Genomic DNA, 144,179 nt, shown 5'->3' on the forward strand with positions numbered 1-144,179 from the left:
TTTGAAGGAAGACTATTGCAAAGCAAGCGTAACATCCTTGCCAAGTATTGTTTAGTTCCCATCACCATGCTCATAAAAAAATATATGGAAAATATCTGTACTACAAAATAGAAACATACAAATTAATTGCGCCCTCGAGCTTACAAAGTATTTCCATTTTGACCCTTAAGGAAGCACTTAGGTTGGCACACTATCACATTTCTTCAGCACTAAAGAAGCAATAGCATGCTGCTTGGAAAATGCTAATTTTCTCACAAATGCCATTATGAATGCTGTGAGAAATGTGATTGTATGAGTGTCAGTAACATCTGTTGGTCTCTATTGGACAGTGCCTGTGATGTCACTAACAAACATATTCTCCCCTGGTTTTGAGACCAAAAGTCCTACTATGAAATAAACAAAAACTGTTGTGAGCAAGTGTGCTACTGTTGCTTGACTGTAGCCAACACAGTATAGCATTAAAATTATTTCTTTTATAAGCATTTGGAAAGGATCTTTGGGAAACAAGGGCTTAACTCTGCTTGGGAACGCCTTCCCAGATGTTCTCCCTAGCTGGTCATATGAGAAAGAACTTCCCTTATTTGCTTCTCTGATGTCATTGCCTTCCATACATTTCCCCCATCCTTATCAACAGCACATAAATGTACCTGCTTGCTATAGTCATGCTTCAGCCTGGCTCTCCCCACACCCCACCTCCAGTTTAATATTACGTCCAGTCCCTCTGAACCTGACTTTCAAAGCAGAATGCAAGCTTGGATTTGAATTCTGGATTAACAAGATTGGTTTCATATGAACTTGATGCCTAAACCTGACACCCAAGTAAGTAAAAATAAATAAAATAAAAATCTGTTATCTTTTCTATGGGACCAGAAGGACTAAATAGTATTTCTGTGCTGGGGGGAAAGTATTCACTCAGCTCTGGCATGGTGGGTTGGTGTGTTTTGGTTGAAGTCTTTCACACATGTAGGCTGATTAAGTCCCACTGAAGTAAACAAGGTTTCAGCAGCCTTCTTGTACAAAATTGCAGCTGCTTTTCAAAGATTGTCCACAAAATGTATTTGATTCACATCACAAGAACATCAGAAGAGGCTGCTGGATCAGACCAATGGCTCATCTACTTCAGCATCCCGTTGTTACAGTCACCACCCAGATGCCTATGGGCACTCTTTCCTCCTGTGGTTACCAGCAACTGGTGTTCAGAAACATAACTGCTTCCAGATATGGAGATAGAGCATAGCCATCAGGTCTAGGAGCCTTTGAAAGACTTATCTTCCATGAATTTGTCCACTCCTCTTTTAAATCCAACCCAAGTTAGTGGTCATCGCTGCCTCCTGCGGGAGCAAGTTCCATCATTTTACTATGTGCTACGTGAAGAAGTACTTTTTAAAACCTGTCCTGAATCTCCCACCACTTTCTTACCAGGTCCTCTTCTCTTAACTTCACCCATTGTCCCCTATGGAATAGTGGGACAATGTTCTTGACGCTATCAAAACTGTTGGGCTATTTGATGCTCCAAGATTGCTTTCATGCACTGTATTCTTGTCTCAACAAATCACTTCCCCTCTTGTAGTTCTCCCCCCTGCAGTACTCTCCTCTTTTAATTTTAAACTGGTATCCAATTGTTTCTTTAACCAGTTTGACTCGTTTTGTTTCTGTTCCGAAATCCAATTCTCCTCTGCTCTCCTGGTTATCAAAATTCTTCACGGAGTTGCTCCACCTTTTCTCCTCTTCATATCCAAATGATCTGTTCCTTGCCTTATTCATTCACAGCTCACATCTCAGTCATCTCTGGAGACTCGCCTGCCATCCTTTAATTTATTATCTGCTGGAGATATATACTTCCAGTACATTTTTGTGCCTACTATTCAAAATGATGAAAGAACTGAACTCCAAACTTTGTTTCGTGCTTAAATAGAATTTTAGGCTGTGATCTTGTCAACAGTTTTATTGCAGGCTTCAAAAGGACCAGAGCTGATTTTTTTTAGTGTTTTATAATTAACAGAGCCTCTTCAGTTATTCCCAACATCTCCTGAGCAGATGGCATGTTTTCTCCTCGTTATTTATTTAGAAAATTTATAATCCACTTTTCAATCAAGAGATTCTCAAAGCAGAGAACAGTAAAACAGAGCAATAAAACCAATAATAAAACAACAACATAATCATGATGAAAAATGGGGTGGGGCGGGAACTGCAGCAGCAGAAATTAAAATGATGCTAAAATCTACCCTGGAGATCTGAAACTGCACCTGGGAGCATTTCTGTGAGCTCAGATAGGGGGACTGTTAGCCAGTGGAGTGGGGGGTGGGGGCGGGGGTGGGGGAGCACAATACAGCCCTTTTTGCATGTACAATTTCATGCAAATTATATAATTTGAGCAAGGACAGTGGGTTTGCGCATGTTCACCCTATTGCCACAGTCACACACCTTCTAGCCCTCCCCAATGCTACAGGTGCATTTGGATGTCTGCAATGGGGCAGCTTGGGTTGCCCCCATAAGCTGGAACCCTGAGCACTCAGAAGATTGAAGTGTGTGTGTGTGTGTGTGTGTGTGTGTGTGTGTGTGTGTGTAACTGACAAATTGTAGCATTTCTTAGCAAAGGTTTCTCAGGTTGCTATCAGCCAAGTATTCTGTTTTCCTCGGAAATATGGAACGGTATTCAACTAAGTTTTATTCAGAGTAGACCTACTGCAATTAATGGACCTAACATAGACATGTTCATTGATTTTACTCTGATTAAAAATTAGTTGACTACCACCAGCCATGTGGGAGATGAATAACCCCATATATATCCAGAGCTATCTAACCTCAATTTTAAGTGACGTTTAGCAGAGAATATATGTATTTTTGTTCCTCTGTGTAAAATGAGTACCAGAAGGTGATTATGCCCATCATGCTAGATATTTGTGGCATCCTGGATTTTATGATGACATGAGTGACAAATCCACTCTCTTACTGTTTCTTCTTTGGCAAATTATTCCATTTTGATGGAATCTTGTAAGGCTTTCTGCATATCTAGCTTTGCACAGAAGTTCATTATGGACAGCTTTCAGCCAATAAGCTCTTAAACACCCTATTTCCACTAACTTGAGCTTGGCTTGTGCTGCTACACCATCTTCTGTACTGAATCCAAGAGAGAGCTGAAATGTTCTTTGCCGCACAGCACTGTCACATTAAGAAGCAGTAACAGTATTTGAAAATAACATTTTTTATAGGAATAGGGTTCACTGGTAGGTAGCACTGGGAGTACAGAAGGGCCAAATTATTTTCCAACAATTGTAAATACTTGGCTTTTCATTTTGAATCCCTGTTGTGTTTGCCTGATCAGATTTCTATGGATTTCTTTCAGATATTGAGTTCACAACTGCATCAGAGCATTGCATTGTGTCGTTTTAAATGGTTGTTATGGACTCTATGTTATGTAAAAGGGTTTCCTGTAAAGGTTTCATTATCTAGAGAGAATATGTATAAATTGATACACTCTGTACATAGCTAAATTCTATAACGCTAAATCAGTGTTTGAAAATGCTGGTTGCAGAACAGTCATATCTGAAATATTGTTGTGGGGGATGTATGTGTTCAATAACTGCTTTTGGGTGACTAAATTGCTCTCCTTATCATTTCAATTGTTTTACAAACTTTTACTGCATTAACCGTGCAAGCCTAAGTTTATTCAGAAGTTAGTCCCACTGCGTTCAATAGGACTGTATTTCTAGGACTGTAGACTGACATTGTTGAGATTCATAGTTTTCTTTTTTATGACATTAGCAGTGTCGGCAGGGAGAAGGAAGTTTGTTTCCTGCTTTAACTAAGTGTTGATTCCCTAGGGGTGAGTAGGAGTGACATAGATATTAATGAAAAATAGATTAATTTTTTTGCCACAGAAGCCTTCACACTCTTGCTTAAGGATTCTTATTGTGGCATCTTGTGCTTTCTTGAACCTCACAAGGCTCCTGCTGTAAACAGCCTGCTTGTTAATCTACCTTATTATTGCTCCCCATTTCTTGTAAATAATACATGCCAATGGAGGCATCCAGAGCAAAGATGAAATGGCCTTAATCTCATTGGAAGCTTGATCCAATCCCACTTTGTTTTTAGCTAAGAGTTTCAGAGTCATAAAACAAGGTTACAGCTTTTGTCTACATAATCCTGAGACACATTCCTAAACTTAAGAAAATAACATATGGTACAGATTTGAAGTTCAGAAGATGACTAGCTGATTAGCTGGTAAAGCATTGTTGGTGTTTACTGCTTATGCTATTAAGGAATGGAAATATAATATTCTGGCAGGTGTCTTCACTGGCAGAAGCTTCATAGTTTGACATGCTACAACCTTTTATTGAATTTACCTCTGGTGTTTAGGCAGGTGTTTTTAACCTAAGGCAGGGGTGGGGAGCCTCTTTAAGGGGGGGGCTAGATTTTAATGTGGCCAACCTTACAAGGGCCACATGCCAAGGCTGTATGGGGCCAAAGGCAGAAGTGAATGGGTGAAAGACAAAACAATAATTAACAAGCATAACAAACACTTACACACACAGAGGTATCCCTTTTTTCTGATCTTTAAGGGTTAACCCCACACCCTACACTTCCATCTACCTGAGCACTGGGGGTGGGCATGGATGGACATGCTGACTTTGACTATTAAAGACCAGGCAGCATATCTCTTATCTCTAATATCAGCACTGGAGGTTCCAGATTTCTTTTGCTGCAGGGGCAAGGTGTCCCTCCTAGTCACTCCACAACGAACGGCAGGGAGTGTCGGTATGACCTTAATGGCAGCTGATAGCATCATAAAATGGAAGTGGGTGACCCTAAAAGTGCCCGTTGGGCAGCGAATGCAGATCTGCCACCTTTCCCAATCCACCACCTGAGACTCACTTTGGCTCACGGGAGGTTGCATTGGTAAATACTAGTCTAGATCATAATGATAAGACCGCTAACTTGATAACGCTTCTAGTTGTTTGTAGTTGGGTTATTGAGGACAAAGACAGCAGTATAGTATCAATGAATAATGTGGGGCTCCAGTACCTTAAAGAAATGGATGAGACGGGCGAAGCATGAAAAGGGGTCAGCTTTCAAATGAGCCAGTTTTTAAGGGGTGCTGTCTCCTTTTAACATTTCCAAAGGTCTGGTCTCAAATCCCCCTTAAGAAATATGCCGCACACATCCCCATCTGCTCATAGCAGGTGCAGTTAGGATGCAGAAACAAAAACATGATCTAATTTTCATGATTTCATTCCCTTTCCTAGGAATTTGGCAGATCACTTAATCTGCCTGTGTGCCTCAGTGTCAATCTGTGAAATGGAGAAAATGTTTTATTCCTTGCTTCCCAGACATGTTATCAGGTTAAGTATATGATGATTACCATAAAAGGGCACATTAAAGATGGAAAGTGTTTAATGTTGTAATCCTAAGAACTGTTGCTTTGATTCAACCCCCCATGAGGCACTGATGTTGGGTTTGGACTGCCCCATTTCTTTTCAGTGCCAGAAAACTTGCTGGATTTGGGCCAGTGTTTCATCCTTGGGAAGTGCATCCCTATCTGGTGCAGAGCTATCTAATCCCGTGTTTACACCACATCTATAGTTACTTGTGCAACACTTGTGCCCCAATCTAGCTAAGGAGAAGCACACTTCCATGATCATATCCCTCACTGGCTAAAGAACCATATGCACAAATGAATTCTATGAGGTTATCCTCCATAAACCAGCAGATGGGACTGTGCAAGCAGAGCCCTAAGAAAGAAAGAAAGAAAGAAAGAAAGAAAGAAAGAAAGAAAGAAAGAAGGAATTTCAGTCATGGACTGGAATCAGCAGTAGAGTGGGGCATGGATCAGTCTCCTAATCACCCTTGCTTACCAGACAGTTGAGTGGCTCAATTTTGGGTTTTAAAAAAGGGTTAAGTGTGAATAAACCCTGCTGCCCTGTGCTCACTGTTTTATATCAAAGCCCTAGGAAGTATAGTTATAGCAACAGACCTATCAAGTTCCTGTATGGATTCTTTGGCTTGGAATAACAGAGGGGCACAGCTTTCAAAGGCTGTTTGTGCCCTGGCCTAAAGCCTATAATGAATCTCTTTGGGTGCTTATTTATATATTTATGACACTGGCTATCCTACTCTGCAGTCTTTGGATTTGCACAGCAGTTTGCAATGAAACAAGTAACATCAAACACAACAAAATCTTCAACAGGAAAACAGCAAAACCAAGAAAAGCAGATTTAAAAACCAATGGTTCTAAAATGCCTGGGGAAATCAAATAGCTTGCTGGTGGGCTCTTTAAGAGATACAGCTATGACCTATGATCTGAGTCAGAGGTGTGGCCTAGCTGGAGAGGTTGGTCCCTACTCTATGTAAGCTCCCAGACCTCACCAGAAACAAATTTTGTTAGCCACTAACTCAGCTTGCCAACCTAGCAGTTCCTGCCAACCTAGCAGTTCGAAAGCACGTCAAAGTGCAAGTAGATAAATAGGTACCGCTCTGGCGGGAAGGTAAACGGTGTTTCCGTGCGCTGCTCTGGTTCACCAGAAGCGGCTTAGTCATGCTGGCCACATGACCCAGAAGCTGTCTGTGGACAAACGCTGGCTCCCTCGGTCAATAAAGTGAGATGAGCGCCGCAACCCCAGAGTCGGCCACGACTGGACCTAATGGTCAGGGGTCCCTTTACCTTTACCTTTAACTCAGCTTGAAGTGAATGTCTACATAAGAAACTGAAGACAACACCCAGAGAGCCTACTTGGAAACATAATTCTCATACATATACATCTTCCATAAGGTGTAGTGTACCAATGTTTGCCTTTGCCAACCTTGTGCATTTGTCATGCTAGCTAGGGCTGATGGGAGTTGTAGTCTAGCATATTCAGGTTAGGAATAAGGAGCAAGGCATATTCAACTCAGAGCTAAATTGTTTTACCTTCAAGGAGCCTGCAGATGCCAGTTTGTACTCGAACCACATTTTTTTTTGTACACTGGATGATAACTCTCATTTAAAACTTTTTCTTTCCATCTTGAGATGCTTTTAGACTTTGCTAAGGTAGGAACACACCTGAGAATGCATTCCAACCTGAGGCTATTTTAAGGCACATGAAGTAATCTTACTGGATCAATCTAACATTTCTCTCTCTACAGAAATCAACTAATCTAGTAAATGCAATAGTTGTAAAAGAGATTAATTTGCATACTTTCTCAAATTCTTCACTGGGATGACACAAATAAAAAACATCTATCCACAGGTATATAAGCCTTTTTTCAGGTGACATCTGGTGATGTGTTCAGTGCAAAATTGTAAGGCAAGCTGTTACTGAATTATAGTCAAGGTCAGGGAAAACACATTTATTTTACTTGTAGCTGTATCATTATCAGTGGCCTCTGATGATAGATCCACTTGAAGTAAAAACACAGCTTACCTTGGTGAATTTGATTTATTAACATTGCAACTGACAAGGTTGCCCGTTTGTTAGTGCTTATTTTATATTTGAATAGCTTTCAGCACATAAATTTGAGGTATTGCTGCAAGTTACTTAGCATGTTTCATATATCATATGGAAAGGCAGATCTGTACAATAATTCTCTTGATATTTCTATTTGGGATACTACCCTCTTTTTTTAAAAAATGGGCACAATTTCTAGGATGACATCTGAACTCATAATTCAGAGTGATTCCATTTAGACTACACTACGAAATGATGGCTTCACCTTTTGGTCTCCCATTTTGATTTTTGGGTTGAAAGTATTAGAGGGAGCATATGTTGAAAACCATCCTCTTATTGTGAAAATAGTCAGTTCTTTTCAGTCTTGTTTGTTGACATTCGTTTGATTGTTTCTCTTATTTGCTGCTGATTTGGAACCATTTTTTTCTGGGACTCTTCTGAGGCAATCCATCAGGAATCATGTAGTGAAATGTGGATGCTCTAATGTTACATAGGAAATCAAATTTGACTATGTACGGACTTCACTGAGATCAGACTAAGTTCATTCAGAGGGAAGGCAATGCTTATTGAATAGGCAAACATTCCGCCACCCTCCTCCCCATTTCAAAGTAGGCATGATAAATCATAAATAGAGGGTTGCCCCCTTTTCTTTGTTAGGCTGTATATGAATCTTGTAGTGCGTAAAGTAAAAATGATATATCATAGAGAACAATAGGAAGCTACATACTTGTTTTCCTCTTTAGTTTTGTAGCACATTGGCTCATGGGGAACTCTTTTCTTTGATTCTTCTTAGGAATGAAAAATACAGCTTGTATTATCACAGCTTCTTATTCTATTCAAGTTGTATCCCGAATAGTAATAATGGTCAGCAAATATTATTTTTTGAACAAAAAGGGCCAAGTTAATTTGCTTTTTATGAACTTATGGATCCAAAAGTTGCATGTCAATCCATCCACACTGTACCTTTAAAGCACATTTTATGCACATGTTTACCCACAAAGAATTCTGGGAACTGTAGTTTTCAAGTCACAGAACTACATTCCCCAGCACCCTTAATACTACAGTTTCCATGATTCTTTGGGGGAAAACCACGTGCATTAAATGTATGTTAAATGTATGGTTGAATGTGACTTCCAAAAGCTCTTTGTGCAATCAATTTCCACTTGTACAAATCCCCTCTGCCAAACTGGAGCCCCTCAGCAGCACAGCCCACGTTATTCAAGAGGGCACCAAATCCACTGGAAAGGCTTTTGAGGGACACAGGGGGCTTCAGTGGAGCAGAGAGGAAGAAAAAGATGACTTGTATGGGTGGTTTTCCAGTCACTCAACCCTTGAGTTCAGCCCATAGATCTTAACCGATAGACTGACATATCTGAGACAAAATTTTACTTTCTTTATTTTCTTCTCTGTCCCACCTTTCTGCCAAGGTAGAGTACATGTGGTTCCTAGGAGACCTTCCATGTGGGAGAATAGTCTGATAGAATATGATTAAATGTCACCCATTTAGATTAGTTGTCTCTGGAAAAGAGGCCACTAATAAATTCTGCGCTTAAATCAAATCATAGTTGCTGCATATATTTTCAAGCTAAATTGTTCATTTATAGACCTTTGTATTAGCTTTATTTGTGATGACGAGACAGTCATTGTATAATTACTGCTTCCTAATACAGAACATGCCCAGTGTACTTTATATGTAATTCAAATTCTGTAGAATTACAGTGAATTATAAATAGACTTTCAACATCGAAAGTAGGTTAAGATATACAAATCTGTTGTTTTAACCATTACAGTTGTTCTCTAGTGAATCAAAGTTACCTCAAGTAATTTTAATATTGCATTTTAGTTTGTGTTAATCTTATTGAAGAATAAATATGGGTTTCCTCTTATGCAATTAGTGGAGCCAAACTATTATGAAGAGCACCGACATGTTGAATCATACATAGAAATTAGCTAGGGGTATTTCATTAACAAACTAATTCAGTTATTTCTACATACTTATGGAAAATGATATTCACCTCTTGGGGATAACTTTTGGAAGGAGAAGATAGTTTTTCTTGGCATCTACTGTACATCACTTCAATCTTTGGTTAGTCAGTTCTCTCCTTCGTGATGGATGTTGGGCACACACTTGTTAAGAAAGTATTCAGCAGTTTATAATGCTAGAGCTTCACTGATCAGACGTTCCAAAGGGCATCCAAAACATTTGTGTAATGAATGTGTTTGGATGAATAGGAGAGCTGTGAGCTGAAAGAACACAAGTAGGACACATTTAATATCAATAACCAATGGTTCATATAATGACAGCTCTCCTGTATTTCCTGAGTTAGGCAGAATCCATGCCAAAAATCTATATTGTTCATCAAAGAAACTAAAGTCAAATGTTAAGAACAAATTGTGCATAACCCAATTGCTTGAGCATACCAGGGAAAGCATGTACATCTAAAAACCCAATTAACGGTGTGTTGGGTTTCACTCTGTGGAATGATGAAATGTGTACTAGGGTAGGGATGGGCAAATATGCCATTTTCGGTTTCTCTTGGTTTCTTCTTTTTCCATCCTTAACCACTTCTCCACATTTCTACATCAGTTTGCAAGGGAGGGGGTGAATGATTTGCATGATTTCCCCCCTCCAATGTATATATTTTTATATGCAATGTTGCCTCATATACACATTTTTGCAAGGCAATTTCCCCTGATATAATGCATTTTTGTATGATATTTTCACCATTATATGCATTTTATATGCCCACTTTACTCTAGTATATGCACACATTACTTGGCTGGAGAGCTGCATTGCAAAGGTCAGATAAGTGTAGATTTTGAAGGACAGCTTTACTTGCTATTAGTATTGGAGGGAAAACTTCCGTTGGCACAAATAGACCTCCCCCCCAAAAAAATCTGGAGTAGGACTGCAGCAGGGGGCAAAGGCCTTACAACCCAACACTCGCCCACCTCTCCAGTGCCAGGATCTTTCCCCAGAATACATTCCCCACACATGCTATTTACTTCTTTAAAAGCCATTCGTGCCATTGCTAATTGTGAGAATGGCGCCAGAGGTGAATTTAGGGGAGTGCAACCAGTTTGCCCACACTGGGTGCTGAGTTGAGAGGGCACCACAACAATGACTTGGAACAAAAAGTGAGAGGTGGCAGCGGGAGACAGGGGAGGAATTTTGGCGTTGCACAGGGTGCAGTTGAAATTCAAAATCCCAAAGTCCACCACTGATGACATTTCATCTAGTTTGGCATAGTAGAAAAAGTGACATTAATGTCCTATGTGTAACTGTAGCCCATTCCCCCCCCCAAAAAATAGACATGTTTTCAAACAGAACAATAATGTTAACATCTTGTCCAAATATTGTACATTTCATTGGCAATGTAAGTAGATTTCTTGAGTGGAGATTGCACTGCTTCAGTGTCAGATGTAATGTTTTAAGTCCTAATTTTTAAAAGAATTGTTTGCTGTTATGTGATTGCAATTTATTATGCCTTAAGCAACCTGAGGACACTTTGGAAATTGAGATGATTCGTTTTAAGTGTTTTATCCTAGTGAGCAAAATTTTAATCATCTGGTTTTCTAATCCCAGCTCTGTTACTGGCACAGTCTGTAAACTTGGCAAGGTCAATTCATCTGCTCTGGCTTCAGTTATTCCAGCTACAAAATCATTAAGAAGGACTCTTTGGTAGATGTGTTTACTTATGTGCTTTGTGGATATTATAAAGAAGTAAGAGACAGCTATAAATTGTTGAAACCAATTTTCTTTTTAGGATTCTGCATGCCAGTATCCAGTATGCAGTATTTTATCATAATTAATTATGACCAGCAGAGGAATGAGTTATAAAATGAATAATTTACAAACCTCTTGGCCACATCTGTATCAAAACTCTATAATTTCGCTTTCCCTTGAAACTTCAAGTCCCAATGAAAAGTAATTGTCTCTTTACATGTAGGATTGATTCAATGACCTCTTACAATGCAATCAGTCCCACTAGTACTAGATGTTGTTGTTAATTAAATTTCTATACCACTATTCATCGGAGGATCACAGGGTGGTTTAAAAACACAGCAATACATAACACAGTGTGTATATATACCAAATCTTGCCTCATTACTTGTTGCAATATTCTGCTTCATCAGGTGACTAGTGACAATATAGTTGACAATACTAGCATATTTTTTAGTAGAGTGCATTTGCTTCAGGAACATTATATCCACACCTCTGTGTTTCAATGACACCACATTCAGGAGTACAATCACTGTGCAGTATTGGAGCAGCCATAGCTCAGTAGTAGATCACTTGTGCTGCAAGCAAATGATATTTGGTTTGATCCCTAGCAGCTAGGATTAAAGGGATATCAAGACTGTAGGGCTAGGGAACACCTCTCTGCTTGCCATATTGGATTGCTGCTGTCAGTCAGTTTAGAGTGGACTAGACTTGGTTGAAAGTCTAGGGATCATCGGCTGTGGGGAGGACTGCAGGGCCTGCTCCCTTCCAGGGCCTTTTCCAACCAGCCCAGGGGGCGTGGCCCAGGCCCTCTCTCCCAGCTATAAAGGGACTCCTGCTGCTGTGAGGCCTTGGACCATCAGCTGTGGGGAGGACTGCAGGGCCTGCTCCCTTCCAAGGCCTTCTCCAACTGGTCCGGGGGGGCGTGGCCCAGGCCCTTCTTTGGAACTTTTGGGGAAGTGTGGGAAGTGTTCTGCCATTGCTTCCCTGTTCCAAGTGGTTAATGTGTTTTAAAATGTCCTCAAGCAGTCGGTGGCAATTTAAATTTTTATTCCTTTTTTCCTTTGTTGGGGGTGGGTGGGTGGGTGGGTGGGATGGATATTTGGTTGGGGACTAATTTTAGTATAATTGTTCTGTTTTTGTTTTTTGTTGTTTTATTGGTTCTGTATAGTTTGTGGGTTTTTTTAAAGGAGCGGGATCAGGGCTGCCTGGGAGTGGGGCCCCGGCCAACACGATGGCTGGGACAAGTTCCACAGGGGGGGAAGCACTGGGACATCCGATCTCGGTGATCATGGGCAGGAGGCGGAATTACGCTAAGACCAGACCATGTCATTACCGAGGAGGCAGGTTTAGTCGTTGTTTGAAGACTATCCCTGCCTCCAGGTCTGGCCTTGACTGGATGGATACTGGAATCAACAGGGGAAACCCACATGACCTGAAGGTGTTGCTGTGTAATGCCAGGTCAATGATTCATAAGACCACTGCAATCCATGACTTGATCATGGATGGAGGACTTGACCTGGCATGTGTAACAGAGACTTGGTTGGAGGAAGCAGATGGGCCTGTCCTTGCTGCTGCTTGTCCACCAGGTTTCTCTTACGCACAGCAACCCAGGTCATGTGGGCGGGGAGGGGGGGTTGCAGTGATTTTTAGGAAGTCATTAGTTTGCACCAGGCGTCCTATTGGGAAGACCCAGTTTTCCGAGTGCATGTTCTGGAAGTTGGGCAATAGGGGCAGTACAGGATTCCTTTTGGTGTACCGACCTCCCCGCTGCACCAAGGACTCCCTGCCCGAGCTGCTTCAGGTCGTGGCGGATGTTCTCCTGGAGACACCTAGTTTGGTTGTCCTAGGGGATTTTAACATCCATGCTGACACGACCTTACAAGGCACCTCTCGGGACTTCGTGGAAAGCATGGCCTCCATGGGGCTGTCCCTGAATAAGTTTGGCCCAACTCATAGTCATGGACATGCCTTAGACCTGGTGTTCACCTCTAGTGACGTGGGTGATCTGACACTAAGTAAAGGTGAAACAAAAGAAGTGCCATGGTCAGATCACTTCCTGGTGCAACTGGACTTCTCCACGACCCTTCCCCTCTGCAGGGAGGTGGGACCAATTCGGATGGTCCGCCCCCGCCACTTAATGGATCCAAATGGTTTCCAGAGAAGACTTTCTTCACCGCCTCTATTGCATCTGCAGAAAATAGTAGCAGGAGACTCTTTCAGGTGGTCCACAATTTAACGGAACCACCTTTACCACCGGGGCCTTGTAAAGACCCCAAGACCTCCTGCAATGATTTTGCAAAGGTTTTTGCAGATGAAATCACTCATATTCGGAAGGAGCTAGACACCACCGTGGGAGCAGAGCTGGGGCAGGAGAGTGCTAGAGCTCTGTCTGGTCAAGTTGCATGGAATCAATTTCAATCCGTTACCCCCGAGGATGTGGACAGGCTGCTTGGACGCGTGAAACCAACCACCTGTCTCCTTGATCCTTGCCCATCCTGGCTAATAAAAGCAAGCCGGGAAGGGCTGGGCAATGGGCTCTGCGGGGTGGTGAATGCTTCCCTCTGTGAGGGAACATTCCCAGATCCGCTGAAAGAGGCGGTCATTAAACCGCTTCTTAAAAAACCATCTTTAGACCCGGCCAGTATGGCCAACTATCGCCCAGTCTCAAATCTTCCATTCTTGGGCAAGGTGATTGAGCGCGTGGTTGCTGAACAACTCCAGGCCCGCCTGGATCCCTTCCAATCGGGATTCAGGCCTCATCATGGAACTGAAACTGCCTTGGTTGCACTGGTTGATGATCTCCGGCGAGCTAGGGACAAAGGTGAGAGTTGTTTCCTAGTTCTGCTGGATCTCTCAACGGCCTTTGATACAATCGACTATAGCATCCTTCTGGACCGTCTAGAGGGGCTGGGAGCTGGGGGCACTGTTATACAGTGGTTTCACTCCTTCCTCCTGGGCCATGTTCAGAAAGTGGTGGTGGGGGATGAGTGTTCAGACCCCTGGGCCTTCACTTGTGGGGTGCCTCAGGGTTCCGTCCTCTCCCCCATGCTTTTTAACATCTATATGAAGCCGCTGGGAGAGATCATCAGCAGGTTTGGACTGGGTGTCCATCAATATGCAGATGATACCCAGCTCTACCTCTCTTTCAAATCAGAACCAGTGAAGGCGGTGAAGGTCCTGTGTGAGTGCCTGGAGGTGGTTGGAGGATGGATGGCGGCTAATGGATTGAAGTTGAATCCTGACAAGACAGAAGTACTGTTTCTGGGGGACAGGAGGCGGGCAGGTGTGGAGGACTCCCTGGTCCTGAATAGGGTAACTGTACCCCTGAAGGACCAGGTGCGCAGCCTGGGAGTCATTTTGGACTCACAGCTGTCCATGGAGGCACAGGTCAATTCTGTATCCAGGGCAGCTGTCTACCAACTCCACCTGGTACGCAGGCTGAGACCCTACCTGCCCGCGGACTGTCTCACCAGAGTGGTGCATGCTCTAGTTAGTCCCGCTTGGACTAGTGCAATGCGCTCTACGTGGGGCTACCTTTGAAGGTGACTCGGAAATTACAACTAATCCAGAATGCGGTAGCTAGACTGGTAACTGGGGGGGGGGGGCGCCGAGACCACATAACACCGGTCTTGAAAGACCTACATTGGCTCCCAGTACGTTTCCGAGCACAATTCAAAGTGTTGGTGTTGACCTTTAAAGCCCTAAACGGCCTTGGCCCAGTATACCTGACGGAGCGTCTCCACCCCCATCGTTCTGCTCGGACGCTGAGGTCCAGCACTGAGGGCCTTCTGGCGGTTCCCTCATTGTGAGAAGCAAAGCTACAGGGAACCAGGCAGAGGGCCTTCTCAGTAGTGGCGCCTGCCCTGTGGAACGCCCTCCCAGCAGATGTCAAAGCGATAAACAACTACCTGACATTCAGAAGACATCTTAAGGCAGCCCTGTTCAGGGAAGTTTTTAATGTCTGATATTTTAGTGTATTTTTGGTTTCTATGGAAGCTGCCCAGAGTGGCTGGGGAAAGCCAGCCAGATGGGCGGGGTACAAATAATAAATTATTATTATTATTATTATTATTATTATTATTATTATTAGGCAGATTCATAGGTACATAAGCATTCTGTTTCCGTATGTGGATGATCCTTTTGGCATTATTTTCTTGGCAAATAACACACTCAGAAGCTTCTACTTATTGAAGTTATCTCAAATTATATATTCTACATACCCTAAAATGTACATATTCTTAACTTTAAGTGATGTTAAATACATACCGGTACTTCTCAGAATAGCAGACACTTATTTCTAGTAATCTTAATATTCTTTCAGTCCAATTATACAATTGGGTGTAAAACAATACTGATTCTATTATGCCTTCCCAGGATAAGGCACAACTTGCATAAATTGTAGCGGTTTTCTCTTAGATTAGTTGAGATGGAGTGCTGCAATTAATTCAAGAAGGTGAATAAATGTCACTTATATTCTGATATCTCCTCAGTAAAATTCAGTGCTTGGAATGAACTAGCTGAGTTGAACAAAGTTCACTAAAATAGTTCAAAAAACTACACCTGAAAGTAGTTCCCATATTACCAGGTGAACTAAAGGTGAATTAAGTTCATTTTGGAGCACAACTCTGAATGATTTCTGATTGATCTTCACATTCATTCATTCCCTCCCCACCTACTCCCACCCCAGCAGGAGACATTTTAATGCTTATTAGGCAGATATTGAGGCATTGCTGTTTCTAAGAATGCCTAGTCACTTAATCCCTGTTGTTAAGCAATGAGAAGGAAGGAATATGAGGCATTTCCTGTATCTTTCTTGCTGAAGAGATGCACTCTCTTCCAAGAGTAGCAGCTTACAGTGAGAAGTACTGGTACATAAACAAAGCAAATGATGCCTAGTGCCGTTAAGAGTGCTGCGGCTGGCAAAATTAAACAGGGCAAGCATTTACTATTATAGAGATACAATTATGAGGAAAGCTTCACTAGTTGATATTCTGTCTTTCAGGCACCATATTACTTGTGTGTGGCCCTTGGTTTACTTTTGGAGCCTATACTTCATTATAACAGCTTGTAAGATTCTGAACTCAACTTGAACTAGTTTGTTTTGTAAAATTGAATTGAAACTAGATTATTTTTGGACTGGCCGACCTTGAACTATAACGTGTTCCTTTTCAAAATGAACTTTCCAAGCACTGTTAAAATTATACCAATAGCTATTGTACACATTTTATTTTATCTTTAAAAAATAAATATTACTTCTAAATGAATCCAAAATCCCGAGAGCAAAATCCAGTTTAGCCTTTTCTAGTTTTTTAATACTCCAAATGGTAATGTTTACTGAGTATAGTTTTGTATACATATTCTATATCTGTGTAAATTATTCACTGAACTATTTAAAAAAAAATTATGTATTTCACATATGATTTATATCATAAAGCTGATAGGATTAACTTTGTGATATATTTTGACACCACAAAATGCAGGTGATAGCTGACAGGTGATAACTATGATTCAACATGAAATGACTATCATACAGTTAGTTATCTGTGCATCTTCTAAACAATATATCAGTTTGCCAAATAATCTATTGTTCAGTTAGGAAAATAAAAACTTATTGCAATGGCTGAAACCTTCACTCAAAATGAATGCAAGGATGCACAAGGTCTATTTATTATGGGATTTAAAACCATGCAATGTATGGCACATATCTTAATGGCTCTTCTAAACAATTATTGACGATAATGATCAAGAACTAAGCTGGGTGGAGTTGATTCTCCATATGCCAGCTGTGATCAGAGAGTAAATAACCCAATTTTGGAGGGATCTAGTCAGAGCAGATACTTCATACTGGTACACAAAGGTGTGGGAATCATCTCTGCTAGAAAAAAATGACATATAAACTGAGATTCTCTAGAGGTTAAAAAGTAAGGACCAATTTATTTTGGTATGGTATGATTTTATTGTTGATGATAATAATGATATAGAACACAACCAATCTCTCCTTCCCCACCTGACCTATAAATGGCCGTGGACAATACAATAAAATAGGAATACTTCACAAACAATGGTTTGCTGAAAATGCAGCTCATCATCCTGGAAAATAAGGGATAGCCATGTTAATAGTGTATTGATTATGCAGAATCCTCAAATCTGAATTAGAACCAAGCCATAGTGGGCTTTGAACTGGCATCCTAAAGCACATCGGGCAAAGATTCAACCTCTTTGTACTGTTTATTGTACAGTCACAGCAGCATGGACAATTCTTTACCCTTATAAGTCAGAATAGATCAGCTGTTGCTCCTCTGCCCATCTAGAGGCTTCTAGATTGCCTTGTTGCTCTGAACAATAGCAGATTCTGCTTTTGCTGCCTGCTCACCACCCTCAGCTTCATAAGAAGCGAGTCTTATAAATACTTTGGTAATGAAGAAATTTAAGTGGTTTAACAATTTAAATAGCTTGCTACATATCTATCTGATGTCTTTTCAGTATCTGATGTGTTGACTCTGCGGAAAGGATGAATATCCTCTCTGGTTCACAGATAAAACTGCACACTGGGAAATCTCCCAACTTGCCCAAAGTCTGGCAGACTCTCTGTGACACGTAGTGAAGTATGAATCATATGCTTTAGATCATGTACTCTCAAGACAGCCTACGTTGACATAATAGGATTCAATTAGCATAACATGACCTCTCATTTAGTTCCAATTTTCCAAAGTTAAAGCACTTCAAAAAGCAGTCAAGAGTGAATATAATTGTATTTTTTTTTAATGACCAGGTCATGGCCAGAAATCCTTTTCTTGAATAGCTCTGTTCTTCTGTCATTGATTCTATGCAAAGAATCAATGCCCACATTCCATCAGTATCGGAGGAAGAAAGTTCTATTTTCCTCTGCTCTTCTGGTGATGTCACAGAGCACAGATGCTTTCTAGTAGAACGCTAGGATGGGTTAGTAGAGTACCAACATGTGAGTGTGTTTCAATCTATTTCTGGTTTTTTCCATGTATTTTTAACTGCTTTTCTCGGACTCTATTTTTATATATGTTATTTTAAAGAGCTGGAAGACCAGCCCTCCTCCCATTTCTTATATGAGCCTTTGGCTTCTGAGTGAAAGCCCCACCCTAAAAACATTAGCTTGGAGCTACGTTTGACTAAATGTATTGCCAGGTAAGTGGCTTAGGATCACAGCCACTCCAAATTCAGTACAAAACAAATGACTTAGTTAGAACTTTCATTTTGGCTCTGAAGCAATGCTTTTGCAATAAGTTCATGCATTCTGCGGTGAGTCATGTGCCATGAGATCGTAAGTGTGCTTACTTGAAATCAGGGAGATGTAGGTCCAAAGAAATTTGCTTAGTGTTACAGCTTAAAGTCGTGCTCACTCATTCCCTTCAGGTGTACACAGAACACATGGCTAGGGTTCTGACCTCTGCACATTCAACATATGCATGAAAAGGCTCTGTCATATGTTTAGAAACTCTAAATGTGAATGGTTCCAGACAGCATGGGAATCTTGTTGTGGACTGGTTGGACACAGAGGAATGGTGGGAGGAACCAGCTGGGGAACCCCCAAGGGAAGAAGGCTCAGAGCCCAGGGACAATGATGAGTGGTCAACAGGGAGAAGAGGGAGAAGACTGGGAAGATGAGGTGTTGGAGGTAACAGGGCTTGGTGAGCTGGGAGAGTCTGTGGCAGAGAGGAGTCCAGAATCAGAGGCAGAAACTGGAGCAGGAGAGGAGAGAGGCCAAGAGGCAGAGACGAGTTAGGCTGGTGAAGAGTCAGGGATGTCTCCTCCTGCTGCTGCAACAGGCTCCCCACCTCCGCCCCCCGCTTGTCTCCCAGAGCCAGAAAAGGCATGAAAAGGGCACAGGAGAGATTAGTAACACCCAGACATAGTCTCTGATTGTTTGGGGGGAAAACCCTGGAGAGGAGGGAACTTAGGCAGCTATGGAAAGTTAGGGACCTTCAGACTCAGCAACTGCTTCATGGGGCCAAGACCTACTGGACATGAGTTGCTGTGCTCATTAGGCCTGACACTCCTATGCACATCTTGTTTTTGCTGATAGAGTTAACTCCAACTTACACAGGGTGATTTACTCGTTGACAAGTCTACATGCACTGAGTCATTCTTACACATCTGCTGAACATGTAAACGTTGAGGCAGGGAGAACCAGCGTGCATGATCCTGCTCCCCTGCCACATGTCTACATGGAGAGAAAGAATGAACTTAAGAACTGAGCAATCAAGTGATGAGAAATCAAGTATTTTACATGCAAGTATGAACGGTTCCAAAATCTTAAGGGCACCCACCCAGAGTTGCTACTGTAATCCTGTTCTAATTAGTTATAATCAGACTTGAAAACAAAAAAACAACCTGCCTGCAACGTAATAATAAGAATTTTATTTTCATCTTTACTTTTCTAAAATGTCCCTACATTTGATCTACTGATACAGTGAAGAGGCAACTGCAGTTAATTCATAATATATTTTATATTTCCAAAAATGCTGTTTTGATCTACAATAGCCTATAAATAAAGTGTATTCATGCTATGTTCTCAGCTCTGTAGAATTCTGAAATCTCTGTTCTTAAATAAGTGGTCTCTTGCATGTTTTGTGGATTTGTGATAACATAACATAATGTCGGCCCCTTGAGAAGAAGGGGTGTTTGGTAAGTGGATGCCATTTATACTTTGCGTGTCAGATATGTCATGTACTTAATATAAAAAAAATCCCCAGTTTTGATTGAGGCCTTGAAGGGGGATTATAATTCAATAATAGGAACTGAATTTCCAGCAATAGGCTGTGATATCATTCAACATGACTTGATTGCACTGGGATTTGGGTATGTCTGAAGGAAACAAACTCTTCTTTCCTCATTGCTATGATCTGTGAAAATGTGTCAACAAGAGCAGAAGTTATTCTAAGTATTCATTTTCTGAATCCCTGCTCTAAAAACACACGTTATCCCCAGTTCCCCAAAAGCCTGTCATCATTTCCCTTAGTGACACTTAGGATGCGGATTCTCTCAAAGCAAAGTTATTAGTGACAATCAATCTCTTAAAAAGCACTTTTATTCATGATGACAGGAACTTTACTACACCACTTCAGTTGAGCAGTGTGTTCCTTTGATCTGGTAGAAAATCATCCTATGGGCCAATAACACTGGGCGTTGAAGGTAGTGAGAATGCTGATTTATTCAGGGGGAAAATGGAATTGTGTTCTCTTTCCATGAACGAGAGCCTTTTGCAATATCCACATAAAACAAAGAATGTTTAACTGATTGATCATCTATCATTCACCCAATTAAACTTAAATACACTCAGATATTACCAAAAAGGCCCTCAATATGTGCCTTTTCAAGAAGGAAGTGAAAGATAACTTAATAATCAAGACCTATTCTTTTTTTAAAGAAGGAAACCAAACCTTCCATATACCAGAATCAAATTTATCAGTCCAACTGACTGAACATTGGTTCCAGTGATTACAGTTGGAGCACCACTAATACAGCAACAAAGGCTTTAATAAGTTGATTATTCTATTTTAAAAATGTTGGTCAAATGCCTGCTCCCTTGGACAGCTCCCTCCACCTTCTATAAAAAATGAAAATGAAAGGCAAAGCTGCCTTAACAGGATAAATTTGAGGAGCAAATGGACATGGGACTTTAGCTGTTCCCCATTAAAATGTGGGGAGAGATAGCTGGTCAGATCTGGGCTTTCTAGTATGTACTTCAGCTGTCAGAGTACTCTCTCTCTCTCTGTGTGTGTGTGGCTACAGTTGAGGTTGGGCAGGATCATGGCTCTTTCCCATGTGTCCCCTGTCCAAGCTTCAAAATATTTGCCTGAAAGCCTTTTTGTTAATATTACACCAGAACAAATGCATGCAAATGTTAGTGAGGCATTTTCTAGAGAAAGGGATTGGTGAAATGAAAATTTATGACAGCTATTGAATATGCAGGTGAACCAAAACTGATTGAGAGTGTCAAACCACTGGGCTGTTTTATCATAATTTGCAATTACTGGGCAACACCCCCTGCTCCAAAAAACATAGTTTCATCTATTATCAGCTGACGAAAACTGACCTACTTTGTAGCCTAGAGTACAAAGGTAATTGTGCTCAAGACTATTTTCCATGGTTAACCTTGACATTTCAAATGCAGAAGGAAATTTGTCATTAAATCTTAAAGATCTGTGTTCTGACGAGCATAAAAAGGAATTATTCTAATCTATTCTCCGTCATTTTCAGATTACAATATAGGCATCGCCATGTTGCAGTATGCCATACTCCTCTTAAGGTGAACTTGGAAGAAGTAATTATTTTCAGTATTGGTCAGGAAAGGGAAGAACAGGTAAGGAAAAGTGTAACTATACAGCTGAATTAAACCTATTGTTACTTTACAAATTATTAGAACAAGACTTGCGAAAGCAATCAAGTTTGTGAAGCATATGTTTCTTATTTGGTGAAATCAAAAGAAAACAGAATCAAACCTGACTTGCGACAAACAACAGTAGCTGTGCCGCAACCAGCTCCTGTTTCAAGAAAATAGGAGAGCTCTGCCAAGATGCTAAGACTTACGCCAGGCATCTTTGCTTTTGAATTTTTCAAATTAGGCCATGCAAATTCTGTTGCCAAAATGGGAATACAAAAGATTGCACGAGAGGGTTAAAATCTAATCAGATATTTTCTATAGGTTGCCTGTAGAGGTTAATTTGTCAAAAGATATTAAGCTGGGGAGGCAACCTGCAGCCCTCCAGATGTTGCTTGACTACATCTTCCATCATTCCTGACCAGTACTTATACTGGCTGGGCTGATGGGAGCCGGAGTCAAACAATAACTGGAGAGCAACAGGTTCCCACCACTGATATACAGGGTGTATTCAAGAGGGATAACAAGAAGGAAAATGTGTCCAAAAGTGGGTAAACATACACATTCTATTTATCAGTCTAAGCTATGGAGTTAGCCATTTAAAACACACTTGTTTTAATATGAACAAAGACAGCACTGTCAGCTGTAGTATTACAAGAAAAATAATGGAGACAAGAAATACTCAAAATTCCAATTTGTCAACTGTTGACTCATAGCTGTGGTGTTTTTCGAGTGAAAAAAAAATCAATAATGTAATTGCAACTGATTGCTCTTGCTGGGCTACTTCAGTTTAATTACTTACAGTGCAATCTTACGTACGTCTGCTCAGAAGTAAGTCCTTTTGATTTCAGTGAAGTTTATTCCCAGGTAAGTGGGCATAGGAATGTACTCTCAGACTGTAATCCAAATCACAATGACCTGGGAAAACGTAATGGGACTTACCTCTGAGCAGGATTTTATTCTGAACAGTTTCCAGTTCTTTATTTTCCTGTGGAAAATAAAATTAAGGAACAGTGAAAGATGACTAATATAAAGTTTAGGAAAAATGAAATATGACTGCTACAAACCTACATGCCTCTGAGATAAAAATATAGGGTTGGTTCCAGACTTAATCATGCTAAGATTAGGGACTCAGCTCCACAGCTGCAATTATAAGTGTGTAATAAAAATGTGACATCAGATGGCACTGTGGCGCTCGATGGCAGATTGCATATATATATATATATATATATATATATATATATATATATATATATATATATATATATATATTATAGCATTTTCATAGTGTTTTTTTAAATATCTGTGTAGATCCAGCCCTAGTTAAATGAATGGGGCTTAAGGTATGATTTACTTGCTGCATAATCTTAACCATTTCTTCTCAGAAGTAAGTCCTATTGAATAATTGCAGGTGTGTGGGGTTAAGAGTACAGCCTTAGCCATAACTTAGTTGCCATTTATTTTGGCAGGTCCAGTTTAAGCAAGAATAAGTCTAGATCCAACCCATATGTCATTTCTCTGAGTTTATAGTAAGGAATAGAGTTTAAACCAGAGATGGGAAACTGTGGTTCTCCAGATGTTGTTGGACTACAACTCCCATCATTTCTGACCATTGAACATGCTAGTTAGAGCTGATGGGCCACAGGTCCCCATCCTTGGTTTAAGCAGTGCCCTGCTCAAAATTGAAATGTTGGCAGAGTACCCATGATTAAAAGATGACGACATGGAAAGTCAGCGGTGTAAAAGCAGGTTTTTGTGGTGAAGAGACACCAGTGGAAACAATAAAATACTCTTTCATACTGTAGGCAGATAATGTTCAGTCTTCTCAATATAAGATTTCAGATTGTATCCTTAAGGTTCCTCCCAACCTTCTGAAGTGTTGAATTCAGGAGAAATTATGGCTGCTCTTGTAGTGGGGTATTTTAATGTAGTTTGTGTGTGTCTCCAACAATTATAAAGACTTACTAGATCTGTACATAACCAATGTAATTAATATATTTGAAAGAAAGAACTTGGAAAGGGAAATGATGAATACTTATTCAATTTTTTCCCTTTCTGTATCTGTGTAAAGTTATAATTTATTTTTAACATATAATTATTAAACTAGGACAGATGAATAAAGATGTAAAATAAGCATGCAGAAGGAAACCTAATACATCACATAGGTATTTATAGCCCACAGACACTAGCATTATTCTTAATGAAGATTAATGACCCTTGCTTCATACACATGTAGATTCCAAAAAGTGTACACAGAGCTGATTAAGCAATCCAAGGTTATTGCAAATCATGTAATGGTAGTCTATAAGATAATATGTGTCCTCAATGGATGTGACAGAGATTTGTCTGGAACATTTCCATTGAACATTGAGAGGGATACCTTCCAAGGCCTATGCCAAGGTTCCTACACCTGAATTTCAATAAAGTTGTGGCCTAATTAAAACCCATATATTGTTGTCATGTCTCATTTCGGGGGGGGGGGAGAGACTCCAGGGACAGGGTTTAGTGCATGGACTCGCAAATACAGTGGTACCTCAGGTTAAGTATTTAATTCTTTCTGGAGGTCCGTTCTTAATCTGAAACTGTTCTTAACCTGAAGCACCACTTTAGCTAATGGGGTCTCCTGCTGCCGCCGCCGCAACACAATTTCTGTTCTCATCCTGAAGCAAAGTTCTTAACCCGAGGTACTATTTCTGGGTTAGCAGAGTCTGTAACCTGAAACGTATGTAACCTGAAGCGTATGGTACCACTGTACCCTACAAAATTGGATGAAAGTTAAGAGAGAAGATGCTTGCACTCTTTTCTTTCAAAGCATGTAGGAGGTAATCCAAATCACCATGTACTTTTGCAACAGTTGAAATTTTTTGTTGTTACATCAAATGTGCTTGTGAGCTTCTTACTGTTGGACAAGGAAACTATGTTATCTTGTATGTTTCTTTGTTTTCATTGGCTGCCAGGAAATTGAGAGCCAAATGTGGCTTAACTCTGAATGTCTCTCTCTCTCCCCCACTTTTCCTGGTTTATAGCTAAATAAAACTGTTCCGTACTTAAACTTTTGAAGAGTAATGGCTTTGAAAGTACCACAGAGCAAGAGGGATGATTTCAGACTAAAATTTGTGATGGTGTTATTCATTTGTTTTGTCAACAGAAAACATGGCGATGCACCCAATTCTTAGTGATATCCTCGAGGAGCCCACAGAAAATATGAGTGACCAGAATTTTCATAGCAAAATCCTTGGGGAGTCAGAAAGAGCTACTAGTGCACCACCTAAATTATCATCTTATGTGGGCACTAAACCCACCCAGTCATCAAAAACTCTTAACAAGACCTCTCTGGAAGAAATATTAGACATGTTGCCATTAAGACCACACTCTGAAACATGGAGGTCTCTGAGCGGTATAAAATCCTGTCCTACGAAGATGGAGTATGGATGGGGAAAAGGTGAGATATATATTTGTGAATATACTTAATATGGTTTCATATAGAATGACATACCACTCTTGACCAAGTTTTGATGTTCTTCCTACTGTGAGATAATTCAGCTAGGCTGAATTCAAACCTCAATGAAAGTCAATAGCATTGTCTTCATTTGCTGCAACTGTTCATATATGCCTCAAAGGTGGTCATCACACTATTTCTACCCTATTTAACAATTCTATATCTGTATGTTTGTATGTGTTGTTGGTGCACATGAGTGCCCCAGACAGCACTATCTGAGGCTTAACTTTCTTTAGAAGGGGAGCTCACTGCAAACATATGGTAAGTAAAGGTAAAGGTAAAGGTACCCCTGCCCGTATGGGCCAGTCTTGCCAGACTCTAGGGTTGTGCGCTCATCTCACTCTAGAGGCCGGGAGCCAGCGCTGTCCGCAGACACTTCCGGGTCACGTGGCCAGCGTGACAAGCTGCATCTGGTGAGCCAGCGCAGCACACGGAACGCTGTTTACCTTCCCGCTGGTAAGCGGTCCCTATTTATCTACTTGCACCCGGGGGTGCTTTCGAACTGCTAGGTTGGCAGGCGCTGGGACCGAACGACGGGAGTGCACCCCGCCGCGGGGACTCGAACCGCCGACCATGCGATCGGCAAGTCCTAGGCGCTGAGGTTTTACCCACAGCGCCACCCGTGTCCCTTGCAAACATATGGTACTTTTGTTTTTTTTTATTCATTTAGAAATGAACCTAAGGCTAGTCAAGCTATGCTGATAAAGAAATTCCCACAAGCACAATTTCCTGGAAGTAAAAATACAAGAATAATAAATCATTAATAATTTGTTGCTTTTTCATGACACCCCAAATCATGAGGTACTGCCTGAGGTGACCACCTCACTTTACCTCAAAGCTGGCCCTACCTATAGGCAGACTCCTATTCATAACAAGTGACTTCATGGTTCCTTCCAGCAGCTCAGAATTTATTTTGAGGGATTCCCTGATATATTATGAGACATTATTTTCCATAGCTTGTTTATGGCTTGTAGCCCACCCTTAAATGTTTTTACTCAGGAGTAATTCCCTGAACTCAATAGGACAAAGGGCCAAACTAGATATGGCCTTTGTCAGGTCATTTGCCCTAGTGTGCCTGATTAACAAAAGAGAAAAGTTGGTGTAGCCCACTCCCAACCCAAATGGCATGGAGAAAGATACGTGAAAAATACTTGTCAGGAATTTGTGTAGTTTGAAAAGACAATAAAGCCTTTTTCTCTTCGTGGTGTATTAAAAATATACTAGCGCTTTAGGTCAAAGAGAGATATTTTTTATCTTCTTGCTCTACATGTGAGCAATTCAATTGATGTCTACCCCAGCAAGTCACAGGTGTGGAAACAGGAAATCTATATGACAAAATGAAAAAGGCTTGCTATGAATAGTTGAGAAAGGGTATGTGTGTTTGTACAGACATTTTTTCGTAGAGTATGCATAATTCTTGAAACTCAAATACAGAACTGAGAAGAAAAGTTGACACAACCATATTCCACAGAGGCCTTTCTGCTCTTACTTCTCTCCATGCTGTCTTTGTATTTAAAAAAAAAAAATCCTTTTAATTTATTTATGTGTGTGTGTGTGTGTGTGTGTGTGTGTGTGTTTGTGTATAAAAGTTGAGTTCTGAGAAATTCTCAGGGGTTTTTTAATGCTCAAAGATTGTTATACTTTTATTGAGTCTGTATGCACCTACTAAAAAAATCTTGTTTTAGAGGTTGTGAAATGACCAAAGGATTTTAGTTGTAAACTGATGTATTTACAAATGGAATGTTTATATCCAAGTATTTTAACCGGAACATATACATTATAGTTAGATTTCTATAAACACCTTTCATTCATAAATCTGTATCTTTGGTTGATGCAAAGTAATCCAAAAAGTTAATTTCCATGTCTGCATATGTAATAGGGCGTGTAGAACCTTTTCAGCAGCAGTCCCCTAACTGCAGAATTGAAAACAAGAAAGAGTCTTGTGCACCTGAAAGACCAACAAATTGATTATAGCACAAGCTTTCATGGAATAGTGTCTACTTCATCAGGAGCATCAAGTGTAATACTCAGCTGGTAGCTGGATAGCTCTTCTTAATTCATGACTGCGGCCAACTCAGCTTCATTCGCCTCTCTCTCATCTGTCCTTCTGGCCAGCATTGCCTCCACTTTTCTGACACTCCTTCACCTCAGAAATTTCAGCTTTGCTTTTGCAAGGCAGCTGAGACTTGAACAAAAACACGATGACAGGCAGGGATTATGAGTGCAGCCCATAGTGGACATAGGAATGGCATCTGTGGCACTCTGCCCTTTATGGTAATGGTTTTTATAGAAGCAATCAGCTTCCTTTTCAGGCTGTCCTGTGTATAATCGGTGTATAAGTATAAGCAGGCTGTCCTGTAGAAGAATAGAATAATTTTTGTCTGGAGCCTTTGACAAAAACTGGAGTGCTTTATACGTAAGAATGTCGGGATAAGGTGCACACTACACAGTTACTGGGCAACTAACCCTGTTGAACTAAGTGGGGCTTACTTCTGAGTCAACATGGGCAATGTTGAACTGCAATGCCCCTTTCAAGGAGTATTCAAATAATACACATTTTTGATGTGGCTTGGGTATATGGTAACTTCATTTTCAGTGAATGCCATAAATATAATGAAACAGAAGTTCATGGTAGTTTTGGTGTAATTTTCCATCCAGAATTCTTTCCTCTCTGTGTGGGAAGAGAACAGAAGGAGTTCTTTTCACGTATGCATGTTGTTGAAGTCTCCAGAATTTTTTTCCCCACGGTCTTGCATATTTAAAAACAAGAATTTTGTGCATACATCCCTTGTAAGCCCAGCTTCTGAAGCTGTTTACGTTTAAAAATGGTTTGCTTTACAAATATATAATAAAGAAATTGTGTGTGTGTGTGTGTGTCCTACTTGAGTAGTGGTCTGAATCCATAATTAATTGTACATCTACATATGTGAATTGCCTGAGTTGGCAGTTTGTTCTTATGTCGGTAGCTTCTTTATGAAATGTATTAAACGCTTTCCAACTTGGAATAACAATATCAACTATTGCTTTTGGTGCAACTCTCCTATTATTGTTAATTATTTTTAAAAAACATTTCTCCTTTCTGCTTTCGATAGAGAAAATGTGGCTAAGTGATGTATTTACTGAGGTTGGATCACTGAGTAGAGCCATGGAACGTGAGAAAGATAAACAAAAGCTATCCATTGGGTAATGTATTGAAATGGTTGGAATAGCAATTCATATTTATCTCTACTGCAATTCATTTTGAAAGGGTACAAAGAATAATCCTGAGCTCTTATTGTGCTTTAAGTCAGGCTAATAATAATAATAATAATAATAATAATAATAATAATTTATTTATACCCTGCCCAGCTGGCTGGGTCTCCCCAGCCACTCTGGGCAACTTCCAACATAAGATTAAAAATACATTAAAAATTATAATTTTATATAACCAATGCAACTTTTCAATTTGCTGACAACAGAATTCTACTACAATTTAGAAAAGGAAATCTCACTTGCTATGTATCCATAATTTAAATGAAACTATTCTGATGGTGAATGTGTTCATTTAATTATTTAACAGCACAATTCTGTATATCAAAAGTCTCCTTGAAGTCAGCGGGCCTGTCGAATCTACAAGTTTAATTGTACATAAATGCTGTATTTAATTGCATTGTATTGTAAAATTAGTTTTAGACATATAGCAAGTAAATTTTCACTGGGTATGGTAGGCTATCTTGTAACTAAGCCTTGTGACTAGATCACAGGTATTAGACTCAACAGAAAAGCTGTAATTTGACTACTGTGCATAGATGTAGATGAGAGAGCTTGCAACACAGAGATGCACATAGGCAGTTATTCAGGATGCAGGAGGAGAGAGAGACAGTCAGTGGTGTTGCATCCTTTGCTGGTGCCCGGGGCGTACAAGCGCATGAGCTGTGTGGGACCAGAGGTGGGGCATGAAGAGTGAACAAAACCTGCTGCCACAGCCAAGCCCTCAGTGGAGGGCACAGAGGATTCATGAGGACGCATTGCGCATTGCGCTGCCTGCCTGCACATCCCCTCCAACATTGGCCAGGTGGCAATTTAGTGAGTGGGGCAAGGACGCAGTGGCAAGGCAGCGCAGGATGGGGACACATTTTAGAAAAAACGTGTTCAAAACACTGTGTTCTTAGTCCTCTACATCTACATGTGGATGTTGTATCCCAGTTGAACAAATGCTTTCCACTTTTCCTCCCGACATTATTGGCCCAGTAATATTTATGACAGCAATAACACATGCAGTGCAAACTTGGAAGTCTAGTCAGAAATAAGGTCCATTGAGCGCAATTGGACCTCCTCCCAGTAGAGTAAATATAGAATCACAGCCTTGGTATGAAAATAACTCAATTCCTAAATGTTTGGAGTCCATTGTCTCATTGTCACTATGATTTAATATAGGCAAATATTATTTGCAAATGGTTATTGCCTAGCCATTTAAGTTTTGTAACCCCATATTTCAGGGGAGGGAGGGAAATTGTATAGTCTTTACTGAGGGTACTCAGTAAATTTATAGCTGTGTAAATATTTCAGCTGTGACACATAGCTCATGCTGGTAACCACTACTTACGATGATGCTAAGACAGCTCTAATGCTGCTGCTGTCAATCAGCAGCGCCGCCCTATGATATAACAAGCCATTGCATAGTTTCATCCAATGAAGTTATATTGCCATAGGCAACTGGCGATTTGCTTTAAGGCTGCTGTTTCTGCTTGTGATCTCACACATGAGGGTCATCTCAGAACCTTTGTTCCACAATTTGAAATGTCATAGAGGTACAGTAATCTGCTTCTACTTATGCACAGTTTTGGAGGGTGTTCTGAGCTGCTAATCTTTCAACGGTTTAATGAACTCCAAGCATTCTGTCATGAAGATCATTTTTTAAAAACAACAATAACTCCCAGTTGAGACATGTTGCTTCTAACATATCTCTTTATTAATGTCTAATACTGACTGACAATAAAATGGTGTATTCTAGAAATTCTGAAAGTCTCTTTTGAAAAATAAATGCTGAAATATAGAGAGATGAATGCATTTTTGCATTCTTCACTTCTGCTTTGTGGGATAATTATATTCTCTTGAAAAGAATACTGTGCAAATGAATGATCACAGTGAACAGTGTAGTTGTGCATATAGGCTTTTGGCAGTTTCACATACATACTCAAAGGATAACAAAATTATAACTTGTATACAATTTCTTTTCTGTATGCTTGCATTGATTCTTTTTGCTCAAGTTGGTGTAATTTGTATAAAGCCAATTCACACATCCAGTTTAAAATTAACTGATAAAAACATCTTTTCCATCCGTAAGAATGTCTGTTTGAATTTGTCAGCTTTGATGATTTTCTTACAGCCCAATTCTATGCATGTTTACTTAGAATTAGATCCAAAAGTCCAATGGGGAGTTATTCTGATTGAATGAAGCCACCCAACTACTGTAGGGGCCAGGCAGCTGGAACAAATTACACCACTATCTCACCAGTTACATTTTCTGCCCTTGTACAAAGTGCTGGTTATGACCTTTAAAGCCCTAAATGGTTTGAGACCTGGTTATCTTAAGGACTGTCTGCACTGTCAGTCTGGCCATATCATAATATCTAATTTGAAGACCCTGTTGAAATGCCTCCCTGTAAAAACAATCAGGTTGGTGAGCCCCCAGAACAAGGCCTTTTCAGTAGCAGCCCCCCAATTAGAGAATTTGATTCCAAGTGAGATCAGGCTTACCTTGCTAACTTTAAGGTCCATTTAAAGACCCACTTTTTCATCACGGCTCTTGGGGGCTAATCTAGGTTATTGGATTTTATTCTTTAGAGCTAAAGGCTTAATTGCTGATGGAGCTAAATTAATGCAATAAGCAGTAAGCAGGACTCCCAGGCTCAGGCTTTTATGTTCCTAGGATGGAACTGGATATTTTAATTGTTTCAACTGGTTTTCCTGTTGTATTTTATCCATTTACATTTTTGCATGGTTGTGAACGACTTTGAGACAAAAGTGGTCTGTAAAAGTGTTGGGGACAGGACGATGAACAATCGTAATGAACAATCATTATGATGATTGTTTTATTATTAGGCCATCCATCTGTATGCTTTTTACTTTGTTTTTATTACGTTTTTATCATTGATATTCTGTTATGTGTTTTTAAGGTTGTACACTGCCCTGGGATGTTTTGACAAAGGGTGTTATATAAATTAAAGTAATAATAATAATTATTATTTCTTTAACTCAAATTGGTAGTATTTAATTTTGGGTGGGTTCTGCCCAGTACATATAAGAATATTATAATAAAACAAACTAGCACCTTATAACTGATTCCAGAGAAGATAGTCTCTGAAAACTTTCCTTCCTTCCTTTCTCATTATGCCCTGTATGACACCTCACACACTTCAGTCTCAAGAAAATCTGAATGAAAAATTAATATTTCATGAAAACATAAGTGCTTTAGTTTGACATTTAGCTTTTCCCCTTCCCACCCAGACAGCATTTTCATGTGAAGTTGCTGCCATGTTTCAACGGTGGCTTTTGCCTTCAATCCTAAGCAAATGGGAAAGTGTTGATGTGCTGTTTCTGGAACAGATCACAAAGCAGATTGGCATTGTGCTGGTTATGGGGCTTAGCCCAATTCCACCCACTTGTACAGAAGGGAATGTCAACGACGGCTCAGACGGCTTTCCTTCTTGTAGAGTTATCTGCATTACAGATAGCTAGAGAATGGACAGATGCTATTAAACTTTATTTCCGAGCATAAACCACAGTTCAGACTCGGAACACAGTATGTTTGCAAAAATCAATACCAAGTTTTATTTATTTTTATTTTATTTTTAAAATGTATTGCTTGCCTTTCAATTCCATTAGAGCACTGAAAGTGGTTGCAGGGCACATGCTTTTTCAAGCAATTCCTCACTGTTCATGAAATGTTTCGATTTTTGAGATTATATAAAAGGCATGTACTTGTACCACTGTTTCTACAAAACACATTGCTCTGTTCCTTAAAAAAAAATTTAAAAAATGTACACGAGTTATTTAAGTAGAAAGATAAAAAAAGAAAAAAAGAAATAATGGCTGTTTGTTTTGTGCATGTTTGTTTTTGTATTTAACAGCCGTAGCAATTTGCTTGGATTATCCTCAAATGAACAAAATCAGACTGCCTGGATTCCAAAACTTCAGAAGGGTAAATCTTTATTGTTATTTAGCAGTTTCATTTCATTTTAAATAATTGCCAGTTACTGTAAAAGTGTTATACTGCATTTGTACATTTAAGACTATTTCTACCTAGGGGTGGAAGTGACATATTTTTGAAGGAATGAGTTATGGATAATGATCGTAGGGAAAGAATTTTTTGTTGAAATACATTTTGAAAGTTTCATGTTTGTGTGTATAGATAAAGACACACACACACACAGAGAGAGAGAGAGAGAGAGAGAGAGAGAGAGAGAGAGAGCGCAATATTTCTGAATACAGAGTGACACCTAATGTTAGCCATATTCAGAGCTGACCCGTTGAAATAAATGGACTCAGGTCCATTTCAATGGATCTATCAGTTTGTCCATTGAGTTCAATAAACTAACTCTGAGTATGATTTAGTTGGCTATTACCCATACTTTATTGAGATTTGTTATCTAAACTATGATTTTTCCTCAAAAAAGAAGTATTTTAACTTCACTTCTGCCCATTGATGACCAAACAGTATCTGCTATTTTATAGATTATACCAGATCTTCCTTCATCAATCCTCAGCTGCTTGCTTTACTCTTATATACTTCTTCCCAGATTTGAAAATGCTCATGGGCATGTCTTCCTATATATTATCTTGTCTCTGTCTCTATACACACCAGTGGCTAGATCTCTCGAGTTTGCTACAGTTTCTCATGTCCTAGTTTGTGTAGCTGGTGAAAAGTTAGGACTGGAAAAATTGGCAAGAAGATGAGCAACATTTTTGTTTTGCCGTTCAGCTACAGAGCATGATTGCCCTCGTTCAGTTGGAGGCGAAGCTGAAATAGCATGGACCACATATCCAGTAGCCTCCAGTGTGACCCAAGCTTCAATGTGCACCCAATTGCAAGGGAGCCCTTATTCACATGGTTTTCATCTTTTCTGGGAAGAAAAGAATAATGCAAATCAGGTCTCTGTGTAATCTGGTGCTCCCACGGGAGGCTGGCTCCATACAGTGGAGGCTACTCTCTCATGCTACTCCTTCGCAATGCTTGTTCAGTGCAATCAAAATGTACAAACCATGTTAGCCTTTGTGTGGCAGAGCTAGGTAATGGTTTTATCCTCTTTATGCAGCTTCATGCTGATTTTGTATGCAGTGGAGGCAAATGGACCCACTAACCGGAATGCCCTCAGCCAGCCCCCCACCTGCCTGCCTGCCTTCTTTATGTTGGCATGCAACCAAGGAAACGGGGGCAATTGGCAGGCCCCCAGCTGCCTCCAGCCCACCGGCTGGTGTGCCGGGCGAACTTGGTGCAGCATGAATCTGCGACCTGAGCTTCAGAAGCTAGGGCAAGCTACTCAGCAGAGTAAACGCTGCTCAAACAGAAGTGGCAGGAGAGGCTGTGTGAGCATATTTACAAGCAGTTTATTCAGCGTACATCAGGACAAAAGGAAACATGTCTGATCTCCTTTGTGTCCAAAGCAAAAAAACAGCATAAGCAAAAGCTATACACAAAATGGAAGTTCCCAGCATACTGTGCTGGAGTGTAAACAGACATGTGACACACAACAATCATGCCTGTTCCTTAAGGTGGAATGGAATATCCCAACACTTCATACTCTATCCAGAGGGTGTCCCTGCCTGTCAGCTTCCTCCTCCTCAGTCTCTGGGATGTGCCTGCAGAGCCTAGCAGGCAGGAGGATGGTGACAAAACTAGAATCAGTTGGCTCTTCCTGCCATTGGCTCTGGCTCCACCTGATGCTTGGACCTTCTCTCCTAATGGTCCCAGTGTGAACCTGCTACCACTTGCATTTATTACTATGCAAGACTACGTCTGACCACATGCATTCTGTAATTGGAGAGCCCTTTCCTCTAGATCAGGGGTAGTCAACCTTTTTATACCTACTGCCCACTAATGCATCTTTCTTGATGGTAAAATTTTCTTACCGCCCACCAATGCTCGATGGAAAGAGGATTCAGCTTGTGCCATAGAACCCCCTACCACTCACCTAGAATCCTGAAACACCCACTAGTAGGCTGTAGTGTAGGGACCAGGTTGACAACCCCTGCTCTAGATGGTTCCCACTGAAGCATTTGTGTCACAAAATACACATATTCCTCTTAGAAGTCTGGAGATAGTTCTGAACTTGGTCATTTTTGGTGCTGAACAGGAGGAATGACAGCCATCATCTTGGGGTGTGTGATTTAATCTAGTTGTCAGATCCTCAACAGTTGGAGATCCACAAGTTAACAGTATCAGCAAATCCACATTATCCCAAATGATACAATGCTCTTCATATTTTTGGTGTGAAGGCAACATTTCTCATCACACTTCCCACAGTGTAACTAAATATTCTATCTTTATTAATTACATCTTTACATCTTTATGTAAGAAAATTGTCTCTCTTTTCATTACTTGACTTATGCTTTGAAAAAATTGCATTAATTTAAGTAAGGATCAATTTGTTATTGCTCGGTGAGCCCAGTTATTTGCAGTAAATGCATACAAATTAATTTGGATATGGAAATACATTTCCTGTTTTATGGCAAGTCATCTCTTCAACACTTTCACTAAGTAGAGAACACCGTAATTTGGATGTATACAAAGGCTGTTTATTCCAAATATTTCATCCACATAAATGTTTTAAACATGAGTTGGCACAGACGTTTTGCATAAAATGTGCTACAATGCAACTGCCTTTTGAAACAAAACAAGGTTGTTCTGTTTGCCTGTTAAGTCAGCTCTAGCATTTCTTAGAAATGTCATTTATTAAATGTCACGCTAATTGCTTGTAATATCAACCCCTGAAAAGCAAACCTTTGTGAGTGATCTTTCAGAAGCTTTATTTTTCTCTGTTCTGTCTGTCTGGTACATTTTGAAGAGAATAAACAAACAAGATTTACCTTTGATACAGCACCACTCGCTAAAAATATAAGGCTGACTGACTGGTGCATTTAAGGATATTTCATCTCTGCGAATAAAAATGATGCACCCATTCTAAATTAATCAAATGCTTTAAAATTAATTTGATGAAATTAATATTCTAAGATTGATGCCATCATTTATCATCAATATGCTATACTCTTGAGTCAGGTTAATGAGTTAGGGGGAAAGTCCATTCTTCATTTGGTTTCTCTGCTGTAATAGATGGCCAATAATGAAAAAAGAAAGAAAGAAAAAGAAGTAAGAAGTACAGTGGTACCTCAGGTTAAGTACTTAATTCATTCCGGAGGTCCGTTCTTAACCTGAAACTGTTGTTAACCTGAAGCACCACTTTAGCTAATGGGGCCTCCCGCTGCTGCCACGCCGCCGGAGCACAATTTCTGTTCTCATCCTGAAGCAAAGTTCTTAACCTGAAGCACTATTTCTGGGTTAGTGGAGTCTGTAACCTGAAGTGTATGTAACCCGAGGTACCACTGTACCTGCTAGATCAGAGGAAAGGTCCACCTGGTTCAGCCTCCTCCTCCTTACAGTGGCCAGCCGGATGCTTCTGAGCATCCCAAATGCAGGGTATGGAGGTGATAGATCTCTAGGATCATAAGATCAGCCCCAAATCCTATCTAGTCCTGCATCCTGTTTCCCATAGTGCTCCACCAGATGCCTATTGGAAGCTTACAAGCAGGACACAAGTGCAGTCGCCCATTCCCTGCTTTTGTTTTCCCAGCAGCTAATATTCAATGTACACAAAGGTAAGTAACATGACAGTGGGCTAAGGCAGAAGGGTGTTCTGGGCCTATGTTGTGTGGTAAGGGTTAATATTTGTTTTTTGATGAACAGAAGCCAGCTTTACAATCAGATGCTGCTGATTGCTTCTAATGCTATTTATATCTCTTCCAGACTTATTATCTATATTTCCTTGAGGCTTATTTTGAAATGGTTTTTATGTGCCACTGCAGCTATTGGATTATACATCTGGCTATTCTTGAAGATGGCTTGGAAACTGCAGGTGGTTCTGATGGCATTTCCACTCCCCCATAACATTAGTTCTTGAACACTTGCCCTGGCTGTTTATCCGTGAATGAACCTAATTCAAAGCATTCACCTTGACGTAAAAAAAATATCTGAATGGCTTGTGACCTGATTACCTGAAGAGGTGTCCCCCCTCATCACAGCAATGTGCATTCAGTGCGGGATGCCAGTGCTCCCCCCCCCATATTTTAAATTGCTGTTACCCACCTCAAGGTTACCTCTGATGAAGGGCAGGATATAAATCCTGTAAATAAAGAAATGAGCAAATGTTGGTATATGTTTTTGAGCTATTAAAAGTAACCATTCCTATCAGCAGTGCCATGTTTATCATAACGTGGTCACTTAGTCGCTAGGCCCCCAAAATGAGAATCATTCAATAATTATAATGTTAGGAAATACTTGCCATTAGAGGTATTGCAGGCTGGCACTTGTCCTTGTTCTGGCAGGTATCTCAGATATTATGGTATCAGCCTAATTAAGAGAACAAAATGGAAATGGAGTGAAATCTTCTGTTGAAATGAACTGATGGAAGGTACCTGTCCTGCCTCAGTAGAGACTCATTCCTTTTAGTATAATTGCGTGGCAATACCCGCCCCCTCCCACTGATGGAGTAAATAAGGACACTGGACACCAGAATTACGTTTAATGGGCGTAAATGGCCACAACTTTATTGATTACAGGTAAGAGAGGTATTGGCTTTAGGCATTGGCCCTACCAGACTATCCGGTCTAACCGGGAAGGGTTAAGCACCAACAGGGGGAGCCCCCGAGATGCACATCCCTGGAAGCTCCCCAAGGGGTTACCGCTCGGGGGCGCGCTTTAGGCCCTAGCCTCCGTAGGTTTCGGACGAGGCGACACCCCCCGGAGTCCTTTAACGAACTACCCTTCAAGATTTGGGGGAGGTGATGGCGTTCCTCCCCCCCGCCTTCATTTGTATAACAATACCCCTGCCAATGCCTAACCGCCAAAACCGGGAGTTGTGACGTTTTGCTACGAGGTAGGCGAAAAAACCAAGTGGCTCCGAAATACAGCCAATTAGCCAAATGGAAAAACTCCTACCAGGCCCCTTGCGGCGACCAGCCGAAGCCCATAGCAAAAGCCGAATGCAAACCTAGAGGGCGGGTGGGTGGGAAACCGCAGCTGCTGCAAGAAGGAAAAGGGGGCGAGGCAGGGGTGCCCTGACCTTAAGTGCACTTGGTAAGCCCGCCCCCAGCGCCAGCCGATTGGCTGGCGTTGAGGGTGATGAATATGGATGAGTTAGGGAATCCCTGGGAACCGCGGGGCTGACGCCAGCCCCGCGAGATTGTAGATGGGGGCGTGAGCCCGCAACCCCACCCCCTCGTGATGTCGGGAGTGTCTTTGCGTGGCAATACCCGCCCCCTCCCACTGATGGAGTAAATAAGGACACTGGACACCAGAATTACGTTTAATGGGCGTAAATGGCCACAACTTTATTGATTACAGGTAAGAGAGGTATTGGCTTTAGGCATTGGCCCTACCAGACTATCCGGTCTAACCGGGAAGGGTTAAGCACCAACAGGGGGAGCCCCCGAGATGCACATCCCTGGAAGCTCCCCAAGGGGTTACCGCTCGGGGGCGCGCTTTAGGCCCTAGCCTCCGTAGGTTTCGGACGAGGCGACACCCCCCGGAGTCCTTTAACGAACTACCCTTCAAGATTTGGGGGAGGTGATGGCGTTCCTCCCCCCGCCTTCATTTGTATAACAATACCCCTGCCAATGCCTAACCGCCACACGAGCCAGGCTCGCCGCCAATACCCTCAGACCTGTAACCAATCCCTCAGCCCCTGAAAAATGTCCGCCAGCCAGATATCGTTACCGCCATCGGTAAGATGTACGCCATCCCCACGGTAGAGTGCCTCGTTGCAAAACTGGATGCCTGGGTGCTCAATGACCCGCCCACCCATTGCCGCTACTCTACGTGCGACCGAGCGCTCCAGGATCCTCCTGGCCCTATTAACAGCCACGGGATTAGTGGCGTCCCGCCAGCAGCGCCTTTCGAGCAGAGATGACCATAAAATTGTGAGCTTAGGATGGGAGGCCCTCAACTCCTCCAGGTCGTTGAAAATATTCCACATTAAGTCGACCCCCTTTCTGTAAGCGAGGTCGTTCTCGCCCAATTGGATGACCAGTGCGTCTGGTGGGCCCTGTACTGCAATCTTAGATGAAACCGCAGGGCGGAATTCCTCCCAGCGCATTCCCCGACGTGCCATCCAGGAGACTTCAACATTGCTGGGGAGCTGGAGATTGGCGCGACAACCCTTAGCGACCGCCCGCAGACTCGCCCAGTGGACAATGCTGTGACCAAGGATCCATATCCGCACAGCCCCTGCATCTGAAAACAAGAGAGCAAAAGAGCCAGGTCAGGGTGGGGGCAGCTGGGGGAAGGGGAAACACACAGGGGGGGGTTAGCGTGATTTCCGAATGTAACCCTTGTAGGCATTCGACTTCCACCGTCCCATGTCCATTATCCTCTCCGCTGGTAAACCCATGTGGGCGGCGGTGGTGGCAGCCCCGATACGGAAAGAGTGTGCGGCGTACTCCTCGGGTGGGAGGCCGATGGCCGCGATCGCCTTCCGCATGACCCTTGTGAATTGGTGTTTTGAAAGGGGAGAGCCATCCGCGTGTATGAAAAAGGGGCCATTAGTTTTTGGCCTTAAGCACAAAAACTTTCTAGCGTCCTTAACTGGGCAAGGGCCGGCTTTCTGAGTAGCCTGCAGGCGTACTAGAGCCCCTCTGCCAAGCTGGTCGGTTTTTGAGCTGCGGATTTTCAGGACCACCTCAGAGCTGGACAAGGACACGTCATTGGAGAGGAGCCCTCTGCCGGTACCGATCGATTGGCCGTCACAGACCACCTCTCCAACGCGTAAGGCGCCGAAGAAGGCGAAGGAAAATGCTGTGGAAAATAACCTGGCCTCGTACCTGGACCAGCAGATGACCCTGAGCTTCGCACGTATTTGCTTAAGTATGTCTAAAGTTATGGGCCGTCTGCTGTCAGGCCTAGGAGGCTGCGATCTACGCCAACCCTCAAGCATCTTCCGCACCACGAAATGTGAACAAGGGTCAACCGAGAATAAGGCTTTGGAGAAAAACGATATAGCCGCCGAATGAATATTGAGAGTTTTAGGGGCCCGACCTAGGTCCCGAAGGCGCACCAGGTATTCAATCACCTCTGACTTATTTGGGGGTCTTCCTGGTTTAAAGAGCCCCTTTTTTTGACGGAATAATGTAAAGTCTAACCACGCCTTGTTATAGGATCTAAGGGTAGAGGGTGCCACCGCTGACAATACTCCCTTTATTGCTTCACGTTGCCAATACTCCAGAGGTGCTCCGGAAACGGCTGCGGTAGCTGCTGCGCATCCGGCGCCAATGAGCGAAAGCGCTCCATCTGGAAACGAGACAAAGCGTCAGCAATGTTGTTATCAATCCCCGGTACAAATTTGGCTGAAGCGTATAAGTTTAGTTTAAGACAGGAAAGGATGAAATATCGTAGCAGTGCAGCAACTCTAGGGGAGCGGGACGATTGTTTATTCAGCACAGACACCACCGCTTGGTTGTCTGTCCAGAAGCAGACCCGGCGATCCTTAAATTGTTCGGCCCAAAGATGAATTGCAACTACAATAGGGAAGAATTCTAAGAATGTTAGATCACGAAGAATGGGTTTATCCTGCCACGAAGGAGGCCAACGCTGGGCACACCACTGCCCTCTAAAGTATACACCGAAACCCAGGGAACCTGCTGCATCTGAATGCACTTGGAAGTCAGCCCGAAGGGCCAAACTGTCTTGCCAGAGAGAGATTCCATTGTAAACATCCAGGAACTGGAGCCAAACCCGGAGATCAGATTTTACGGCCGTGGAGAGGCGTACCCTATGATGTGGCGATCTTAAGCCAGCTGACAGTTTGGCCAACCGTCCGCAAAAGGGGCGACCCGGGGAAACTACTCGGCACGCAAAGTTGAGGTGACCCAAGAGAGATTGAATTTGTCTCAGTGTGACCTTCCTCAATGGTAACAGCTGTGAGATAAGGTCTTTCAGGGCCACCAACTTCTCGGCAGGCAGGCGGGAGGTTTGGGCCACTGTGTCCAATTCGATGCCCAGGTAAGTCATCCTAGTGACCGGGCCCTCTGTCTTCTCGTTTGCTAAGGGGACGCCCAGCTCTTCCGCTAAGGATTTGAAGGCCTGTAGCAAGGCCGAGCAGTCGAATGCATTACTCGCGACCAAAATAAAATCATCCAAGTAATGACCCACCCCCTCAGAACCAGTTTTAGATTTTAGTGCCCATTCGAGGAAGGTGCTGAAAGTCTCGAAGGCGGCACAAGCTATCGAGCACCCCATGGGCATTGCTTTATCAATGAAGTAAGCACCCTGAAATTTGAAACCTAGCCAACGATAGTCCTCCGGGTGAACTGGGAGGAGGCGAAATGCGGATTCAATGTCGCATTTGGCCAAGAAAGCGCCCCTACCAAAACTCCTGACCAGCTTCACCGCATGATCAAAGGATGCGTATTTCACCGTGCACAGTTCTTGGGGAATCGCATCGTTAACAGAAGCACCCTTGGGGTAAGAAAGATTGTGTATTAGCCGAAATTCCCCGGGTGCCTTCTTTGGTACAATGCCGAGCGGTGAAATATGCAGCTGATCAATAGGCGGTACTTCGAATGGGCCGGCCACCCTCCCTGCCATAATCTCCTTCTGAATCTTCTTCAAAGCAATGTCAGGTCTCTCCAAGACCGACTTCTGATTGGGGGGGCAGCTGGAATTGGGGGTGCATGCTACAGGAATTCTGAAACCTTTGGAGAACCCGTCCCCTAGGAGAAGGGCGGCTTGTCTATTAGGGTATAGGTTTAACAGGGTTCTTAACGGTTGGAGCTTGATAGGTGAGCGAGCTAGGTCGAGGGACAAGTTAGTAGCGGTTCCCAGGTGCTCCTTGATTGGGTCCTGTTGGGCCAGAGGGGGCACCCCGGTTTCCCTGAAGGAGGTGACCCCTGCCGCCACGAAAGGGCTGTTGTTTACTCTTGTAGCAGTTAACGGCCGGGTGGTTGCCAAAACACTTGTCACATTCATGCAAGTACTTACAAGTGGTGCGCTGGCAAGCCCCCTTATTGAAATCCCAGCATTGCTTCCGCTGTTTAGTGTCCACCTTACCGGGTTTGGCCTGGTTTAGAGTTTTCTTTTCGATGTTAGGCCCCACGTGCTCCATCCAGTAGTTGTTGTCCCTCTGATCCCAACGCGTGGATGACAACAGCGAGGCGTTCCTACGAAAGTCCTCATCGTACGCGATGGCGGCCTCGTCTCCAGCTAATTCCTGGGCCCTTCTCACGTGCGTCAGATAAGATGCGAGGTGCAACCCACGTTTTGGATAACAACCTACCACTATCCCCATGAATACCTGATAGCCATTGAGCCAGTTCTCGAATGTCCGCTCAGCCCGAGGGGACCTATATCTTTTCTTGCCATAATACCGCTTTTTCTCCCCTTTCCCCTTTATTTGTGCCGGCGGCAGCAAAGTAAACATGTCAATATAGTCCCCGTTCAATATCTTATCCCTCTTTCTCTTAGAAAGGTGGTTGCCCAGGATAAAATCAGTGGAGAGGTGAGTTGAGACTTTAACATCTTCCACCAAGGCCCCATCTTTCCATTCGAGGGAACCGTTAAAGGTTTTCCGGTGTGAATTAGCCCTCCTCTCATGAACCCACAACGGAACGCCGGTCTCTTCGCCCTCCCCCCAATAAGTCTCCATAGGAGCATCACTATCTCCCTCCGAAGAAGAGGTACCTGTGTCATCGTCAGAGTCAGATGGGTCGCTTCTCTTGCTCTTCTTGGATACATGTTTCTTCTTCGCCTTCCGCTTCCCTCCGCGGGTGCTGTTGTCCTGCGGTGCCGGATCAATTTCCGATGTGCTTGCTTGCTGAGGAGGTAGCTCCTCATCTGAGGAGGAGCCCTCCGAATGACTTGCCTGGGCTGTAGAATCCTGAAAAACACTAGGTACGCCGATTATCTGTTGGCTAGAATTAGAGGGGGCTGCCCGCGGTGATTTGGGCTTATGCCCCGAAGCCTTGGACTTTTGAGCCCCGGACCTAGTCTTATGCGCTGTACTCTTGGACTTCTGCGCGTGTGCAGTTTGAGAACGGGTTTGGGGCCGATTGGTCTGACCGGCGCCCTGATGCGATGTGCTCGCCGAGGCCGCCGAAGGTCCTGCCTGGCCCTGTTGGCTGGGGGGGGGTGTCAGGAATGCAATCCTGAGAAACCTCCATAATATTAGGATTTGGGGCAACCGGAGGGCTGCATTGAGCGTAAAAGGTTTGGATCGCTGCAAAAAACTGGGCCAAGGCCTGGGGATTACAGGGCGCCATGGGCACCAGCGCACTACCCGCTTGTGGTAACTGGGGATTGCCCCTGTTAGCCATGTTATCAATCTCGAGCTACACTTGAGTGTATGTGTGTGTGTATGTGTGTGACCGCCAGAGGGAGCCTAATTAAACGTCAGAAATTGCGAATGTTCTGTATGAGCAAACGTGCGGGTTCTATATGCTAAATACAACAACGGTTATTGGTAGTATAAATTTATTATTGCTAAATGTATGTTAAATAATTTTACTCCAAATTTTTTTTTTTATTTCTTTATTTCTTTATTTCTTTATTTATTTATTTTTTTATTTTATTTATTTATTTATTTATTTTTTATTATTCCTGTTTTTTATTTTATTTTATTTTATTTATTTATTTATTTATATATATATATCTATATATATATATATATAGATATATAACTAATTTATTTCACTAATTATTTATCTATTTTTTAATTATTTATATAATAGTTATTAATAGTATTCGATAGGGCGTTATTAGTTTGTCGCGGATATGCGCAGTTATCAGTAATTGTCTACCAGCAACTCACCCACAGGATCCCTTTGCAATCTCGGGGAAAGGGCAAGCCTATTAAAGGTCTAACGTTAGTTTATTCTTCTTCTTTTTTTTTTTGAAAATTAAATTAAATCCAAAAGGGGCCCAAAGCAATGAAGCGACTCGGTGTACCAGTTGAGAAGGACAGACTCACGAAAGGAACTCAAAATGAATTAACAGTTGAAGGAGCGAAGGAATTATTAGCTAAACATGAAAAGAATGCTCCATATAGCCCTGAGTAAATATTGATCCAGCGGCCCGCCAAATTGGAAGAAAATGGAGGGGGTGGGGAGAAAACCTGCAGATTTAAGAAAGGTTGTGACTGGCACCGCTAAAGACTACCAAATCAAAGAGTAAAGCTGAACACTCCGGTTAAAGCAACCTTTTTTTTGTCACTGAGAGCGTTCTCCGATATGTTGCCAGCAGAGCGATGCCACACTCAAAATGGCCGCCGGAGGGACCCGCTAGGACAACCAAAATGGCGACCGCCACTTGCGGTGGGGAAGCGCGGTGGCGAAAACGTTAACAAACAGTGGCTGCCCCCGGCTAAAACCGCAAAGCGAAGCAAAAAGAAACCAACTTTTTAACCGCCGCTGTAAGCCTAATTCTTCTTATCGTTGAATGGTAGCAGCTGGGACCGGCGGGCCTAGGTATGCCTCACCTAAGATGGCGGCTGCAGGGACCACGTGGTCCACACAAAATGGCGCCCGCTCGCTTCGTTGCCACGGTTACAGGTAAACAATTAAATTACCGACCGAATTGCAAGCCTTGAAATTAAATCAAACAAATACCACGCGACTAGGGGAACCAAAAGCTGAGAATAATGCAAATCACGATCTCCCCGTCCCCTGAGACCCGGGAGTCACTCAAAGGCGGCCGGCAGCGACCCGGAACGACGGGCGCAATGGAGAAGGTCAGCTAACCCACACGCCGGCTGACGAACGATAAGGCAGCAAGCCTGCCCTTGCAGCAGCAGCTACAGAAAAATCACACCTTTCGTGAGCGCTGAAGCAGCTCACGCATAGCCAATCACTGCACCCGGAAGCAAGGTTTCGCCGAACGCGCGCTGGCTGCCCGCTTCTAAGGTGGCGGCTCGGAGATCCCCGCGCTCCGCGCTCGACAGGGTGTCCGCTCGGTGGAGGCTTGCAATCCGACTGTAGACCGACTAATGGGAGAGGAAAGGAGGAATAGGGAGAAGGGACTGAAAGGAAGCAAAATCGCAACACGCACAGGGAGATCCAAACCGCAGCTGCTGCAAGAAGGAAAAGGGGGCGAGGCAGGGGTGCCCTGACCTTAAGTGCACTTGGTAAGCCCGCCCCCAGCGCCAGCCGATTGGCTGGCGTTGAGGGTGATGAATATGGATGAGTTAGGGAATCCCTGGGAACCGCGGGGCTGACGCCAGCCCCGCGAGATTGTAGATGGGGGCGTGAGCCCGCAACCCCACCCCCTCGTGATGTCGGGAGTGTCTTTGACTTCACTTGTTGACATTTCCTTGGACAGATCACGGTGGGTTTTCTTTTCATGCTCAACGGATACAGATATAGCTACCTACGAGTAGGATGGAATTTATCATGGCACTGGATTGACTGCTTCGATTGGCACATAATTTGTCCCTTTTGTTATAAAATAGGTCTTGGCTCCACTCCCTGCAATTTTGAATGGTTCGGTCTGTATGCACTTTAGGGTGGTATAACTTGATTGTTCCTTTTCTCTGCTTGTGGTGCACTGGACTGCATAAATAATTCTGAGGCTGATGGTAACTGGATATTAGCTTGATAAATTAAGCTGTACTTGGTAAACTGTTGATTCTTTTTAGTGCCATAACTCACTGCCACTGTGAGTCTTGCACAAATTGGCTGGTTTTAAGATGAAACAATTCTGAAAATTCTTAACTTTGCGGGCCAGGTGTTTTCTGTGTGTTTGTGTGTGTGTGTGAATGAATAGACAGAAATATGCTCATTTGTATGTTTATCAGCTGCAACATTTAGTTGACTAAGCAATGAAATACCTTTTGATTGATTAAAAATCTGCCCCAATTATTCGGGGAGCAAGATAGCTATATCTATATAGTCAATTAGGTTGCACACCCAGTGCATGTGATGAGCCATAATAGCGGAAGCACGGCATCCTGGGTGGACTGACAGCAGGCACTAGAACATGTGTTTGGAACGCATGCAGTTTATGCTTCTTCTCCCTTCCAACTTCTTTTTTTTTAAAAATGATATTTATTAAGATTTTTCCATTTTAATACATCAAAAAAAAATGAAACAAAAAAATTTAAAAACACATAAAATTCAAAGTCCTTATTTTCAATGACATTTTCCCCTGACTTCCCCATACCTCCCCCTCTTGTATTCCAGTTCAGATTGTTGGTTCAACAAGTTCTTATCATATTTCATTCATTTTAGAAAAACCCATTTTAACTTATAAACATCAATATTTAAACAACAGTTCAACAAGTTCTTAACCCTAATTTTTAACCTTTTTTTGTTTTATATTTCATTCATTTTAGAAAAACCAATTTTAACTTATAAACACCAATAATTATACATCTGTGCTTATTCTTAAAGCCTTTTTCTAAAGTCGACCTAAATTCCCTTCCACGATTTCCTCAATTCTCATACAAATAACAAAACAAAATAAAAGCAAAACAAATTATAATTATGCACCCTTTGGATTCCCAAACTCCACCCCCCCTTTCCCGGTTCCGATCCCCAATAATCGTCCATCAGTCAATCTACTCTCAGCCTGGGGATCTCACGTCCGAGGCTCTTAATTCTCTCTCAATTCCTCTCTCCCGGCTTTTTGGATAGTCCTTAGTGTTAAACACCAAATCTCGGAGAAGCTCTAGTCCAATAAAGTCCATATTTCTTCCAACCAGACCTCCATACTTAAAAGTGGAGCCTAAATCTTGTTTCTTACTCCTTTTAAGTCCGAATGTCCCGAAAGCTCCAACTTCCACCTTAATCAGATTTGTAATCCTTAGGTCTTCAGATCTCCACACAAGAAGATCTCTCCATTCTTCAGTCTCCAATTCAAACCAAATTTTCACCATCAAGTTCTTATTTTCCTTTGCAACCATCATGTCAGGCCTCTGGCTCTCCTTTATCATCTGTAAAATTGCAGCTCCTCCTTCCTTTTTCTCAGGAAGAACATATATCTCTTTCTTCACACTCTCAAAGCTCTCGAGTTTCTCTTCTTGTTCAGCTGCATGAGCTTCCTGAGTCAATTCCTTGTCAGATTCAATGAATTTGTTTACTGTTAAGTCCAGAGTTGTAACATTTGTGGCCAAAACATCAATTTGGCCTTGTAACTTTCCCAAGAGAACAAAGACTCTGTCCAGTTCAGCTTGAATTTCCCCTCCTTCAGCCATTCTTGTAATGTCCCAAAACCCCCTCTAGAGGGATTTTGGTTACTTAGTATTCTTTCCAGTTCAAATCCAAAAATCAAGTTAGTTTGTATCAGTTCTTCCTTGTTTTCAACAAATATAGTCAAATTGTAACAAATATAGCCAGCAGAAGCAACAGAAACAAAGTTCTCTTTTTCCGTCTGACAGCTAATTTGACAGCTGTCAAACTCTTCCAATACCTTCAACAGGCACTCTCGCGGATCACTCCCGGGTCCGGGGGGGTGGCACTTCAGTTCCCAAAATTAGCTCTTATCCTCCAGTAAGGTTTCTTCTAGTGCCAAATCGTGAAATTAATATCTTTTGCCAAATGATAAAAGAAAAAATTCTATCGACCTTAGTTTACAGGTCCTTGCTTTAGATTATTTACAGGAGGAGGAGGCTGACTTCCTGTTTACACCTCCCCTGATCGTACCTAATTCACCGAAAAATTTTCTTTAAAAGTCCAATTTCCATACTACTCACGGGTTGTTATTTTGAAGTCCAAATCACAAGAAGAAGTCAGCGCTCTCCGGCCATGGCAGCGTGGCTTCACTCCACAGGAGAAGCAGTCGACTCACAGCACCGCGCCGCTCACCCCGTCCCCCGTTCCGGAGCCTTTAAAAAGGCTCCTTCGCAGGTCGGGGGGGCGCAAATGGTGCCCGCCGAGTCACCAGGTTCACAGGCTTCTCTGCCTGTGATTTTTAAGGGTCTCCGCGTCGCCGCGGCGGTACGACCCTGATCCTGTGGAGCCGATTCCCTCCGGAGCTCGGAGGGAATCCGCCATTAGCCGTTGGCGCTAACCCGGAAGTCCAACCAACTTCTTAAGCTCCGTGGAATTAGAAGACAACTCTCCTTGCCTGAGTGCTTCCGTATTTATTTCCCTTCTGCTCTAGCCCAACTGACTGAATTCCTCTGTTCATTTATGTGCAGCTAGAATTGAAAGAGGGCTTGGTTAGGGACTTAGAACATGGACTGCAACTCCCATGAGCCCCAGCTAGTACGGTTAATGGTCATAATTTATGTGAGCTGTAGTCCAGCAACATCTGGATAGCATCACATTTGCTGGCCCTGGGATAGAAGGAGGGAATTCCTTCTGCACTCTCCACCTGCGTTCTGGGCCCTTTACATTGCTGACAAGAGCTGGGCTGAATTCTGCAGGTCTGTTGCAACCTCTTATTCACCATGTGGAAGTGGCACCCAGTGAAGGGATGTTCCTGCTCACAATTTGATTCTTACTTCTTCAGCTAAAATCCAGTTTCTCAGATACCACAGTCCTCCTGGAAATAAATGCCATTTAAAAACATGACACATTACCATACCATTGATAGCCATATTGCATCTTACATTATCAGTTGCAATGCTTTTTGGAATTCTGATCACTTTCGCAGTCTGTTACATTTAGTAGCTTCTTAGATCCAGTGCTTATCAAGTTTTCTTTGTTATAGATGATCTCTGTTTTGCAAGAACTTATACATGAAATGTGTTGGGTTTTTATAGATGACTTAGTGATTTGACATCATAGCCATGTTTGTGCAAATATGGAGTTATTTTCCTTTATTTACAGTTCAAAAGAAAATGAATACAAGTTCAGCCCTGTATGCAAGTTATTTATAAATACAGTATTTCGATCTATTCTTTTGTTTTAGACAACTCGATTAGGTGAAATCTAAACTGTCCAAATCAACCCTTCACGACACCGTTATTCAAATGATTAGGATTTGAACTGACATAAGATCCTCCCTCCTCATTTTTCTAATTATACAGATAAACTGGTAGCTGCTAATTCTATCTTCCAGCACTTAATTGTTTGTAAGTGCCTAAAGATTAAAGCTAAATGTCCAATTAAAAAGGTATTAAACTATTGTGAGAGTTTATGGAAAGATAACACAAATTTTGAATTAAATGGTCACCGAGGAATAGTGTTGCTGAAATTGGTTGGTTCTTCCCAGTTCTTTATTGCTTTGCCGGAAGTAAGACTCTGAAGGATTAGATTACTGTTATAACCATGCAAGTGTTTAACTTGAGGAAGGGAATTAGACAAGTATGGAATGATTGCAGTTGAGCTTTTGACTGGCACTGACAAAATAAGGATATAGTATTTATCTTTTTAACAACATCACAAGAAAATGACACTTGTGTTGTTGCTTTGACATACTAAAGCATATAGGCCTTGTAATTCAACCCAACTGGGCCTGCCACAACCCTATAATTTCTGATTTTGGTAGAGCAGGTGTGGGGAATCATTTTCAGATCAGGGTATACATTCCCTTCTGGGCAAGGTTTTGAGGGCCATGTGCCAAGGGTAAGTGAAGCCAGAGGCAAAGATGGGTGGAGCAGCAAATCCTAATTTTACAACAGTTTACACATAAACAGCTTCATGTTTTCTCCACCTAGGCAAGCAGGATGTTCTACCAGAGTTCAAGGACACACTCAAAGACACTCAAAGAGGGGGGCATTAAAGCAGGTCTGGTGAGCGGTGTGGCCTGGGGAGAGGGGCATAGTTGATGAGAGCCCTAAAGGCTAGACAGAGAGAGTTGAAGGGCATTCTTTGGCCCCTGGTCCACCAGCGCTACAACAACGGGACACAGCACACACACCCTCCACCATCCTGTGAAAACCCCTCAATCCCGATTTTATTTTATTCTCTGGTAGATTTACAAAAAGAAAAACACATAGCAATAAATACATTTTAGAAAGGGCTATTATTAGACATAGACACACATAGCATTCCCCCCCCCTTTTTTAGTCAAGACTCCTTTTGCTCTGCAAAAGGAAAGGCCACGGAGAGGCAATAGGATTCTCCCTCGCAGCTGCTTGGAATAAGCGTTGGCTCATCCTTTTCCCTGAACTTGATGTCGGCAGCACTGATGGGGGAAATAGGGACATTCCAGGATCAGATCATAAGCTGGGATGATTTTCATAATTCCGGGACTGTCTCTGGGAAATTGAGGCACTTGGAGGCTATGTGGTGGCATGGTCAGGTTCTGTTAGGATAACAAAACATTTGAACAGGATCTGATGTCTTTCCCAGTAATGGTTCTAATTGGTGGTTAATTCTATTGAAACCTGGGTCAGCTGACTGGCCATTCCCATGCTTCTGGGCTCAGCATTTCTGAAGCTATAGATATAACTCATGCTGCATAAAGCCCTCTACTGCCTTTTACTTGCCAGTTTTATAGATGTCAATGCTGGATTCCTAGGCTGGTTTAACAATTTTGCCTTCAGCAGCCAAGAAAGAACAGATGAGGTGCATAAAGATGGAAATAAGAACGTGGTTGTTTGGGGTTTTTTTTGGGGGGGGTTGTGTCAGACTGGCAGAAGAAATGTATTCCAAAGCATCCACTGTCTGTTTTAGAAGCTCTGAAGGTCACAGAATATCTACAGGTGTGTTACGATGAAAAGTGTAATGGGAAAAATGTCACCTGCTGAAAATTGACCTCTTTCAGAGCTCTGGGAGAGGCATGTGGCTCATCTTCCACAGATTCTCCTTCTTATAGCATGAGAGCCAGTGTGGTGTAGTGGTTAAGAGCGGTAGATTCGTAATCTGGGGAACCGGGTTCGCATCTCTGCTCCTCCACATGCAGCTACTGGGTGACCTTGGGCTAGTTACACTTCTCTGAAGTCTCTCAGCCCCACTCACCTCACAGAGTGTTTGTTGTGGGGGAGGAAGGGAAAGGAGAACATTAGCCACTTTGAGACTCCTTCGGGTAGTGATAAAGCGGGATAGCAAATCCAAACTCTTCTTCTTCTTATAGCATCAGACAGAAAGACTGGAAATATTTAAAAATAAAAGTCTAGTTATGCTTTTACTCAGTTTGCATCATTTGGCGGTGGTTTTGCCCACACACATCTTGCTACTAAGTTGTGTTGTCTTGATTATTATGGTATTGATGTATGGTAAATTTCAGTGATCTTCCCAATAGGAAGAACATACCAAGACTGGAGAGGGGTAGTATTATCAGATACTATGCCTCCATACTCATCGCTCACCAGTAAGGAACATCAAGAAAGACTGAAAGCAATAACGAAAAGGCAAAGGCAGAAGATGGTAAGATGGATAGTTGGATTTCACCCCAGGTTCTGAAGTGTCCCATAGAGTTTAGGAAGTATGCTCTGACACTATGGAGCCGGATTATAAAGAACAGAAGTTTATTGAGTGGTCTTGATCTGTGTATGCTTGTGGAGAGCAATCTTAAGTCTTCAGAGTTCATATTAAAGAATAGAGGAGTTCATATGTGTGAACCTAGTGAGCTTTAGCTGTATGTTTTCAAACCTCAGGCCATACTTGATGTGCATAATATATGCATATATGTTTTTCCTAGTGGGGCAAATAAAAAACAGAGCAAAGGTGGAGATTTTGACAGGGAAAATTATGTGGGTTGGAGATTTAACTCCCTCACCCTATGCTACTATTCTGTTCTGGGATGCTGCCCTCTTCCTCCCCTATACCCCTGCTACACTATGAAACTTCACAAACATCCAACTCTACACTGAAGCCTTCACCACAATTAAATTTTACTTATAAACATAATCTCCTCTCATACACCAACCCTCTCCTATATATACAATCCCTCACTGAACACCTCCACACACTCCACCCTGTGCTTCACACTGACCCTGATCTAACAAACAAGCAAAGGCCAACTCATACAGTTGCTTCACAAGGACCACAGCATGAGGCATCTTTGCTGTTCCCAGGCACATCTTCATCCCAATCTGGATTTGGGCCTGCAAAACTAGGGGAAAGTGGGTGTGTGGAGTGTAAATTGTAAGTAAGTACAATTTGTGACATTTGCACAGCATCATTCCTAATTACGGGACATGTCTGTTAAGGCATTTGCCTTGGCTTCCATTTTCTTGGCTTGTAGAGCTTGAGCCAACATGAGAGCCTTAGCTTTGGTCTTTAAACCGACAGGTTTTTGGTCACTGAATATGAACTCTGTTCTTTAAGATGCCCTGTGTTAGGTACAAAAAAGTGTACTTAAGTTCCCTATATTGTGTGGTGCTGAATTTACCAGTTCCACAATCAATGAGATGATATCTTCAGAATATCAGAACAGTTCCATCAATGTTAAGGGGCACACCACTTCACTGGAGGAAAATCAGAATACTATATTCCTTCAATTAAAGTCATAATAATAATTAGAGAAGCAAATTGCTAGCACTGTGCTGTTTAATTTGAGAGAAGCACCTCATTTAGAGTAGTTAACTTCTGAGTCCTTAAGTAATTATTTAAACAAACTCACTTTAAGAGATAACAGCAAATCTCATGTAGAAACAAAGCCAATTCATTTACAGAACTTTGCTACTGAGCATTTAACATGTTATCTCTCTGAGGCTGTTATCTCTGTAGCTGAATTTGTGGAAATAGAACCTAATCATTCAGCTGCGAAAGGCTATTCACTGAGGTTTATTTACAGAAGTATCGTATATAGCTTCATTTACAGAAGGGATCCCTTCATTTAAAGGGATTTATTGTATAGTGGAATACACGGGGATCATACTCTAACCTAGCAATTATTAGAGGGGTGGTGCCTGAATAAATATTGCTTTCGGTTTGTCCTATTTTTCTTACAATGATAAACAGTTTTCCTTCTTCTTCAAGGTAGTCTTTTTTTAGGCCCTTAACCTGGCCATCCAAAGATATTTCATTGCAAATTCAATGCTGTACAACAGGGTTGGAAAACTCCTGGCTTGTGGGCCTAATCAGGTGCTTCAGGTCTTTGGATTTTATTGTTAACCTTTCTCACATCCCCCTTAGCCGAATGGACACAGAAAGCACAGCCGCTGACATGCATCTTAATGTAAATCTATCATATTTATTAATGTAGTAAAAAATGGACTTTACTTGCTTGTTGTGTTAAAATGCGAGTTTGATGCATATATTTTCTAATTACATTGTTTATTGAAATGTTTATAAGAAGTCCCATTCTGACTGAGCATGTTATTACCAAGAGGAAAAACCTCTGTTATCCTAAAATATTGATGATGAATAAGTGCGTGAAAATACACAAATGTGATTAGAACTAATGTGACCTCGGCTCAGCTCAGAATACTTCAGGTGTCTTTCTTAAGCAGGAGTCAATCTCTTTACAGTGGGAGGGTGGTGTGTGATGGGGGTGGGATTTTTCCCTTTGCAAATATGCATACTTCAGTGGGCAATTACTAGCTCACTGAGTTTGCAGCCAACTCTGAAATCATTATAAAAAATGTAAACAATAATGATATTTTAAAAAAAAACAACAACTGAAGGACTGAACAGTACAGGTGATGAGTCTGTATAATTGTAATCAGAATCAGATTGCATCCCTAGGCCTGACAAACAAATATAATTAAAAGCCAGGCAATTGGTGAATGGGGCAATTGCCCCATTCACCAGTTCTTGCCATCTGCTTCCTCTTCTACATGACTTCTTTTCCCCATTCTTCTATAACTTCCTCTTCCTGCATGAACAGGGAAGTGAGTGTGTGACAGCAGTACTGCAATTGCTACTACATCCTCGTCGCATTGATCTCATTCTGGCACAATTTCCTTCACCCAGCATTAGCCATGCTTTAAAATAATATTTATTTATGTGTGGTTAGGTAGCTGTCTCATATATATTTGAAGGGTACCCCTTCCTTTGTGACCATTTTATTCCATGAAAGATCTGTCACAGTGAATACTCATGCATGTCTCCTGAACAATTCTGTTAATCGGTCCTTTTCTTCATAGCGGCGCCGTCGAGAAACTAAAGTGAAAATATGCTCTGAAGAGCCTCTGAAGCCTTCAAAAAAATCTTACAGGTGCTTTCAATTATTTTTCTGAAACAGGACACAACCTAGTTTGCTACTGGATTGTTTGCTGTGTGTGTGTATGTGTGTGTGTGTGTGTGTGTGTTCTAAATGTCAGGTATCTTAAATTTCCAAAAGCAAAAGAAAGGAACAGGTTCAAATTATTTTTGGTAACGATTTAAGGCGCACGTCAACTCTGCAGGATATAGAGGTTCTGCACTGGTAAGTGGATCCTAGGGCTGTTACACAGTGCTGCTAAGTATTGGAATCAAACATGCAAACAGAAGCTGTGCTGGAAGGCCAAGCTACTTGCCACCCAAGCCGCTGAATATGTGGGGTGCTTGAAGGCCAAATGAGTCATAATGTGAAATGGTGAGAATTGCATCAAGGGCTGGGGCAAGAGATTCTGCCCCTGCCTCCCCAAGTCCTCTTCCTTCTATGACTCCATGCCTCCTTTTTCTTTCCTCCCCTCTTTACGTTTATTTTGCCGTGGCGGCAGTCTCTATGCCTCCCCTCCTACCCTCAGCCCCTTACACTGAGAAATGGCAAAGGGAAAGTCCTTTCTCAGGGTGAACCACCGGGAGAGTGCCTGGGAGTTGCTGCCGCTCTAATACCTAGCTATTCTCTTTAAACTGAGGGCTCATCTGCACTACACTTTTAAAGCAGTATCACACCACTTTAAACCATCATGGCTCCCCCCAGAGAATCCTGGGTACTGTAGTTTCTTAGGGGTCCTGAGAGTTGTTGGGAGAAACCTATTCCCCTCAGAATTCCCAGAGTTCCCTGGGAAGAGAAATTGATTGTTAAGCCACTCTGGGCATTGTAGTTCTGTGAGGGGAATAGCAACCTTGATGAATTACAGTTCCCAATTGGGTTTGGGGAGAATAAAGGAAGGAATTTATACAGATGCCTTCTGTTTCCTATGACCAGAAGGCTCCTATAAAGTCAACCTATCCAAAGGGTAAAACCAAATAAAAAATAAATCCAATAAATTCAGGGGAACACTGGGATGGTATGCAGAACTCCACTCTGGAATGAGATTATTCCCCCCTTCCCAATAGTCTGTGAAGGGCATGCATACCATATGGAGAGCATTCGTGGACAAGGACTGGGCTGGATTGGGCTATGCCATTACCTGGCACTAAAACAGAGGTGGTACTATCCTCTGCTGTGTCATGCCATTAACATTTTGCAAGCTGGTTGTGTTAAAAGAATCGAAATGTCACTTTTTCACCCAACCTTCTGACACAATGTTTATCAGAAAAGTTGGAACGACCCTGTTTAGTATTCTTAAATTCAGCTGCCATTCAGGAACGCATTACAAAATGTAACAAATGAAAACAGAAGAAAGTGCATTTCCTCCTAATGTGCCTAAGCCTATTTTATATCAGTTTGACACACATAAGCTTCAAGCTTTGCATTTTCAATTATATGCCTTCCTTAATTAGTCTGTCTTGAAACCCCGTTTATTGAAATATTTATTTGTAGCAAGGACAGGGAACTCTTGCCTCTACAGATGTTGGTGCTCTGTATCTCCCACCATCCCTGACCATGCTGGCTGCGGCTCATGTGAGTTGAAGGCCAACAAAATGTGGAGGGATACAAGTTTCCCATCCCTGGTTTATATGATCAGATCTATCATTGTGCAAATACAGTATATTGCATCATGGTTTCTGTTTATTTCTTGTGCGGAAGCCATTAAAACTTCTGATCTAATTTAAAAAAAAACACTGTATTTTTTCTGATTATGATGTATATGTGATACATAATTTATATGAGATATAATAATTAGTGACCTAGTTGTCCCACAAGCATGACATAGTAGAAACTGTAATAACTGAGATTCTTTATTCTGTTAGTGATCTTTTTGTAATGTTATGTGTGTGTTATGTGTGTCTGTATTTTTAACCCTTAAAGCTAAGTAATGGAATGTCTATGATAATAAATTCCTCTCCAAAAAGTTCTTAAACTAAGATTAGAAATCTCCAGAGCTTAGTTTTACTCAAGTGTCACAATGACTTAACCTTTGAAAAGAACTGAATGTGATCATTCAATCCCATAAGATATTGAGTGTGACATTAATGCATCTTCACAGGGAACACTGGCTAAACAAAAGCCATCTCTTAGTTCATTCTATCATTTATCTGAAGAATTTTTATTCCACTCTTCAGCCAAAAAAACACATAGCACAAGAGGAAAACAGATTGGAAGGGAGAAGAAATAAAGCTAACTGTGGTAATGCTACTCTTGTTGATTATTACTATATCGGAATATACTATTCTTGCACAACGTCCCTCAACATTAATGTTGTAAGAGGGCTTTTTGAACTTACCATCTATTGTGATATAGTTATTGCCCCCCCATCAATTTTTTTTTGTATGCTGCTACACAACATCATCATTATTCAAGCATGCCAGTGCAAGTAGATAAATAAGGTACCACTGTGGCGGGAAGGTAAATGGCATTTTCGTGTGCTCTGGTTTCCATCACGGTGTTCCATTGCACCAGAAGCGGTTTAGTCATGCTGACCACATGAGCTGTCTGTGGACAAATGCCATCTCCCTTGGCTTGAAAGCGAGATGAATGCCACAACCCCATAGTTGCCTCTGACTGGACTTAACCGTACAGGGGCCCTTTACCTTTTACCTTTACTAGAATTATGTAACCCCATTTTCTATCACAAAATTGCAACTTTTCTGAAAGATGTGGGACTCAGCAATACAGCTGCAAATAAAACGTTTTAAATGTGTTGTAAAGTGCAATATAAAAATGTGACACTAGATGGTGACAGTGAGCTATACAAAATTCAACGTATTTTTCAAAACGCTTTTTAAAAAAAGCATTTTCACAGTGTTTTTTTTTAATATGTGTGTAGATTCCACCCTGGAGTGGATCCTTGATATTTTCATTTCTGTGGCATCATCCTGGTTTCTGTATGTTTAGCTGATAGCCCCAAGAGAGCTACATACCTTTTGTACTCAGTTCCTTCCCCTAAACCACGTTTGGATCGATTCTTTATTTCAACAGTTGCTTTTTGAATCTCTGTTCTTACTGAAATTGTGAAGCTACTATTCAAAGCAGATAAATAAAATAGCCCCACCTTCACAATTGTAGGAAGCAGGAGAGAGTGGGACAAAGGGAGGTAGAAGACTTAAGCTTGGGCCCTGTGACAGTCTGGAAAGTCATATCATCCTCTCATAAAAGGACTGGGCTGCCTGGGTCCATCATAAATATATATGGGATAGCTCACGTACATTGTTCATATGTTGGTTTCTGCCTCTTTCAGCTTTAGTGCTCCAAATGTTGCATTCTTGTTCAGCACAAATTGTATGAATTTTTTTGCTACCCTATTGCAGTTTATAAATAAACCATTTATTCTCTGTTCAAGTCCTCCAACAGTTTGCTGCTAATCCTCAGCAGATTAATATGCTTTCAGCGATAATCCTTTCATCTGCTGAAGTTCAAAGATGCTGAATCACTAAAGTTAGTAGGCTGACAGAACTTCCAGTAAAATGGTACCAAGAAAGTGACGATCCTTTGATGGATTTCTTTTAATTTTTAAGGTTAAAATTGTAGGTGGCATAAAAATATCTGGCATTCACGAACCATCTTTCAGCACCGATAGAACACTTGAAATCTCAGTGCAAAATATTATTTGCCATTTGTCTGCCTCCTCATAGCTTCACATGTGAGCAACCTGCTCTATAAAATCTTACACTAAGAGATGTTGGTGAATAAAGAGTGGGAAATGTATGGATCGTTAATGCTTTGTATAGATTCCAGAAAATTGCACAAGCAGCTCTGACTGCAGGCTGCTGGGATTCAAAAGTGGGAAGAGTGCGGTTGTGCTCAGTTAGGTTCTGCTGTTGTGCTTTCCACAGGCATCTGGTTGGCTACTGTGAGACAGGATGCTGGACTAGATTGGCTATTGGCTGGATCCAGCCAGCTCTCCTTATGTTCATATTTGAGACACGCTTTCCATGTCCACGCATCACAATAAATTGAAATTACTGGTTTACTGTGGATGAACAATATGCTGGCGCATACAATCCATTCACTCACCCCTTTTTCAAAACAATCCAGTTATAGTTAGCTTATCTTGAGATCTATGTTTGCTACTCTTAAGCAAACCAGGAGTGCAAATCAGGATTTGAAGTTGGCTTATGAATTCTGACTTGCTTGAGAACAACTGGGACAGGATCCTGGCTTTTCATGCCACAACGAGATAGCCTCAGTTGGGTTTACCTGTGCACATGAAAGGAAGATGCTCATTCACAGTAAGTCCAGGAAAGCCAGGAATCCTGGATTATTGTGATGTGAAAACATGGCTACTGGACAGCGACAGAAAGAGCCGCAGGCCTTATGATAGGAGAACTAGGCCTGTACAGCCTGCCGGCTCTCCACTGCTGCCTACTTCTCCAGGTCACTGGGCAAGACAACATCACACAAGGGACACTATAACCTTGGGATGAGGCAGGGAAGCTGCACAGGTACTCCACACATATTGCAGTGGCACTAACTCATACTTTGAACCTGACTTGTGACACACAGTTGGCACGAAAGGTAGGCCATCAGTGATTTAATACATCCAAATTGTCTTATGTGGCATAAATTCAATCTACCACTTAAATACTTAAGAAAGGTTTTAGAACTATATAATGAATGTGTATGATGTCATACTCTGTTGGCTGGCAGTGTTTTGTATATTCTTGGAGGCCTGCATAACCTCTTTTTCTCCCCTTCATTCTCCTTATCTGTTTAGTCCCACTCCAAAAGAGTGGGTCGGATGGAAGAGAGAGAATGGTTGCAAAGCAATGCAGATATTGAGAGTGCATGTATCTTTGGGATGGAAAGAAATGTGCAGTGCAATCCTATGCATATATACTCAAGAGTAAATCCCACTGTGTTCTACTGAACAAAGTTGTGATGGTTATTGGTTTTATGGTTTTAACATTTATGTTCTGGTATCTTGCATTTGATTGGAATATTTATATACTGCTCTGCAGTCCCTTGGGATAAAAGGGTTTATACATGTAAATGATGATGATAACAACAAATCATTTGAGGAAAAGTGATAATTTGTTGTTTTTCCTTTTGAGCTTTCTCTCTTACGTTCAGAATATAGGAGGCAATTCTTCCCTTCTATATGATGTTTCTGGTTTAAGCATTTATGTTGTGAACTTCTGCGGGATACCATTTTGAACACGAATAACAGGTTATAAATATTTTAAACAAACCAATCATTTAATGAAAGTAATAAGTGTCTAGTAGTACAAATACACACACACACACACACACACACACACACACACAATCCTTACCTAAAAATGAGCATGTCTATGCCAAATCTGTCTGTGTTTTGTCTAAAAGTAGATGGCAACTTAGTCGGCAGAACATGGTACTCTTAATCTCAAGGTTGTGGGTTCGAGCCACATGTTGGGTGAAAGATTCCTGCGTTGTAGGGGGTTAGACTAGATAACCCTTGTGGTCCCTTCCAACTGTAGATTCTATGAGCTGTTGCGGGGGGCAGTAGGCCTGTTGCTGGAATTTGTAGGTGGGGAGTGTGCTGTCTTGTTGGCCACTGTGGGAACAGAATGTTGAACTAGATAAACATCTGGCCTGGTGCAGCAGCAGAGCCCTTGCTGTGTTCTTCTCGATAACATCATGTTCAAACTTTTCTCTTCATATTGCTTTTAGGTATGTTCTTTATGCTGTGGTTTGTTTTTAAACCTTGCATTCTTTGTATAACCCTCTAACTGTTCCATTTTAGAAGAAAAGACCACCAAAAGATGAATGCCATCTTCAAAAAAAATGCAACTGTACCCAGTAGGCCTACAACCCATATATGACGGAAGGTCCTCACAATTTCAGTGAATGTAGCAGAAGTTCTTCTTCAAGGTCACTGTGCAGCAAGTGGAAGCCTCTTGGCTCAGTTTAACAGGACACCAGCCAACTCAAAGCAAATTGCAATTACACTAGAAATTACATTTGGACAAAACAGGAAGGCTGGGCCTGTTAAAGGAGGCAGAATATTTGCTTTGAGAGAATATGGGTTGGTAGGTGATTGGAGAGGGAGGAGGCAGACATCTGATTTTGAACTTGGCAACCCCTCCAGCTGGTTTAGTCACATATTTTCAGCTCAAAATCTATTTGGCCTTTACAACAGCCAAAATAAATGTCCCTTAATCACTTCCAACCTATTAACAGATGGGTAAACAGCTTTTATAAATGGGGCATACAAAATACTTCACAATCAGCCAAAACTAATTAGTGGCAATAGCTGAACCAAAATGTTTAATTCAAGTAATATATATATCAATGTAGATGAAAGTACAGTTTATTTTTTATTTTTTTTTTAAAAAAAGTCATTTCAAATATTATGCCTTAGAAAAATCACAATGGGCTTCATTTAAACCTGATGAATTTAGAATTCTAATTTGTTTTGGCTTTTCTTCTACATTAAGGCACACTCCAGTGGTGAAGATCTGCCAGCTGAAGGACTACTGTATAGTAAGGGCAAGGGCCACCATTTGAGGGCCACATGCCGATGGTGGGGAGGGCCAGAGGCAAAAGTTGGCAGAACAACAAATGTGCATTTGAACAGGAGGCTGGTTTCTGTACTCACCCTTTCCCATCCTCCTTCCAGGCAAGCAAGAGGCATTATCAGAGTATAAGGACACATTCCAGCCAGCGAGAAACACTTGGGGTTTGAGGCAGGACCAGTCTTTGCATTATGCTTATTAAAATAGCTAATAAAAAGTTATTAAAAACAACAACAATGACTGAACACTAACTGAGTTGTACAGAGGAAGTCTGTGGGATGACATTTCTGATCTCTATAAATTGCTCTGGGAACCTATTTTGGCTGAAGAGTGGTGTAAAACTGCTTTAGAAAAACTATTACTCTGTTTTTCTCCTGAATTTTCAGTCTATTATTTCCAACACATGTCTGTGTATGTATGTATGTATGTATGTATGTATGTATTATTATTATTATTATTATTATTATTATGTCACTAAAAGGGTTTGTGTGAAGAAAGGCATGAAAAATAATATAGATTTAAGGATGACCCATGTATTCAAATTAGTCACATAAATTTGGTGAATGTTGGGGTTGTTTTAGAGTCTCAACTTTAAAAAGATTGATTCAGAGGAAATGGGTTTAAATTGCAACTTTGCAATTTATGCAGATGGATGCAATTAATACAGATGGTTTTCTGTATTTCAGTGGAAATGTATATTTTGCGTGGCGAGTTCCCACCTCCCCCCAAAGAAATAACGACACAGGACACAAGAATTCAGGTTAATGGGTCAAATTAGGCCACAACTTTATTGATTACAGGAATTGAGAGGTATTGGCCTTAGGCATTGGTCCTAGCTACTAACCAGCTAAAAGCCGCAAGGGTTAACCACCAGTGGGAGGAGTCCTGCTGAGGCACGTCAACTAGGACCTCCCCCCGGTGTCACCGTGTGGGGGCGTGCCGTGGGCCCACACCTCCTTAGGTTTAGGACAAGGCCACACCCCCCCGGAATCCTTTACCGGACTACCCTTGTTTGGGGGAAGGTGATGGCGCTCCTTCCCCCCTCATTTGCATGACAATACGACTGTAACCCCCACCAATGCCTAACCACCAATACCGACGAGTTGTGACGGTTTGCTACGAGGTAGACGAAAACCAAATGGCTGGAGCCAATCTGCTGCTTGGGAAAATTCCTACCAGCCCCCTTGATGGTGACCCACCGTAGTTCATAGCAACGTCAGTGAACCTAGCCTAAAGGGTGGGATGGGAGGGAAAACCGGGTCAGCTGTAAGGAAGAAAAGAGGAGGGGCCTCGGCTGCAGCCGGGTTAAATAGCCGAGGCCCCGCCCCTGGCGCCAGCCGATTGGCTGGCCCAGGGTATGAGGTGGACGGGGATTGAGGTGGCGTGTGGGGGAGGGCTGTGCAGCCCGCAACCCCACCTCCTTGCCAGCGCGGAAGTGGCTTTGTTAACATTTGCATTCATCCTTGTTTCCATACATGTTAAACTTTTTTTTCTGTTTTTCAACAAAATATTTTGTAGGAGAAGGCGTACGCTCAGTATAGTTCACGAGAAAGTCAAAAGGATTGGGCCACACTTGGATATCTTTGAAGCTTTCAAACACCTCCGAAAAAGACAAACCAAGGATAAATATATTTCATCTGCCATTATTATTCAGAAAACAATCAGAGGATGGCTTGTTCGTTGCAAAATGCACAGATTAAGGCTGAAGGTATTGTGTCAGAAGCTAGGTAACATGCCATGGTTAGGATTGCTATGCTTAGGCTTACCTATGAACCCTTTGCATTAGGCAGATCAGCTGACCATGATGATTTTTATGCATTAATACTGTTCAGGGCTGGCACTGCCATGAGACAAGGCAAGGCAGTTGCCTTGGTGCGGGAGGCTCTGGCTCTGTGAACTGTGCCTTGTGCTTCTTGGCTTTTGCCTCCTCCACTATGCACGTGCTGCCTGTGCCCAAATGCCCACCTCCCAGCAGTGGCGGGTGGCAGTGGGCAGTGGCTGGTGCACAGCAGGGGTGGCAGTGGCAGGAGGCAGTGTTTTTGTTTTGCCTCTAGGGGCAAAATCTCCTGGACTGGGGCCCTTATATCATTCCAGCAATTTGATAGGCAGGAATCTGATCTGTTGGATGGTAGATCTCTCTCTCTCTCTCTCTCTCTCTCTCTCTCTCTCTCTCTCTCTCTGTGTGTGTGTGTGTAAAATAAATAGCTTGATGTGATATAAAGGCAGCTTTCTATGTAGCTTAATGTATACTGCCTGAAGCCACAATCTCAGTTAAATAGACTGAAGGCCCACAGGCTGTGCCCTTTATTTAAACATTGGTACAGGTATATAATGGTTTGCATATAATGATAAGTATGGCTTAGTGTGAATGATCAAGTGTGCTGTTATAGTAAATGAAAATCACATATGCTTTCTTCTTCCCCCGCCCTGCTGCTGCTATGCTATCCAAACACAAGGAATGGTTTGCATTAGCATTATGTGTGAACCCAAGGTGAAAGTTTTTCTCACTCTAAACAAACCATGTGTTCCTGGCTTGTTTGTCTGGAGAAGAGAAGTCACAAACCCAGGTTCACACATAACTCTAAGCCAAACCATGACTGCTGGGTAGTGTGATGGCAGCAAGGCTGGGGGAGAGGCAAGGCAGATATGATTTTTCGGTTTGAGTGTCCCCATTCTTACTCGTTCATGCTTAATTGTAGCTTGGGTTACTATTACATGAGAACTGGGTCAATGTATAGTACCCCATATCTGGTTGTAGTTAACTGTAATTTTTAATCCACCTGCATTGCTTTTGAAGATTTTTCTAATGTTGCTTTACATTGTCTTGAAGTTTTATGAGAGGGCAGTATATAAATACTTTTATAACTAAATAATATATATATAGTATTTCCTTGTGTTCTCCTGTATCTCAGTGTCTGCTGTTGCACATTGGTAATATCCCCCCCCCCACCAAAACACTAACACCTGTTGCCTCTCATTTTATTTTTTCACTTTTGCTTTGTAGAACTTCTGCAATAGTTTGAACAGACTTTGATACTTGCCTCATCACATTCATTTATGTGTGTGTGTCATGGTTGTGGTTGTACATACTTGCAAGGGATTTGTCTCTGTTCACCACCTCTAAGAGTTTCTTATTTTACACACTAATAATTTATAATCCTTTCCCTTTGAAATAAATGAAAACAAAATATTTGCGTAATTGTAGGCTAGGAGCCATGGACCAAGTTTACTAGCTGTCGTAAAGGAATATCGCAAAGTGATGTTTCGCATTAAACGCCGATGTGGAATCTTGGATCCAACTACACCCCTAATATTTGATCAACTGGAAGACTATCTTGACCACAAAAGATGTATGTATTGGTTATATTATATTATATTTCAGAGCAAACCATCATTGAAATTGCAATACCTCTTACTTTTTAAAATGCTGTCTATATTTCAATATTTCAGATTTCCAGAAAATGCAACCATCTCTTGTGCTTTCCAAAGCTTACAGTATTGTTTCAAAGACCTTTCCACCATAGATGAAATACAGGCTTATGTATTAACATTATAAGACTCTTATGTGGAGGTACCATAACTCACTGGTGTAGAGCACAGATACACTGTCCCAAGTTTCCTGTTTAAAGGATCAGGTAGCAGATGATGGGGAAAACCCAGTCTGAGACCCTGGGAAGCACCTGCTGGCCAGTTTAGACTGGTGTAGTCAACCTGCTGCCCTCCAGACATTGCTGGACTACAACTCCCATCATCCCCAACCACTGGCTATATTGGCTGGGGTTGATGAGAGTCCCAACAACTTCTGGAGGACACCATGTTGGCTACCCCTGATTTAGGCAACACTAGGAGCTTCTAGTTAATTGAGCACTGAGATGCACAACTGTGTGTTGTTTTGTCAGGTTCTATGGTTAGAACTGCATGGGATGGTGGGAGTCCTATATCTTCCAATGCAGTTCACCACCAAACAGTAATAAAGCACAGGGGTGGATTTAGTGATTTCCATTAGAGGGCAGAAGAGCTTTGCTGAAAATGCTGTCCATTGTTTTATTGCCTGCCCTGCCCCCCCAACTCATATCTCCATATGCTTCTCCCACTCCAGTCTGGTATTCAAAATGGGAAATAAGTCCAGCTGGAGGGAAGTTTTGGGGAAGGGACTCAGGGAGGGGATAGGGAGTGACAGGTAGAGGAAATATTCAGCATCCACTTTGCCCTCAGCTTCTTCATTGGAAATTACTATGCACTGCTGTTTGGTAGCATTCCTAGGTTCACCACAGTCTTCTGTAGTCCTGTGCTAGCTCAGCTCCAATCTGAATGTTATATCTCCCCTATGGAAGCTGCCCGTAAAGTCTTTCCACATGAAAGGTGATGGGCACAGCATGCAAAAGCAACTTACTGAGTGCCAAGGGCATGCCACGTTTGCATATCAGTGTGGCATGTCCTTGGCAGGAATGGCACTGGCACACAGGAACTACATGTGACTGAGGAGACACATGCATTAGCAAATGCTGAAACATGATGTGTACTGTGTGGAGTGCTGCCAAGGTCTTCTTGGCAGTCTCCACGAGGAGGCTGTAATGTTTACATTGACCCTGAGATAGGAAATGATGGAGCAAACTGGCAAGCGATAGGAAGCAATGGAGCAAATTGGCAAGTCACTCAATCTGAGTATTCGCAGTGAGATAGCTTGAGAAACAGGCAGGTCCATCTACAAAGAAAACGAGGCGCTTGGCAGGCATTTTCCAGCACAGAGTATGGAGTGAACATATGGCCAATGTGGCAAAGCAACAGTCTATGCTTGATATAGCAGCATCTATCACACTAGCGATGCTAAATGTTGAAAAGGGGGTAATAGATAAATATAAAGTATTACTTTGAAGTTAAGCAGCAGAACTAGTAAAGTAGCAGTGATCATACCATTCTGTGTTGATGGTGAATATATCTAGTGACAGCAAGGAGATCTAGTGCTGGGCTGAAATCTGCACCCCAGCAATTTTCATACAATTTTCTGAATTGTGTGTATGTTTTCCAACGATTGGGTTAGTCCTTGATGTGGGTGGGTGTAGGCAAATTCTATTTGGTGTTGGTGTTACCTTTAATATGAGTTGGCCTCTGATGAATTAAAGAGCAGGTTGGCTACCCTCAGCATCCTGGTAGAAAGCTTGTCCTGTAAAATGAAATAAAAAATAAAAATAAAACCCAGCGACTACCTCTTATTTAACGATAAGATTACAAGCCTCCCTGCCCCCCCCCCCGGGGCATCTTAGAATTTGCCTACATCTTCAAAATATTAATGGGTACAGTTACATATAAAAAGGATGAAGTTAACCATTGAATATCTTATATCAGTACATGCATATCCAGGGTGTGGGTGTGGGTGAGAGGGAGACAGACAGACAGACAGACAGACAGACAGACAGACAGACCTGGAGCGGCACTCTGAATGCAGACTGCAATAGTGGAGGAATCAACATAGTGAAAATGGTAAATAATAATAATAATAATAATAATAATAATAATAATAATAATAATTTATACTCCATCCATCTGGGTGGCTCTCACAAGAATATTAAACAGAATAAAACTTCAAACATTACAAACTTCTTTTTGAGTAGCTAAAGCTGATCCATAAAATAAAATAAAGAATGCATCCTGTTCTTGAATTTGTGTTCACACTGACAAACACATGGAGTGCTCTGAAGAAGCAGGCTTACCTATTCCTTTTAATTAGGGATATTGTGGGAGTTCACCTGAGCCTGACTTGGATATGACATTTCAGGGTTCAAAAACCCCACCTCAAATTTCCCTGCTCCAGAGTTAGATTTTTTAAAAAAAACCTGAGGGGAAAAACCCTCTAAACAAAAGAGAGGAACTCCTACACCCTCCTTCTTGCTTCTTCTACTTCCCTGCCCCCCCCAAAGCCACCACCTACCCCAGCCCTCCAAAGCACTTCCCTGTTCCTTCTCTTGTCCATTGGTAGGGAATAGGAGCAGCAGTGGAATCAATGAAAGATGAGAAAGGATAATTTTCTCTCTCTCCAGTTTTCTCTCCCTCCACTCTCCCATTTATGCAATAAGTTATAGTCTATGGGAGGGTTAAGACCTGCAATTGCAAGAGTTCCTGAAAGACCATTTCCCACAGTATACTCCACCCCTATACCATGCTATGTGTGGATGACACCTTATCCCACTCATTCTTTGCTTTGTATATTTGTTTTGCATTTGAGAAGGTAATGCAACTATGCTGTTAACTTTAGTATTTTGAAAAATACTACTCATAAATACTGTTTATTTTATTTTTTAAAAAATCTGATTTGAAATGATACGGAAAATTCAAGATTTGTTAAAGTTCTCACCTAATAAAAATGTACATATGCATTATTTTACATTCTAGTTTACGAAACGATGTTTACCAAGAGAGACTTCTTGAAAGAGATGGATAGAAATGAGCTACCTAAATTCTTCAGAGATTGTGGCCTTTTCCCAACCCTGGCTGAAATGAACAATACAATGAAAATGGTATTAGAAGGTAAGAGATTTTCTGAATGTTTTTGTTCAGAGGCAGTAGAGAATGCTATTCTTAGGCAAAGGGGGGTTTAAATTGTTGAAGGAATGTGCACTTTGTTTATTTAAGTAATATTTAGAAGCTACATTATGCTGCTGAGTAATTCAAATGAGCCAGTGGTTGTTAAGGCTGTATAAAAAACAAAAATGGGCTTGGAACCTGACTCACTTGGACAGCCGGGTCACCTTGCCCTCAGAGGCTTGGACAGACATTGTGCTTCATCTTGGAGCTGAGGGCACCTCATTTTCTGAAGACTTGGATGGCTTCTTTATTGAGTAGAATGAGAACATCAATAAATGCCTTCCCCCTGATTTGAAGGAAACTGCAGGCAATGTAGGCTCTTCTCAGGGGATGAAGCCTGCTATATTTCAGAGAGATAAGTGTAGAGGTTTCTGAGCAAAGAGAGCATTTGATTTATTTATTTATCACTCCCCCCCCCCGTAGTTTTGTGGGCAATTTGTTGTGTTCTATGTCATGAGTGTTGTGTGGCTGTGCAACATTTTCACATGCATTGTTAAGTGTAGTGCTTTGTGCGCTCTATAAAACCAGATCTGTTAGTAAAATCCTCAGAGGACAAGCCACCTTAATCTTCCAGGCATTCTAGTTTTTGTTTTTTTTGGTATCTTATTGTTGTGGCTTTACCTTAAGAGCTGTGGATAAGAGCTATGACGCCAAGACTAGTCAGAAGTGCAAGATGGTGAGGCCCAAGGCTAAATCAGTTGCAGGTAGTTCCAAGGGTGGAACGGGTGCTGCAGGGGTATACTGTGTGTATGACATCTGTATGGTTGTTGCAGTTACACAGATGACTGCAGCACAGCTCATGAATTGGGGGAGGATGTTAGAATTCCTGCTCCATGATTGCAGTCATGGGATTGTTGTCTATCACATGACAGTATATGTTTTGACTCCACAGAGTGGGAACTGACAGAGACAGGATGTTTGTGTTACTGTGTTCCATGAAGTAGGACTATTGTCCTTTATTCCTTTTCTCTTTGCTGTCTGATGCTAGAGAGGGAGGGAGCCATGCTGCAGTGCTCCGTGTGTGTTTATATGTAATTAAATTAAAAGATTAGCCAGAATGCTGAGTTGATGAGGTCTGTCACACAAGTTGTGAAGACTCTGCGGATCCCTAAGTGTGCCGGTGTCTGTTGACATTGGTTGCTTTGATGTTCGGGCAGAAGAAAGCTTTTGAAGCTCCTCAACCAGGAGGGAGAGAACATGCCAGTCAGGCATGTGTCTCTGCCAGGCTCCTACTCAAGTGTAGGCTGAACTCCTAACAGGATGAAGATAGATGAAGTGGAAATAACATATTCTGTTCCCCACCCCCACCTCAAATAATGCTGCCTGGTTGATGGAGCTCATGGTTTGCTATAAGCTGCCTGAACACACCATCTTGAGTCTAGAGTGTGATTGGCGCTGAGAAACTCTTAGGTAGGCAGTTTTGTGTGGCAAAAGGTGGCCTATTATATATCCTGGTCCCAAATCCTATAGGTCTTTAAACATCATAACCAATAGATTGAATTGTGTTTTGAAACAAACAAGCTACCTATTCAGCCAGTTGTTTTTCATGTGTCCCTTCCAAGCCCGTAAATGTGTAAATAAGCAAATATTCACAAAAGACAGTAAGACTGCATTGGAAAAAGTAATTCAGGAAGAGTAACTTGAAGAAGATTGACAGTAACCCCCTTCACACACAAAGCCATGTGAAAATTGCTCTCCCATTGCAATCATGAATGATATGCCTTGCAGCTTTCGAGGGAAGGGGGCTGCATAGCAACAGACAGGAAAATCCACAAACTTCTTGACAAGGTCTGATCAAGGAAAAAGGTGTGACGGGCTTCTTCTGTTTGTATTCTGTATGGCTGGTCAGTTGACTGTAATAACTATCTGACTGGGACAGAGAGGACATGCAAGGCCCTTTAGGAATGCATCCAAAATACTCCTCATCCTAATTTCTCCCCAGATTTTTGGAATTTTGATTTGTGAATGTGTTCTAACTGTGTGTGTGTTTTTTTTCAATTCCTTGACCATGTAATCTGTCCTGATAATGTGTTGAAGGGTGGGATATAAATATCAAAACATTTTTCAAAGTTTTCTTTTTTTAAAAAACCATCTTTAAATATTCATCACCATTTGCTGTCTTGAAAAAGCTTCTGCTGAAAAGGGCATGGAGGGATGATAGCTGCTGAGGCTGTGCAAAAGCTTTAGACAAGGCACAAATTTAAGGTAAATAGTACTGCCTCTCTGGGCCACGTTGAAAGTAATATTCATAGTGATCCACAATATAGACTCCCCCACTTCCCAAAGTTTTGGAAGTGCCTTGGAGCTCTGAAAGTGTGTTTTTGTTTCTTTACTTTTTCAGGCCAGCACCTCCAAGTTCACCATAACTTAAAAGAAAACAAAAAAACAGCAGTGTGGGGGAGGCAGAGAATTTTCGGTGACTGGTTGTTGTAGATTCCGGAGCTCTCCATTTACTTCTGATCAGAGTGGTTTTGGGCATGAGACAGGCCCTTTTCGGTGGTGGCACTTAGACTATGCAACTGTCTCTTCCAAATGGCCCCCAAATGACAAGCATTTTAAATGCTCCTTGGAAACAATTTTGATTTGTCAGGTTTATAGATCAGGATGTTTTCGTTTGTTTGTTCCCCTGGTTTTCCGCTCAAATTTTTGTTGCTGTGTTTCTTTTTTTTTTGTTGCTGGTTGGTCTTGTTTACTCTTTATATGAATATTGTTTTTAAGTTGGATTTCTGATCTCCATCTTCATCTTTTGATGGGCAAGTGGCTTAAAATATTAATATAAAAATGCACAATTTCAACAACAATAATGTTACTTTAGCCACATGCACTTAAGTCTTTGGATGCAGCCTAATCCTGTTCATGTTTATTCACAGATAAGTTACCCAAGTGTTCATAGGACTGCAGTCCTCAAAATATAAAATTTTACCTGTATTGTTGATTTCAATGATACCAGCACAAAGCCATTCTTGTTTTCTTTTTTTAAAAGGTTGGGTAAATTATTATTTGGACAAAGGGAACTCAAATCAAGTGTTCTTCTGCTTCTTTGGGGATGTTATAGCATAGTTATGCTTTATTGTTTCCAGCCATAGCTTCAAAGGCCATAGATGAGCTTTAACTTGAATTTCTAGCAGCCTTGGTTGGTTTACATCACAATTTCTGTGTAGTTAAAATGTTTTTTTAATGCCAGGCAAATCTCTGGGGGGCCTCTTTAAAAGAGCTAATGTTCCCTTTGGCACTGAAATCCACTTACCTTAACTGACTTCAGTTATATTTCAACCTGATTCCTGGTGTCACAACGGTAATGTTAATTGTAGCATCCCAAAGGCTCTTAGTATTCATCAAATATTTGATTTACATTTTCTAATAAGGCTTTTGGAATGCATGAACAGGAAACCTGTCCTCTACCATGATTCCTACTACTGTCTCCTTCATTAACATTGCGAGTTGTTTTTTCTAAAGTAATTAAAATATGTAATTGAATACACTAGAATAATTTTGGAAAATTAGTTTAATTATTCCACAGGTTCTACTGGGAAACATTGCATCTTTTATTATAACTGAATGGGTAAATGTGGCTTTTTAAAATCCCACTTGTATTTCACTAGATTATTTTTTTTAATCATTTAAGCAAATCCTGTGGATAGGCAGGATTGTCTCATGGTTCTCCATAAAAGTACAAAAGTGCTGTCGGATAACTTTCCATCTATACCTAAAAGCAATAGCCACCCAAGTTATTCACTCACTCCTGCCCTTGACACAATGCTCGTAAGGTAAGTCTAGGACTGATTTCAGCATTGTATATTAGAGAACGTGACTATGTACTTTTTCTGAGGCAATGGCAGTGAGTCTTTCCTTTTCAACTGAAGCTACAGCAACTTTATTCTTAAAAACAAAAGAAATGCCTGATCCTTCTAAGGAGACCTGTGTGCTTAATCAAGCATCTATGTCATGGGTAGGCAAATTAAGGCCCGGGGGCCAGATCCGGCCCAATCACCTTCTAAATCCAGCCCACGGACTGTCCGGGAATCAGCGCGTTTTTACACAAGTAGAATATGTCCTTTTATTTAAAATGCATCTCTGGGTTATTTGTGGGCATAGGAAGTCGTTCATTCCCCCCAAAAAATATTGTCCGGCCCCCCACAAGGACCCCCCACTAGGTCTTAGGGACAGTGGACCGGCCCCCTGATGAAAAAGTTTGCTGACCCCTGATCTATGTTCATCAAGCATCCAAGTATCACCAGCATAAATTAGATAAATATCAAAATATGCATCCAATGTACATCTGAGTGTGGATGATATCTATTTGCATTGCATTGCTTTCTTTGAAATGTTGGTTTGAATGTGGATCCCTATGCACACAGATGCTTATGCATTCTCATGCACACAGAGGGCTGTATGTGTGGAAGCCCAATATACATGTTTATTCTCTCTTTTCTTGCAAGGGGATAATTATGCAGCTTGGACCTCTCTACAGAGTTTGTATTATAGTCTACAGAGTGGAATATGTATTATACTTATGGTGGAGAGGGCATGTTTGAAGATCCTTGGGGGAAAGAATTAAACAGCCAGATAAACATTCTCTTACTTTATCTTTCCTAGAGACAAGCCAAAATGTAGATCTTCATAACTACTATATAGAACGTTGTACTCAAAATTCTTTCTAAGTGAATGGCTCCCTTAAGCAAACTATATTAGGGAGGTAATTTATGTGAGAAAAATGGATGCCAGCTCCTCTTGCTGGGCAACAGCCACAGCTTGAGTCATCTTCCTCTTTTGGCACAACTCCTATACCTTTCACAGTTGTCTGACCTGTAGAAATTTAGCGGGTGAAACTTTTGAAGGCTTGGAGCTGGACTGATGAGGAAATGTCTCTATATGCCAAACTGCTATTAAGGGAACTGTGCTGGAGCACTGTCAAAAGAAAAAAGTTAGCAACCCTATCCATAGCCTTTTGAATTATAACATGTTTTTTCAAAGTCTTGAGTTATCAACAGTGGTGCTGAGAAACCTAATGGAAAAAGCATAACATTAAAGGCTGTAGCCCAGTTCCAGTCCAGGTACTTTGTCTCATGTAACATCCCCTCCCCTCCAGCAAGTTGCTTTGGGAGGGCAACAGGGCGGGATTTACCATTAAGCAAAATAAGCTCTTGTTTAGGCAAACCCTCCAAGTGTCCCTATTTTCCAGGGACGTCCCTGATTTAGAGAAGCCATCACAGTTTCTGATTTGATCCCGGAGTGTCCCACTTTTCCTTAGAATGTTCCTATTTTCATTGGAGAAATGTTTGAGGGTATGGAGTTATCCAACCCCCGAGCTGTCTGAAGGCAATCCTGTATAGGGAAGGTTTTTTATGTTTAATGTTTTATGATGCTTTTACATATGTTGGAAGCTGCTCGGAGTACTGGGGCAACCCAATAAGATGTGTGGGGTATAAATATTAAAATTATCATTATGGAATGGGATGTCCCTATTTTCATGGGAGAAATGTAAGAGGTTATGGTTTAGGGAATTAAGGGAAGTGGGGCACAACATAAATTTTCCATTGCCAGATTGGCATAAACACATGGTTCTTCCTTGGTGGATCATAGCAAATGCTTTATACCAGTTTATAGTGCATAGCAGTGCCAGCACCTCAATGGTTTGCTTGTTTCATTAGATACAATGAAGGGATTAGGACAATATATAACTTAGTAGCTTAGTAGTGTATTACACGTCTTCAAACAGAATTTTGCTTTTGCAGAAAAAGCAATACTTCTCAAAAAGCTATTCAGAAGTTATTCAGAAATAAATTATTAGTTTTTCTAAACTGCTTAGTAAAGAAAAAGAGTATGCCTGATTGAAACATGCTCAACATACACTGTATACGCTGTGTGGCTTGTCCTTTAAAACACTCTGAGTGACTTACACGGCACTGAAAAGCAACTGTCCTTCTCCTCAAGTTTACAATAATATATGTACGTGTGTGTGTGCACCTGTATTACACACAAATGAGAGTGCTCTAAAGGAATGAAAGCTGGCTGAATGCTTCTAAGCACCTCTAGTTTACCATTCTGTGTTCTGACAGCTGGGGCCCTGTGTGTAGACTGAACATGTAACATCACTTGGATAAAGATTGACCTTTGCCATCTCCTGTCATATTATTGCCGGCGAGGAAATTCTCTGTAACCTGAGCCTCCCACTTCTACTTAGCACTTACTCTGCTTATGACAGAGGGAAAGATGTTTAACTTAGAGGGTAGAATAAAGGATTTTTTTGAATTAAACTTTTCCTTACAGATTATCAGGTGAGGAACTGGGGATCTTGAAACGGGAACTCCAGTGTCAGCATCCAGGCACCTTACTTCTGCTTCCACTATATTACTCTGTAAGCAAAGGGAACAGCTGGCTGGATCTTTGCCGGTGTTAGGGGGTATAGTGTATCTTTCTGCCCTTGGGGAATCAAGTGACTTGAGGAGCCAGTAGGGTCCCTTACATAGCCGGGCTGAGCTGTTCCACCATCCCTGATGAGAAATCTCTGTGTTGAAGGGCTTCTGGGTTAGCGCCATCGACTAATGGCGGATTCCCTCTGAGCTCCGGAGGGAATCGGCTCCGCAGGATTGGGTCTTGCCGCTGCGGTGACGCGGTGACCCTCAAAAATCACAGGCGGTGAAGCCTGTGAACCTGGTGACTCGGCGGGCACCATTTGCACCCCCCTGACCTGCGAAGGAGCCTTTTTAAAGGCTTCGGAACGGGGGACAGGGTGAGCGGCGCGGTGCTGAGAGTCGACTGCTTCTCCTGCGGAGTGAAGCCGTGCTGCCATGGTCGGAGAGCGCTGACTTCTTCTTGTAAGCAATTGGACTTTAAAGTAATAACCCGTGAGTAGTATGGAATTTGGAATTGTAAAGAAAATTCTCTTTTGAATTAGGCACGATCGGGGAAGGCGCAAACAGGAAGTCTGTCTCCCCGTCTTGTAAACAAGCTAAAGCAAGGACCTGCTAACTAAGGTCGAGAGAACCCCTTCTTTTCTATTTGGTAAAAGACATTAATTTCACGATTTGGCAGTATAAGAAATCTTACTGGAGGATAAAGAGCTAATCTTGGGAGCTGAAGTGCCACCCCCCCGGACCCGGGAGTGCTCCGCGAGAGAGCCTGTTGATGAGGTATTGAAGAGTTTGACAGCTGTCAAATTAGCTGTCAAGACGGAAAAAGAGAACTTTGTTTCTGTTGCTTCTGCTGGTTACATTTGTTACAATTTGGTTACAATTTGTTGAAAACAAGGAAGAACTGATACAAACTAACTTGATTTTTGGATTTGAACTGGAAGGAATATTAAGTAACCAAAATCCTATTCGGGTCAATTACGTCCAGGGGGGTCCGGCACACTTCCCTCTCGCAGCTCTGGTCTTCCCCCGGGACCTTTGACTCAGCAGAGCGTAAAACACAGCGGAAGTAGAAGCTTGAACGTTCTGTCGTGTGGTAGCGATAACTCAGGCTGACAGGCAGTGTCCTTATCTTTAAAGTCTTTATTCCTTAGCAAAACACAACAGCTATAAATTTCCTGCCTGGCGAGAGAGCCGACATCTCGCTTGCTCTCTCCTTGAAGCAAACACGCAGACTGAAAAACACACAGAGAAATCCACACCCCTTCCGTGTTCTATGCCCGCCCTCAGAATGTGAGGCGTCATCACTCAGAACTCTTAACCCTGTAAGTTCTGAGCCTCTCCTAACACCCCCTCTCGAATCACGTTCTGAGAGGACTTCTGAGTGTTCAACACCTTCCCCATTGCCTTCCGCCCCTTCCTGGCATCGTTGTTAGGCACCTGTTGAACCTCACAAACCTCAGGTTCGCACTGTGCGACACCAACCCACGCATTTGTGACCTGAAACCTCTCAGGTGGAATTCCCTTTGTAGCCCTTGAAGACCGCCTGGGCACAAACTGGGGTGCTCCTTCTGACCCACTGGGGCCAGCGTGTGCGTCTTCCTCATCAGAAGACTCACCCTCTGACTTGACACTTCTGTGAGCTTTCTCCATTATGCGCACAGGAGATGAGGGCTCACTCTTGGACACTCCCTTAACAACCTGTGGAGACGCCCTACTCTGTTCAGGGACCTGGTCTCCACCAGCAGGTTCAGGCTCTGGCTCTCTTTCCTCCTCAGAGTCGTACAGACAATCTGAGTGAACGTCAGAGCGCACTTTGCGCCTTGCCCAGCCATCCTGCTCAAAGAACTCAGCCTGTTTACTGACCAGAAGCTTGGTCTGATCACCTTCTGGGTATGCGAATCTCCACCCTTTTGTCGCAGGCTCATATCCACAGAAGATCATTTCCTGGTACTTTGGACCACCCTCTTGCTGCAACCACTTTGGTACAGGCACCTTGGCTCTGCTACCAAAAGTGCGAAAGAAATGCACAAGCGGCTTCTGCCGATGAAGCAGGAAATACGGGGTGTCACCTACCACTGCATTGTAGCACCTGTTCATCGAGAAATTGGCCGTTTTTACCGCCTCCCCCCAAAAACTGTGAGGCAAACCAGAGTCATCCAGTAGAATCTCGGATGCTCGAACCAGAGCTTTACTCCTCAGCTCTGCCACGCCACTCTCCTGAGGAGAAGTCACCTTGTGACGTATCCCCCTCTGGCGAAAGAAACCCTTTAGAGCAGACCCAGTGACCTCAGAACCTCGGTCAAACTGGAAACCTTGCACCTTGGTGGAGAACCTCTGTTCCACCTCTGCAACCCAATCTTTGATCAGTTGCGCTGCTACCTCCTTAGCTTTCAGCGTGAAAGCCCATGCGTTCCTAGTAAAATCATCTGTCAGCACCATCAGCCACTTGGCCTTGCCCAGACTTGGCTGTGGCATACCTAAAAGGTCTGCATGCACAAGCTCAAAAGGCTTTGTGGTGACTCTCTCTACCCTGGGATCATTAAATCCCTTGTTTCTGGCTTTCCTGCAAGCCTTGCAATTCAAAGGTTTACCACATTCTTTTACCTTGCAACCTTTGGTGCACTCTGATAACATCTGGACGTCCTCACAGGACCCATGTGACATTCTCTTGTGCCACACGCAAGCACACGACACATGAGTGTGGTCAGTGGCTTTCCCCTCACCCTCGAGAGGTGATTCCAGAACAAAGAGGTTGTTCTGATTTTTTTCAACACGTACCAGTTGCTCTCCACCTCTGGAAATTGTACAAACATTTTTTTCAAAACTCACAGAATATCCCTCCTGTAAAAGAGAAGGTACAGACAGCAGGCAATGTTTTATCTCAGGGAGAACATAAACCTTCAATTCAGCCTGTAAAAAGGAGACGAACATGTTAGAAACATGGGTTACACGCCCCTGTGCACCTGTAGCAAATCTAACAGTTTTCTCAGTTGAAACAGCTTTGCAGTTCCACATTTGTCCATCAGGTGGCGCTGTTACCAAATGGGCATTCGCAGCTGAGTCAACAACCCAACGTAGCACTCTCCCCCCACCGGAGTTGTCCTTCTTTGTTGCCTTAGCAACTGACTTCCTGCTGCCCCCGACCTTGGAGCTCTCGCTGCAGGTGGTGTTGTCCAAAACCGCCATCGAAGCAGACAGTTGACAAACGCTCTCACGTCTGCTCCCTCTGTTGCCATGGAAACCCGACTGGTTCCCATGGGAAATGTCCTTGGGACTTTCCTGCCCTTTGTCTCGCTGTGGACAGCTTCGGCGCAGGTGCTCCGGAGAACCGCAAACAAAACAGCAACGAATGGAAAACTTTTCAAACTTGCCTTTGGACGTCAGCGCCCCCCCAACCTTTCCAGCAGCCCTCCTCCTTGAGGCTTTTCTGCCGTTGGGAAAATGGCTTTTGGCTTCTGCTGTGGTTTCTCTGCAAACCCCCTCCAGCTCCTGCCAAACAGCCTGGGCCATAACCTATTCGGGTCAATTACGTCCAGGGGGGTCCGGCACACTTCCCTCTCGCAGCTCTGGTCTTCCCCCGGGACCTTTGACTCAGCAGAGCGTAAAACACAGCGGAAGTAGAAGCTTGAACGTTCTGTCGTGTGGTAGCGATAACTCAGGCTGACAGGCAGTGTCCTTATCTTTAAAGTCTTTATTCCTTAGCAAAACACAACAGCTATAAATTTCCTGCCTGGCGAGAGAGCCGACATCTCGCTTGCTCTCTCCTTGAAGCAAACACGCAGACTGAAAAACACACAGAGAAATCCACACCCCTTCCGTGTTCTATGCCCGCCCTCAGAATGTGAGGCGTCATCACTCAGAACTCTTAACCCTGTAAGTTCTGAGCCTCTCCTAACAAATCCCTCTAGAGGGGGTTTTGGGACATTACAAGAATGGCTGGAGGAGGGAAAATTCAAGCTGAATTGGACAGAGTTTTTGTTCTCTTGGGAAAGTTACAAGGCCAAATTGATGTTTTGGCTACAAATGTTACAACTCTGGACTTAATAGTAAATAACATCACTGAATTTGATAAGGATTTGAATCAGGAAGTCCATGCAACTGGACAAGAAGAGAAACTTGAGAGCTTTGAGAGTGTGGAGAAGGAGATATATGTTGTTCCTGAAGAAAAGGAAGGAGGAGCTGTAATTTTGCAGACAACAAAGGAGAGCCAAAGGCCTGACATGATGGCAACAAAGGAAAATAAGAACTTGATGTCGAAAATCTGGTTTGAATTGGAGATTGAAGAATGGAGAGATCTCCTTATGTGGAGATCTGAAGACTCAAGGATTACAAATTTGCTTAAGGTGGAAGTTGGAGCTTTGGGGACATTTGGACTTGAAAGAAACAAGATTCGGGCTCCACTTTTAAGTATGGAGGTCTGGCGGGAAGAAACATGGATCCCGTTGGGACAGAGCTTCTCCGAGATCTGGTGTTTAATATTAAGGACTATCAGAAATCAGAGGCCTTCCTCCTGGGCATAGTCGGCCAATTGGTGCCAAAGAAGGATAGAACTTTTTTTATGTACGCTACAGCAGCAGCAAGAATACTCATTGCAAAGTATTGGAAGACACAAGAACTACCCACCTTGGAAGAATGGCAGATGCAAGTAATCGACTATATGGAAATGGCCGAGATGACTGGCAGAATCTGAGACCAGGGAGAAGAGTTGGTGGAAGAAGATTGGAGGAAATTTAAAATTTATTTACAGAAGTATTGTAAAATGTATGAATGCTGATGACATTGAAATAAAATGAAGGGGTTCTAGTTATAAGAGATAAAATTTTGAAATTTGGGAGGTAAAATATATAAGGACAAAGCAGTAGGATATGAATTTGCTGAATTAATTGTTAAAAAGGGATATAAAAAAGGGAGGCGTGAGGAAGTCAGGAAAATAAGTTAATTGAAGATAAATAATTAGAAAAGAGTGATTTGTGTTTTTTCCTATTTTATTTTTTGTGTGTTGACTGTTTTTTTTCTCCTGTTAAATGTTTGTATTTTATGTATTGTGAAAATTTGTACTGTTGTGTTTTTATTGTCTTATTTTTCTATTGTTAAACTTAATACAAATATTATTTTAAAAAAAATATTAAGGACTATCAAAAAAACTGGCAGAGAGGAATTGAGAGAGAATTAAGAGCCTTGGACGTGAGATCTCCAGGCTGATAGTAGACTAAGACTGATGGACATTTGTTGGGGAGTGAAACCAGGAAAGGGGGGGGTGGAGTTTGGGAATCCAAAGGCTACATAATTACAATCTGTTTTGTTTTTATTTTGTTTTGTTATTTGTATGAAAATTGGGGAATTCGTGGAAGGGAATTTGGGTTGACTTTAGAAAAATGTATTAAGAATGAGTACTGATGTATAAGTATTGATGTTTAAGTCTGGATAAGGCAAAATTGGTTTTTTAAAATGAACTAAATAGAAATAGGTCAAAAATTAGGGATAAGGACTTGCTGAACTAACAATTTGAATTGGAATATAAGAAGGGGAGGTGTGGGGAGGTCAAGGAAATATGTTATAGAAAAATAAGGATTGTGAACTCTATGTGTTTTTAAACTTTTTTCTTTTTTCTTTTTTGATTCTTTTTTTTAGTGTATTAAATTTGAAAATCTAAAAAAAAAAAAAAAAGAGAAATCTCTGTGTTGGCACAACTGGGGACATGAGTGCTTTCTGCAATTCTTTGTTCCATGCTCTAGGATAAAACAGGAGGTGCAGGAGGCAGCGACTAGAAAAACATGCACAATAAGGAGTGTGCCATGGTACTGCCTCTACATAGCTTATGATCTGCTACTTCTGCTTCAAGCAGGCAGGCAGGCAGGCAGGCAGGCAGGCAGGCAGGCAAGAGATTGGTGTCTGGGAGTGCCCTTGCTGATTGCTGTAAGGCTCATATCTGCTGGTCGTTGTTTTCTGTTAAATCCAATTTTATTAGACAAGAAAAAATCCATTTACAATGTAGTTACAAGCATTGCCTGTGGGATGGCATTAAATGGGCAATGAGCAGCCCATCAGTGGTGATTCCTTCTGTTCCCCCAAATGGAAAGAGATAGCCTAGAGTGCCCTTATGAAACGCTGCTTCATCTTTGTGTAGCATGAGCGAGTCGTTTACTGCCTGGATGATAGTGAAAAGGTAATGGATTGCATCCGGAGTAACATAAAGTGTGGACCTACAAGAAAAGCAAGGTAGCTGCCACAGATATTACCGCGATCAGTTCTAAGTTATCTTTGGAAAAGGAGAATGCAAAAGACACTGTAGTATGGTTGTTTCCAAATCCTGAAAGTGGAGGAGAAGTGAACAATTTTTTTATCTTTAGCAAGAAAGGCAGAATTGGACCTTCCACGTGGCTCATAGCTTCATAAGCTTTTGGAGTATGAAGAGACAGACATTTTGAGTGTTTCATTAGTTACTGCCTGCAGTATACACAGCTGTGAACTTGGAAAAGAAATAATGATTATTTTCATGAAGGAACCTTCAGTAGCACTTTTATGCGCGCGTGCAGTGGTGGATTACTGAAGTAAGCTATTAGTCACCTGCAACCAAATGATAATTAGCTGGATCTTAAATATTGCTGTGTCTCTCAGTTTTTACTGTAGATTCGACTAGTCAGTAAATATGTGCTCTGTATTGTAACAGAGCCGTGCATACACTTGTATGGATGCAAGTTACTGCAAGAGAAATAACACACTTGCAGTGAGAAAAGCACTTCAAGAATACAAAATTATCTTCATTATGTGCATTATCAAAATCTGATCACGCTCTAACAAGGGTATAAAGGTGCACAGCATCTTCAGCAGCAGATCTTGTGAATCAACTTTATGTATTTATTTATTTAAAACATTTTTATTCTGACCTTTATAAAATCATTCCAGGGTGTCTTACAACAGAAAAATAACAATGCAATAAATGTAATCCATTACAAGTCAACAAATATAGCAAAAACAGCAACAGCTGACCAGTTCTTAATAATTGTTAATAGTGCAGTCAATCGCTACAGAGCAGTCTTGCTAGTCCTGTGCTAAGCATGTTGCAATGCTCCTTGTATTTCCCAAACACCTGTCAGCCTGCTGGCATTGAAGCTCTTAGAAGGTGCTGCACAAAGGACTTTGACAGGGGGTTGGGACAACCCACCAGTCAATCATCTGCCAGGAGATTGGCAGGTAGGTTGTCCTGTCCACCTGTTAAAATTGGCCCAAAAGGGGTGGGGACAGGTGGGGTGGGGACCTGGCCTGCTTAGTCAAAAAGGTCTGATCTAAATGGAAGGTGCTGCCTTTTTGAGACTATACCAATGGCTCTAAGGATAGGACATAATCTAATCTGCTGCAGCTCCACACTGCACTCCTGTGCAAGTCCCAAACACTGTTCAAGACTATTGGGCAGTTTACACTAATGCTCAGTTATGGCTGTTATGGCTGATGCAGATGGGCAGAGCCTCAGGGTCACACTCCTGACACCAGTGTGGCAGTGTCTCACCTAAATGGGACAGGGCAGCAGTGAGATTAGGGCTGTACGAATGTACTAGTGGGTGCACCAGGTTGGCTCTGTGTAGCCCCAACCTCACCACAACTGTGCTCAGCCCCATTCTCATCCAGGTAGATTGAAGGTTACTCCCCAGTGTCAGGAGGGCAACTCTGTGGCTCTGCTCCACCACACCAACCACAGCTGCTAATTCCAGTGTATGGTGTACAAGTTGAACACGCATTTGTGAACACTCATGCATAGTGGTTCATGACTAAAGAATCTATGAAAATGAAAGAAGTGGTGAAAGTCTTAAGGTATTTTTTTATGTATCCACTCTTTGATCCCTACTAATAGTTTGCTATATTATCTGTCAATTTTATACAAATAACAGTTTGGATACAATGGCTCCAGTTGAACATTTAAGCTTAGTTCTTGGGGAATAAGCCCTATTGAATATACCAGGGCTTAATTCTGAATAAGTGGGCTGTTAATTTAACATGTTCTTTCAGCCATATAGCATAATTAGCAATATCTAAATCAATGGGTGTACTCTGACTTGGTTGGATATCGCTCATTGTCTAGTGGGTTGGGGTTTTTTGTGAAGTTAAAAAAGTGTATTCATTCTGAAAGACAATTACATGTAAAATATATATATCTATTACCTTGCTTAGTTGAAAAATGATTTCAAAACTCCCAAGGGCTATGTTATATTTACATGAACTTGCAAGCTAATCAAATAGGTCATTTTATTCATTGTTACTCAGAAAACCCCAAAGCAAAAGCAAGCTTGAAAGTCTTTAAAAGATATTCAAATCCTCGACAGTTGGAGCACTTCTGTTACAGTATAGCCAAAGCAATGAGTCAGAAATTCTTTGAAAGAGGGTTAAGAGCTAAAACAGCTGGATTGCTGAATGGATGGCAGGAGGCAAAGGTTGAGGCAGCTTGAATCTTATTTTCCACTGTGATTTTGTACTGGTAGGAAGTCTACTGGACGGGGGAGGAAATAACATGCTGCAGAATACTGAAACTGCCCTGTGGCATCTTCTGTACAAATATATACATTTAGTTTCTTCCATGCTCGGAAAGAAAAAAAGTCAACCCACTGCTGAGTTTGTATGGCGTAATGCATGCTATTCCTTCTAAAGCTACATTAAAGATTGCGTTCTATTTCAAGGAAGTGTTTACAGTTAAATATTGGTAGAGATAATGAGTGTTATCTGACACTTAACTCCTCAGAGATCGCTGCACTCCTCTGTAGTCAAGGGCACCTGAAAATAATAATAATATTCAAGGACAGTTAGGGGAGGCTAGCTGGAAGGCAATGGAGATAGAAAAACATGTGTCAAGGATATGGACATGCCTTCACTAAAGTACAATGGGGTCCACAGATGCCTTTGCTCGTATAATTCCTTTCCCTTGAAATGGAAGGCCATGCCTTGTTCACTGACAAGTAGAAGACTGAAAAGAGGTATATAAATAAACAGCAGTATTAGTAGTAAAAAAAAAATTGAGGAGGAGAAGGAATTGGGAACCAGTGTCCCAAAGACTTAAGACAGACTTAACTGTATCCTTCCCATCATTTCTGACATTAAGGAGACACACCTTGTTTCTTTCTTTATGCAGAAACTCAACTAATTATGGTCTAGAATTATATAGTGAAAGCCTGTTTCTAAGCTGGATAACAAGGCGTATTTGCGAGTTATTCTAGCTGTGATAACTTGCAACATGATGTTATATCTAGGAAGTGTGCTTGTTAGTAGAAACAGTTATCGGTGTTTGTAAAAAGAGTTTTATTGCAATCATGCACAAAATACAAACAAGACAAAAATTAGGAAAAATGTGACTAAAGGGCCTTACATCACTTTCTTTGCTATTCATGAGGTGAGAAAACATGAGAGAACACCGGCAAATGAAAGCTTTTAAGATAGCCATATATCCCATATTATCCCATATTAGCGGTGACAAAGAGTCTATGAGATGAATAGTAACAGCATGAGAAATGAAATCCCACCATACCACATAAGTTTTTATGCCATAAATATACTTGTAGGCCTTGAAGAATCTTCCATGGTTGTGCTATAGACATCCTAGCTGTCGCCAATCGCCATGTGATAAGTTTTTTGGAATTAAGTTGTTGAGTATGTTTCTCCCATAGATTCAGGGGTGAGCACTGCAGTGTCATCAGCACAGAAGTCTTCAAGGTCTTAAATTTCTAGACTGCCCTTCATCCGAGGGCAGTTTACAATGCAAAAACACAAAAGAATACCATATTAACAAGCAGAAACAATATCCGCCCCACACTTTAAAGGGTCATAGGTAGTTTACTAAGCCAAAGGTCTGGGAAAGAGGAATTTTTTCCCCTGGCTCCTAAAATAAGGTTACCAGATTTTTTTCAATGAATCCAGGGACACTATACATACATACATACATACAACATGTTTGGGACATTGATGCTGCAGCGATGGCGGTGGCAGAGGGCCGGCCGCCGCCTTGACCTCAACCGCCATGTTTCCCCTTCCTCTGAGGCTTCTATCTCCTTTCTCCATGAGCCTGGGCAGCCCAAGTTGTTGGTTCTTTGGTGGTGGTGGTGGTGGGGAAGCGGTGTGTGGTGGGCTAGGAATGGAAGGCGGAGAAGGAGGGCCAAGAGTGGAAGCGGCAGCAAGGCTCGGGCAGCGCGATGCCTCCCTTCGCATCGGAGCAGCCCCAATCCCATTCCTACTTGCGTGCAAGCAGGAGGAGATGGGAATCCCTCAACTGAGAGATCCCTGCCTCCTCCTGCTTGCAGGCAAGCTCTGATAGGCAGCGTGAAGCCTCCCTTCACAGCTGAGAGATCCCCGCACCACTCCTGCTTGCATGCAAGTAGGAGTTGGGAGACTGCTCTGATTGGCAGCATGAATCCTCCCTTCACAGCTTAGTTGCTGGGGTCAGGGAAGGTGGAGGCAGCCCAGAAGCTGCATCTTAGAGCCCCTGCACCACCATCATATGGGGACTTCTGAGCAGCTCCTGAAGCCAGCCAGAGCCAAGTGCTCTGGGCTGCTGAGACTGCTGCTGCTGCGTTTCCCAGGGGCATTAGATGAAATCCGGGGACATTCTGGGGATGGAAATTGTTCAGGGACTTATTTGCAAATCCAGGGACTGTCCCCGGGAAACAGGGATGTCTGATAACCCTATCCTAAAGATATGCTCTCCCTGGGGAGAGCATTCCACAAGCAGGGAGCCACCATAGAAAAGAACTTCTTGCGTTGCTGCCCTTCATAAAGAAGGGCACCAAATGATGACCGCAGGTCCAGGTCAGTTCATATGGAATCATAATGGTGCTGCCTTAGATATTACAAAGGGCAACTGTGTCAATATGTGATGCCACCTGTGAATATTCTGTTACACATTCAAACATAGATTTATATGGCTTAGAATACTACAGTACATGTTATTCCATTTACTGTCCAGTATGGTAATACTGAAATATGTTTTCCAGAGTTTTAAGACCTGTGAGGTATCTGGTTGATAAATTCAGTAATTCCCTCTATGCAGCAGAAACTTATCCCTTTCCCGAGGCAACCTCATTCTACAACATTAATTCAAATTTAGTGAGATCCCTCTTGGCATGTGCCCTCAAGTATTGATTCACCAATATGTTTGTGAGCTTCTAGTCATCTACTTATTTTCTATGACTTTAATTCTATGGGCAATTATTTGCTTACTTACACAGCCTCAATCACAGCAGACAATACAATGCTTCCATTCTTTTATTCCTGAAACAATTGATAAATTAGTAAATTTGAATGGTTGACTTGCAATCTGATGTAATTTTGGATACATTCTTTTAAAAATGAAATTTGGTACCCACTAATATAGACCCCTACTCTTGGCTTCCAGCTGTTAAGGCCACAACAGTACCTAAAACCAAAAAATCAACCTTATTTTTTAAAATGAAGTTTTTATTGGTTTTTCTATTTGGAAAAATAACCTAGAAGCTATTTTACCTGCTAATCTTCTGGTTTGGTGAATAGGTAAATGAAGGCATGAATAATTAAACTAGTCTCCTACAAGTCCATTTTATGGGTAGGGATAAAAAATTCCCTTTCCATTCAGTACCCTACTGGTGGGTAATTAACATTTCTGTTAAGTTCTAATTATAGTCCTTGTATCTCAGCCATTATGCTAATAGTGTTATTCAGTAGTATGTGAGATTGCATTCATTAGCACTGGTGAGTTAAACCTTTATTAAAGAAGAACTCCCTCAGGCCCCATTCTGGAGTTAAGTAATTATTCATTTGGTTTTATCCTTGCAATTAGCTTATATACTGTAGAGCTCATTATTGAGCTTCTATACCTCCCTGAACAAGATTAACCCACCATGGTAAATAAATGCCTAACAGCTCCAAAAGTGCTGCTTTTGAAGTATTTTATTATGTAATGAAATAAGGAATTTCAATGCATTGGTGCAACATCCTACTTCCCCACACAGCCAAAGGGAAGGAAATTACAGTTCTGTGGGACATTTTCGACTCAAGTTAAGCTGCAGAAAAAATAGATCAGATCACAGCCATGGTGAATCCAACTGTTAAGATGATTGAGCTCTGCTTTCCATCAGTAGCCTCCTTATATTCCATTAGGTGGGTGGAGGTGTGGGCTAGGAAAATGAAGCAGAAGTAACCCAGAACAGTCTATATTCTTGTTTAAAAGATTTCTTTGTTTTATGGACCATCCCATCGTGGTCTTCTCCTTGTTGCAATTTAACAATACAAAAATACTGTTTCAAAATGGAAGTCTGTTAATGGTTCCTACAGAATCATTACAAAAATTATGGCATTTAGTTGGATGATGAAACTAACAAATTTTGTGTGCTGTAGACGAAATCCACCAACAAAAGAAAATATTTATGTAATGCGGTTTCTGACAGTATTGGATGTCAGTGTAATGCTAATATCATGATTATTATATCACAGAACCCATAATTTGTAGACATATAAATCCTATTTAATGGAGCTTACTCCCAGGTAAGTAGAGGTTCACAGTCCTAAAGTCTCAGCTTCCTGGTAATTTTCTTCTATGCTTTTTTAAGAACACAAATGCTTTTATTCATTGCTTTTCTTCTGGGGGTATGCATACCCTTAAACATTTTGCGAATCTAAGTTTGGCCTCATTGAGGGGCAGTATTTCAATATTAGGAAAATGAGAGTACCCCTAAACTTTTTTTATATAGAAAAAGAAGCAGTGCTTTTATTAGTGGGGGAAATCCAAGCTTATAAATTCTTTGGAATCCCAGTACCAAATTGTTCAGGGAATGATTCCCATGCACATTTCTGTTTTCCAACAATTTGCTTCAGAAAGCTTCTTCAGTCTTCCCTCAAGCAACACCTTCAGAGTTCATGTAGCTCCATTGCATTCTCCTTTTCTTTCGTGAAATCTTAAATGAAAGTAGTCCTCTTTCTCGATAAGCATTATAGGAGTAGTAGTAAAGGAACTGATGATTCACAGGTTATTCTGTGGAGTTTGTTTCAGGTTTTTTGTAGCTTAACATGACCACAACACATGGTGACAAATATAGTTAGAGAGAGCACTGTATTGAAAAGGCGATTTTCAACACTTTCATAAAACTAGAGCTATTGTAGACTTGGATACTTAGCCATCCATATTTCATAACCATTTTTTTTCAACACTTAGGGATTCAAAAATTTCCGTTCCCATGGTAATCTTGGATTCTGAAAATACTCATACTTTCCATAAATGGATGGTAAAATAGTTTAAATAAATAAATGACCAGCTGTCTGGTAGTTAGGCATATATTTGATTTCCATAAGACATAGAAACCTACTGCGTCTGCCAATCAGAGGAAATGAAAGTAAATCAGTCATCAAAGGTATAATATGTTAAACATTTGCATGGTCATGACCTCTCTGTCATTAGCTGATCCTTTTCTTTTTATCATCTTTACTTTCTGCTGCTGTTCCCCAGTTACCTATAGTACTGCTTCAGGTGTTGGTCTGACACAGTTGAAATATATATAAAAATAAAAAATTGTCCAAAAATTTAGAGACCAACTAAGTTTGTTCTTGGTATAAGCTTCCGTGTGCATGCACACTTCTTCAGATACCAGGCATGCACACGAAAGCTTATACCAAGAACAAACTTAGTTGGTCTCTAAAGTGCTACTGGACAATTTTTTATTTTTATATACAGTGGTACCTCAGGTTACATACGCTACAGGTTACATACGCTTCAGGTTACAGACTCCGCTAACCCAGAAATAGTGCTTCAGGTTAAGAACTTTGCTTCAGGATGAGAACAGAAATCGTGCTCCGGCGGCGCGGCAGCAGCAGGAGGCTCCATTAGCTAAAGTGGTGCTTCAGGTTAAGAACAGTTTTGGGTTAAGTATATATAAAGGACTTCAACTGGGAGTCTCTCTCTCTCTCTCTCTCTCTCTCTCTCTCTCTCTCTCTCTCTCTCGCTAAGCTCCAGTAACATACTATCTGTGTGCAGTCCCATAGTAGCTATACAGAGCCTGAAGAGGATGTCAGTGGGGGCGGAGGAAGCCCCAAAGAGGCCAGAGGCACAGCAGGCCTTTGTTTAAAATCCCAGTGGTTTAAATACATTTCTTTATTATAGGGAGGTCTTTGGCCCTTCCATACATACCTTTGGTAGTACAGTACTATAGTTGCTGTCTTTCTTCCCCTGGATTTTTCTACATGCTTCCACATGGCATCGTTTTCACTCCAACACTATTATGGAATATTACAGTCATAATTCAAAGTGCTGTTTTCTGTCACAGAAATTCTGACATTTGTGAAATATATGGACTGGTTCAGCAACATGTTCATTGTTTTGCACAATTTACTGCTTTTATGTGTGGCAGGTAGAGTGAGTGGTGCGTATGCTGAGTGACATCCACTTTGAGCCATTATGTTGTCTTTTTTGACAGGTGGCCTGTCACTGTGGTCTCTAACATGACAGATGGTTCAGACCAACACAGTTACCTCAAGTAGTTCTTTAGGTACAAGGCGAGAACGTTCCTCTGTAACCAGGCCTTTGGCTGATTAGCATTCTATAGCCTTTTAAATGTGTTTGTGGGTGTGTGTGAGGGTTTTTGATTTATTTTTGTTTTCATTTTATTATGTATTTTGTGTTCTCACTTTGTATTTTTAGGTTGTGAACCACCCTGTGATCTTTGGATGAAGGACATTAAAATGAATGAATGAATGAATGAATGAATGAATGAATGAATGTTCCTGCTATCTATTCTCCTAATCTCCCTCAGGGTCCACTTACAGAATACCAGATATTATATGGCCTGCCCCCATTCCCCCCCCCCCAAAGGGGTTGTGAGTGACCTGTACACATACTCATAACTCCAGCATTTACTGGTTAGTGGAATGTAGGAATGGAAGGGGTGTGAATAAAGGCACAGAACATTTTTCAATCTGAAAACATCTCACCATTGGCATGGATGGAAGAAAGCACAGACAGCCTCCAGAAAACAGCATTGTGATTGGTTGTGTGGCTAGTCTGCCACAATTTTGCTTCATAGGAAAGAGCAGCTATAGCACTGTAATTGCTGCTCCTGGGTAGGTCCTAATTCAAAGACTGAGATGCACGAAGCTTTGTGATCTTTATGCAGAACTGCAGCATCTATTTGACATTTATTTCGAATTGAAGCAATAGCCGCTTCTTCATTCATGGATTTAAGTACAGTAATTCATTCATGGATTCTCTTGTGCTTTTACCCTTCCTACGTTTTGCTCTCTCCCCTCCCCCATAAGACTCATGATCTTTTGCATAATTGGAAGATTAACAGATGTCCTAGGCAACAGCTTTCAGAAGAATGAGAAAATCACTCTCATGTCATCCATCTTTTGCTGCAGTCCAAACAACTGAAGGGAGGGGAATACTTTGGTCATTTGATTTATTGCCAAGTTTGCAGTCATCAAACATGTGTAGCTTCTGTGTATAACAAATGATCAATGTCATTCTAAAGTAAGGAAAATAGGGACGGAACTGGCATGTTCTTTAATATTCAGTTTATTTGAACATGTACAATTAGAACATACATAGAGGCCCTGCACTCTCAAGGTGTCTTCAGCCAACTCACAGCATTCCCCCTCTATGTAAATGCACACATTTACACCTGCTCCTTCCTCAGCTGCAGCGTTGTCACTTGGACCAAGTTCTGTTTCCTAGCTAACAATTAGCTCCTGTCAGCTGACTATTCAGTGCTATTAACCAGCAGTCAGCCAGGAGCCTTGACAGTAATACCTTTGAACTTATTTGGTTATACATCCCATGAGACAAGGGTGAGGGGAGAACCATTGAGAAATTTTTAGAGAAATCTACAGCTGAGCTGAAATTTCCTAGAAGGCACTTTCCCCCTGACATTTTTCTTTTTTCCTCACCCACCAAAGGAAGTCATTTTTCAGAATGCTCTCTAAATACTTCCTGCCATTTTGTTGACTTAGTGTTTATTTGTTCATGTGTTATGGATTGTGCATTTATATAATAATAATAATAATAATAATAATAATAATAATAATAATAATTTATTATTTATACCCCGCCCATCTGGCTGGGTTTCCCCAGCCACTCTAGGTGGCTTCCAACCGAATATTAAAAATTTCCCTAAATTCCTTCAGTTGTCGTTTAAAAGTAAAATAGTTGTTTATTGCCTTGACATCTGCTGGGAGGGCGTTCCACTACCGAGAAAGCCCTCTGCCTGGTTCCCTGTAACCTCACTTCTGGCAGCGAGGGAACCGCCAGAAGGCCCTCGGCACTGGACCTCAGTGTCTGGGCTGAACGATGGAGGTGGAGACTCTCCTTCAGGTATACAGGACCGAGGCCGCTTAGGGCTTTAAAGGTCAGCACCAATACTTTGAATTGTGCTCGGAAATGTACTGGGAGCCAATGAAGATCTTTCAGGACCAGTGTTATATGGTCTCAGCCGTCGCTCTCAGTCACCATTCTATCTGTATTAATTGCAGTTTCCGAGTCACCTTCAAAGGTAGCCCCACGTAGAATGCATTGCAGTAGTCCAAGCGGGAGATAACTAGAGCATGCACCACTCTGGCAAGACAGTCCGCAGGCAGGTAGGGTCTCAGGCTGCGTACCAGATGGAGCTGGTAAACAGGTGCCCTGGCCACAGAATTAACTTTTGTGGGAGATTTTCTTGATTTGCTCTTATGTTTGCTATAACCAAATGTTTAGGTGCATATTCTTCATGTCCACAAATGACATGAAGAATTATGAGACGCTATTTGCTCACAGCTCTAGAAATGACTTAGCAGTCATGATTTTGGGGAGGACAATATATTATTATGGATTATGTAACTAGGATTAGCTAATCAGCGGGATTTTAGCTAAGCAAAAATCTTTGAGTATGTCATCTTCGCTATGGTGCTTTGGATTGGGGCTCCTGTTTGCAAGAGGAATCACCACAATTTATTTTGAAAGACTTCTGACATTAACATGAATATAAATTCCTGGCTGTCATGTGGAGACAGAGTTGTCAGACTGGGCCTTTAGAAAAGCATTTTCCCCCTTCTGGTAAGCTTTAGTTCATGTGTCAACTATCTTTCATCATGATTCCTATATACTGCTTTATAGTGTAATAGATCAGGCAGTTTGTGCATTTTCATTCTGTTTTGGGCTTATTTCAGATAGATTATATTATTTATCTTCCTACCCCCACCCCAGGACTCTTAGCTGTGCTTTAGTAGTTTCAGAATTTTAGCTAGTGATTTTGGTAGTACGGCTGCTCCTAGATATTAGAACCTGGAATTAAATTCCCCCTGAATTTTGTCTATTTTCTTGTGACTATCACATGACTTACTCAAGCATGCCAAGGTAATTCAGTTTTTACTCAAAACTCAAAGTTCATGTGGTTTGGAGAGAGAGTTGAAAATTGATCACTGGATTGGATTGATTATTGCATTGATTAGCTGCAATAGGAAAACACACACACACACACACACACACACACAGGTGATTGGGAACATGTGTCGAAATAGTAATGTATTACTTCTATTAATTTCAACAGAATTTAAAACTCTCCACATGCAGGTCACCCACAGCTATCTTTACTGAATATTTTTTATTGATTTTCCAATATCGTTCCAATAACAGCCTCATTATAACAATGCCAATTTTTAAAAATAATTTTTAAAAAATTGATTTTCCAATATCGCTCACCCACATCTATCTTATCCCATTGCTTAGAAAATAAAAAGGCTGATCCTATGGGACAGATAACACCTTCCTTGCACTAGTACTGTATGGGAAAATATATTTTGTGCTTGGTGTTCTGCAGAGGGGAGGCAACCATTTTTAACATTACAGAGGTGGCCCACTTACTTCCATCCAAGACTTACAGGGTGTTATTCCATATACTGCCCTCTAGCCACCACATTCTCTCCTGGTTTCTCTCTGCATCTCAAAAGGTGGGAGCTCCTCACTGAAAGGAGGAAGTACCTAAGGTGGCTCCATAGCATTGAGGCTTAATGTCATTTGGATGGCCACTCCTCTGCCAACCCACTTGGTCACTCCCTTGGGTCTAGCTCTCTGCCCTCTGGACTGCTGTCTCCCTCTCCAGGCTCAGATGCTTCTTGGGGTCCCGAGTTCACTTCTTGTACCCTGCCAGGACCCTTCCTAAGGTGGTCCAGCTGTAACTCCCCAATCTCCTACAGTTCTTCCTCAGGATCTAACTACCCCCCCACCCAACGACCTCTCCATGAGACTCATGACACTTGGCACATGGTCATCAAGCCCTCCTGAGTGGGAACCAATCCCAGCAGGTCTTGCAATCAACACCAGATTTAAAAGACACCAAATATAATCCCCACTTGCCAAGAAAAAAAATGAGAATACATTATAAGTCTCCTATATGTGATGTCTGGTGTGGGGCGGAAGAGTGTGGGTTGCAGAAAATGTACTCATGGTCCAAATAAGAACACCTCCTGCCACCTAATTAGGCCTATGAGCTAGAGGTTCCTCAGGTGCGAGAGGAGCCGTTCAGTTATTCAGTTCAGCCCAAATTGCAATGCTATGAAGTTACAGCAGCTTCACTGACACTTCACAGAGTTTGGGAGGAGCAGCTATTGCATAACATGCTCACATATTGCTATATCATCCCTTCCCTTCTGTTACAGGATCATAAAGGGGATTATATTGTGACAGAAGAATAGGGCTTCATGAATGGCATTTCCAGATTGGAAGTTCTAACTTTTTATTTATTTTCTTAAATCACAACCCCTTGCTGACCTGCATTTGAATTTTTTTTTTTTTTGCTAGCATTTTCACCTTTCAGCTTTTAATGCTGACCTTCTGAGTCTTCATTAATACACTTGCAGTTATTATATCCCTGCTTAAGTAGAAAACATTGTAACCAAGCAACAGATGCTCCATTAATTTAGGAATTAGGACAGTCTATTTTGGCTCCCCTTTTCTTGGTATACGAGCACAAAATTTTTCACTTTGATGAATGAATTGCTCTGTTTATAATTTTTATTACTAATGAACAGAAGTGTTCAATAAAAATGACATGACAAAAATGCATGACATTCACTTTTTTCATGTCGAAGTAAATGAACCCTCTGTTTTAGTGATAACAAATTTTCAAAGTTTATATTTGGGAGTTCTTAAAACTAGTTTGACTACCGATTGAGACCAAAACTTTTGGTCATAAATTCAAAAACAGCTTAGTTTTGTTAAAACAGAGAAGGAATCTGAGAAGGAAAGGATAAGTCAGAAGTTCATATTTATGAACAGAGCTGATTGCATGGCATGGCACATTTAGGGCAGATCCACACCATACATTTAAAACACATCCAACCCACATTTAATGCACATGACTTTCACCAGAGAATCATGGGAACTGGTGCTGGGAACTGTAGCTATGTGTTCCCCTAGCATCTTTGGGGAAAGTCATGAATTATAAATTGTTGTACGTACTTTAAATGTATGGTTTGGAATTGACTAAATTGTCTCTGGAAATTATTCCTAAGGCAATTCTGATTAGTCATAGTGGAATGGCCGAAAATCCTTTTAGTATACGGCCTCGGTCGTGTATACCTGAAGGAGCGTCTCCACCCCCATCGTTCAGCCTGGACACTGAGATCCAGTGCCGAGGGCCTTCTGGCAGTTCCCTCATTGTGAGAAGTGAGGTTACAGGGAACCAGACAGAGGGCCTTCTTGGCAGTGGCGCCTGCCCTGTGGAATGCCCTCCCTTCAGATTTGAAGGAAATAAACAGCTTTGTTGTTGTTGTTTAGTTATCTTCTCTTTAAAAGACATCTGAAGGCAGCCCTTTTTAATACTTGATGCTGTATTGTTTTTAACACTTGATTGGAAGCCACCCAGAGTGGCTGGGGAAACTCAGCCAGATGGGCAGGGTATAAATAATAAATAATAATAATAATAATAATAATAATTATTATTATTATTATTATTATTATTATTATTATTATTATTATTGGTTGGCCCAATGTATTTTGATGCTTGAAGCAGGGGACAAAATGCTGCCCCATTCCACAGACAGACTGGAGTAGCAGTTAAATCTTACTCCATCAGTCATGATGAGACATCTGCCTAAGGACAGCAAGCTATGTTAGGGGGCACAGGGCAAGTCACATAGTTCACGTAACACTGTCCTTCAACACCTCACTGCTGTCTGCTTCTCTGTCTTATGGTACAGTGAGCACCGGATGTACAAAGCAGCTATGGGGTATTGCTGGTGTATATTTGAGTCCCCTGTAATCTGCACAATAGTAAGGGTGGTGACGCATCTTCTCAATTTTGTCATTGCATCCCACTAGTTTACATGCAATGACACCTTCCCCTCCTCTGAAAATTGTCTATGATGCAAATGTTCTGTGAGGGTCAGTGTGGCGTTTGCCCGTTCTTTTGGAAATGTCTGTACAGGGGGAGAGAAAGAGTTAATAGGTAGACCAATAGAAAAGCCAGAGGCGGAGCCTACTTGTTTATAAAAAGGGCTTAGCCCGAGGTTTAAATAGTTGGTTTGTTGGGAAGAAGCAGTTGGGAAAGCAGTTGGCAGACAGATGGAAATAGGGAGACAGTGCAGTTGGTTCTTGTGTGAGGGGAGGTAGAAGACTTAGAGACAGGATAAAATAAGACTAAGAGGGTAACAGTGTTTCAAATGCATTTAAAGTTTATTTGTGTTTGCAATAAAATACAATCTTCATTGTTAACTTGAGAACCTGACTGAGACTAAGTGATTTACTGGGGAGAATCTGGTATGGTGGCAGCGGATTAGTGGTGTATGGGTCAATAGTCTGTGAGATGACCCGGGGGCTCCATACGAATGCCACAGTTGGGAACATCCTATTCCATGAAAAATGGTTTCTGGCATAATGCGAGGAGTAGAAATCACAGTTACAGAATGTCGTGCCTCAGTTTACCTCGCTATCTGCTGCTGACACTTAGCCATGATTTCTGGCTCACAGATGCGGATGGAGGTGAGCAGGAAGATGGGAAAAGCACCAGGGTCAGTAGACTAGAGAGCAGACAGGTTCTGGTGCTTAATGTAATGGGGTGCTTGTTTGGCTCACACATTGCAGAGTTAGCTGAAACTCCTTCACCAGGAGCTATAAACAAAGATAAGAATAACAATAATTGGACAACATTGTTATCGCCTCTTGAAACCACCAAACCATATAAAATGTAAAGAAAAGTGCATTGAGGAAATCTAAAAATGCAAATCAGGGAAATAAATTGTTATACATGCTGTCAAACTATGGAAACACATGGAATGTTCATTAACAGATGGTCAAGGTTTTACTCAAAAAAACGTTTAAAACCGCAGCACTTTTACATTTTACAAACCATTATCTCCACTGTGACCATGCACTCTGTCTGAAGCCCCATGCAACCGAGGAGACACCCATTAGAAGAACAAAACTGCTACTGACCATTGGTGGCAAACATATTAACCAGTGAACGTGAACCTCAGAAAACCGTATTATTTCAGCAAGCACCAGAGCCTGTCTATTCAACTCACACATCAGCTACAAACTTTAAATCACAGACTTTATCCCAGCTCTGACCCTTAAAACATCTTCTGCTCTTTTAAATAAGCTATATTTATTTATCTATATAATTTATATTTAGCTTTTTATAAGGCCCAGGCTAATTATTTTCTTGCTTCCATAGGACAATACAGATTTTGTTGCCCTTCATCCTGTCTTCTTACTGCAATATTATTGTGGGGTTGTTGTTGTTTTTTAAAAAATAACTGTTGCATGTTAATTGTTGTTAGTTGCTGTTTAGAACTAGCTGTGTCTGCTCTGAGCAGCTTTTGAACTGCAAAAAGTGGTATAAACAAAATCTCCTCTGCCTGAGATGCAAGTTTAGTGCCATCAATGCTGGAATTTGAGGATGTGATTTTGGGTGTCAGTGATGCCTCTGTCGCCATCATCCCAACTAGATCCTGAATTACTGCTATGCCAAGCACATAGAATGAGAACCGTACATTTAGTTTTGCAAATAAACAAAGTGGCAATAGCTCCCTTCTGCTATTTCTCCCTAGCAGCTAGTATTGGGAGCCTTAAATCAAAGGGTGGTATCCAATTGCCATCAGTTCAAGGGGTTTTGCTTGTTTTAACAGAACTTTCCCCCCTCTCCTCCTCCACTGCATGCTCTGCATCCCACCCTCAATCTTCTCCAGAGCATTGGGGGACTGTTCATAGAACAGATTTAGGAAATGTGCAACAGGAGGAGAGGGAGCAAAAAATGCCACTGAGCAAGAGGAAATCCTTGTATTGATGGAATGTTCGCATAGTACTATGTTAGATACGACCCTATAGCTTTAAATCTGGAATATCCTTGTAGCCAGTCAGGACTAAGAGTTAGCTATTGCTTGACCATGAACATGTCTAACCTCCTTTTATGCTACTCCCATTTTCAAACCCATGTAGCTAATAGCTGATGCCATGTATTGTGTCAGTGCGCTTTAAAAATTAATTATGCTTTGAACACTCTGAAAATACTACTTTCACAAAGTAGCCCTTTACACTTTTCAGGTGCTGATTCGAAAATAAAGAGCATCAGTAAGTCTCAAGCAGTTGAAATGACCTTCATGTTGTATCCACCTCGTGGTCTCAAGCTTATAACTGCAGCTGCTCCCAGGTCAACCTGGCTGAAGCCAATAGTTGATGGGGAAGATGGTTACAAATATTTAGGTAAGATTTTATATATAAAATCAGGCTCTGAATATTCAAAGGTTTTTCCAGTAGTGTTGTATGCACATCTGTATTCATACCTCTGTTTTGATTAGAAATTGATGTAGTCTGTTTAGATGCACTTAGTATTTTGTAGGCTTTTCAGCAAAATCACTTCCTGGAGACAGAAGGGGACAAGCAGTTTCTTGAATTTGTTTAAAGGATAGTATATCTTTATAAATATTTGAATTTCAGTTAGCAGAGGAGTTGGGGCAAACTTTTAATTTTTCACTGTAGGAGGGAATCATGCAGAAGAGCATTTGTTCTGAAGATCTCCACACCTTCCATGTATGATGCATAAAGCTGGATTTTAGAAGGCAGCCAGGGCACAAAAAGAGCATATCACTGTGGTGGCTAGTCACCTGTGTACAGGTCATGCTTTGTAGTGCAGCAAAACCCTAATTCCTTTGCAATATGTTTTGGTGGTCTAAAACATGCAATGGATGAGTTACTTATTGTTTTATGCAAGCATTTCTGTGCCACTTACTGAACCCACAAAGCATCTCACAAGAAAGCGATGTAAAACTACAATAATTAACACAATGAAAGGTACTTTTCAGTAAGTATGCACCCTTGTATGGAGAACTGGCCTTTATAACACATTCTTTGCTAACATGACAATCCATGTTGGGCTTTTGCCAGGTGTCCTTAGATTGCACTATGTTTTGAAGAATGCTTGGAAACTATAGGTACTTTCAAATGCTGCTGCTAGGCTGCAGGTGAAGGCCTACAGTTCAGAGAACATGACAGAGAATAGCAGTATCATAATAAACTCAGGCAGCCTGCATTAAGAGCTGCATGGCTGGTGCTGACCTGTGACAGGCCTTTCTCAGTGTGGCTCCTCACTCATGGAGATGCATCTGTCACAGCCTTACAATTTCATTTCATGTTAAAGGCATTCTAAACTAGGACTGCACTGTATGTTTTCTTCCACCTCATTCCATTAATTAATTAATTAATTTTTTTTAAAAAGAAATATTTATTGAATTTTTTAAACAAACAAACAAACAAAACAAACCAAACAGAAACATTAAACACAGGCATAAAATTCATAAACCATACTTTTAAATAACAAATTTCTCAGACCTCCTCATACTTCTCCTTCTTGTATCCCAATTAAGATTATTTGTTCAGCAAATCCTTCATTTAAAGCATTACAGCTTATAACATTACCTTATTTTTCAAACCCTTTCTTTTCCCCATCTATGTTCTTATATATTATTGCAGCTAGAAACCTCTCAATTTCAATCCAACACCATCTAACTTTCTTAAATTTTACAATGTTTCTGTAAATAGTCCTTAAATTTTTTCCAATCTTCTTCAGCCGACTCTTCTCCCTGGTCACGGATTCTGCTCGTCAATTCTGCCAGTCCCATACTAATTTAATGTTTGTATTTCTTTTCATAAGAGTGATGATATAGCAGTTACAAGTTTGTTGTGTGATGTGAGTTAATATTGGGAGGAGATAGGTATTATAGTACCTCAGGTGCAACTAATTTGCTGGAAGTGTTTTGCTGCATTTTCTTTACATAATTTAAACAATTAAAATTATAAAATGAGCTTGAAGCAAATTCCTCATTAGGGATGCTTCTGAACTGCATAATTTCCTACCTTGGAATACAGATTCTGAAATGACAGCAATTCCTCCCAATAGTTCTTTGGCTCCCATTGTAAGTCTTATTATGGATGGCAGGCATTTTGGGAAAACAACAGATCCCAGACCCCTTGAGACCACTTGTTGTAGCAATGTTACAAACATTAGAAAAGCCTTCCCCAACTTGGTGCCCTCCAGATTTTGCTAACTAGAACCCCCTCCTTTCCTGAACATTGACTATGCTGGTTGAGCTTATCAGAGTTGTTGTCTAAATCTGGAGAGTACCAGGTTGGGGGAAGCAGCATTAGTGGAAGTGGAGGGGAGAATCCTTTCTTCCCATAGGCATCAAGTTGGCCATTGTGAGAACAGGATTGCGGGCTAGATGGACGACTGGCCTGATCCGACAGGCCTCTTCTTATAGTCTTTTGTCTCTCAAAACAAGAGTCATGAACCTTCTCTGCTTTCTCTCTCACCCTTAAACTTGGCCTGGTGGGCTTTTACTAACACTGTTTGTGGACAGCAAGGTTTTCTTCAGAAAGTAGTTATAGATAATTCCACCCTAGATGACTGGATAGTGTATCTTTTTGAGTTACAGTGGTTATTAAACTAGTTGACAAGAGAACTGCAGGAGTTGCCTTGAAAAGAGATTAGTCTATTAAAGAAAGTCTTTCTGTAGCACAGCAACTGCTCTCCCTGTAAACATTTTTGGAAAGATAGCACTGGATATTTGTTATATGATCCACTCTTGATACTTAAAAAACGCTGGCACAAGTTCCAGACTTTCTTTTTGTGTTTCTTGAATCTGCTCTGATGACTTCAGTAAACTTTCATCAGTTGTGTGTACAACAAACAATTGGATTTTATTTACAGATTTCTATTTTGTATTTACAGAGAGAGCATTTGGTCTGATTACTTGAAATGCAAGTCTCAGACAGGGATTAGACATTGCAAGAACTGTGTTTCCTCTTCTGTAATATCCAGTATTACAAAACTAGTGTTGCATTATCGGTACACTGTGGGTGGGATCCAGAATTACCCTTGTCCGTATGAAAAGGCTCCTCCCATTTGCAGAAGGGACTGAGCTCCTGTGGACATTCCTACTGGATGAAGGAGAGGGGAAGGGATTTTTTTTTTCTGGTCTCCTTTTTCCTCTTGAAACCTGCTGTACCACCTACCACACTGTTCTGCAAGGTCCCACCACTCTCCAGAGCAGACTTTGGGAAGGCTCAGGCACCTGGAGGGGGAGGGGAAAATGGTCTCAGTAAAAAAATGGCCTCCTACTCTTCTGTCCGCAGTGTCCCCTGAGTGGAGTTTCTCTTACAGGAACTCTGAATATAAACGTGTGAGATTTTTGCCTGGTTACTATTCATTGATTGCCACTTGTGGGAAGAGTGGAGGAGCAATTTGACAGGTATTATGAGGGGAATGTTGAGGAACAAACATGAAGCTGCTGCTTATAAAGCCCAATTCTGATTTCAGTGTGTTTGCCAGTTGCATACACTCAGAATTATGTCTTGTTTCTATTGTGCTGAAGATACTGCTTGTATATTTACTCTGCTGTGTACGGTGGCACTTCTGTTTAAATTTATTTTTTATTTGTAATACAGTATGTGGATTTCCTTGTCAATTACACATGGCATTTGGTTGTTAATGATTTTCACTATAAACCATAAAAACCATGTTGCAGCCATACATTTATCAGATTTGCTCTGGTAATCAGTCTTTGAGGCAAACTCAAAGCGGAATCCTGCAATGCTAATCTCAGAGGTAGTTTTAAGGGAAGAATATGAATTCTTTTAGTTCCTGGCTTTCTTTGTTGAGAATGACTTGTGAAGACAAATATTGATTATCTTGTGGGGAGAGAGAAGTAAAGTTATAATAAGATTAGAAAAATAATTGAGCTATTTTTCTAGAAATGAATTAAACATCATAAACTAAGCATTGTAGAGCTTTCCCCTAAATCAAATTTAGCTTTTAAAACATCTTAGCAAATGCGACGATGTTCAACATCCCAGATTCAACATTATACTTTTATTAAAATTAATACAACTTTAAGAAGGGGATTACCTAAACAGAATAATTCATTACTTTCCTTTGTTATCCTATTTCCAGTGGATTGCTGGAAAGGAGGGAAGGCAGTTGCTAAGAATGTGTTAGAGGTCACTTTTAAGAATACTAAAAATGGGTGCTAGAGGCTAACAGCCTAAACCCACTTTCCCTCAAGGTATAGGTGATCTAGATAGGGGAAATCCCCTTAATATTAGCATTACTAATCAGCAGAAAAAAGAAGGCAGTTTTGCAGTTTGAATTTGGGCAGCGACAGAGCCCTGAGAGGTTTTTTCTGGAGTTGGCAAAAACAGACATGCTAGAAGTGCCGTTGATCTTTGAGGAGCTAATGTGGTGTGTGTTGCCTAGAATGCGAAGCTGCTTGTTTCAGATTGGTTCTGAATCAAATTTGATTTGAGTGGGCCTCTGGGCAAGGTTGAAAAGGTTGAAAATACCCAACCCAGAGCCACCTATCCTGAACACCAAGGACGTAGAAAGGGGTGGGGGGTGGGAGTGCAGTCCACCCTGGGTGTCACCTTGATGGGGTGACAAAATGGTGCAACTGCCTTCCCCCCCCCAGCTGTAGGACAGCTGAGGCCAGGAACCCCATCCTTCCCTAAGGGCACCGCCAATCCCATCCCTGGATGGGGTGCACTGTGGGGCCTCAGCCGCCCTATAGCTGGGGGGGGAGGCAGCGGGCAGACAGCGATCTCTCCCTATGGGCACCGTGCACCCCATACTGCCCCTATGGGTGGTTCACCCCACCCCTGGGCATGCATCCCCAGGTGCCCAAGAGGCTTCCTCTGCCGCAGCTGAACACTTCTTCAATTTCTGCCAAAATGTGCTGGATCAGAGTCCAGGTGTATAGATCTGCACTCTTACACCCAAATCTTTCATCTGTGATTCTAACAATCGGAACCGGCATGCATTACATGAAAAAGGACTGATGAAACTCTACATCAATACTGGCAAAAGCTAGACAAACATCCTGGTCCAGAGAAACATAAGGGCACCAGAGGTCTGAACCTGATATGTGATGAAGTGAGCGGGGCAAGAACAACCACTAAATCAAATTTCAGAACTACCAGCAATCCTGAGACTTAAAAAAATAATAATTAGTATTTTCTATTTTTTTCAAGCACTGAGAAAAACATATTCATTTGTGAAAGTATGCCATTATGATTCTGGTGAAATAAGAGTAGTATGTCTCTCCCCCTTCTGAGACAACTGTTTCCTGACTAATCAGACAGAAGAACAGCTTCAAAATTGCAGTCAATTCAATAAATTTAGGAATGTCAAATCTGTGATTCATTCTTGTAGTCTTTGGAACAGAAAAACAACTGATAAGATTGATTTCCACCACTCTGCTATTCATTTGATGGAACTGCCGTTTAATTTGAGCTTGGAAATATATTTAGTATTTACTGCAGGGCTATATAATGATAGCCTATATATCTGAAGAGAAAAAGTTGCTGGGTTCCTTGCACCTGATAAACACATCTATAAATATAATACTGTGACATCCTTGCCTCTTCCCTCTTTCTGAGAAGGAAGCATGCAAATAACCTTGTATATTCCTCAAAGTGAAATGCATGTTACATTTATGGTACCATGGAGAATACCAATGCCTCCCATTTTCAGTTGTTACCTCTGCCTTGTTCTTTCCTAAGGATCTTACAGCTTTGTCAGAGATTAATTTCAACATTATCATGATCAGAAAATTATATACTTTTCAGTATATTAGTGCATTCCATTTTGTTTGTTTTTTAAATAAATAACATGCAAGTTTGTCTACTGGGCATTTACCTATCTTGAATTGTGTATAGATAGATACATTCCAAAGGTAGGAGGAACAAACAATAAAGATCACCTTGCCTGTCCTGCAGATTTTGAAGGTTCATATAATGAGGAAACAGGTAGTCCTGCTTCCAGCTCCACAGTAGGGTTTTTTTTGGGGGGGGGAATTCAGTGACTAGAGCATAGCTATCAACCGTCCCTTATTTGGCGGGAAAGTCCCTTATCCCAGTGCTGTGTCCCACTGCTGTCCCTTATTGATGATGTCCCTTAAATTTCCCGGGTTTCAAAGTAAGCAGCTCCTCTCCCTCCCTCCCTGCCGGCCAGGGAGGAGGGAGGCTCCAACTGTGTTGCTTGGCTGCGTTGCTCACCCAATAAGAAGTCTAAGAACGACTGGTGGGTGGAGCTTGCATGCCTTGTGCCAATCAAATCGGCCGCGTTGCCTGGGGACTCGCCTCTGCTCAGCGCTTCCCAGCGGAGAGGTGACGGTGGTTTCCCTTGCTGCATCCCCTTTGCCGGGTTGCTGCGCTGTGGGAACCACCGCTTGAGGCTTCGTTTGGCTGCTGGCTGAAGTTTCTGCCTTTGGCTCAGAGGGGCTCAGAAGTTGAACATACCTGTGCTTGGAAAATCCCTTATTTTGGCCGCTGATCCCTTATTTTTGAGGCTGCTGGTCCCTTATTTTCAAATCTGTAAGTTGACAGCTATGGACTAGAGCTATCTATATACAGTATATTTCAAGCACAGTTGCCCCATATATTTATATAATGGAAATATGATCTTGGTGGTTTTATTTCTAACCTCTTTTCTAATGATGGAATCCACAATTTTCTTTCTTTTTTTAAAAAAATGATATTTATTAAAGTTTCAGAAAAGGTTACAAAATAAGAAAAAGAAGGAAAAAAAGAGAAAATACAAAATACAGAAAAATAAAAACAATTAAAAACAAATCAATCTTTCCATGTCTTGTCTTTCATTTACTTGTTTCCCTGACCTCCTCACACCTCCCTTTTTTGTATTCCAGTTCAATTAGTTAATTCAGCAAATCCTTTCCCTCTTTGTTTTTATCTTAATCCTTTATCTTAATATATTATAACTTTACATTCTCACCTGTTAACAATCCATTTTTACATACTTCTTTGTAACATTGCTGCTAAAACCACTTAACTTCATTCCGACATCATTCTAACATTCATTAATTTTGCAGTATTTCTGTAAATAGTCTTTAAATTTCTTCCAATCTTCTTCCACCGACTCTTCTCCCTGGTCTCGGATTCTGCCAGTCATTTCCGCCAGTTCCATATAGTCCATCACCTTCACCTGCCATTCTTCCAGGGTGGGTAGATCTTGTGTCTTCCAGTACTTTGCAATAAGTATTCTTGCTGTTGTTGTAGCATACATAAAGAAAGTTCTATCCTTCTTTGGCACCAATTGGCCGACCATGCCCAGGAGAAAGGCCTCTGGTTTCTTCAGGAAGGTATATTTAAATACCTTTTTCATTTCATTATAAATCATCTCCCAGAAAGCCTTAATCTTTGGGCACGTCCACCAAAGGTGAAAGAATGTACCTTCATTTTCTTTACATTTCCAACATTTATTATCGGGCAAATGATAGATTTTTGCAAGCTTGACTGGTGTCATGTACCATCTGTATATCATTTTCATAATATTCTCTCTTAAGGCATTACATGCCGTAAATTTTAAACCTGTGGTCCATAACTGTTCCCAGTCAGCCAACATAATGTTATGTCCGACATCTTGTGCCCATTTTATCATAGCAGATTTCACCGTTTCATCCTGAGTATTCCATTCCAACAGCAAGTTATACATTCTTGATAATATCTTAGTTTTGGGATCTAACAGTTCTGTTTCCAATTTTGATTTTTCCACCTGGAAGCCAATTTTCTTGTCCAGATTGTAAGCCTCCCTTATTTGATAATAATGAAGCCAATCTCGCACTTTGTCTTTTCGTTTCTCAAAGCTCTGCAATTTCAATTTATCTCCTTGTTCCAAAATCTCCCAATATTTCGGCCATTTGGCCTCCATATTGAGCTTTTTCTGAGCCTTCGCTTCCATCGGTGATAACCACCTTGGGGTTTTATTTTCAAGTAAGTCTTTATATCTTATCCAGACATTGAACAATGCTTTCCTGACAATATGATTTTTAAATGCTTTATGTGCTTTGACCTTATCATACCACAAATATGCATGCCACCCAAATACATTATTGAAACCTTCTAAATACAAAATGTCTGTGTTCTCAAGAAGCAGCCATTCTTTCAGCCAGCAAAATGCAGCTGATTCATAGTAAAGTTTAAGGTCTGGCAGGGCAAATCCACCTCTTTCTTTTGCATCGGTTAGTATTTTAAATTTTATTCTGGGCTTCTTGCCCTGCCAGACAAATCTAGAAATATCTCTCTGCCACTTCTTGAAACAGTCCATCCTGTCCAAAATTTGCAATGATTGAAACAAAAACAACATTCTTGGCAATACATTCATTTTTATAGCAGCAATACGGCCTAGCAAGGAAAGCTTCAAATTTGACCATATTTCTAAATCCTTTTTCACTTCTGACCAACATTTTTAATAGTTATCTTTAAATAAATTCACGTTCTTAGCAGTCATATTAACCCCCAGGTATTTTACTTTCTTAACCAGTGTTAAACCTGTCTCCTTCTGAAACCTCTCTTTCTCAATCAGTGTTAGATTTTTCTCTAGAACCTTAGTTTTTAACTTGTTCAACTTGAATCCTGCAACCTGACCACAATTTTCACAGCTGCTGTACACTGGGTCAACATTTCCACCAAGCTATCCACCACAATCCCAAGATCTCTTTAATGGCCATTTCAGTCCTGATTAGTGTATATGTGAAGTTTGTGGCTTTTGCATTTTGCTGTTTGGTATCTTAGAAACAGGATATTGGAGCACTTGTGTGATTCCAAGATTAGAATGCTGGATTTTGACTTTGCTCCACTGTTGGCTTTGTTAAGCATAAATGTATCAGTTTTAAATACAGCACTATTAAATAGCATACTTTCTTATTAAAAAAAATAAGGTAGGTTGCTACTATTAACACTTTTTTTTTGAAAGAGAAGACGACTTGACACTGAAAAATTACAAGTTGCCTTCAGGTAAAGAGCTGACGTTCTGAATCAGTTTTTTGGTCAAACCTAGCACTACACTTGATCATACTGACCAACTTTCTGGCTATATTATTTCAGAGAAGTCATAATATTTCAGCCACATTCCTCCCATTTAAGAGAGGAGCAACAAAAATTATGCCACAGTTTTCCCCTCTCTGTTGAACATACTAGCAGCCTTAAACCCAAAGTCAGCTGTTAAAGTAGTAGTTTTGAAAGGCTGAGTCCACGGGTGTTATTTCTTGAAGGATTGTGTCATTTGGAGGAGCTACAGCTGAAGTGCATCTTCCCCACTTACTTTCAGAATCATTCACCCTCCATGAAAAGTGAGAGGGGTATCTTGCAGAAGGGTGGTCTTACCTTTAAAAATGAAGTGGTTGAGGGTTTTTCCTTTTTCTCTCTCTTTTGCATTAAATAAGGAAAAGACAAAGCCCTTGGCCTCCTTGTCTTTAGAAGCAGGACTATTTCCTCCAGATTTTGAGAATTTGCTGAACTGCTGGAGGTTAATCAAATCTTGGGGTTGGAGTGGTGATTTGCATCCCCATCAAAACTTCTTTGCAGAATACTTCAGCCGAGCACTAGAAGGAACATCTGTCACATGACACTTTACCTGCATCCTGAATTGATATGACTCAGGGACTGGTTTACCATCCAAGAGAGAATTTTACCTTGATACTCATCTGTTAAAGAAACAAGAGTTTAATAGTTTTTCTGGGCCCATGCAACCACTAGATAATCTAAGGAAAAATTTGGACTCTTGTTATGAATCTTAGGTTTGGTGGGGTTTGTGTTCAAATGACATGTTTTGGACTAATTTGTAAAATCATCAGTCTTCCAAAGCATATATCCAAAGTTTAGAACTGTTTTAGAATAAATAATACCTGGATGTATCTTTCTATTTCTGGATACTCCCGCCACATGTGCTGATATGTTCTTATAATGGAACATCCCCTCTTACACATGTGAGAACAGTTTGGTTTTATATTAGCTAGGCATCTAGGTGTTAAGTACCAGCTGTGTACAATTTTAAGGGCTCTTTCTCTTGTTGTTGTTGATATTTATGTGGCACTTTTACCCACAGATTTTTCTATGCCTCTTCTTCAAAATGGAGTTTAATTCTAAGTAGCCAACTATACTCTTGCACTGTAATCAACTAATAATTTGCTGCCCTTTCATGACACCTCAGATCAACTTCATGAGGTGGACGGCTCACTCTACCTAATGGTAGGGCCATAAATATCACCTTACAATGGCTGATTTCATCAACATATGGTATAATTCTGCTTTCCATGACTCTAGAAGTTCAACTTTATTGTATAACTAACAGGACTTTTAATCAGTAATAGAGGCCTAACTAAATAAATTTGCACTAACTTCTTTTTAAATGTTGAAATTCCTAGTGATAAAATCTGTGGCATAGTATGGTATTTGTTCCTGCATGGGTTAAATGGGAAATGTTCTGTCATTACAAGCTGAACTATACAGTGTTTTAAAAGGTGAGTTACAAAAAATAGCAATGGCAGACCATTTACATTAATATGTATGTGTGGCAGAATATATGCCAGAGTCCCTGTCACTCTGCTTTTCAAGGCTACATCTGATATTTTTCTGTTACAGTAATAAAAACTGCAGCTGTTGCTAAGCAAATGGAATGAATTACATTTACAAGAAAGTTTTTCTGAGTGAAAAAGAAGATAGCTCAGAGGAGCTGTATTGTAAGCTCATGAATGACTTTATCATTTTTATTTTCATTCCCCAACTGGACTAAGGCAAGGAGATCCTTGGACTCTTCAAAATGGTGGAATTTAGTCCAAAAGAAGGGGAGCTGGAAAGCAGCTCTGTTTTAAAGCCTGAACATTGCTGTGTCCAAACAAACCAGCCTCTTGCTAAGTTTCCAGTTCCTTGGGCTGGGAAATGGTCCGTTAATCATATAGCCATCTTATAAAAATAGCCCTGTGATCTTGCTGTTGCCACTGTTCCTTAGCAATTGTGTTTGCCTAAGGAAATTTAATTTTTATATAGGTAATTAACACTGTTGATTCTCTTGCTGGCACCACAGATTTTGCACAGGAAACAGCTTGTTTTGTTTCATTTTTTCCCTTTAAAAAATATATCCGATTCCAGTGTTACAGCAGACATTTGTTAGCTCCCATGCAGCCCCAACAGCGCCACCAAATTACTAGGAGGCTTAGGAAAGAATATATCCAGTCAGTATTAATGATGGGTGAGTTTCCCTTAGCATTTTTCATAATTCATTATTCCCTCTCCCGTAACTCCCCCGCCAAGCTTTCTTGGGGGGAAATGGGGTCCTAGTATATGGAAACACCTGTAGTTCATTAGTACAGCACATGGTTTGTGCAGAAGGCCTTAGGTTCAGTCACTTGTACAGTATTCTTAGGAGTCTACCTGAGCCTTGGAGGGATGCTGCCAGTCAGAGTAGATAGTATTAGCTTAGCTCAGCCTTCTCCAGATGTTTTGGACCAGAACTCCCATTAGCTGCAAATAGTGTGATCAATGGTTGGAGATGATAGCAGTTCAAAACATCCGGAGGGTGGTTGTGGGGGCTGGGCAAATAGTTTGACTTATTTCTGTAGCAGTTAAACTATTTTCTGGGATGTGACTCCAGATTCCAGGTATGAATCGATCTGCGGGTTGTGTGATTTGCATACAGAAGCTGTGGGAAGCTCAGGGAATTAAAGGCTCCATCTACATTTTGAAACAAGATTACAAGCTGACACTTTCAAAGCACTGATTTTAACCACTGGTTTCAAAACTGCACTGGTTTTTGTTGTTGTTGTTGTTTCTTAGAATTCCCAAACAACTCCATGTACAGGGCTTCTAGTGCTTTATATGTGGATTCATGCACTTGGTATGATAAACATGCTATGACTAAAATTTTAAAAGTCGTAACTTTCGGTCGTAACATTTTTATCATACCATGGCCACAAATTCACACGAAAGGCTTTGGAGACTTTAATTCCAGTGTTGACAAAGTCTAAATGACAACATTGTGAATGGCTGATTGTCATTTTGAATTCCTTGGACCAAAATAGACACATTTTCTTCATTAAGAACATTACAGTCTAAAACTTTACGGGAAGATTTATAATCACTGAAAGGAGAAAGTAATCTTCCTTTTGTCAGCGTATACAACCAGAGAGACTCATTAGAAAGTTTGTGTTAATGGATGCTCACTGCAAATATTGCAGTAGTTTGTTTCTGTTACGACAAGACACCCCAAAGGAAGCATGAAATTCTTATCAATGCCGCCATATAAATACTAATTCTGATGCACTTTACATTTATATAAGGGTTTCTGTTTGTGCAGAGCATCATAATGTAAGAAACAATCAAGATCAGCCCTCCCCTGCTTTGTGTCGCCAGCTGAGTGCCTTGATAATAATGCCATTTGAGATTGTTGTTCTTTCCCCCCCAATGCTAATATTAGCACAAAATGTAATCACAATTATTTCAAATACTAATTGCATGCTCTCTCTTTTGGCAATTGAAAGTTGTCTTTGAAACATGCTTTATATAGGTTTGGATAACGCCTGTTAATAAATGGTTTGGGTCAGCAAGTAGTCTTTGCATGTTCTTCTGGTACAGTAGGTTATGATTCTCACCACCCTTCTGAATCTCCTTTGTTCCTGGGGATGTGGATACCAGCTTGGGATCAGCCTGAGCCATAGAATGGCCAAAAGAATAGGGCTGGAAAGAAATTATTGGTTAGCTGCTTGGCAGTTGTCAAGGCAGTACAAACTACTGGAACTAGGGCAGCTTTGCAGGATGGACAGAAGGACTCAGTACTTCAGAATTATGTGCAAACTTGTCCATAGAGATTAGCCATGTTCTTTCATTTGCTGTACTTCCTATTGGATTGCACCAGAATTTTAGCACCCAAAACTATATAGTAATAAATTAGGTAAAGGTAAAGGGATCCCTGACTATTAGGTCCAGTTGTGACCGACTCTGGGGTTGCGGTGCTCATCTCGCTTTATTGGCTGAGGGAGCCGGTGTACAGCTTCCGGGTCATGTGGCCAGCATGACTAAACCACTTCTGGCGAACCAGAACAGCGCACGGAAACACTGTTTACCTTCCCGCTGGAGCGGTACCTATTTATCTACTTGCACTTTGACGTGCTTTCGAACTGCTAGGTTGGCAGGAGCAGGGACCGAACAACGGGAGCTCACCCCATCGTGGGGATTCGAACCGCCGACCTTCTGATTGGCAAGTCCTAGACTCTGTGGTTTAACCCACAGTGCCACCCATGTCCCATGCGCCACCCAAAAATCTCAAAATGTGAAGGTGGTTAAAAAATGGCCACCAACATCACAGCTTCAAACTCTTATTCAGAAATCCAGAAATATCATTTGCATTTTTTTTTTTAAAAAAAGGCTGACATAGAATTTATGATCTACTCAGTGCTAAAGTTTATCATTGGGGAAACAGACGAAAATGGGAGATGCAACACTCAACATATGGGAGACACATTTACTCAATGGCAAAGTTTCTCATTGGGAAAATATAGAAAGAAGAGGCATACAAAAATTAGTGTATTTATGTATGCATGCCTGAACTGGCCTAAATTTTTTGTTGACTTTGTGCTAGAACAAGTGATAATATATACAAGATACTTTGGCATAAGAACTGCACTGGAGCCAAAGTCATGCCTTGCTATTCTGTTCCAAATTATTTGCTAATTAGTGCTACACAACCTATCACCTTATTTCTTAATAAATAGAGATCTTATCTTGCATTTGAGTTGCTTAAAGAATAACAAGTCTTTACATTTCCCCCCCTCTTGCTAATACATTCTAAATGCAGTGTTGTGTCCTTACTAAGCGTTGAGTTTCCTTGTAGATATCCTATTAAGATTAATAGAATTTTAGCATTTTTCATTAATACATTTTCAAATGTATTACCATTTCATCTATATAAAACAACTACTTTTTTTAGCTTAAGGATCATCTCACTCTTCCCAAATGCGGTGGCTAGTTATGGATTGTCACAAAAGTGGATATGGTTTAAATAATACTGCAATATATCTCACCACAGTGGAGGAGACAATATTAGAGACGTGTGTCTGGACTCTTTCTTTGTTATTTAAGTGACTTTGCTAACACATGAGAAGGGAGTTTGATCACACCTGCCATATGCAAGAAACCCTAAGCGTTTGGTGGTGCCTGCCTTGTGTCCCAGAGGTGGGTGGTAGGTTATTGCTTTGTTGTTTCTCTTTATTTGTGCCTTTATCTTGTGAACCACCCTGAGATCTGTTGATGAAGGGTGGAAGATAAATCAAGCAAGCAAGCAAGCAAACCAACAACCAACCAACCAACCAACCAACCAACCAACCAACCAAGAAGAAGAAGATAGACAGTAGCTGGCATTGAAAACTGAGTGTGTAAATCCCAGCAGGAGTTCCAAGGCATCTCAACCATCTCATGGGCTTACATACCCCGTGTCACAGAAGGCTAAGGATATACCGTATTTTTCTCTCTATAGGACGCACTTTTTCCCCTCCAAAAATGAAGGGGAAATGTGTGTGCGTCCTATGGAGCGAATGCAGGCTCCTTGGCTTCTCCGCGACGCGCCTGTCCTGGAAGCCGGAGGAGGAACAGAAGGGTCTCCTTTTGTTCCTTCTCCAGCTTCGCTGAAGGGCGCTGCACCTTCTCCCTCTCTGCGCAGCGCCTCTCCTGTGAGGGAGAGGCACTGCGCAGAGAGAGAGAGAAGGCGCAGCGCCCCTTGAGCAACGCGCCTGTCCAGCGAAGCTGGAGGAGGAACAGAAGGGTCTCCTGTTCCTTCTCCAGCTTCGCTGAAGGGCACTGCGCCTTCTCCCTCTCTGCACAGCACCTCTCCTGTGAAGGAGAGGCGCTGCGCAGAGAGAGAGAGAAGGCGTAGTGCCCCTTGAGCGACGCGCCTGTGCTGGAAGCCGGAGGAGGAACAGAAGGGTCTCCTTCTGTTCCTCCTCCCGCTTTGCAGCGACGCGCCTGTCCAGCGAAGCCCGAGGAGGAACAGAAGTGTCTTCTTCTGCTCCTTCTCCAGCTTCGCTGAAGGGCGCTGCCCCTTCTCCCTCTCTGCGCAGCGCCTCTCCTGTGAAGGAGGGGCACTGCGCAGAGAGAGAGAAGGCGCAGTGCCCCTTCAGCGACGCGTCTGTCCTGGCTTCTGCTTTAGCCCTGCGCAGCCTCTTTGGGCAGGGGGAGCCTTCATCCCGCTGCCCTGAAGAGGCTTGGCGCGGTTACCCCAGAAGCCAGAACAGCCACACGGTATCCCAGAAGCCAGATCCCTCTTGCTGTTCTGGCTTCTGGGGTTCAGAATAATTTTTTCTTGTTTTCCGCCTCCCAAAACTAGGTGCACCCTATGGTCCGGTGCGCCCTATGGTGCGAAAAATACGGTACATTAGCTGCACATTTTATGTTGTAAACCACCCTGTGATCTTCAGGTGAAATATATACATTTCCTGATTGCCTCTCTTAAGCAAGAACAGAATAGCAACAGGTAACTTCTGATTCTAGCAGATAAACTAAGTCCAGTGCCATCTAGTGAGGAAACCATATAATAACACTATAGATAAATGTACACCTAAAGGTAAAGGGTAAAGGGACCCCTGACCATTAGGTCCAGTTGTGGCCGACTCTGGGGTTGTGGTGCTCATCTTGCCTTATTGGCCGAGGGAGCTGGCATACAGCTTCTGGGTCATGTGGCCAGCATGACTAATCCGCTTCTGGCGGACCAGAGAAGCGCACGGAAACGCTGTTTACCTTACCGCCAGAGCGGTACCTATTTATCTACTTGCACTTCGACGTGCTTTCGAACTGCTAGGTTGGCATGTACACCTACACACCCATAAATGATGTAGGCGGTATTGCCATGGTGTGTTGTGGAAGTGAGGCTCGCCTAGGAGAGCTGGTGAGAGAGGAGCAGTCAATGGATGCCCTCTGCACTGGAGACGGGGTGAGGGAATAGCTACTGTAGATGACTCTCTAGGAATCTGGGAAGAGGATCTTTATATATTTATTTTATATCCTGCCTTTCTTCCCTAAGAAGCCCAGGGCCACACATAACAATTGATAAAACAATTAAAAATCAATTGCAAACCAGATGCAGATTTGGAAATATCTCCACTTGAGAGGCTTGTGGAAAGAAGAAGGTCTTCTGTAGGCATCAAAAAGACCACAGAGATGGCTCCAGTTTCATATTAAAAGGGAAGGAATACCAAAGGGGAGGTGCCGCAACACCAAAGGCCTGAATCCTACATTGTGATAAGATGATATCTGCTAGAGAATTGTTCTTGCAGAGAACAGTGACCTGTTGTGTATATAAGGAGAAGAGGCAATCTTTCAGATATCTTGGTCCAAAGCTGTACAGAAATAGTTTTGTAGCCTCTGTGAGTAGAGGCTGTTATAAGCAGTGGGCATATGTATACGGTAATGGCATCCAAGAGTGCAAAGTGGGGAATTGGCTAATGGAGTCTTTGACAGAGAACCCGCAGGTTGCACACTGCCTTGTTGTGCATGGTGTGTGGGAAGCAAGGCCAAAATTTGACACCTCACCCAGCACTCACCCATTACCTAGGCTTTGAGAAGGAGGTGGGTGGACTTTAGGATCCTGTCAGAGTCCTCACGCCTCCTTGCCAAAGACCAGCGCCTTGCTTACCCGGCTTTGGGAAGGCATCAAAAAATTTTGGGGAGAGCATCAAATATTGTTGAGGGCCACCAGGAAAGGCATGAAGGGCAGCATGCGTACTGGACTGGCCCTGGTGTAGGAAGAATATTGGTGTAAGAGAAAGAATCCTCTCTTTCTCCTACTGCTGCTAGCACATTTTCTGCCCTAATTTTGAGGGGAAGAGTTTGGGGAAAAGATTGGACCCCCATTTTGTTGTTGTTGAAAATTGATCTTTAGATCCTATTCAGGACTTACAGCAAGCTGTTTTCCACTTCATTGGAAAAACAGCTTAGTATGTGAATCCCACTTAGAAATTGAAACGTCTTTGTATTCTTGCATCAAACCCTAAATACCTAAATTGTATTCTTGCATCAAACCCTAAATACCTGGTAAGAATTTCAACTAATTTCTTCACAAAGTAAATTTTGCTTCTCACATATCTCAAGTCTCTCCCTCCCTCCCTCCCTCCCTCCTTCTCTCTCTCTCTCTCTCTCTCTCTCTCTCTCTCTAAAAAAGAGAGAATAGAAGGTGGTAACAGATTATAACTTCATAATTGTAACTAGAATCTTTTATGCAGTTCCGTTAGGTTTTCCACACATACTGCCAAAAGAGGTTTTTCAGTCTGTGGCTTCTTCCAGTTATGTCTTCCATCTGTTTCCTTTCCTTTATTCTTTCATCATTCTGGTTTCTAGCTTCCCCCTTTGGCTTAGGGTGCTTTTTACAGAGACTTTTTTGTGTTAGAAAATTGCTAGCTTGGGCCAAGATCCCACATAGTCCAGCACTTTACCCCATGACACTCTTCAAACAAATGTCCCTGGAAATTTGCAAATCAGATATAATAACAGCATTTGCTAAATGGCGTGGATTGCTCCAGAATGTGAAGGTTCCATTTTTTAGATACTGTGATGAATCTGCACTGATTAGACCCCTCATGCATAAATGTGTCGTTCCTTTTTAAACGCATCTAACCTACTGCCTATCACAGCAACCGGGGGGTGGGCTGTCAACCATATTATTAATGTATTGCATGAAGAAATGCTTCTATTTTGTATGTTTAATCAGTCTCATTGGATGGTTGTGGTGTAGTGTTTTGAAGGATGTGTGGTTCCAGAATTGGCCTCCACAGTCACTTACAGACTCATTGTTAAAACTGTGTTTTATGGAAGACAATCTTACTAGGCTACGGCGATCGCCAAAAAAGAAGAAGAAGAAGAAGAAGAAGAAGAAGAAGAAGAAGAAGAGAAGAAGAGTGTTTTGAAGTAATGAACACTGAATATTCCTTATTCACTTTCCCATGCCATTCTTATCAAAAATATTTTAAAATGGTGCATCCTCCTAGTTTCTTTCCTTATAAAGTAAAATGGCACCAATCCCACTTAATATTATTGGGGAAACTGCTGCGTCTTTGAATTCAAATGTTATCTTCTTAGCCCAATCTAAATGCTTAATGACACATCAAAGAATTCTAAAAGATTAGTGAGGAAACAGCCACCTTTACAGAAGCCATGCTGATTCTTCCTAAGCAAGGCTTGTTCTTCTGTACTGCTGCAGGACCAATCTGATTGCTCTGGCCCACAAGCCACATTAGTTTCAGTTCAGAGCCTTAACACAGTGTACATTCCTGGGATGACCTTAAAATGACACTTCAACTATACTGGTAAATCACAACCATCTGGACATATCTGCAATTTTACTTCACAATTTTCTTTTTGTGAAGAACAAATTGACTGCAGACTTACATATCCACAGTTTGAATTTGCTTTTGTTTGAGAGCTTTATTGTCAGCAAGAATGTACAGGGGGAACATATTTATATTTTTTAATTTTTTTAAAAATGATATTTATTCAAAATTTCATCAGTACATAAACACAAAAAACAAGAAAAACAGAAAAATACAGCAAAGAAAATAAAACAAAAAGAAAAAACCAAAAAAGAAAAAAGAAAAATACAAATCTCAGATTACAACTTTTCATTTGCTTATTTCTTGAACCTCCTCACACCTCCCTTTTTGTATTCTAGTTTAATTTGTTATTCCAGAAAATTCTTCCCATGTTTCTCAATTTTAATTTAAATGATTAATCTTCACAATCTATCTTATTTATTGATTCAACATAACCTTTCCATCTTTTAATATAATCTGTTATTCACTTTACCTTAATCTCTTTAACCTTATCTTATCTTAAAAATCTTAAAATTTCAAAGTTTACATCATATTCATACATATCTCCTTAAATCATTTCTGCTAAAGCCAATTTAGTTCCTTTCCAGCATATTCCCTGATATTTCATTAATGTTGCACTAATTCCAAGATTAACAAAAGAATTTCCCTTGATATCTCTAATTTTTATCCAACGTCCCTTCTTCCTGGTTTCGGGTTATGTCAGTCCTTTCTGTCCATTACATCCAGTCCATCAATCTGGTGTTCTTATGTCCGAGGCCCTTAAATCTCTTCTAGGCCCCTTCTGCAAATTTTCTTGTTCTTGTTTGTGCTTATGCACTTCTTTGTCTATTGTTGGTTTCTTGGGGAGTGGGTCTCCGGAGGGTGGATTTCTCCCAGGCGGAGAAATCCTAGGCGGAGAAGCCTGGGAACGTGGGGTTCGGCAGAGCACCAAGAGCGCCTCCCCAACTCATGAGGAAACCCCTTTTCAGGGCTCTGGAGTGAAGCGGGGTGAGCAGCGCGGTGCTGCGAACCAATCGCTATTTCCATGGAGGGACGCCGCGCAGCCATTGCCGGAGAGCGCTGACTTTTTCCTGATGACATTTGGACTCTAAATCAAGTACCCGTGAGTAAAAACGGAGAATTGGATTAAGAAATTCGCAAAACTTATGAATTAGGCACGAAGCGGGAAGGTTTAAACAGGAAGTCTGCCTTCCGCTTTTTGTATATAGACTGAAGCAAAGACCTTGCAACCTAATAGCCTGGAAAACTGCTTTAAAGTTGGAAATTTCCTGCATCCACAACTAATAAAACCCCCTTGGAAGCAGGAGAAAGGGGGGGGGGGAATTTGACTGTTTAATCCTGCAGGAGGAGAGTAAAGGAATTTAAGTTTCCATCGTCCCAAACCTGGGGACGGGGTGTCGGGACAGAAATTGTTTGAGACGTCCATTGATTGAAAGCGGAGTACTTTTGACAGATAGTTTAAAAAAAAGAGAGAGAAACAAATTAATTTCAACACTACTTTCTGCATTTTTGCATTTCAAAGAAACAAAGTATCTGAAAATCGAAAGGATTTGAAATCGAAAGTAATTTCCTTTGTTGGATACATTTTAAAAATGGATACAAATAGAAATTGTGTCCCCTAGAGGGAGCCTGTCAGTTTGTTGCTACAGTTTACTTGGAGACTTTACAGCTGCGAGATTTGGATCGTGGGACCAGCCGTTTGACCTTGACAGAAATGTGTTGGAAGGAAGGTTTGGTGTCTGCCCTTGGCATGACAAATGTTTTGCTGGAGCAGCTGCATGAGAAAATGAACTTGATGCATGAAAAATTGGACTTGATGAGTGCTGTGGCCAGTGAATATGATTTAACAGAGAATAAGGATAAAGAAGTTATACAGCGATCAATTCAGGAATCTGGTTTAACAAGGCAAGTCCAAGGGCAGATGAAGAAGGAAGAGGCAGTGATTACTCCTCAAACAACACAAATGGAGAGACCCAAAGTCCTGCAGGAACAAAAGCCACTGCGTTGGAAGATTGAACTTGGAGAGTGCTGGGAAGTGTTTGAAGTCAAGGAAGCTTTTAACTCTAGTGGGACTATGAAACAGGTGAATAACTATCTTTTGGATAAATATTTTTTGGATTACAAAGATGATGATGGGGAGTGGGACTGGGGGGAAGGGGCCAGTCTGACGAAGGAAAATGGAATTTATTACCTGAGGGGGAACATATTTATAGCCACTCACAATATTTGGACACTCAGTTTCTGAAAGCTGCAATTTTATGTTGCTACATCTTCATTTCTGCTGAGATGCTTACTTCCTCACCAAGATAAAGGATGTCTGGCCTTTTAGCAGTTAGATGGAATATTTCCTTTTCTGGTGGATAGCCACATTTAAATGGTTGTAGAATGGTTCTATGACTTCCTCTTCTGCTTTACATCTTCATGGGAGAAGTATTCCTGAAGCATTTGAAGTGAGGACAACCAAACTCTCTTTCTGCTCCAATTGTGCTTGTGCATGGTTTTTGCTCTGCTCAACTCAGGTCAATATTAATTATTTAGAGTTTGCTGTCACAACATGGGCTCACTAGTTCTCTATGTCTGGAGAATCTCTCCTGCCCTCTAGTTGTCAGCTTTTCTGCTGCATCATTTCTTTTTTTCTTTTTCTGTGTCAAATAGTTTGTTGATAGTCATTGCATTATTAGGGTGTTCTCTGTTAATTTTGCAGTAATATTTATACTTTGGGTGGTGGTGTTTTTTGAGTTGCTTTCTCAAGTTTCCTAAAAAGTTATATTCAAAATAGCTCATGGAAAAATCAAGGATAACAAGTTACATTAAGATGCACCTTACATTGACTGTGGGGACTAAAGTTTATATATTCATTCTCTCTCTCTCTCTCTCTCTCTCTCTCTCTCTCACACACACACACACACACACACACAGGGCCAGTGGTGGCATAGTGGGTTGAGGGTCAGGCTAGGACCTGGGAGACCAGGGTTTTAATCCCTGCCCAGCCAGCAAGCTCACTGGATTACATTGGGAGAGTAAACCTGTCCTCAAAGGATTGTCAAGAAGGTAAAGTGGCCAAAAGACTGATACTGATGAATTGGAAGAATAAAGATAGTCAATGGATCAACAATATGGCAACACTCACAACATTTGAATGGACTTCTTACAGACATAGACTTTGTTTGGATAAATATGACAACATTTGGAATGAGTTTATACAGTTTATACAGAACGTATCTACATCTGTAACCCCCTTTGTGCTCTTAATGGCCCATTACCTCAAGAGGAAGCCAGCTGGGCTTATATTTTAACATTTACTGGATCCAGGGGTTCAGGAAGCTAGGTTGGTTTGACTAGCTTTTAACGCTTGCTGGATCCAGGGATCAAATGCGAGTTTGGCACCCACAAACTCAAAACAACACACCACAGTAACCTTTGTCCGCATTGTCCTCAATTGAGATGGATCTTCATTTGTATGCTCTTAATATACCAATAAATCTATTGATTTTGTGTTACAGTGGGTGGACATCCAATATTAAAGGCAGCTGATATTCGAGTTGCTGGAGCTTTAGTAGCTGCATCAATGCGAGAAAGGAAGACGAAAGAACAGGAAGCAAACCAAGCTGCTGCTGTAACAGAGAACAGTGTCTAGCATAGGATGCAATTCATGCCCAGTTGTAATAAATGGCATCATCAATTTGATTATAAAGATACTGGATTGTAAACAAACTTCAGTTTCCTCTGATGAAAATTCCCAGTATACAATGGAAAGCATTTCATCTTTAAATCATCAGATGTAGACAGAAGATAACAGAAACATCGCTCTTGAGCCTGTACTATACACCAGATTCCTATACGGTTAGAAACAATTTCAGTAGGATTTAGAAACCTAATGTGTAAAAAAATTAAAATTAAAAAATCCCATGCTTATTTGTTTGGATCATAATAGGCACTGTTCTTTTGTTTTTGTCTTTCTGTATGGCAGCGTCTAACATCAAATAAATGTGTCAGTGTTTTTTGCCCGAGAAATTTTACAGCCTTTCTGGTGCCTTTTGATCTCAAAGTTGTTCTGTGTGCTTTTCAAAACAAACTAACTTGCATCAAGCGCTTTAACAATATATTCCCCAAATCTGCAAAAAGACGGTGTAAGGTCAGTAAAGGAAAGCCTTTACCTTTCAATAGTCACTTTTCTATAAATAAATTGGCACTTGATCCTCATCAAAGAGCAAGAAATATTGGATATGCTCTCTGAGTGTCCATTGTAGTTTTTTGAGCCAACTACCTGATGGAAGTCATCACTTATATGTAAATGAACTGTCAATGGTTTGCCACTGTTGGCAATCACTGGACTGTGAAGGGTATGTCTTAATAAGAACCAAAGCTCTTCACAGACTTTGATTTACTGGAAATAAAATAGAAAAGTCCTCTGGGATTACGAAGGACACTTGTTTCAGATAAAATGTCTAGACAGTAGCAATATATCTGGGGCTTTTATTATAGCAAAACTGCAAATTAGAATGGAGTGCCGAGAAAGTTCCAGTGACCCAACTGAGTTCAAAAACACTGCTTCCTGCTGATCTTTTCCCCCAAAGCCTAAAGACATAGTAAGATCACGAGCAAGCCCCTCCAAACAAAAAATAAAGCAAAGCATTATGTCCAAGGTTTCGAAGGGCAATGTTTATTGAGCATTCATTTGATTTGTATGCAGGGAGGTTAGGCAATGTTGGCTGTTTAGTGAGCACTTGTCCTGACTTGTTTGTGGGGAGGTTAGATACTGTTACGTCAAGCAAGTGTTCTCCCACACTTCCCAGCGCATGTTCCTCTCGCGATCCTTATCGCAAAAAATCAGGTCTTTGGGGGAAGCGAGTTCGTTGTGCCAGACCTCCCAATCAATTGCAACTGTGCGACCTGAATTTGATGGTGTGTGATTAGATCCTGCCCAAAGATAGCAACAGCCTGGAAGCACCCAAAGTTGCAGTTCACCAATATTTTTCCTGATCAATACTAAAAAAATATATGAGATTGAATCAACATAAAAAGGCCATGGATAGCAGGCAACTTGAATAATTTTCCAGTTTAAGAGCTTCTCCTTTCAAAATTCCAAGTTGACTTTTCTACAAATACTTCTGATGGGAGGGGGGATGAAATCATACTGAATCAAATTCCATTAACATAGAAATGTGAATGGAATGCTCTTCAATGAAAAAAAAAAAAAGAGCCAGCTATGTATTCTAAAGCAGGGATGGGTGAATATATCAATTTTTTTTCTCCCAGTTCCTCATTTTTCCAATCTTAAGTTCTGTTCTCCACATTTCTACATTGTTTTGTGATTTTTTTAAAAAGTCCTCATGAAAATTTACCAATCTTTTGCTGTGTGTTTCTACTATACACATTTTTATTTTATGTTGCCTTACAAAGCAATTTCCCCCAACGTAATGCATTTTTGAATGTTATCTTCACTAATATACACATTTATTTACACATTTTATCCCAGAATACATATTTTTATATGTATTACTTGCTGAAGAACTGCATCTCAAGTGCAGATTTTGAAGGAAGGCAGTGTTTTGTCTCAAGTATGGTTTTGGAAAATGCAAATTTGATAGGCTTGCCTTCAGATGTGAACAGAATCAAATTTCAACCCTATCCATATTCTAGAGTTAAATTACTGTCCATTTAAAATGATCTTATCAGGATCAACCCATGCATTTTTAAATGGATTATTCAACCTACTCATTTAAAAAAGCCACCCCCCCAAAAAACTCACACAACTGGAATTGGATCAGGAGCTGCATCAGAGACCATTTGTTCATTTAGCCCAGAACTATTTGCTATGACTCTTCGGGGATTCTGCAGAGGTCTAATAGAGCCCTGCTGAGATCCTCATGACTGGAGGTGTGAAAAATTCACCCAAGGAACATTTATGTGCAAAGCATCTTCTTTACTTCTGAGCTATAGTCCCCTCTCCACACACCCTTCACCCATCAGGCTGCCCTCCTGCTGCACACACAGGCACACTCCTGGGATATACTGACTGCCCACAGAGATTCTCTCCACAGTTTGTGATTGAGTTCTGCTACAGAGTATTTTTGGAAACAGTACAACATACTGTAGTGAAGATGATTAGAATTGTGCTACCTTTTAAACTGAATGGTTGGTTTTCTTCTGCATGGTTGCTTCATCATTTTTTATTATTAATTAAATTGCTATACCGTCCGTCATCCAAATATCATAGGGTGGTTCACAATATAAAAACGCAGAAATACATGACATAATAACAAAAGAAAACAATGACCTTCTGAGATTTTAGTGCCTCTGCTAATCTAGAGCCGAAATAGGAGACAGGACTGAGTAAGAAAACTGATACCAAAATGATGGTTTATGGTATCAGTTTGATTCTTTTGGTCTTATGTATAATGTTAATTTTGTTGCATGGTCATATGTATGCTTAAGTTGCCTCTTTAGGCCTTTAGCTAATTAAACAATCCAAGGCCTTTTAAACTGGGTAGGGAGTATAATTGTTTTGTTTGTTATTATGCTACATATTTTTGTGTTTTTATATAGCAAACCACCCTGTGATCCTCAAATGAGGGTGGTATATAAGTTTAATAATTAAAATAATAAAATATCGGGTATCATAGGTGGGATGTACTACCCATCTGTCAAAGTGGCCAATGGGTGGGTGTAGGGTGTTCAAGATACTTTTCCTTCCTCCTGTTTTAGGAAGAATATGTCTTCTCTGTTATTTTCTTCCTGCTTTTCAGATTTCATAATTACAAGTGACTTTATATAATTATTTGAATATTTGCATGATTTCCTTTTTTAAAAAAAGGTAATGTGGTGTTAAATATGTTCAGTTTTCATAAGGTACTTTAATGTTCCTCCCCCCCCCCCCCAGTGTGTGGAGTTTTTTAAAAAACCAAGAAGCTTAAGTCTGTAGTATCTCTGAAATTAGGTTTGTGTGTATTATATGAGGCAGAATTAAGCAGTGTGTCTATGTGTGCCATTCATCCAGTTTTTTATTTGTGTATTTATAGTACAATAGTGTACATGTCTGCTCCAAAATGTTGCACTGAATTCAGTGAAACTTACTCTCAGCTAAGCAGATACAGGGTGGAATTCAACTAAATAGATCCATTAACTCATGAATTCCCACTTGCGCAATGGAACTCCCTGTCCTTCTACCCTCCCTGCATTTTCCCAAAATCTGTTCTAGAGGACTGGAAGGACCTCCAGACAATATTTAGGGAGGCATAGGGTACCCAAAGAGAGGAAGGAGAAGTTCCTTTGTTCAGCCAAGATTCTTTGCACTAGCAGGTCTATTTAATTGGAAGCTGCCTTTAGTAACTATTGTCTTCATTGAGTTGGATCCAAAGTTCACTTCTGCCAGCTGGATCATCCTCTGAGTGGATTTCCCATAAGTGGACACTCCAGAACAGTGTGACTGGTGGTGCTGGGAGTTGTGGAGGGAAGGAGAATTTCAAACATCACATCCCTCCCCCCCACATTGGTGGGATCTTCCCTCTGTATCCAAAGCCATCCACACAAAGAAAAAGACTTTCCGTCCGTATAAGGTAAAGTCTAGATCCACCTCACTGTTCTCTCCCCCCCCCCACATTGTGAGATTTGTGTGTATGTGCTGCTAACATTTTTTTAAAAAAATAAATAAACAGGAACAGGTGTGCAAGCAATTCATTTTTTCAAAGACAGAAGTTTGTTTTCAAAGCTATATTTAAAAAAGAACGACCCACTACACCACCACCACAAAAAGCCAGGCAAATATATTGAAAACATCATATGTTGAATTTGGAAGCCAATCCCATCAATGCTGTTATCAGTGTGAATGATCTTTTAACACACCAAGGACAGAAATATGAGTACCTACATAATAAAAAAGAGCAAAGAAAAGCACCAATGGATGGAAGGGAAGGAGTATATATATAAAATGAACAGCTTCACTCTATTGCAACAGAACATGCTAACAGGATTGGAATAGTAAAACCAGGAAATAATATTACAACCATGGTTATCTGTCTTCAGAGGTATTGCTTGGTTGTTAAAAGACTTGATTCGCTCTGCTCCTAATGCACTGGCACGTAGTACGGAGCTGAGCTTTTGCTAAGGTGATATTTCAGAGGAAAGCAGGGAGGCACATTTCTCCTGAAACCTCCAGCTGTGCCTTTAATTTGTTTCTGTGCTGTTTACAAACATTACAGCCACAGAAGAAGTGAGTCGTGGCATAACTGAGAATATTCCAATGGTTTAGACAGCCAGACTTTATATAATTCCCACGGCATGCTGTGGTGGCCCATAGGCTGTAGCACAGGGGAGGGTGAGTTGCCCAAGCGCCTTGGACCAGGTGACTCTTCCTATCTTGCTATGCTGCAATATGGTGGCTCCCAAGACAGCTGTATGATGCAGGAAGAAATGGAAGTGTCCCTCACGTTGCAGAAACCAGGTGTGAGGAACCAGATTTGTCTGGTAGACTGGGTCCTTATCTCCTCCATCTCCTGCAGGCCAAGTTCAGCAGATGGCTGGGACACAACAATAATATCAGGTGGCCCATTTTAGCCTGGTTTGTGTCACTTTGAAGCCCAGACAATCAGCTGATCATCAAGGCTTCCAGGCACTGCTCACAGCTCTCCCGCTCATGGTGCCATGCTCAGGGCTTTGCAGGTACTCTGATCAGATTGGCCCAGCCATATCATGTATCTGCCTCACACCTAATATCACATGGGCAGTTGAGTGACTCTTTGTCTCTTCTAGCACTGTGCTGGAAGGAAAGAAGGAAGCACTCCCTAGTTTCCTAGTCAACACAGGAATGCATTCACTTCCCTATACCCACAGTGCAATGGCTGGACTTCATGTATTTTCAAAGCACTGCTATAGAATTGATGAAAAGGGTCCCCAACTTTGCAGTGAATGTATGAAACACAAAGCTTGGATTGGTGGTTGTGCTCCGTTCTATTGGCATGGATACTTGCGAATCTCAATAATAGGGTTGTTATATTGTGTATTAAGGATGTTTATATTTCAATGTTTGTAGAATTGGTTTTTATACTTCATAAAGGGGTTAGAAGCCTATTTGGACATTAAGTGGAATCTAAATTAATTACTTGATCAATAATAATGGTAATGGTAATAATAATAAAAATATTGCTGTGCTAGGAAAAACAATATTGTTGTGCACCAGTAATAAATTGTATTATTATTATTATTATTATTATTATTATTATTATTATTATTATACTATGAAAAACAGTTCCCTGAGATACATTCACAAGTGAACTTTATGTGACAACCTCTTTGTCCATGCAAAATCAGCTGCAATCTCTTCATAGACTCTTTAGTTCTTTTTGCTACTGCTTCAGCATGAATTACAGTTTTGGAAGAGATTATGTTTCATGTATTGTACATTTTCCTCTTGTTTGTGTTTCCTACCAATATTGCAGCTCAGCTTATGAGAAACCACCATAAGACCCTCGTTACATAAATTTACCAAGTGCTGTTAGTTTATTTCAGCCTGTGGGGCAGAAACCCAGTTTAATCTTTCAGTGATTTCACCGAGTTGTACACACTCATGTTCCACAGCAGTATATTATCCTTTTATAAAATACCTATAAAATATATTTTCTTCCATGCTGCCTGTTGCAGAATTCTGTTCTTGTTTTGAGATATCCCTAGAGCTATTTATACTCCCCTGTGCAGATGGTATCATTATTTTGAGATATTCCTTGAGCTGTTTGCTTTTCTGTGCAGATGTAATTCTATTTCCCCCCCCAAGATATCATCTCCCAATATTCTCTTCACTTGCCCATTGTTTAGTTTCTCAGCAAAGCTGTTATTTTTCTGCTGTGAAGGACTCAAACAGTCTTAAAAACAAAACAAGAACCCCTTTAAGCTATTTTTAGCTTAAGATTCCATGAACTATACCGACAGAAGAACTCCTGGGTTTGTTTTTATAGTGGAGCTGTTCAAGTCTTACCCCTGCAGCTGAGAGAAATATAACTGTATCATAATATTGGATGTTGCTAGTGGTATAAATATCCATACTATGAGTAAGGCAAAAGACTTCCTAAACTGAATTTATTGCATGAACTGAAACTGGTGGTTTATGCAAATTATCTAAAGTCACATTTCTTTTTTATGGTACAGTTAATAACAAAACTCCGAACCTGCTTCCTTAACTTACAGAACCTCCTGGACCACTTACCATTGGGCCTATCCCTCTCCCCATTTCTCATGCAACATGGATTTCTCCAGTGTTGTTTAACATGTAACCGCTGAGTGGGATCATCCAGAGATTTGGAGTATCTTGTCAGCAATATGCTGATGACACACAGCTCTACATCTGCATGAACAGCAGTGGATGTGCTATATTGATGTATTCTCTCAGTAATGGATGAGAGCCTATTGACTGAAGCTTAATCCAGGTAAGATTGAAGAACTGTTGGTGAAACTAGATTGGAAACATGAAAGTGTTTGCATTTCGTTTCCATGCAAACCACTTCACACTACTGGAGCAAGTCCCTCTGCAAGTGCACTCCCACTGCCAATCAACTGATCAATGCTGGGACGCTGCCTTCAAAGGTGCTTGCATACGACACGTGGGCAGGTAGATGTGGTTTGTGAGGAACGGCCATTAGCAAGAAGCAGTTTGCATTGAAGGCACTTTCTAAATTGAAACTTTCAGCTTGTGGTTTCAAGGCAAACCACTTGAAAAGACAGCCCCCTCAGCTGCACTTCAGAGTTCTCAAGGGGCTGATTGCCATGGGTCTCCCTGTTAGTGCCAGTCAGCTGATTGGTGTTGTCAGAAAGCCTCACTTGCAAAAGAAAAACTGAAAGCTCACCTTCAGTGTTGTCCTTACCTTCTCCACACTTGAGGCCCATGCAAAGTCTAATTAGGCCTGTGGGCTGAAGATTCCCCACTGCTGCCCTAAGTAGCTGATCCAGATAGGTCAGAACAGGAAGGCAATATAGCTCTTTCATTGTTGCTCCCAGCAGTTGACACTGAGATTAGATTATATAAATTATATATATTAAGCGGTGTACATAAAACACCAATAGACAACTTAAACAAAATAGTACAAAGCACACAGTTACATGTAAAAATGTTACATTAATATATAATTTAATGGATCCACTAATATATAAAAAAACAATATCAAGCTGCCTCTGAAGCCAGAAGACTTACTACAAAAAGTTAGTAATCAAGTATAGCATGTTGCAGTGCACTATTCTCTGAGCAGGAATATCATCTAATGGAAAGTGTGCTTTTATGCAGAACACTGTATATTAGTTATAGTGCCAGTGACTCATTTTACACTCTTCATGCATACAAGTTTTTTACCAGCATCAGTCTTGATAACAATAGCAAATGCTTTAGTAAGCTCTGTGGATCAGGATGACACCTTTAGTGTCTTCTTATAGAAAACAGGCACAGAGCAGTCTTCATTTTAAAATAAGCAGATTTGTATCGTTTCGGTTCTTTAAGACAAAAGGTGAACCTGCATGAATAATGGTACACGTTTCTATTTACAATCCTATCTCAGTACCCTTAACGTTTTAATCTGTTGTCAGAAAAATTGCATCAAGAGATTTTCCCACTGATTCCTTGACACTGTGCCTCCAAGCTCCACACTCTTCTGCAACATCTATCTTGTGTTCAAGTAGGTACTATATTTAGAACATTTAGTACTCTGCTCAAAGCGCACAGTACACTAAACCTTATCGTGTCCTTTATGTACATGCTACAGAAACAACAACAAAAATCTTCTAAGTTTAATTAGACACTGTGTTTTTCTTGTTCTTTAAAAATCTAAAGTTAGTATTTACAAGTGATTAGCTTTTACACTGTCTCAGCTTGCCAGCAACAATTACCATATTGTATTTGTTGAAATAAAAATGTATCTTGATGGATGCACCTTGCACTCTGTTTGTACACAGCAGTTTGCAGTGTTTTTTCTTCCCGTGCTGATTTTGTTCAGCTGACTTTACCAAGGTCTCCTCTGTAACAGGCATGATGAGCTGCAACATCTGCACTGATTGCTGGAAACCGCTGTTGTATGAAACCACTGTTGTGTGTCTCTCTGTGTTTAAGTTCTTCACAATAATGTAATACATCAGATGGGAAACTGTACTTCTAGCACATAGAGAGCCATTTCATGTATTATTGTTGTTGTTGTTTAGTCGTTTAGTCGTGTCCGGCACTTCGTGACCCCATGGACCAGAGCACGCCAGGCACTCCTGTCTTCTGCTGCCTCCCACACTTTGGTCAGACTCATGTTGGTAGCTTCAAGAACACTGTCCATACATCTCGTCCTCTGTCGTCCCCTTCTCAATCTTTCCCAACATCAGGGTATTTTCCAGGGAGTCTTCTCTTCTCATGAGGTGGCCAAAGTATTGGAGCCTCAGCTTCACGATCTGTCGTTCCAGTGAGCATTCAGGGCTGATTTCCTTAAGAATGGATAGGTTTGTTCTTCTTGCAGTCCATGGGACTCTCAAAGTCTCCTCCAGCACCATAATTCAAAAGCATCAATTCTTCGGTGATCAGCCTACATTTCATGTATGTCAGCAGGTAAACCACTGGCATGCATCTCTACTTGCCCCAGAATATCCCAGTCTTGGGAAATGTTTCTAATACTAGAGTAGAATGAGCAGAGCATCAGGAACTGGTATGTTGTTCATAACGCAAAACAAACTTCTCCTGCCTATATGAATATGCCATAATGTCAAAGGGAAGGATCCTGACTTGCCAATTGCATGAAAGGAAGGTCTCCTTTTATGCATGTAAAGAATCTAGTAGAAGCCCCTCTTAGAGGAATGGGAGGAGAGGTAATTTTGGCCAATTCTCTCTCCCTACTCTAGTGTCATCTATAAAAGTTTTAAAAAAAAATTTAAAAAAATTCAGAGGCTCCCCCCAACCTGCTAAATATTTTTTTTCAGGCTGCAGGGGGAATTGGCAAAAATCCCACCTTCCTCCAGTGAAGATCCAATGGATCTCATCCACCGTTTGCAACATTAGACTAGTGTAACAGTTAGTACAGCTCATCCTAAGCTATATCTTGCTGCCACAAGTCTCAGGTTCCTACAAAATCCTGCTACCTGCTCATTCACATCAAAATCTTCCACATATTAAAAGATCTTGTTTGCATTGAGTGTTTTTGCATGCAGTCAAGTATGCATAGGTTCTTGTACATGGGGTGTTAGGTATGATCTCTGGCCTTTAATTTTTTAGGGATTGTGTATAGAGAAGTCTATGCATTGGGACTTCCGGTTAGCGCCAGCGCTTAATGGCGGATTTCTCCCGGAGCTCCGGGAGAGATCTGCTTCGTGGGTTCGGGTCCTGTCAGCTACGGCGGAGTGGGGACCCTCAAAAATCACAGGCGCGTAGCCTGTGAACTGGAGACTCGGCGGGCACCTTTGCGCCCCCCCGACGCTGCGAAATAGCCTTTTTAAAGGCTGCGGACCAGCGGAGGGTGTGTGGAGCGGTGCTGAGAGTCGTCTTCACCCAGCCTGCGAAGCGAAGCCGCGTCGCCATTAGCGGAGAGCGCTGATTTCTTCCGGTGAATTCGGACTAAAAAGAACAACTATCCGTGAGTAGGATTGACTTTTAAGTACAATTGGACACTAAAATTAAAGAAATTGGGCACCGAAACAGACAAGCACCAAAAAGGAAGTCTGCTTTCCGTTCTGTAGCAAGATCAAAGCGAAAGGCACTCAAGCTGTAACTGTTTGAAAGGAGAGTTTTGGGAACTAATAAATCCACCACCAAGCAAAGAACTCCCTCCCCGAAGGCAGGAGGGGGGGGGGAGAGGATTTTAAAGTGTTTTCCTGCCACTTTAAAAAGAAATTGAGTTATTTACCGCTGCTCCCATACCTGGGGATCGGACTGCCGGAGAAAAGGAACCGGCTAAGGACTGCTGTCACAAGAAGGTAAAAAAGTATCTCTAACTGACTTTGGCTACTCTCAACTTGAAACATTTACTTTGTTGCATAGTAAAGTTATCTGCAGGACATTATTGACTTGGATCTTTTAGAAAGAGGAAAAAAAACAATTGAAAAGGACTAGGAGGACTTTTGTTTATTGTTTGGAGAGTGTGGGATTAACTTGGAGGTAAAGAATTGACTTTACGCCCTCTAGAGGACTTATAAATTGTTTCAGCAACAAGTGGAGTTTAAAACTTGAGAATTTCTGTCTGACAGCTCAAGAGTGTGGGAATGACCTTGAGCAAAAGACTTTGTTATGGCAGATGGTAAAGAGAAAAGTCACAAGAAAGAGGATTCACAAGAAACAACCTTGAGATCTGGCAGACAATACAAAGTTGATTCTTCTATGCAAAGAAGGGCTTCTGTATCAGGAGCCCCTGGAATTACAGTTGTCCCAAAGGCAAAAGTGAAAATAATGTCTTCAGAAGAAACCTTTGCTAAGGTATTGGAGAAGATAAATGACTCTTTAGAGGAATTAAAAAAGCAAGGTGCAGAAACTAAAGTACAAGTTGCTGAAACAAATAAGAAAATTGAAGAAATCTCTGGGAAAATTGATTCAAACACCAAAAGTATAACTGACCTTGGGAACAAAGTGAACTCAAACGCAGAAGCAATTGGGAAATTATTGGAAGAATCATCTACAACAAGAAAGATAGCTGAGGAAGCTAAGGAAATTGCAACTGCTGCTGAGGGAAAGTTTCCACCAGTGTTCAAGAAACTAGATGAATATGAACTGGCACTTTCTATGCAGGATATGCAACGCAAGGAGAGGAACTTAAGGATCAGACTTGTGCCGGAAAAGGAAGAAGACAACCTGGTGGATTATCTGACAAAAGAATTTTCTGACTTTTGGAAGCAGGAGCTGGACAAAGAAGAATTTAAGATAGAAAGTGCATTTAGACTGGGAGCAAGGCAGAGGAAGAACAGACCCAGAGACTGTTTAATAACCCTAAGATCAAAAGAGGAACGGGACAAAATATTGAACCTGCACTACCAAACAACCCTTCGAATTGAAGATTTTTACATTGAGATTTTTAAGGACATCCCTAAAAGTATCTTGGACGCAAGAGGACACTACAAGGACCTGGTGATATTGCTGAAAAGGAACTACATACAATTCAGGTGGGAGTTTCCTCAAGGCTTGTCCTTTAAATATAAGGGGAAGAAAAGAAGAATAAAGACAGTGAGTGATAAAGACAAGTTCTTAGGAGAACACGAAGAAGATCTACAGAAAGAGACGTTTCCAGGGCAAGGGCATCCTTCACTAGACACGAATACGGAACCATCGACAAACGAGGAACAAAAATTGGGAGCTGTAGGAGGAAAGAGTAAATAACCCCATCATGGCTCTGCAACTTCTAACTTGGAATTGTAACGGTTTGAACATTCCCAGAAAAAGGAAAAATATATTTCATGCTTTAAAGAAAGACCAATTGGACTTGATTTGTTTACAAGAGACCCATGTGACAAGAGCACATAGAAAGTTATTAACAAATAAAAGACTGGGCCAAGAATTTATATCTTCAGACAGAGTAAAAAAGAGAGGAGTAGTGATTTATGCAAAGGAAAAGCTGCAACCGAAACAAATTTTTAAAGACGACCAAGGAAGATATTTGGCAATTGAAATTCAATTTCAAGGAGAAAAGTACCTGATAGTGGGAATCTATGCACCAAATGAAGGGAAAGCTGAATTTTTTAAGAAGTTGCATGAGACTTTGATGGACTATATGGACTATAATCTAATCATGATGGGAGACATGAATGGAGTAGTTTCAACAAATATGGATAAAGCACAAAGACAGGTAGTAACAAAAGATGGAAGACTACCAAAGACTTTTTTTGAAATGACTGACAATATGGACTTGATTGACATTTGGAGAACAAAACACCCATTAGAAAGAGAGGGAACCTTCTTTTCTGAGGCCAAAATGACATGGACACGGATTGACCAAATTTGGGTGACTAGCAGTATGGCGCAGAATATAAAGAGAGTGGAAATCTGCCCAAAAACTTTCTCCGACCACAATGCAGTAAAGATGGTGATGAAGCAAACAACAACTGGCTCCTTCAGATGGAGAATGAATGACATCTTACTTAGAGATGAGGAGATTTGCAAGAAGGCCCAAAAAACCTTGAAAGACTATTTTGAAATTAACCTAAGGACTAAAGTAGAAAAAAGAATAGTATGGGACGCAAGTAAAGCCGTGATGAGAGGGTTTCTGATACAACAAAATACATTAAAGAAAAGAAAACAAAATGAGAGGAAGGAAAAAATTCTGGAAAAGATAAAAGAAGGGGAAAAGAAACTAAGATTGAAGCCAAAATCACAAGAGATTTTAAGAGAAATTAAACTTTATCAAACACAATATATGGAACTGACGAATCAAGAATTAGAGTGGAAAATTAAGCAAATGAGACAAAAGACTTTTGAATCTGCTGACAAATGTGGCAAGTTATTGGCTTGGCAAATAAAGAAGAGACAAAAACTCAACACGGTAACAAATATAGAAGTGGAAGGAAAGAATATAAGTAACCCAGCGGAAATTAGGAACTGCTTTCAGAACTACTTTAGACAACTCTACACACAAGGGCCGCAGAAGGAAATGGATATACAACAATTCCTCGAGGAAAATGGGCTGAAAAAGGTCTCGCAGGAAAGTAAGATGATTTTGAACCAGGAGATATCAGCACAAGAAATAGAAGATGCCATTCAAGGTATGGAGTTGGGCAAATCCCCAGGACCGGATGGACTGACTTCCAAATACTACAAGGTTCTGAAGGAAGGGTTGATACAACCTTTGAAGGAAGTCTGTAACGAGATTATGGAGGGGAAAAGGGCACCCGACACGTGGAGAGAGGCTTACATTACGCTTATACCAAAGACAGAGACTGAAAAGACCCAACTTAAAAACTACCGACCCATCTCGTTATTGAATGTGGATTACAAAATCTTTGCTGACATTTTAGCAAAGAGACTGAAAAGAGTTTTGATGGAGGAGATTCATGGGGACCAAGCAGGCTTTCTCCCGAAAAGGCATTTGTCGGATAATGTAAGGAATATAATTGACATTTTGGAAAAGTTGGAAGTGAATATAAACACTAAGGCTGTTTTGATATTTGTGGACGCCGAGAAAGCCTTTGACAACATTTCTTGGAGTTTTATGTTGAAGAACCTCCGGGGGATGGGGGTAGGCCAAGGGTTTGAGAATGGTATAGGTGCAATATATTCTGAACAGAAAGCAAAATTAATTGTAAATAATGTAGTTACAGAAGAGTTCAAGATTGAAAAAGGGACACGACAGGGGTGCCCTATCTCCCCATTACTTTTTATATCGGTCCTGGAGGTTTTGCTTAATATGATTAGGAGGGACCAGTTGGTTAAAGGGATTCAGGTCGGAGCTAAACAATACAAACTGAGAGCATTTGCAGATGACCTAGTACTTACATTGCAAGAGCCAGAAGCTAGTACGAAAAGAGTTTTGGAAATAATCCAAGAGTTTGGTCAACTGGCAGGATTCAAATTGAATAAGTTAAAGACAAAGGTATTGGAGAAAAACTTAACGCAGGTTGAAAAAGAAAGGTTTCAGAATGAGACAGGGTTGACTGTGGTTAAAAAAGTGAAATATTTGGGTATAAATATGACAGCTAAGAATGTGAACTTATTTAAAGATAATTATGAAAAAACTTGGACAGAAGTGAAAAAAGATTTAGAGATTTGGTCAAATTTGAAGCTTTCCTTGTTAGGCCGAATTGCAGTTATAAAAATGAATGTATTGCCAAGAATGTTGTTTTTGTTTCAAGCGTTACAAATAATGGATAAAATGGACTGTTTCAAGAAGTGGCAGAAAGACATATCTAAATTTGTCTGGCAGGGCAAAAAGCCCAGAATTAAATTTAAGATTTTAACGGATTCAAAGGAAAGAGGGGGGTTTGCCCTGCCAGACTTTAAACTGTACTATGAAGCGGCAGCTTTCTGCTGGCTAAAAGATTGGCTGCTTCTTGAAAACACAGACATTTTGGATTTGGAAGGTTTTAACAATATTTTTGGGTGGCATGCATATTTGTGGTATGACAAGGTTAAAGCACATAAAAGTTTTAAAAACCATATTGTCAGAAAAGCACTATTAAATGTCTGGGTCAGATATAAAGATTTGCTGGAAAACAAAACCCCAAGGTGGTTGTCGCCAATGGAAGCTAAGGCAGTTAAAAAGTTAAATATGGAGCCGAAGTGGCCAAGATATTGGGAAATTTTGGAAAAGGAAGGGGATAAACTGAGACTGCAGAGTTTTGAGAAATTAAAAGACAAGGTGAGAGATTGGTTGCACTATCATCAAATAAATGAAGTGTTTAAATTGGACAGTAAAATTGGCTTCCAGGTGGAAAAATCAAAATTGGAGACTGAATTGTTAGAACCCAGTACTAAGAATTTGTCAAAAATGTATAATCTTCTGCTGAAATGGAATACACAAGATGAAACGGTTAAATCAGCTATGATTAAATGGGCTCAGGACATTGGTCATAATATTTTGTTTGCTGATTGGGAAAAGTTGTGGACCACCGGGATGAAGTTTACGGCATGTAATGCCTTAAGAGAGAATATTATGAAAATGATCTATAGGTGGTACATAACCCCAGTCAAGCTTGCAAAGATTTACCATTTGCCTGACAACAAATGTTGGAAATGTAAGGAAAAGGAAGGTACATTCTTTCACCTCTGGTGGACGTGCCCGAAGATCAAGGCATTCTGGGAAATGATCTATAATGAACTGGAAAAGGTATTTAAATATACTTTCCCCAAGAAACCAGAGGCCTTTCTCTTGGGTATTGTCGGCCAGGGGGTGTCAAAGATAGATACAACTTTCTTTATGTACGCCACAACAGCAGCTAGAATACTCATTGCGAAGTACTGGAAGACGCAAGATTTACCCACACTGGAAGAATGGCAGATGAAGGTGATAGACTACATGGGCTTGGCAGAAATGACGAGCAGAATCCGAAACCAGGGAAGAGAAGCAGCGCAAGAAGAATGGAAAAAGTTCAAGGACTATTTAAAGAAATATTAAAATTAATGAAAGTTAGAATGATGTTGGATTGGAAAGCAAATGGTTACTATTAGCAATGGTTAAGACAAGGAGAATAAGGAAAATTAGTTCAAATTTTAATTAAAATAAGGGAAAATTTGCTGAGTAATTGATAAGAACTTGGAATACAGAAAAGGGAGGCATGAGGAAGTCGGGGAAGTAAGGTATAAGAAACTAAGATACGAAATGGTACATGTTTTTTGTTCTGTTTTTGTTTTTGTTTTTTTTGTTTGGTTATGTATTTGTTATATGTTTGTGCTGTTATAAAAATCTGTAATAAAAATTATTTTTTTTAAAAAAAATAGAGAAGTCTATGCATTTAGGCGCAGCCTCCATGTAAACAAGCCCCTTGAACATCTGGAGGTGAGTGACAGGATTAGCCATTGCAACTTTCATCACCTGAACAGGGCTTTAGGATTAGTTTGGAGAATATTTTCCTGTAGTGATCGTTTGTAGTTGACAAAAGTTTGGACCCAAGCTGAGGATTCAACCCAATTCTGTATATTTGATCAGATGTAAACCCCACAAAATTCAACGGGACTTACTCCCTTAAGAAAATATGCATAGGATTGCAGCCAAAGGGAGTTCAATAGTCAATTAACTTTACAGCCACTACTCTTGGCTTTGTCACTGATATTTGGAATGGAAGGGGTGATAGGTCCAGTTCCAAAGCCAATGTCATACAGTTCCCTCAGACAACTAAATAATATCAGCATTTCCTTAGGATTTTGCATGCTTGTATGTTAAAATTTTGCAGCAATTTAAACTTAACTTCAAAAAGACGGCTAATTACCATTCGGTTTTCTTCATGCTGCTGCCCACAGACCACCCAACAAAGAATATTTTATGATGTCATAAAATGGTGTCACTTTGTGGGCAATTGCTACATCACATGGTTGCAATTTCAAGTGGCTTCCATGTGGCAGCAAGTGTGTGTGTGTGTGTGTGTGTGTGTGTGAGAGAGAGAGAGAGAGAGAGAGAGAGAGAGAGAGAGAGAGAGAGAGAGAAGCAGACCTTAGATCAAAGATCCTGCTTTTGATGGCGAACTTATATACCATTCATTAAGGGTTTTCACCAACATATATTATATGGTAAAATAAGAATTTGTAATAATCTCACTGCCAGCTATTTTTCTATCTATGGATAACATTTATTAATGTGAGGAAAAATAGTGCTGAGATAACTTGAAAATAGGTCATTGTGTAAATCAGGAATAATAATAATAATAATAATAATAATAATAATAATAATAATAATAATTTATTTGTACCCCGCCCATCTGGCTGGGCTTCCCCAGCTACTCTGAGCGGCTTCCAAAAAAGACCAAAATACACTAAAATGTCACACATTAAAAACTTCCCTGAACAGGGCTGCCTTCAGATGTCTTCTGAATGTCAGGTAGTTGTTTATCTCTTTGACATCTGATGGGAGCGTGTTCCACAGGGCGGGCACTACTACCAAGAAGGCCCTCTGCCTGGTTCCCTGTAGCTTTGCTTCTCGCAATGAAGGAACTGCCAGAAGGCCCTTGTCGCTGGGCCTCAGCGTCTGGGCAGAATGATGGGGGTGGAGACGAATAGGCAATGTGTGCCCTCCCTAAGATTTAGGAGGGGGAGAACCCTAAGGGAAAAGAACCCCAAAAATAACCCAGTGGCCCAGATCATGCTCAGTGGCCATGGAATGCTCTCTAAATGTGGGAGTAGGGAGAAAACCAAGAGGGAGGGGAAATGTAAGCAGCTGCCTGGAATTTTGAACCTGGAGCACCATCACCCTGCCACATTTTTTAAAGTGTCTCACTTCTAGATTTCTGATAAGTTTCAGCAGGATGGTTGCTTTTCTGGGCTGGATTTTCATCAGCCCTAATGTGTTTTTCTAGCTTGCAGAGAACTTCAATGAAAATTGTGTTATTTTCTGATTAAGGCCAACTGAAAATCGTTGGCATAGCGAAACTGCAGATTTTACAGTTTCAGTGCAGCTGCTCCATGACTTTTAAGCAACTGTGAGAGCACATTGTTTCAAGTGTGTTTGTGAGGGCTGATGTCTGGCTGTATCTCTTCTCATCACTTTCTCTCACAACAGCCTCCCAAAATAGTCCTCCTAAGATCGTTAACAAAGGAAAGGTAAACATCCTAATAAAATGCAAGCTGGCTCTTCTTCATGAACTGCTTGTTTTTCTTTGATTTTAAGAAAAGGTATTAAAATTATTAGCAATGGGGGTTGATGGGGTAATAGTACATCACTAAAAATACCTAAATAATAACCATTTCTGTGTATCTGTTTCATAGAGATAAAGTACAGCACTCTGCTGTTGTTAATAGCATAAGAGCGTTTATGAGTTCTGTGTGACTTATAAAACTAAAACATTATGTTATCTATGAAACTATTGTTGTGGGCTATATATATGGTACTGATTGTAGGTGAGTAATAGGACAAAGTATGAAGCCACTTTTTCTTTAGAACTACTGACTGAAATCTCACTCACTGGTGTCCCTAGAAAATTTGCCCCACATTCACCTCACTTTACTGAGCTTTCGGTTTTGTGGAAGTGGTGAATTGTCTATAACATACCTTTCCAATGGTTTATTCACATAGCTTGTGACTTACGGCCCAACAAGTAGATTGAAGTGAGTGTTGGCTGCCATGTTGGAGGGAGACGATACTCCCATAGGATCTTGTTGGGGCGGAGCATTGTGGTGGAGTGGCAGGTCCTTTAAATGGACTGGGCACCATTCTGCTCAGCCTCCTTCTCCTCCTTCGTCTGCTTGGACAGACTTCAGCTCTTCCCTCATCTAATGTGGTGATGGCCAGAAGGCTAGTGCTGACAGCAAAAATGGGTGGGAAATTGGAAATTGCCCCACCAGAGAGTAGTATTTATGTCCGCCTACTGGTTTGTGGGCCCTTTTGAAGGAAGGGGGAGAAACATGATGTGACTCCTTGAAATTATTATTTCTGTGTATGGAGAAGGTGACCAAGCTTCTGTGGCAGACAGGTGCAGGAAGTTATGAGGTAAAGTCGAACTTCAGGAAGGTTACAGCGCCTGATGTGACTGCTGAGACTAATAAGGGAGAGACATGTTTTGTTGCAGTGAAGACGTCCACTTGTGGTGAAGCAGATGCACCATAGCATTTCTTCTCTCTGTGCTCCTCCTAGCAGCTTTAAAGAGGAAGGATGTAGACCCAAGACCTGCCTCCAGGGCTGTTGGGCTGTGTGACATGGTTAGGGAGCACCTTTGAGGCCAAGCTGTAAACACCTGCTTAGAGTTATGGAGCCCCAGAAGGAGGAAGTGTAGCAGGAAGACCTCCCTACTCAGCTGAAAGAGTGGGGCTTAAGAGAGGGCGAGCTTGCCCAAACTTTGGTTGTTAGATATAGATCCCACACCTTGTACCCACAATGCAGATCTGTTTGGGGTTTAAATATTTAAATAAATGTGGCCCAGTGACCTAACCTATTGTGTCCATGTGTGGTCACAATGCATATCAGACCATTTGCTAAGGGGGAAGCTACACGATTAAAATGTTTCATAACCACTAGTTTAAGGAGTTTGATTCTGCAAATAAATTAAGTATATATTACATAATTTTCAGGCTATACTGGTGCAGCAAGTTTCAGAATCAGGGCATATGGGATTTGGTCATACACTAAGAAAAACACAGTGCCAGATATTGTAGGTGGATGGGTAAGAAATCATCTGTGTTCTGTACTGAAAATTTCCAGCATGTATGCACAGGATTTTTTAAAAATAAAAATATTGTCCAGTACACTTCCATTAAGTATTATATTGCAGCCCTCAGTTATTGATTGAAACTAGAAAATAGTCAGCATGGTAATGGTGGCAAAAAGTTTCAGGAGTACAGTATAAATATTCACAGATCACAAACACCAGAGGGCCTCACTCTCTTCTGCTCCCATAAAAATCCAGCCCTGCATAACAAAGGTGCTTGTAAAGAATTATGCTTAAATTTAAGTGCTGAAATGGATACATGTGTTGGCCAGGGTAGGTTTTCTCTCTCTTTCTTTCTTTCTTTCTTTCTTTCTTTCTTTCTTTCTTTTGCTCTGCTTTCAGAGAAACTTGTTTGCTGTAAGGAAAAATACTGATAACATCAAACCAGGAAAATAATTATTACTCATTTAGCACCAGCAACATATGAGTTTTAAATTTTACTGAGCCACATGAACAAAGAAAGGCAAATTACTGCTCCAAGGAGCAAAGAATCTGAAGCTGGAGAGTGGGGCTGATAGCAAATGAAAAGGAGCCAAAAAGCAGGCAAACATAGCGATTAATACCAGCAAACAAACTCACTTTAGGCTTTAGGTCTAAATGCATGGGCATGGGTATCTGAGCCAGCTAATGCTGTCTTTAATGAAAAGCAACTCCAGCAGTGGAAAATTCAGAGCAGAGAAGTGATGGAGGGTCAAGCTGCTTGGCCCCTTCCCCACCTGCTAGTTCCCTCTTTCATATTGCCACTCCAAAGTGATTTCTTTCTCTGCAAAGTTCCCAAAATGTGTTTGCTCCTGCTAATTCCTGCATTTTAAGCATACCAAGCTGCCACATGAGAGCAGCAGTTCTGGCTTACTTTTTCAGCACGGTTGGTTACCCTATGCCAGATTATTGAAATCTCAACATGGTGTTTGCTTCCATAAAGCTAGCATGATTAATTTAATGATATGTTTCCAATAACAATGAAGCATGGATATGTCTACAAGCCAGAGAAGCTACTTAAAGTTATGATTATTTTGAAAGCTTTGAAGGACATAAACATGTTAAATGTAAATTCAGAAGAAGGAAATTGCTAAACATGAGTCCATTAAATGCAGATTTTCTTGAAAGATAATGCAATGAGAGTTTACAAAATTTAATTTTATGGGTGGTATTCAAGTAAGTTTTACTCATATTAGAGCTACAGAAATTAATAAACATGACTAAGTTAGGCCTCTTAATTTTAATTGGTCTAATCTGCGTTAAACTTAGTGGAATACTACTCTGTACCTATGACAATATTATTTCCTTCCTTGGAAATGGTGATATTTTTGAGCAGCTCAATCCAGTAAAGGGAATCCATGGTGAAACGGCCTCAACAATCCCCTTCTAGACTGGGTGGTTTCCCTTGCTAGATCCAAGAGCACAAGGATGTTTGAAAGAAAGACTTTAATGTACTCCTTATAATTCATCTACTCGCAAGTAACATTATTGTACAGTACAATGAAAGGCATCCCTTTGCAGTATGCTGCATTGTTGCAATACAAATAATGGCAGCTAGATTTATCAGTGCAGCGTTCCATTTTTAAAAAGATTGCAGATAAGACTAACAAGAACTGAGAAATGATAAGCAATGGTTAAAAGACCAACCTCTATGGCTTAGGGGGGAAAGGAGTTAGAGAAGTTATGCCAACACTGTGCAAATGAGGTCACATCTCTTTGGTTTCCAGTTTGTGGGGCCGTAGTCCCTTCCTCTCCCACATAGCACATTCAGTAGTAAATACTGAAGTAAGCTTGTATATGTGTTCATTTGAACATGAATATACACCTTCATGCAACCAGGAACTTTGTCTACTGGAATTCCTTTTGTTATGTTGTAGGCAGGTGAGTAGGGCCATCCTGCCTGGCCTCATGATTCCCACCCAGTTTTTCTAGTCAGGCTTATAAGGTGTAAAGAAGGCTAAGACAGCAGGAGAGTAAAGAGACATTCAAATCACCCTTCTCATGTGTTCACCAAATGCAGGAGAGGGAAGCTGGCCATAATTCCAAATGCCATTGTGCCCACTAACTGTGCCTACTAACTATGGGCATTCAATATATGCTACTCTTTCACCCAGGTGCCACCAATAGGTGGTCCAAGGCTCCTGTTGTGCTGCCAAACCGCAATGTGTTGAAAGTTACAATAAATTTGTGGCCTATTTTTCTTCCATCTAGTCAGTAATTTTTCTTATTCTCGCCTTTGCTGCACTATGGGTACAAAGTACTGATTTATAGCTTATCTTGGTATGTTTCTTTTCCCATGGGAAATATCTTTGGGTTTTGAGTGTGACTTAAAACCTTATAAATGCTGAATCATGTTTGAAAGAAAGGTATCTTAAAGACAAGCAAAGGCCAAAATCAAAACGAAAACAAGTGATTTTTTTAAAAAAATAAAATAAAACCCAAAATATTCTTACTAGTATCCTGCTTAACCTCTGGCCTTTGATCGTTAGAAAAAAAACCCCACACAATCTTTTAATAAAGCTTCAATAGATGCATTAAAATATAATCCACCCAAGTTGTTTTTAGTTCCCTAATTAAAATCCAGACAAGCAGCTTTTACAGCAATAGTATCTCCAAATGAATACAGTATAGTCCTTTCATTGACATCAGATTAGCTCCTGGAGCCAATCCAGACTCAATTGAGGACATGAAAACCCGATTTGCTCTGAGCCTTCCATTCATATCTGATCAGTTTCCAGATTGGTTTGTCAATGGAAGTACTGTATATGCAAAAACCACCTATTCTACATTTTCGCCATTCACACACTGTATTCTTTACAAAAGCTTAATGTTTGTATTCAGTTGCATCAGAGACTCTTAAGGACAAGCAAATGAGAACAAGATTGTTCTGTTATCAAATAAAAGTTGGTATTTCTTAGGAGAACTTGTATGCAGGTTCATTGCAAACTGAGACAAGGCTAAATGTTTTTAATATACAAATTTCTGGTCTAAAGGTTCCCGGACTACTGTATCACATTTTGTTTGAGGTATGTACACAGTCATGCACTGCCTGACGTTGCTGCTGTGGTGTGATGTGCCTGCATGTGTGAACTCACCTAAAAGTGCCCCATTAATTGTACCAAACTACTGAATACCAAAAATATCATCTCATTTGCTATGAGATCTCAGAATATTTGGGATTACCTATATCACTAAGGGTTTATCCACACTTCCTCTTGTCTTGCTGCTTCCCCCTGCTGCTCCCATCAATCGGAGCAAACAGCAATTCACTGTTTTGTGTCAAATCAGCTTGGATCTGTGTCTAGAAAGTGTGGGTCAAGTGGAAAACTGCTTGGACCTGCACTTTTGAGGCACAGGAAAAGCTGAAGTGTGGGTGAGTCCTTGCTCTAGAAGAAGTCTATGAAGTAATTACACAGGCGGAATTGTGCCGAAGCAAGAACAGAGAGACAAAAATAATGACAGTTATCAGGATTTTCATTTAAAAAATGTGAACATGCCCCACAATTAAAGAAGTTTTAGAAAGAACATTTCTGACTCCCTAAAGCACTTGAGTTTCATATGAAAACTGAAACAGGAGAACATTGGGCAGAGTCCCAGTAAAAACCCCTAATGTAAATTGCAATTAAGGCTCCTCTCTTATACATACCGGTACTTGGACTAAGCCCCATTAAATGTCATGGGGTTTACTTCTGTGTAGGCATTCATAAGATTGGCTGGTAAACCTATTGGCGTCAATGGAATAAACACATTTAAGTATTGGGTGGATTATTGTTTGCTAGCCACGTCAAGTAGGAAAACTACATTGATCTCCATGCTTGTCATGTAATCTAGACTAATGATTCTAACATGATGGCTCATTTTGTCTCTCAGCTGGCTGTGAGCAAATGGATATTGTCAATGCTAGAACAAGGAATAAAACATTTTGGAACCAATGCGTGGGTAGCCTATGACGTAAGATTAACAGATTTCCCCCCCAATGAATCCAGAGACACTTTTCAGCTTCAATGGATTTTGTATGGGGACTGATTTGTAAATCCGGGGACTGTCCCTGGGAAACGGGGACATCTGGTAATCTTACTATGAAGGCAAAATACCAAACACCCCAAAGCAAAAAATAAAATAAAAATGTAAATAAGTGAAATAGTCTCCATGTTCAAACTGGGAATTAAATTGAACATGCTGCTGCTATGTTAGTTTTTCTTTCTTAGCTCTTAACCCCATTTTCTTATTTTCTTCATCTCTTTAATTTCCAATAAAATGTTTTCAGCTTTTCAGAGGCATATTCACACATTCCTACATATTTAAAGGTGTGTTTTAATGGACGGTGATGCTACATAAACTCTAGTAACAGAGAAATCAGAAAATGAAGCTGACAATTAACATTTCAGACATCTCTGAAATTTCATAGTTCTGTGGTTCTGATCTTTTGAATGTCCATCAGAGAACACCTTCCCTTCTGTTGATGTTCCACTTGTTGTCTAAGTGCTCCTGCAGGGTTTGTAACAAGTTTATTTAAGTAAATCTTGCTTGTAGAAAACACATGGTACCTTATTATTAAAAGCCTTGCATAAAAATTGTGCAGCTGTTATTATGTTATACCTTGGAAGAAGCATCATAAGGCTTTTGTGAACAGATTGCAGTTTGCAGTTCTTTTAAGACATCTCTTAGCTCTGATAGTTTTCATAGTGTGATAATTGTAAGTCCTTCGTTTGATAGAGCAGCCAGTCCATGTTTGAGCAAGCAGATTGTTTGCTGCTCTTCACTAAATATTTTTATGTTTGTAATTTATATTAATGCATTATTTCCTGTTCATATTTCACTGCACTATTTTCAGAGAGAGCCTGGCATGGTTTCCTGTACAGCTAATAAGAAACTATTGTCACTTTACAGCAGTGTGTCCAAAGTTGGTGGTTTTATCTCATCAGCATGTGAGTTTCAATTTTAAATAGAGATGTTGCAGAACTGGGATTTGGGTTCTGGTGAGACAGTGAGGCGAGACTGAAATATGAATTTTGTGCATCTAGATTCTCACTTTCTCTAGGACTCTCAGTGTAAAAGAGAATTGTCTCACGGGAAGCATCTGTACTCTGATTTAAATGTGTTGCTGTCCTGTGTTGTATGTGACTGTTGTCTCATTTAATCCAGGCCTTCTGTCACCAGTGAGGAAGCTAGCAAAGAAGTTTATTATCTCTCTTGGCTCCAACTCATCACATGAAGTTGGGTGGAAACAGTTCTCTGGTCATCATAGTTCCCTGGAGGCTTCTATGTAACATACCGAGTGCTTTTTTCTATAAAAAATGTTTAGGGGTACTCTCATTTTCCTACTCATATTGAAATAGGGGTATGTGTCCCCCCAGGAAAAAAGCACTGAACATACCCATCTTAAGGAAAGCAAGTTCTTTTCCACCCATTTACAATGCTGCAAAATAGCATGTTTTGCAAGTCTTTACACCCCAAAATGCATGCCCGTCATGCAAAACGTTTGGGAGGAAAATGTCATTGTTTCAAAAGGAGTTCAGCAAATGCCTTTCATTCTGCAGGAGTTAAGGAAGCCACTGGGGGCACCTTGGTTTCCAAATCTAGCTCAGATGTCTTCTCTTGTTACTAACACTGTCTTTGATTTAATATCTGGGAAACTGTAGAAATCTAATCCAGATGCCATATGACTGAAAGTCAAAGTGATCAGCATAAAATTACATGCTTAATTTAATAGGAGAAATAATCTCATGAGTGAAGTTTCTATACCCTGAATAAAATTACAAAGGGCAGTGATGGTCCTTGCAGACTCCTGGGGGAATAGATGCAGTTTGGTTGGGAAAAGGCTGTGGTTTAGTGGTAGAACATCTACTTTGCATGTAGAAGGTCCATGGTTCAATCCCCAGCAGTTCCAAGTAGGGTTGGAAGAGAACCCTGCCAAAAAATCCTTGGCCAGTCGGTGTGGACAACACTGAGCTAGATGGATCAGTAGTATAAGGCAGCTTCCTATGTTCCTGTGCTTTGTGTTTGAACTAACTAGTTAAGCATAAGCATAAAAGATTTGCACAAACTAGAGCATCTGCTGTTTCATCTTATTCATTGGGCAATAATTGGACTTTTTCACATAGTTAAAATATGGCACTTGCTCCCATAGGAGGTAGTGAAGGCCACCAACCTGGACTGCTTTAAAAGACGATTCAACAAATTCATGGACGATATGAGTCTCAATGGCTACTAGGCAATATGCCTCTAGGTGTCTATTACTGGGAGTCACAAGTAGGGAGAGTGATGTTGCTATCAGGTCCTGCTTTGGGCCTTTCTTAAGGCATCTGGTTGGCCACTGTGAGAACAGGGTGCTGGGCAATTGGACTCATCCAGCAGACCTTGTATTTTTTCAACAAAAATTTTGCCTTAATTCGATCTCACACATGCATTTGCATACATTTCATGCATGAAATTGATGATCTCTGATACAAAACAAGTGTGCTATATCTGAGGGACTCATTGACTGACTAGGGAATTTGGCTTCATGAGCAACGGGACTTGAAGTTAGTTGAGAAAGGAGGTATTTTAAATTCATTTCAGGATTTATACACTTTCAAACTTTCAAAGAATCTCCATCCGAGAATAGTATATAAAACATAATTCTACTCTTTACACCTAATCTGCCTCTCATCAATGCCTCACAGCTCACCCCAACCTTAGCGGTTTTCTGACATGCTGCTTGCTTACTCACCTGCCCATCTGCCATTCATCACCTAGATTTGGCATAGCAGCCTATTGATGTCCAAACAAGCCAATATGGTGACACCCTTATATTTTTATTATATATGAAGACATTGAGAAAACCTGTTCCAATGTTTGGCCACCCAAATGAGCAATCACACTATGTCATTTTAACAATCTATGTACTTACACCCTGAGACCATCTAGTAAAGGGCAGTAAATATCATGAATAAGTAAGTAAGTAAGTAAGTAAGTAAGTAAATATTACATCTCACATTTTTAAAATTCAGAATTCCCATTTTTGCAAAGTAAATAATACATTTGAGTTCCAACCCATTTTCTTAAGCTATGTCACCAAAAGCTGAGCACTGATATGAACACTTATACCCACCATAAGCTCAAATCTCTGTCAAAAACATTCATTTAATATTCTGAAAATTGGCTTTAAAAGTGCAGTGTTCTTACAGTTTGGATTTTATGCATACTTTAGACAGCTGAGAATCTGAATACACTTTTCCCAGTAAAATTGGTGTTCTCTCTACTCACAGCTGGTTTACCACTTTCAGTGGAAAGACCATGAAAACAGTAAAACAAGGAGCATTAGAGCCAGTTTAAATAAAACACTATGTGCACATAAATAACTTCTATGCAGTCCAGCATTATATTTGGTGAGTTCTTTTCTTAAAAAAATATTTATTAAGATTTTCAAATTTAATACAATAAAAAAGAATCATAAAGCAAAAATAAAAAAATAAAAAACACATAAAGTTCATAATACCTATTTTTCAATAACATATTTCCCTGACCTCCTCATACCTCCCTTTCTTGTATTCCAGTTCAAATTGTTAGTTCAGCAAATCCTTATCCAAAATTTTTAACCTATTTCTATACTTAATTTAACATATTATTATTTTACTTTTTCTCTTTCATCCATTTCCTCAATTTATTTTTGCTAACCTTATTTTCATTTAATTTAGTTCATTTTAAAAAACCAATTTTACCTTATCCAAACTTAAACATCAATACTTATACATCAATACACATTCTTAAAACATTCTTTCTAAAGTCGACCCAAATTACCTTCCACAAATTTCCCAATTTTCATACACATTACAAAAACAAAATAAAAACAAAACACATTATAATTATGTACCCTTTGGATTCCCAAACCCCACCCCACCCTTTCCCGGTTTCAGTCCCCAACAAATGTCCATCAGTCTTAATCTAGTATTAGCCTGGAGATCTCACATCCGAGGCTCTTAATTCTCTCTCAATTCTTCTCTGCCGGTTTTTTTGATAGTCCTTAAAATTAAACACCAAATCTCAGAGAAGCTCTGGCCCTTCAGGATCCATGTTTCTTCCAACCAGTCTTCCATACTTAAAAGTGGAG

At 41.0% G+C, this 144,179-nt stretch overlaps 1 protein-coding gene across 3 annotated transcripts; it reads left to right on the forward strand.

Moving 5' to 3' along the window:
- Positions 1–18,052: 18,052 nt before the first annotated feature.
- IQCM (IQ motif containing M) lies at positions 18,053–117,349 on the forward strand. 3 transcript variants are annotated; one of them, XM_053403154.1, is made up of 12 exons: positions 18,053–18,112; positions 21,388–21,490; positions 24,657–24,950; positions 28,100–28,190; positions 32,117–32,190; positions 50,377–50,501; positions 53,168–53,238; positions 61,287–61,476; positions 62,974–63,118; positions 66,159–66,293; positions 95,223–95,381; positions 116,839–117,349. In XM_053403154.1, exons 3-12 carry the CDS (start codon positions 24,662–24,664, stop codon positions 116,970–116,972), a joined length of 1,413 nt encoding a protein of 470 aa, XP_053259129.1. In that variant the 5' UTR covers positions 18,053–18,112; positions 21,388–21,490; positions 24,657–24,661; the 3' UTR covers positions 116,973–117,349. The 3 variants fall into 3 exon arrangements, with proteins under 3 accessions (XP_053259129.1, XP_053259131.1, XP_053259130.1); XM_053403156.1 differs by having other exon boundaries at positions 32,120–32,190; XM_053403155.1 differs by lacking the exon at positions 18,053–18,112 and adding an exon at positions 18,133–18,312.
- The last annotated feature ends 26,830 nt before the right edge of the window (positions 117,350–144,179 follow it).

Source organism: Podarcis raffonei, chromosome 9, assembly GCF_027172205.1.
Source record: "Podarcis raffonei isolate rPodRaf1 chromosome 9, rPodRaf1.pri, whole genome shotgun sequence".
Lineage (NCBI taxonomy): Eukaryota > Metazoa > Chordata > Lepidosauria > Squamata > Lacertidae > Podarcis > Podarcis raffonei.

Coding starts and splice junctions, on each gene's coding strand:
- IQCM (XM_053403154.1), top strand. CDS start 24,662: ATGGCGATGCACCCAATTCTTAGTGATATCCTCGAGGAGCCCACAGAA. Junction 63,119..66,158: donor CTATCTTGACCACAAAAGAT/GTATGTATTGGT, acceptor TTTACATTCTAG/TTTACGAAACGATGTTTACC. Junction 66,294..95,222: donor AATGAAAATGGTATTAGAAG/GTAAGAGATTTT, acceptor TACACTTTTCAG/GTGCTGATTCGAAAATAAAG.